This window comes from Salvelinus alpinus, chromosome 19 (genome assembly GCF_045679555.1).
Source record: "Salvelinus alpinus chromosome 19, SLU_Salpinus.1, whole genome shotgun sequence".
Taxonomy (NCBI): domain Eukaryota; kingdom Metazoa; phylum Chordata; class Actinopteri; order Salmoniformes; family Salmonidae; genus Salvelinus; species Salvelinus alpinus.
In genome coordinates, this window is record NC_092104.1 from 29473378 (window position 1) to 29602101 (window position 128724).

At 44.1% G+C, this 128724-nt stretch overlaps 3 protein-coding genes and 1 long non-coding RNA gene across 6 annotated transcripts; 1 reads left to right on the forward strand and 3 right to left on the reverse strand.

Annotated features, from left to right (window-relative positions):
* Nucleotides 1–44698: 44698 nt before the first annotated feature.
* Nucleotides 44699–72122, reverse strand: LOC139545261 (leucyl-cystinyl aminopeptidase-like). Its single transcript, XM_071352848.1, has 22 exons — nucleotides 71487–72122; nucleotides 64990–65084; nucleotides 64673–64866; nucleotides 64403–64514; nucleotides 60293–60532; nucleotides 59815–60005; nucleotides 59277–59415; nucleotides 58955–59089; nucleotides 58689–58809; nucleotides 58238–58389; nucleotides 57943–58056; nucleotides 57717–57854; nucleotides 57458–57589; nucleotides 56626–56786; nucleotides 56079–56167; nucleotides 51255–51438; nucleotides 50714–50870; nucleotides 50420–50603; nucleotides 50093–50285; nucleotides 49412–49552; nucleotides 48512–48593; nucleotides 44699–48413 (listed from the first exon to the last, which is right to left on the reverse strand). The coding sequence occupies exons 1-22, from the start codon at nucleotides 71506–71508 to the stop codon at nucleotides 48282–48284; spliced, it is 3108 nt and encodes a 1035-aa protein (XP_071208949.1). The 5' UTR covers nucleotides 71509–72122; the 3' UTR covers nucleotides 44699–48281.
* An 843-nt stretch (nucleotides 72123–72965) lies between these two features.
* On the reverse strand, nucleotides 72966–88428 carry LOC139545260 (endoplasmic reticulum aminopeptidase 2-like). Of its 2 annotated transcripts, XM_071352846.1 has the most exons (22): nucleotides 88386–88428; nucleotides 88220–88239; nucleotides 87388–87439; nucleotides 86882–87262; nucleotides 86603–86772; nucleotides 86223–86361; nucleotides 81678–81812; nucleotides 81061–81181; nucleotides 78829–78983; nucleotides 78439–78552; nucleotides 78180–78311; nucleotides 77760–77891; nucleotides 77601–77669; nucleotides 77305–77480; nucleotides 77130–77209; nucleotides 76733–76916; nucleotides 76462–76618; nucleotides 76118–76302; nucleotides 75804–75965; nucleotides 75565–75705; nucleotides 75217–75298; nucleotides 72966–75066 (listed from the first exon to the last, which is right to left on the reverse strand). In XM_071352846.1, exons 4-22 carry the CDS (start codon nucleotides 87233–87235, stop codon nucleotides 74920–74922), a joined length of 2835 nt encoding a protein of 944 aa, XP_071208947.1. In that variant the 5' UTR covers nucleotides 87236–87262; nucleotides 87388–87439; nucleotides 88220–88239; nucleotides 88386–88428; the 3' UTR covers nucleotides 72966–74919. The 2 variants fall into 2 exon arrangements, with proteins under 2 accessions (XP_071208947.1, XP_071208948.1); XM_071352847.1 differs by lacking the exon at nucleotides 88220–88239 and having other exon boundaries at nucleotides 88386–88407.
* A 6234-nt stretch (nucleotides 88429–94662) lies between these two features.
* LOC139545262 (uncharacterized) lies at nucleotides 94663–97756 on the forward strand. The gene is made up of 4 exons (XR_011669018.1): nucleotides 94663–94830; nucleotides 95104–95151; nucleotides 95265–95370; nucleotides 97305–97756. It is a non-coding gene; the product is annotated as an uncharacterized lncRNA (long non-coding RNA).
* A 61-nt stretch (nucleotides 97757–97817) lies between these two features.
* Nucleotides 97818–110132, reverse strand: LOC139545263 (repulsive guidance molecule B-like). 2 transcript variants are annotated; one of them, XM_071352849.1, is made up of 3 exons: nucleotides 109092–110132; nucleotides 104109–104626; nucleotides 97818–100811 (listed from the first exon to the last, which is right to left on the reverse strand). In XM_071352849.1, exons 1-3 carry the CDS (start codon nucleotides 109210–109212, stop codon nucleotides 100065–100067), a joined length of 1386 nt encoding a protein of 461 aa, XP_071208950.1. In that variant the 5' UTR covers nucleotides 109213–110132; the 3' UTR covers nucleotides 97818–100064. The 2 variants fall into 2 exon arrangements, with proteins under 2 accessions (XP_071208950.1, XP_071208951.1); XM_071352850.1 differs by having other exon boundaries at nucleotides 109095–110048.
* Between the last annotated feature and the right edge of the window lie 18592 nt (nucleotides 110133–128724).

Here is a 128724-nt window from a genome sequence, read left to right on the forward strand (position 1 = left end):
CTAAAACCAGTTCATCTCAATATCTAATTTCCTTCATCTGCATTGTTCTGATAAACACAGGATAGGTGTAGTATTTCATCATTCATTTCAACCAGTAGAGAATGTGAAACGCTTAATTGAAAGAAGTTCATTATCCAAGTGTTATGAATACATAATACATGCATTATAACTATAATTGTAATATATTATAAATACAAGTTCAATATGTACTTCAATGCACATCTGGTGTGCATTATAAAAACAGAGGAAGAAAGAGGAGATGGCAAGTGAGGTGTAAAAGACAAAAACAAAGCGGTAAGAGCAGAGGAGCAGGGAAGGCAGCATATAATTCATGAATCACAGTGCTACCCTAATATTCTCTCAGTTCATCATAATTACATAGTGTCTCTAGTGGTGTCTCCTAACCAGCCTTGGGCTCCCAGTCGGCCCGAAGGTTATCTTAAGAGCGGGTGAGGTGGCGATGACGGGACTGGGGGTTGGCATCCTCTCTCACATCAAAACATACCTGCAGACGAGAGACAGATGGAGAGAGAGAGAGCATGATTAAGCCTTGTTTTTTTTTTATTCTAACACCGTCAGTCATCATAATCATCAGGAGGTGAAATGCAAAACTGACCTTGAATCATTAACTCTGGGACTACTGCATCTCTATCTGTATTTTGACGTAAAGCCTCTCTTTAATAATAATTCCTGTTGACTCGACCAAGTGACCTCACACCTCTGATCATGCTGTGCCCTCTATGTAGCCAGTTCAGATGTGGGAGGGGTTCACCGACACAGCTGATATAACCTAGAGGACTTAGTGAGAAGGGGAGAGAGGGATGAAGTGAAGAAGAGACTGTTATTGAGAAAATAAGGTAGTTACAGAGACTGTTCAACAGGAATCTGTGTGTGTGGCCTCACCTGGTCTCCACACTAAGTGGCTACAGAGTACTTTATGCTGAAAAACATGCAGACACACGAGGACAAACAATATAGCGTAGTTATAGAAATAATGAAGTGTTTTACTATTCTCCATGGCTGGCCCTCTTGCCTATTCTTTGAAGGTGGAATGAGTCACAGTTCAGGCTGTTGGCCGTTCTTTTGCACCAGGGGATCAAGTTTTAGTTTTGTTGCCAATCCCTGTCTCATCTCTGTCTGCATGTTTTTCTGGACCATATCTTGTGGAAAAGAAACTCAGTGACCTCAATTATGTGATAAACACCCCAGATCGAAGGCGTTCTTCCCGTGTGTGTCATGTTAACATGCTAAAAGCATATTATGTACGTGACTCTCCAGACAGCTCCTCAAGTATGCCGGTCCAGCCCGCCGTCTCCAGTGTGGCTGCGGTGGTGCTGAAGCCTGGCTGGGACCTAGAGGAGGATAAGGAGGACGGGTTGGAGTTACGCCATACGTTACAGCAGTGTGAACGCTTATGCAATTCAGAGATGCTGAAGAAGTTACCCTCTCAAATGGAACATTTGGATAACGATCAAACTAAGGATCTTATCCTATTGATAAACAGTTTTCTCAATGTGTTTCAGGACGTTCCAAGTCGTACATCCATCTTGGAACATGACGTGGATGTGGGCAACGCTGTTCCTATACGTCAGCATCCGTACCGAGTTAATGCAAAGAAAAGGGAGGTAATGAAAAGTGAGGTAGCTTATTTATTACAGAATGACATGGCAAAACCCAGTAACAGCTCCTGGAGTTCCCCATGTATTCTTGTTCCTAAGCCTGATGGTACGTCCCACTTATGTACGGACTATCGTTGTGTAAATGCAGTTACAAAGTCTGATTGTTTTCCTCTATCTCGATTAGATGACTGCATTGATAAAATTGGCTCTGCTGCTTACGTCAGTAAGTTAGATTTGCTAAAAGGTTATTGGCAGGTGCCTCTCGAGCTTCGGACATCTCAGCTTTCGTTACGCCTGATAACTTTGTACAATACACTGTGATGCCCTTTGTGGGGGCTCGTCCGGGATTTGAACCCGGGACCTCTCAGGACCTTTGGGGAATGTAACACGGCACTCTGCAATTTACCTGCTTGCTAGTGAAAACGAGCCATAAAGGTCTCCGCCCTCACCGCGCGGTGCAACGCGTGCTAGTGAACACCGGGCATAACGCTTCAATATAGCCTAAATATGAATTATTAAACTTTTAAAATGTTTACTTTTTCTATGTGGCATAAACACAAACAGTCACAGTGTTTTAATCTGATTAGGCTACTTCAAAAGTCTCCTGTAGGCATGCGCACCTTCATCCAAAATATATTTCCAGCCTCCTTAAAATGGCTTGACATTGACCGGGTTTCCATCCAACCTTTTTATGCAGTAAAGTAGCGTACATGTTGGATAAAAAACATTTTATTTTTAGTGACAAAGCCATCAGTAGGCCTAGAATGGAAAATTTGACTGTCATGCCCTGACCATAGAGAGCCCTTAGTTCTCTATGGTGTTGTAGGTCAGGGTGTGACTAAGGGGTGTTCTAGTTGATTTATTTCTATGTTTGGGAATGAGTATGGTTCCCAATTAGAGGCAGCTGATTATCGTTGTCTCTAATTGGGGATCATACTTAAGGTGTCCCTGTTCCCACCTTTGTGGGATATTGTTTGTGTATGTGCTAGTTGCACTACGTTACTTCACGTTTCGTTGCTTGTTTATTGCTTTTGTTGAGAAGTTTCACTTTTAATAAAGATGTGGAACTCCGATCACGCTGCGCCTTGGTCCGTCCATTATAACAAGCGTGACATTGACGGAAACCCATTTAACTTGTTTTTTATTTGGTACATGGGAATTTAACCTCAAAAGTTATTTTTATGTGCACTACATATTTATGTCCAGACTTTGTCAATTTGATGAAAACACAACTCTGGGAAAATGCCCCAGAGTTTCCCTTAACCTTAGACGGTAATTGTGGCCGATGGAAAGAAATTTAAAGCCAATAAATAAAATTGTAGCAGGCCAGAAGTCCTGGAGAAGCTGTCTGTCATAGCTGACACCCCAAATTTGATCATCAGCACCATTCTCTCAGGCCTTGAATGCATGGGAGCCTGCTCCTGAGGAGAGAGAGAGAGTGAGAGAGGAGCCTTGGCCTAGGCTACTGTTGATTGGGAAGATGGGGGCCTTTTTCATTGAAGTAAAACAAAATTTGGAGGAAGTGAAAAAGTGAAAATAGTGAAAAGCCTACAAGGGGAATTTAATATAGATTTTAATATTGTAGTGGAAGATAAGAAGAAAGTTGGCATGGCCTCTGAGCAACTCCCTATTCAGGTAGGATGCAATTTTGGACTTACATTTATTTATAATAATTTGTTTTATCATTGTTATTATTGTAAGCCTATTTATGAATCAAAACCCCCAAAAATGATATGCAAAACCTGTTTTGTTTAATTCTGTTGACATTTTAATTGTCTAAATTCAATTCAATCTCTTTAATTATGTGCGCCTTATTTAGTTTAAGTAAGTAGGTCTGTTGTAAAATAAATGACATTAGCCTATTTCTTTAATTTGTTGCATATTCTAGGCACTTGCCTTTGTTGGTAATTGCTGCAATATAGCCTGTTCAGAACTGATGTGGTTTAAACCATATTTAATTCTGTTGAGCCCAGTTCCAACTGTAATACCTTGTTTTCCGCAATATAATAGCCTTCTCATATATTCCCTAAAAACAATGGCTTGACTTACTTTTGAGATTACCAAAAATAAAGTTTCTAAACTTTTGTGAAGGTTTGGTGTGGCATGGTTATTATTAGACTTTAGCTAAAGCAAGCCTATGATATGAAGGCAGTGTGCACCTGCGCTCCAACTGACTCCGACAGTTGAACTTGAGGTGAGGAAGAATGTTTCAGGCCTACCAGAGTTACTCCTATAATCTAACAATATAATGCTTATCTTTGTACAAAATATTCTGATAAAAAATGAACGACTTAACCTCCTGTAAGTCTGTATGTCTATTTGTAGCCATCTGACAAAGAAATGCATGTCTGTGTTACAGTATGCCACTGGCATATTTCTAGCTCTGTGGGGTAGGCCTAAGCTTCTCTTCCTTATAGAGGCTAAATCTTTTTAAAATGTTAATATCATACGGTGTACACCTATGCATGCAATGCCCTGATGCATTTAGTGCTCAATCTCCAACAACTGAACCATTTTTGTTTTAGGAAAGTAACCTAAAAAACAAAAGAATTGGCGATAAAGTTTTGCATACGCTACACATCAAAACACAAGGAATAGTATTTTTGTAAATTGTTATAAGCTGTTTTTAAGGACTTGTAAATGCATATGGATGTCTGGTAAATTTCTCAAATGTCAGGTAAGTGAAAATCTTCCTGGTCACATTGTCTGGCGCCAAATTTTCCTAAAGGAAACCCTGAAATGCTCATTGTTTATACTCAGATTTTTGAATATTTGCATGAAAATCTGTCACCAATTGGATGGAAACCGAGCTATAGACACCCTAGAGACTGGCAAGTGCACTGGTCCAGAGTCACTGATTATTGTAATGAAGACGCTGGGAGTCAGGAAGCAGGTGCAGTTGGTGAGTTTAATAACAGCATCAGCCAGGTGTACCAGGAACCACCGGGTGAGATCCGGTAGTCAGTGGGGAGCTGTAATCTTTATGTCACATCGTTGACCCTCCGGAGGACCTTGAACGGCCCCACAAACCTGGGGCTCAGCTCTTTGCAGAACAGGCGGAGTGGGAGGTTCCTGGTGGAGAGCCAGACACGATCACCAGGATGGAATACAGGAGCCTCACTGCGGTGGCGATCCGCCTGCTCCTTCTGCCGGCAGATGGCATGCTGGAGTCTCACGTGGGAATTGTTCCAAACTTCTTCTGCGCGCCTGAACCACTCGTCCACCGCAGGAGCTTCGGTTTGGCTCGGGGTCCACGGAGCCAGGGCCGGCTGTTAACCCAGAACACACTGGAAGAGAGTCAGCCCGGTGGAGGAGTGACGCAATGAATTCTGGTCTTACTCAGCTCAGGTAAGGAATCGGGCAGACTCCCTCTGCCGGTCCTGGCAGTGACTCCTCAGGACTCTCCCCAGCTCCTGGTTCATCCTGCTCGAGGGCGGTACCCAGAAGTGAGGCTGACTGTGACCCCCAGCATCTCCATGAAGGCTTTCCATACCCGTGATGTGAATAAGAGCCACGGTTGGAGACGATGTCCTCCGGAAGGCCATAGTGCCGGAAGACCTGCTGGTACAGTGCCTCAGCAACTGGAGAGCGGTAGGCAGACCAGAGAGAGGGATAAAAACAGCAGGATTTCGAGAATCTGTCCACTAAAACCATAATAGCGGTAAAACCTTCAGACGGAGGGAAATCCGTCACGAAATCTATGGACAGATGAGACCAAGGCCGCTGAGGCACGGGAAAGGGAAGGAGTTTCGCTGCTGGAGCGTGCCGGGGAGATTTTGTTTGGGCACATACAGAGCATGAATTGACATAGCGGGCGACGTCCTGTGCCAAGGTGGCCCACCATTACTTCACGGAGATGGATGAAATAGTGCGGGTGTACCTGGGTGTCCAGCGGCGAGGGATGTGTGTGCCCAGGTCAACAGCCATGGGGACGTAGATGCACTTAAGAAGGTAGGTAGTGTCATGGAAATATTGAATCAAATATTTCTCAGATACCGGAACTCGTAAATTCAAATAGACTTTATTACAAAAGTAACAGAAGCCGAGCAATTCCATAGAACAACAGAATTTTCTTGTTACAAACCTCAGGCTTTAAAGGTTTCCACCTTCAAATAACACACATGGTCACTCCCTCCATGATGATTAACACCCCTTGGCCTCTCACCACCATTATTGTAACGGCTGTCGTCTGTGGAAGAAGGTGAGGACCAAGGTGCAGCGTGGTAAGTGTTCATGATGTTTAATAATCATCAAAACAGAACACTGAATAACAAAATAACAAAGAAACAACCAAAAACAGTTCTGTCTGGTGCAGACACACAAAGACTGAAAATAACCACCCACAAAACCCAACAGAAAACAGGCTACCTAAATATGGTTCCCAATCAGAGACAATGACTAACACCTGCCTCTGATTGAGAACCATATCAGGCCAAACGAGAAAACCAACACAGAAACACAAAACATAGATAACCCACCCAACTCACGCCCTGACCACACTAAAACAAAGAAGATACAAAAGAACTATGGTCAGAACGTGACAATTATCTTCTAATCCCAGTTCTTGCTTGTTAACACCCACATCTGCTCAGTTTAGATTATGTCGGCGCCGTAGTGTTAATACAAAAAAAAACGCAGAGTAAAAGAAAAGCAGCCAACAAGTTCACATCATATGTGGGAACTCCCTCAAGACTGTTGGAAAAGCATTCCTCATTAAGCTGGTTGAGAGAATGCCAAGAATGTGCAAAGCTGTCATCAAGGCAAAGGGTGGCTACTTCGAAAAATCTCAAATATATTGTTTTGGTTACTACATGACTCCATATGTGTTATTTCATAGTTTTGATGTCTTCACTATTATTCTTCAATGTAGAAAATAGTAAAAATAAAGAAAAACCCTTGAATGAGTAGGTGTGTCCAAACTTTTGACTGGTACTGTATAGGTTGTTATTTTTTACTGACAAATAAAATCAATCAATCCAAACTGTGCAGCCGCAATGTGATGAATGGAAAGAAACATATGTTACAAAACACCTGTTACAAAAGTTTAATGACATTCAGGAGATTGACAAGCCAAGCCTTCAATACTGGGTAACCCTACAAGGTACGGAGGAATGACTTGTAGACTTGTTTGTCGAGATTGACATAGTCTATTTATTGTGGTGTTGAAAACGCTATCCGTGATACTGAAGTGCTCGAAGTCGGTATGCTTTGTTTATTTGTTGTGTGGTTCATTGGTACAGAAAACTGTTGGTGTTGCATATATTTTACATAATTATAAATATGGCATCAAAATGTTGAAAATCTGATTCCCCTAGCTGTTCATTGTCTGCAACCGGCTCTGATCGTGAAGTAATGAAACAGGCAGGGAGAGTGATCTCGTCTGTGGTGGTCTGCTAACTCTCAACCTTCTGTCCCGGAAGCCCTGCTGGCATAGACTGCATGCTTAAGTGGCAAATTCAATATCCACATTTATTAACATAGGGTCACTACAGTTATTTTTATTTGTGGGCTTAAACATTATTTTGAGTCAATTCTATGAGGGGGTGGGTGTTCAATTTATTTTACAGTAGAAGGGAAGCGTCATGTGAAAATATAGAGCCCCACAGTGGAGGTGTCATAATACCCATAAAACCTAGAGGTCAAACAGGGAAATGGTTCCACCGTTCGTTTTTCCCATAGGAATTTTAGAAACACTTAAAACAAGAGCTGTGTTTCGTGTAGGCTTACCGTGGCATGACGATTTGATAACCATGTAAATCTCTTTTGATCAAGGTGACTTTTGCCAATATTTTCAACTCTATTTCCTCTCAGATTCAAAAATTCTAATTAGCATCAAAGTAGACATGCAAGACTACAAATCCCTGCAAGCACCTGCACGTCATCTCTAGCTGACACCTTTGCTAACGGGTATTGTGTCAATTTAAAACTTCCACAAGACAGTTCTCAGAATTCTCAATTAATAATAATGTCTTAATTACTATATTTTTAAATATATATATTTTATATATATTTACCCCAAAAATATATGGGGGACTGGAAATGATGCAGACAATTATGTTGGTGGAAGCCACAATCTATCTGCAATATTGAAGTTAATGGCTGAACTGAAGCCTAAACATAAACACTTCCAAATTTGAGGTTTGAGAAACATGGATGAACGTCTAATCAAATGTTATTTGTCACATGCGCCGAATACAACAGGTGTAGACCTTACAGTGAAATGCTTACTTACAAGTTCTTGACCAACAATGCAGTTTTAAGAAAATACAACAAAAAAAAGTAAGAGATGAGAATAACAAATAATTAAAGAGCAGCAGTGAATAACAATAGCGGGGCTATATACAGGGGTACCGGTACAGAGTCAATGTGCGGGGGCACTGGTGTCGAGGTAATTGAGGTAATATGTACATGTAGGTAGAGTTATTAAAGTAACTATACATAGATAATAACAGAGAGTAGCAGCAGCGTAGAAGTGGGTGGGGGGGGCAATGATTAGCTGTTCAGATGCCATTTGATTAGCTGTTCCGGAGAATTATGGCTTGGGGGGTAGAAGCTGTTTAGAAGCCTCTTGGACCTAGACTTGGCGCTCTGGTACTGCTTGCCATGCGGTAGCAGAGAGAACAGTCTATGACGAGGGTGGCTGGAGTCTTTGACAATTTTAGGGCCTTCCTCTGACACCGCCTGGTATAGAGGTCCTGGATGGCAGGAAGCTTGACCCCTGCGATTTACTGGGCCGTACGCACTACCCTCTGTAGTGGCTTGCGGTCGGAGGCCGAGCAATTGCCATACCAGGGAGTGATGCAACCCGTCAGGATGCTCTCGATGGTGCAGCTGTAAAACCTTTTGAGGATCTGAGGACCCATGCCAAATCTTTTCAGTCTCCTGAGAGGGAATAGGTTTTGTCGTGCCCTCTTCACAACTGTCTTGGTGTGCTTGGACCATGTTAGTTTGATGGTGATGTGGACGCCAAGGAACTTGAAGCTCTCAACCTGCTCCACTACACCCCCGGCGATTAGTTTTTAATGTCCCGTTGGTAGGATATACGTGCTTTCAGTTCGTCCCATTTATTTTCCAGCGATTAAATGTTAGCTAGCAGGACGGAAGGCAAAAGCAGATTAGCTACTCGTCGCCTGATCCTCACAAGGCCCCCTGATCTTTTTCCGCAAAATCTCAGTTTCCTTCTCCAGCGAATGACGGGGATCTGGACCTGGTCGGGTGTCTGTAGTAGTATATCCCCCCCATCCGACTCATTGACGAAAAACTCTTTGTCTAATCTGAGGTGAGTAATCGCAGTTCTGATGTCCAGAAGCTCTTTTCAGTCATAAGAGACAGTAGCAGCAACATTATGTACAAAATAAAACGAACAAAATAGCACGGTTGGTTAAGAGCCAATAAGACAGCAGCCATCACGAAAAACCTCTGCCAAGATGGACCGCTTGTGAAGTTGTAGTTCTGACGTGAGACTGTGAGGACTGGTTGCTCACACACTGACTGCTCATTACAAGCCTTGTTAGGTGTGTGTGTGTGTGTGTGTGTGTGTGTGTGTGTGTGTGTGTGTGTGTGTGTGTGTGTGTGTGTGTGTGTGTGTGTGTGTGTGTGTGTGTGTGTGTGCGTGTGTGCGTGCGTGCGTGCGTGCGTGCGTGCGTGCGTGCGTGCGTGCGTGCGTGCGTGCGTGCGTGCGTGCGTGCGTGCGTGCGTGCGTGCGTGCGTGCGTGCGTGTGAGAAGGAGAGAGAGAAATTCAAAGAAACGATTGCATAACATTGTTTTCCATCTCTCTGTTAGAGAAGAGCAGAGTAGAAAAGAGTACTGTTCTTAACATGGCAATGTTATTGAAAAGAACCTCCAACTTTGCTCCATCTTTCATTTTTCTTTCTGCTTCACTAATGACCGTTTTTTTTTTACACTTCTCTGGAAACTGCACCTCGGTGTGTGTGTGTATGCATTTGTGGATGTGTGCGTGTGTGTGCGTGCTTGCGTGTGTCCCTCAAAGCGTAGCAGTATTATTGTAAACATATAATTTGATGGGCCAGAGAGAGAGAGAGAAAGAGAGAGAAAGAGAGGGACAGAGAAAAAGAAAGAGACGGAGAAAGAGGGAGAGAGAGAAAGAGAGAGAAAGAAAGAAAAAAAGAGAGGGACAGAAAAAAAAAGAAAGAGAGAGAGAGAGAAAGAAAGAAAGAGAGGGACAGAGAAAGAGAGAGAGAGAGGGAGTAAGAGGGAGAGAGAGGGAGAGAGAGAGCGGTTCAGGTTGCTGGCCGACTGCCCTGTCTTCATCTGGAGCAGAAGACTGCTGCCAACATCTGGACTATGTGAACGCACAGCACCAGTGTGTGTGTGTGTGTGTGTGTGTGTGTGTGTGTGTGTGTGTGTGTGTGTGTGTGTGTGTGTGTGTGTGTGTGTGTGTGTGTGTGTGTGTGTGTGTGTGTGTGTGTGTGTGTGTGTGTGTGTGTGTGTGTGTGTGTGTGTGTGTGTGTGTGTGTGTGTTTTGCACATTGGGGTCCCTGGCTCCTTAACTGTCAGCCAGTGGAGGGGGAACAAATTGTCTTAGATGAATGTAAGGTGTAGCGTTAATGATGGAACCCCTACTCTGCAATGCCCCCAGGCAGCCATTTGAAATCCTGGTGGGTGGGGCCAGGGAGCAGCTCTGCATTCCTATTGGATGACCTGCTACAGTCACTCTCTCTTTCTCTCTTTCTCGCTCTGTGTATGTGACAGAGAAAGAGAGAGAGGAAGACAGGGGTTGTGTGTGCAGAGTTAAACTATATATCAACCACAACTGACGCATGTTAAACCACAACTCCATCACTAGGAGCTTCCACACTTATTGGTAAGACTATGATTTCTTTCTCTGGCCTGTGGTGAAATAACTACAGCTAAACACACACACACACACACATCAAACGGCTAGTTCATATATCAGCAGTATGTCCAGTCTGAAACGAGGAAACCATGAAACACAGTCGTCTCTTCATGTCAGAGTTTCCATAGATCCTCATCCCTGTCCTCACCATCAACTCTCCCTACAACCACAGTATGGGCACACTGTGTGTGTATCCATGTGTCTGTTGGTAATAGTAACAGAGGTATTGTAATGCAGTGTGAACGAGAGAAAAGTTGGCCAAACCTGCCAGGGGCAGTACTGTGGTCGCATTCACTACACACACACACACACACAAACACACAACACACAACACACACATATATATATATATATATATATATATATATATATATATATATATATATATATATATATATATATATATATATATATATATATATATATATATATATATATATATATATATATGTAGGCCAACCAAGTAGTCATTTCAGTAGCAGTAGTAGTAGTGAGGGGCTTTTTTGGATTGCTGATGAGTGTTTAGACTGGCTCACGGACGGGTGCTGGAGAGCGTGTGTGTGCTAGTGCTGTCGACTCCACAGGGGTGCTTGCTAATCTGCTACAGCCTCCTAACAGCCTTAATTAGTCTTTCAGTGGCGAATCTCGTTAAGCTCATTAGCTAACGAAGAGCCATTAGAAGGTTAAACACAGGTCTGATTAACGAGTAGCTCATTCATTACTATATATATGAGAACAGGATCATAGTCTCCGCTACACATTTAATGTTATTACTGTGCTTAATAACATAATTACATTGTTGAACTCATATATTAGTGTACATAACTGCTGTGTGACTCTTAAAACTGCTCATATTACTGTACCTGATAATATGATTTAATTTAGATTTCATCATCAGAGGAGATGCTACCTGAACTTGACGTTTTCTGTTTTCCTTCTTTTTGTTGATAGTTTCCTCCAGCTAAGGACAGGTCCCAGGTATAGATACCTGACTCACAGCTGGATACATGGAGCACACTATGCTGACCCAGGGTGTTGTAAAAGGTACAGGGTGTTGTGAAGGTACAGGGTGTTGTGAAGGTACAGGGTGTTGTGAAGGTACAAAGTGTTGTGAAAGGTACAGGGTGTTGTGAAGGGTACAGTGTGTTGTGAAGGTACAAAGTGTTGTGAAAGGTACAGGGTGTTGTGAAGGTACAGAGTGTTGTGAAGGTACAGGGAGTTGTGAAAGGTACAGGGTGCTGTGAAGGGTACAGTGTGTTGTGAAGGTACAAAGTGTTGTGAAAGGTACAGGGTGTTGTGAAGGTACAGAGTGTTGTGAAGGTACAGGGTGTTGTGAAAGGTACAGGGTGTTGTGAAGGTACAGAGTGTTGTGAAGGTACAGGGTGTTGTGAAAGGTACAGAGTGTTGTGAAGGGTACAGGGTGTTGTGAAGGGTACAGGGTGTTGTGAAGGGTACAGTGTGTTGTGAAGGTACAAAGTGTTGTGAAAGGTATAGGGCTTTGTGAAGGGTACAGGGTGTTGTGAAGGTACAGGGTGTTGTGAAGGGTATAGGGCTTTGTGAAAGGTACAGGGTGTTGTGAAGGTACAGGGTTTTGTGAAAGGTACAGGGTGTTGTGAAGAGTACAGTGTGTTGTGAAGGTACAATGTGTTGTGAAGGGTACAGGGTGTTGTGAAGGTGCAGGGTGTTGTGAAGGGTAAGGGTGTTGTGAAGGGTAAGGGTGTGGTGAAGGGTAAGGGTGTTGTGAAAGATACAGGGTGTTGTGGAAGGTAAGGGTGTTGTGAAGGGTAAGGGTGTTGTGAAAGGTAGGGGTGTTGTGAAGGGTAAGGGTGTTGTGAAAGATACAGGGTGTTGTGAAGGGCAAGGGTGTTGTGCAGGGTGTTGTGAAGGTTTCAGGGTATTGTGAAGGGTAAGGGTGTTGTGCAGGGTGTTGTGAAGGGTTCAGGGTGTTGTGAAAGATACAGGGTGTTGTGAAGGGTAAGGGTGTTGTGAAAGATACAGGGTGTTGTGAAGGGTACGGGTGTTGTGAAAGATACAGGGTGTTGTGAAGGGTAAGGGTGTTGTGAAGAGTTCAGGGTGTTGTGAAGGGTAAGGGTGTTGTGCAGGGTGTTGTGAAGGGTTCAGGGTGTTGTGAAGGGTAAGGGTGTTGTGAAAGATACAGGGTGTTGTGAAGGGTAAGGGTGTTGTGAAGGGTAAGGGTGTTGTGAAGGGTAGGGTGTTGTGAAAGATACAGGGTGTTGTGAAGGGTAAGGGTGTTGTGAAGGGTAAGGGTGTTGTGAAAGATACAGGGTGTTGTGAAGGGTAAGGGTGTTGTGAAGGGTAAGGGTGTTGTGAAAGATACAGGGTGTTGTGAAGGGTAAGGGTGTTGTGAAGGGTAAGGGTGTTGTGAAAGATACAGGGTGTTGTGAAGAGTACAGGGTGTTGTGAAGAGTAAGGGTGTTGTGAAGGGTAAGGGTGTTGTGAAAGATACAGGGTGTTTTGAAGGGTAAGGGTGTTGTGAAGGGTAAGGGTGTTGTGAAAGATACAGGGTGTTGTGAAGGGTAAGGGTGTTGTGCAGGGTGTTGTGAAGGGTTCAGGGTGTTGTGAAGGGTAAGGGTGTTGTGAAAGATACAGGGTGTTGTGAAGGGTAAGGGTGTTGTGCAGGGTGTTGTTAAGGGTGTTGTGAAGGGTAAGGGTGTTGTGAAAGATACAGGGTGTTGTGAAGAGTACAGGGTGTTGTGAAGAGTAAGGGTGTTGTGAAGGGTAAGGGTGTTGTGAAGGGTAAGGGTGTTGTGAAAGATACAGGGTGTTGTGAAGAGTAAGGGTGTTGTGAAGGGTAAGGGTGTTGTGCAGGGTGTTGTGAAGGGTTCAGGGTGTTGTGAAGGGTAAGGGTGTTGTGAAGGGTAAGGGTGTTGTGAAGGGTAAGGGTGTTGTGAAAGGTAAGGGTGTTGTGAAGGGTAAGGGTGTTGTGAAAGATACAGGGTGTTGTGAAGGGTAAGGGTGTTGTGAAAGATACAGGGTGTTGTGAAGGGTAAGGGTGTTGTGAAGGTGCAGGGTGTTGTGAAGGGTAAGGGTGTTGTGAAGGGTAAGGGTGTTGTGAAAGATACAGGGTGTTGTGAAGGGTAAGGGTGTTGTGAAGAGTACAGGGTGTTGTGAAGGGTAAGGGTGTTGTGAAAGATACAGGGTGTTGTGAAGGGTAAGGGTGTTGTGAAAGATACAGGGTGTTGTGAAAGATACAGGGTGTTGTGCAGGGTGTTGTGAAGGGTAAGGGTGTTGTGAAGGGTAAGGGTGTTGTGAAGAGTACAGGGTGTTGTGAAAGATACAGGGTGTTGTGAAGGGTAAGGGTGTTGTGAAAGATACAGGGTGTTGTGAAAGGTAAGGGTGTTGTGAAGGGTAAGGGTGTTGTGAAGGGTAAGGGTGTTGTGAAAGATACAGGGTGTTGTGAAGGGTAAGGGTGTTGTGAAAGATACAGGGAAGTACTTCAGTACTTCAATGGCCTCACAATCTCTTAAGTAATACTTTCATACAACACAGAGAAACGTTGGCTTGTCTGTTAGATACACTTTCCCCAATGCTCTGGGGTTGAAGTGGGAAGGAACCAGACATCATAAGTCGTACTGTATCAGATCTACAGAATCTTCTCTTCGTTAGTGTGTCTCTGACAGCATCATTGTCCTGGTCAGGGACACATGAGTGATAGCTCTAAATCTTTTCACCACGAGCCAGAAAGGGAAAAGCACTTTGAAAGAGGAATTTAAAAATGCTATTTTGCCTGCCAATGTTTTGACGTATTAAACAAAACCTCCAGGCAACCAGGATCCTGTGTCAATGAGAGAGAGCGGGAGAGAGAGCTAGAGTGAGAGCAAGAGTGAGAGAGAAAGAGAGAAAGAGAGAGAGGGAAAGAGAGAGAGAGGGAGAGGGAGAGAGAAATAGAGGGAAAGAGAAAGAGGGAGAGAAAGGGAGGGAGAGAGAAAGAGAGAGAGAAAGAGAGAGAGAAAGAAAGAAAGAAAAAGAAAGAAAGAGCGAGCGAGCGAGAGAGAGAGACAGGGCGATATAGAGAATGTCAAATAGCAGACAGATTAGTAATGTCTTGTTTAAACCAGTCCTCAGCGACTGTTAAGCATCTTGAAATTATTATTATAATCTTTCAATTGTAGTTTTTTCTTTTCAGACTATTCCTCTAAGATTCAGCCTTTATTATTCTGTGAAGTCGGGAATAATAGTGAAACATTATATGTTAATACAATAATATTTTGATTGAAATACAGTTTCTTCCACAATAATGGAGTCAAGATAATAGTAGATAGAAGCAGATAAACAAGATAGAGGCAAATGTTTGTTCTTTGAATGAACATTTTACTGTTGTGACGTCTCTATTTGAATGCTCTCTCTCTCTCACTCTCTCACTCTCTCCCTCTCTTTTTCTCTACCCCTCTCCCACTCTCCCCTCTCTCCCTGACAGCTAACAGTTGGAGACGTGTGACGGGGCCACTGGACCATTTATGCCTGATTTATGCATGTGATTGTTGAGGAGGCTATGAAGCTTCTGTCTGTTGTTGTTAAACACACAGATTTATGTGTGTGTGTGCGTGCGTGCGTGTGTATTTGTTGACATTGTGACAAACTTTTGCTTCGCTCTGAAACGCTTGCTAATTTACTACACAGCACATCTGTCCCACTCGTGTGATCTCATGCAGAGCGGAGGTGTCAGTAAATCCATATGACAAAGTCACACTCCACACTGGCTCACTCTGAACACACAGACAGACACTGTTTCAATGATGTGTGTGTGTGTGTGTGTGTGTGTGTGTGTGTGTGTGTGTGTGTGTGTGTGTGTGTGTGTGTGTGTGTGTGTGTGTGTGTGTGTGTGTGTGTGTGTGTGTGTGTGTGTGTGTGTGTGTGTGTGTGTGTGTGTGTGTGTGTGTGTGTGTGTGTGTGTGTGTGTGTGTGTGTGACCCAGATTCCTATGGTCTATAGAGGCCTTTCCATCTTTTCACTTTTCATCATTCCCCTCTCCTATTTTTCACCCCTCCACCATCTCCTCCAATCCTCTAATGTATCTATCTCTTCCTTTCTTCCAATCATCTCCTTCCCTCTTCTTCCTTCTCTCTCTTCCTCCTCTCCTCTTATTTCCATTTCTCTTCCTCTCCTCTAAAAAGTGTATATACCTCGTAGTGCCCTCTGGTGGCTACCTGATGACCCTCTCTCTCTCTCGCTCTCTCTCTCTCTCTCTCACTCACATCAACACATCGACTCAGTGCTCTGTCAGAACCCAGGGAGAAGTTCACTTCTCACATAGTGTTTTTGTTTAACCCAGTGATGATCTGGGTCCAAAACCTGGTTTGCTTTTGTCCATTTGTCTTATTTCAGTCTTGTCCCAGTATTTCTGTTGGATCTTTATTTCAGTCTGGGGGAAAACAAACAGCCTAGTCTCTAGTTTAGTCTGTAGTAGCAGCCTAGTCTCTAGTCTAGTGTTGTCTCTAGTAGCAGCTTAGTCTCTAGTCTAGTGTTGTCTCTAGTAACAGTTTAGTCTAGTCTAGTCTCTAGTAACAACCTAGTGTCATGACATTGGCCTGACGAGGGAGGTTTATGACCCCCATAAATACCTCCCCCCCATTTCTCTCTCTCTACTCTATAGAGTTGACTCTTGAAAAGCCATTTGTTAACATAGAGATTCTGGGAACATCAAAAGGTGGGAAACGGAACCATATTTCGGTAATCCAACCAGTTGAAAATGCGTTGGTACTTAATGAATATGATGTCAGAACAGTTGGCGTCTGAGACATGATTACTGATGATAGGACGACATAAACTGTATCTTGGAAAATCTACACATTCTAGTTATCAGATTCACATGGAATTGTTGTGTAATTTAAATGTTTAAGTATGAAACTACTTGTGAAAAGATTACATGTAATTTTTTGCTTCTTAATGAGAGAACGGTTTGTCATAAGAACACCACTCTGTTCACTCAGAGGCCCAAGTGAACATCAATGGGTTGTAAACTATGAAACAAGCCCTTCTTTTCACCACTATATAAGCCCGTTTACGAAAATTCAACTTCCTGTTCCAAGAACGTGAGGACTTGCGGCCCCCACGTTAAAAGGACAAAGACCACCTACAGAACTAAGCCAACCTCAGCGTGAGCTAACGAAATTAGCATCGAATCTCAACGTGAAGGTGATGACCTACACGCAGGAAGGATGACTTTCGACCATACCAGCCAGAATATAGCATGAGCATATAGCATGGCAATTTGGTATGAACTTTGAACTCTTATTCACTAAAGAAGTGATACCCTCTCCGCCCGCTAAACGTGGGCTAGGAGAAGACGGACAGAGTATCCATTCTACCATGCTCCAGTTCAACACTAGACATTCTTCAGAGGACCAGAGATCCATGCTGGACCACCCCGCCTTCTATCTACGACCAATCAGAGTAAATATTTATTGCATTTTCCTTTTTCAAATGGTCGGTTATTTAGAATGCATAAGATACTGTATTTACGATAGCATAGCTGCCTACGGCCCGATAGAGACACAAAATCTTTTTGTTCCTCAGTCTTCCCGCACTTTCATTCAAAACCCAACCCCCTTTCTTTGTGTAACCAGCCGTCATATCTGTTCCGTCCGCTAGGGACGTTTTCCTTTATGACATAATTTGTAATCAATGTGTGATCCATTCTGTGTAGATGTAATTCTGTGTAATAAATTAGGTATTTAGTAAATAAATAATTAAACCAAATTTTGTATTGCTGATTCAACTTGTTAGCCAGGGTTCGTGAAGGTAACCAAGAATGTACAACTTTCAGATGAGACTGAATAAAGCGACGATTAAATATTGACTGCTACTGATGTAAAAGATTACTAGGTCTTTAAGAGTTTATTCGGAAGATAACAGCTCTATAAACATTAATTCGTGGTGCCCCGACTTTCTAGTTAATTACATTTACATGATTAGCTTAATCAGGTAATATTAATTACAGAGAAATTATTTTATAGAATATCATGTCATATCACTTAATCCGGCATAGCCAAAGACACGACACTAGTCTCTAGTCTAGTCTCTAGTAGCAGCCTAGTATCTAGTCTCGAGTAGCAGCCTAGTCTCCAGTCGAGTCTAGTCTCTAGTAGCAGCCTAGTATCTAGTCTCGAGTAGCAGCCTAGTCTCCAGTCGAGTCTAGTCTGTAGTAGCAGCCTAGTCTCTAGTCTAGTCTGTAGTAGCAGCTTAGTCTCTAGTCTAGTCTGTAGTAGCAGCCTAGTCTCTAGTCTAGTCTCTAGTAGCAGCTTAGTCTCTAGTCTTGTGTCTAGTGGCAGCCTACTCTCTAGTCTAGTCTCTAGTAGCAGATTAGCCTCTAGTCTTGTCTCTAGTAGCAGTCTAGTCTCTAGTCTTTAGTAGCAGCTTTTAGTATAGTCTAGTCTCTAGTAGCAGCCTACTGTCTAGTCTCTAGTAGCAGCCTACTCCCTAGTCTAGTCTCCAGTAGCAGCCTAGTCTCTAGTTTAGTCTAGTCTCCAGTAGCAGCCTAGTCTCTAGTTTTGTCTAGTTTCAAGTAGCAGCCTAGTCTCTAGTTTAGTCTAGTTTCAAGTAGAAGCCTAGTCTCTAGTCTAGTCTCTAGTAGCTGCCTAGTCTCTAGTTTAGTCTAGTCTCAAGTAGCAGCCTAGTCTCTAGTTTTGTCTAGTCTAGTCTCCAGTAGCAGCCTAGTCTCTAGTTTAGTCTAGTCTCAAGTAGAGGCCTAGTCTCTAGTTTTGTCTAGTTTCAAGTAGCAGCCTAGTCTCTATTCTAGTCTCTAGTAGCTGCCTAGTCTCTAGTTTAATCTAGTCTCAAGTAGCAGCCTAGTCTCTAGTTGTGTCTAGTCTAGTTTCAAGTAGGAGCCTAGTCTCTAGTACAGTCTCTAGTAGCAGCCTAGTCTCTAGTTTAGTCTAGTTTCAAGTAGAACCCTAGTCTCTAGTCTAGTCTCTAGTAGCAGCCTAGTCTCTAGTTTAGTCTAGTCTCAAGTAGAAGCCTAGTCTCTAGTTTTGTCTAGTCTAGTTTCAAGTAGCAGCCTAGTCTCTAGTTTAGTCTAGTCTCAAGTATCAGCTTAGTCTCTAGTCTAGTCTCTAGTAGCTGCCTAGTCTCTAGTCTAGTCTCTAGTAGCAGCCTAGTCTCTAGTTTTGTCTAGTCTAGTTTCAAGTAGCAGCCTAGTCTCTAGTTTAGTCTAGTCTCAAGTAGCAGCCCAGTCTCTAGTCTAGTCTCTAGTAGCTGCCTAGTCTCTAGACTAGTCTCTAGTAGCAGCCTAGTCTCTAGTTTTGTCTAGTCTAGTTTCAAGTAGCAGCCTAGTCTCTAGTTTAGTCTAGTCTCTAGTAGCTGTCTAGTCTTGAGCTTAGTAAAATAATACATAATAATGCAAACTGATTACCAGGTTTGATAGGTGGTTGCATGAATCATAGATCAGACTTGTCCCAAAAGTGTGGTGTCTTTATACTACAGTCTGAGAGCCAATTATTCCAATCACAAAGACTATTTGTCGTGCTGGACAGCACAGTGTGTTATTCTTACTAACGTACAGTGGGGAGAACAAGTATTTGATACACTGCCGATTTTGCAGGTTTTCCAACTTAGAAAGCATGTAGAGGTCTGTAATTTTTATCATAGGTACACTTCAACTGTGAGAGACGGAATCTAAAACAAAAATCCAGAAAATCACATTGTATGATTTTTGAGTAATTAATTTGCATTTTATTGCATGACATAAGTATTTGATACATCAGAAAAGCAGAACTTAATATTTGGTACAGAAACCTTTGTTTGCAATTACAAAGATCATACGTTTCCTGTAGTTATTGACCAGGTTTGCACACACTGCAGCAGGGATTTTGGCCCACTCCTCCATACAGACCTTCTCCAGATCCTTCAGGTTTCGGGGCTGTCGCTGGGCAATACGGACTTTCAGCTCCCTCCAAAGATTTTCTATTGGGTTCAGGTCTGGAGACTGGCTAGGCCACTCCAGGACCTTGAGATGCTTCTTACGGAGCCACTCCTTAGTTGCCCTGGCTGTGTGTTTCGGGTCGTTGTCATGCTGGAAGATCCAGCCACGACCCATCTTCAATGCTCTTACTGAGGGAAGGAGGTTTTTAGCCAAGATCTCGCGATACATGGCCCCATCCATCCTCCCCTCAATATGGTGCAGTCGTCCTGTACCCTTTGCAGAAAATCATCCCCAAAGAATGATGTTTCCACCTCCATGCTTCACGGTTGGGAGGGTGTTCTTGGGGTTGTACTCAACCTTCTTCTTCCTCCAAACACGGCGAGTGGAGTTTAGACCAAAAAGCTCTATTTTTGTCTCATCAGACCACATGACCTTCTCCCATTCCTCCTCTGGATCATCCAGATGGTCATTGGCAAACTTCAGACGGGCCTGGAAATGCGCTGGCTTGAGCAGGGGGACCTTGCATGCGCTGCAGGATTTCAATCCATGACGGTGTAGTGTGTTACTAATGGTTTTCTTTGAGACTGTGGTCCCAGCTCTCTTCAGGTCATTGACCAGGTCCTGCCGTGTAGTTATGGGCTGATCCCTCACCTTTCTCATGATCATTGATGCCCCACGAGGTGAGATCTTGCATGGAGCCCCAGACAGAGGGTGGTTGACCGTCATCTTCAACTTCTTCCATTTTCTAATAATTGCGCCAACAGTTGTTGCCTTCTCACCAAGCTGCTTGCCTATTGTCCTGTAGCCCATCCCAGCCTTGTGCAGGTCTACAATTTTATCCCTGATGTCCTTACACAGCTCTCTGGTCTTGGCCATTGTGGAGAGATTGGAGTCTGTTTGATTGAGTGTGTGTACAGGTGTCTTTTATACAGGTAACAAGTTCAAACAGGTGCAGTTAATACAGGTAATGAGTGGAGAACAGGAGGGCTTCTTAAAGAAAAACTAACAGGTCTGTGAGAGCCGGAATTCTTACTGGTTGGTAGGTGATCAAATACTTATGTCATGCAATAAAATGCAAATTAATTACTTAAAAATCATACAATGTGATTTTTTGGATTTTTGTGAGAGATTCCGTCTCTCACAGTTGAAGTGTACCTATGATAAAAATTACAGACCTCTACATGCTTTGTAAGTAGGAAAACCTTCAAAATCGGCAGTGTATCAAATACTTGTTCTCCCCACTGTATGTTAGTATTATTACTGCTATTGGTGTGTGTGTGTGTGTGTGTGTGTGTGTGTGTGTGTGTGTGTGTGTGTGTGTGTGTGTGTGTGTGTGTGTGTGTGTGTGTGTGTGTGTGTGTGTGTGTGTGTGTGTGTGTGTGTGTGTGTGTGTGTGTGTGTGTGTGTGTGTGTGTGTGTGTGTGTGTGTGTGTGTGTGTGTGTGTGTGTGTTATAGCACAAAGGGTTCTATGCCTAGGAGAGTTAGTCTGGCTGTAGTCCATGCAGCTGGAAGCCATCATAGAGCCAATTATTGTCTGTTTGTCTGTCTATGTATGTACTATGTATGTGTGTGTGTGCGTGCTTGTATGTGTGTGCGTGTGGACTGTGTGCCTGTGTGTGTATTCTGTTTTCATGTCTATGGACACATATATAACACACACACACACACACAAAGGCAAGCACACAGTTACATGTCCGTCTCCCCTCCACCCTACCCTTATTCTGCACTTCTGCCCTTTATGTCTCTCCCCATCCCATCCTCCCTGGATCCTGCCCACCTGAGTAGAAAGGAAGAGAGGAGAGGAGACTTACTCATCTCATTCTTAGCAAATAGCGACTCACCTAGACAGATTGTAAACACACGAGCACTAACACAAGCATACACACCAGGCTGGAGTTTCTGTGTGTGTGTCTGTGTGCGTGTGTGTGCGTGTGTGCGTGCGTGTGTGTGTGCGTGCATACACATTGACCAGAGGTTTACAGTGTAAACATGTGAAGGGTGTAATGATGATAAAGTGATGCTGTGAACAAGTCAGCCATTGTGTTCCTTCCTACCTGCGGTTGAACACATACATATAGTATATACACATATTCACGCTCACACATATACGCACACACACACAGATACAGACACGCACACACACACGCATACAAACACACACACACATGCAAATGAACACAAGCTACCAGGCTGGAGTGTCTGCGAAGTCTAGTTTATTAAATGAAATCTTTCGCTCCTCGCTCCTCGCTCTCAATTCAATTCAAAGGGCTTTATTGGCATGGGAAACATATGTTTACATTGCCAAAGCAAGTGAAATACATAATAAGCAAAAGTGAACAATAAAATAAAAAATGAACAGTAAACATTACACTCACAAAAGTTTCAAAGGACTAGAGACATTTCAGATGGCATATTATTGATATATACAGTGTTGTAACGATGTGCAAATAGTTCAAGTACAAAAGGGAAAATTAATAAACATAAATATGGGTTGTATTTACAATGGTGTTTGTTCTTCAGTGGTTGCCATTTTCTTGTGGCAACACATCACAAATCTTGCTGCTGTGATGGCACACTGTGGTATTTCACCTAGTAGATATGTGAGTTTATCAAAATGTAATTTGTTTTCTATATATTTGTGGGTCTGTGTAATCTGAGGGAAATATGTGTCTCTTATATGGTCATACATTTGGCAGGAGGTTAGGAAGTGAAGCTCAGTTTCCACCTCATTTTGTGGGCAGTGTGCACATAACCTGTCTTCTCTTGAGAATGAGGTCTGCCTACGGCGGCCTTTCTCAATAGCAAGGCTATATTTACTGAGTCTGTACATAGTCAAAGCTTTCCTTAGTTTTGGGTCAGTCACAGTGGTCATGTATTCTGCCACTATGTACTCTCTGTTTTAAGGGCCAAATAGCATTCCAGTTTGCGCTGTTTTTTTGTTAATTCTTTCCAATGTGTCAAGTAATAATCTTTTTGTTTTCTCATGGTTGGGTCTAATTGTGTTGCTGTCCTGGGCCTTTGTTTGTGTTTGTGAACAGAGCCCCAGGACCAGCTTGCTTAGGGGACTCTTCTATAGGTTCATCTCTCTGTAGGTAATGGCTTTGTTATGGAAGGTTTGGGAATCGCTTCTTTTTAGGTGATTGTAGAATTTAACGTCTCTTTTCCGGATTTTGATAATTAGCGGGTATCGGCCTAATATTGCTCTGCGTGTATTATTTGGTGTTTTCCGTTGTACACTGAGGATATCTTTGCAGAATTAAATTTGGTGTTCCTTCCATTTTGGGAATTCTTGGTTGTTGATGGTGTAGAAGGCCCTTCTTGCCTTGTGTCTCAGATCGTTCACAGCTTTGTGGAAGTTACCTGTAGCGCTGATGTTTAGGCCAAGGTACGTACAGTTTTTTGTGTGCTCTAGGGCAACGGTGTCTAGATGGAATTTGTATTTGTGGTCCTGGTAACTGGACCTTTTTTGGAACACCATTATTTTTACTGTCAGGGCCCAGGTCTGACAGAATCTGTGCAAAATATCTAGGTGCTGCTGTAGGCCCTCCTTGGTTGAGGACAGAAGCACCAGATCAACAGCAAACAGTGGACATTTGACTTCAGATTCTAGTAGGGTGAGGCCGGGGGCTGCAGACTGTTCTAGTGCCTTCACCAATTCATTGAAATATACAGTTGAAGTCGGAAGTTTACATACACCTTAGCCAAATACATTTAAACTCAGTTTTTCACAATTCCTGACATTTAATCCTAGTAAAAATTCCTTGTCTTAGGTTAGTTAGGATCACCACTTTATTTTAAGAATGTGAAATGTCAGAATAATAGTAGAGAGAATGATGTATTTCAGCTTGTATTTCTTTCATCACATTCCCAGTGGGTCAGAAGTTTACATACACTCAATTAGTATTTGGTAGCATTGCCTTTAAATTGTTTAACTTGGGTCAAATGTTTCGAGTAGTGTAGTATATATCGATACATATAGAGACTATTGAGCAAAAGACAGGTGTACATTAGACTACAAAAGGAGAAGGCAACTCGTGAGTGCATTTGCCATTCTGGTAAAAACAGGAAACTAAGACATAACAGACATAATGGCCAAAGCCATAAAAAGCATAAAGGCTTAGGGTAAAAAGGAAGGGGCGACACTTAAAGTACATTGTCTATTGTCTAGGACAGGAAACTAAAGCAAGGCCATGAGTGCATAGGATAGCTGGACATACCAAGGTCAGAGGGACAAACAAAAGAGGGTGCCAGCCAAATGACCAACAGATGGACTATAGGCATAATACATATTATTTTTAGGACACGAGAGGGTCCTGGCACCATTGTAATCTAATCAAGAGCGGATACAGGCGTTATTGGGCATGAACAAGCAGGAAGTCTGAAATGAAAGATAATGGTGACAGATGAGCTAAGAGAAGTAACTTAATTTACATATAGGATGGACTCATATGCTGTGTGTGTATAAAGACAGAGCCAGAGCTCTGTGAAAGTGTGTGATCCACGGACCATCCCGGCTTCTGATATTTTGTATTAAAAGCCTATATTGAATTCACAAGTTCTTGTAAGAGTGTTATATTTCTGAGACGATGATCCACGACAGTAGCCGTCCACAAGCTTCCCACAATAAGTTGGGTAATTGTTGGCCCATTCCACCTGACAGAGCTCCAGTGTAACTGAGTCAGGTTTGTAGGCCTCCTTGCTCGCAGACGCTTTTTCAGTTCTGCCCACAAATTGTCTATAGGATTGAGGTAAGGGCTTTGTGATGGCCACTCCAATACCTTGACTTTATTGTCCTTAAGCCATTTTGTCACAACTTTGGAAGTATGCTTGGGGTCCTTGTTCATTTGGAGGACCCACCTGCGACCAAGCTTTACTTCCTGATGTCTTGAGAGCTTCAATATATCCACATAATTTTCCTCCCTCAGGATGCCATCTATTTTGTGAAGTGCACCAGTCCGTCCTGCAGCGAAGCACCCCTACAACATGATGCTGCAACCCCCATGCTTCACGGTTGGGATGGTGTTCTTCAGCTTGCAATTCTCCCCCTTTTTCCTCCAAACATAACGATGTTCATTATGGCCAAACAGTTCTATTTCTGTTTCATCAGACCAGAGGACATTTCTCCAAAAAGTACGATCTTTGTCCCCATGTGCAGTTGCAAACCGTAGTCTGGCTTTTTTATGGCGGTTTTGGAGCAATGGCTTCTTCCTTGCTGAGCAGCCTTTCAGGTTATGTCGATATAGGACTCATTTTACTGTGGCTATAGATAATTTGTACCTGTTTCTTCCAGCATCTTCACAAGGTCCTTTGCTGTTGTTCTGGGATTGATTTGCACCTTTCGCACCAAAGTATGTTCATCTCTAGGAGACAGAACGCGTCTCCTTCCTGAGCGGTATGACGGCTGCGTGGTCCCATGGTGTTTATATGTGCGTACTATTGTTTGTACAGATGAACGTGGTACCTTCAGGCATTTGGAAATTGCTCCCAAGGATGAACCAGACTTGTGGAGGTCTACAATTTATTTTCTGAGGTCTTGGCTGATTTCTTTTGATTTCCCATGATGTCAAGCAAAGTGGCACTGAGTTTGAAGGTAGGCCTTGAAATACATCCACAGGTACTCCTCCAATTGACTCAAATTATGTCAATTAGCTTATCAGAAGCTTCTAAAGCCATGACGTTATTTTCTGTAATTTTCCAAGCTGTTTAAAGGCACAGTCAACTTAGTGTATGTAAACTTCTGACCCACAGGAATTGTGATACAGAGAATTATAAGTGAAATAATCTGTCTGTAAACAATTGTTGGAAAATTTGTTTCATGCAGAAAGTAGATGCCCTAACCGACTTACCAAAACTATAGTTTGTTAACAAGAAATTTGTGGAGTGGTTGAAAAACAAGTTTTAATGACTCCAACCTAAGTGTATGTAAACTTCAGACTTCAACTGTATGTTGAACAGGGTGGGGCTCAATCTGCATCCCTGTCTCACCACCACGGCCTTTCGGAAAGAAATGTGTGTTTTTCCCCCAATATTTTGCCAATGTTAGTGTACATATATTCTATAATGTTATATGTTTTTTCCCCAACTCCGCTATTCATCAATTTGTATAGCAGACCCTCTTGCCAAATTGAGTCAAAAGCTTTTTTGAAATCAATAAAGCATAAGAAGACTTTGCCTTTGTTTTGGTTTGGCTACTCGTCAATTAGGGTGAGCAGGGTGAATACATGGTCGGTCGTATGGTAATTTGGTAAAAAGCCAGTACATTGTTTTCACTGAGGAAATGTATGAGTCTGCTGCTAATGATAATACAGACGATTTTCCCATGGTTGCTGTTGACACATATCCCACGTTAGTTATTGCGGTCAAATTTGTCTCCACTTTTATGGATTGGGGTGATCAGTCCTTGGTTTTTATTTTTTGTATTTAACCTTTATTTAACTAGGCAAACCAGTTAAGAACAAATTCTTATTTACAATGATGGAAGATGCCAGAGCTGAGGATAATGTTAAAAAGTTTAAGTATAGCCAATTTGTGGTCTGTATATTTTATAATTTCATTTAGGATACCATTAACACCACAGGCCTTTTTGGGTTGGAGGGTTTGTATTTTGTCCTGTATTTCATTCAATGTAATTGGAGAATCCAGTGCGTTCTGGTACTCTTTAATAGATGATTCTAAGATTTGTATTTGATCATGTTTAATTTTTTATTCTTTGTTCTTTGTTATAGAGCCAAAAAGATTGGAGAAGTGGTTTATCCATACATCTTCATTTTGGATAGATAACTCTTCGTGTTGTTGTTTGTTTAGTGTGTTCAAATCTAACCCAGAAGTGATTAGATTCTATGGATTCTTCAATTACATTGAGCTGATTTCTGACGTGCTGTTCCTTCTTTTTCCGTAGTGTATTTCTGTATTGTTTTAGTGATTCACCATAGTGAAGGCGTAGGCTCAAGTTCTCTCACTCTCTCTCTTTGTCTGGTCATCAGTTTATATCAATGCTTTCTCTGTAGTTGTATATGTGTGTTTGTGTGCATAAATGTTTTGCCCACATGACAAAATACTACATTATCCTATGGTATAAATACTATAGTATTCACAGTACTGTTTTTGCGGAATTTACTGTAGTATTCACTGTTGTGTTTTGTAGTGTGAGGACTAATGACTGCAAAAACACTACAGTGAATACAGTAGTATTTACTGTAGTGTTGCGGACATTACTGTACTATAGTAATTACAGTTTACTATAGTGTTAATTATATTGTAAAGAAAACAGTAATTACTTCAGTGATTCTCCGGACTGTGTTACACTGTAGTATTTACTGTAGTGTTTTTGTGGACATTACTGTAGTATTTAGTATTTATGTTTTATTATCTTTGACTTAGAAGTGGGAGCTTTTTCCTTGAGGAAACCTACTAGACATATACTAAAAGAGCAGATGTCCATAACCTGTAGGTAGGACTGCGGTCTAAAGAGAGAGTTCAGAGCTTCTACTCTTTTCTATAACCTGTAGAGAACACAATATGTGGTCTATACTTGGCATGTAGGTTTCTCACTTATGAGTGGCACAAAATGGGATATGGGTGAGGGGAATGGGCAGGGTATATGCAAATTAAATAGTGCAGTATTACTATGGTAAAAAACACATTGTGTTTTTGCAGACTGTAGTGTTTCTGCAGACATGTAGTATTTACTGTAGTGTTTTTGCGGTATGTAGTATACTGTTGAATTTACCCTAGTATTCTACAGTATACTACAAAATTTGATAGTAAGTACTTCACATGATTGAGGGATACTACAGTGTGTATGTAGTATAGAATTCTACAGTATACTATTTACATAATAAGTACTGTAGTATTCTATAGTAAACTGTAGTATTTTATCAAGTGTTTCCAGTTAGAACAATTTTGACGCACACAGACACACACATTTGATTAAGTTTTATGTCACTGGACACAGACATACAGTCCGTTAGGAAGTTACAAATGGTTGATAAGAACGAGAGAATGATGAAGAGAATGATGAAGAGAACAATTAACAGAATACAACGAACATCGCATTGTTCAATATATGGGGGTTGCAGTGGGGGTTGAGATTATAATAGCCTAGACAATGTACTCACACAGTCTCACGGACACACGTGCACACGCACGCACACACACACAGGGATGTGATTGGACGTCAGGCCAGAGTCTCTCTCTAGGAGAAGGAAAGTCACATTCCTGTGATCGGAAGTCATGAAGTATCAGGTTCCATAGACTGTTGCGGAACTCCCAGATAAACACACACACACATTTTTGGGTGCTGTCTTCTGTGGTTCCCCATTGCTCTATATCTGTGTGTGTGCGTGTGCTAATCTGTGAATCTGTGAATGGGCTTTTTTTTGTTTACAGGCTGTTTCTGTGTCAATGCTTGACATAGAGAGAGAGAGATGAGTTGTGGAGGATTCTACAACAGGACAGAGAGCACAGGAGAAGACAACTGGTAGTGTTGAGTAACACGCCAGTCACCTGTCAGTACAGCAGAGGGCAGCATCACTCCTACCCAGACTACACTAGACTGGAGTGGACTCAACAGCCATGCCTCTAACACTAACCCCAAATATTCCCACTCTCACCTGTATATCTCCTCATTTGAATTCCATGCTGTCACTGTCCCTTGTCCACTAAAGCTTAACATTGTTGTCATCTATCGCCCACCAGAGTACATCAATGAGCTTGACACCTTGATAAGCTCATTTCCTGACGATGGCTCACTGCTCTTCATACTTGGCGACTTCAACCTCCAGACGTCTGCTTTGATTAATTTCTTTCCAACTCTCTCTTTCCCCTCCTTGCCTCTTTTGACCTCACCCTTTCCCAATCCCCTCCTATTCACAAGGCAGGCAATACGCTTAACCTCATCTTTACTAGAGGCTGTTCGACTCCTAATCTCACTGCAACCCCCTCCAGGTCTCTGATCACTACTTTGTTTCCTTTTCTGTCTCCATTTCCTCCAACCCTAGCCACTCAGCCCCTGCCCAGACGGTCATGCACCGTGGCAATCTTCGCTCTCTCTCTCCCACTACTCTCTTCTCTTCTATCTTATCATCTCTCCCTTCTGCTAAATCCGTCTCCTGATTCTGCCTCTTCAACCCTAGTCTCCTCCCTTTCCGCATCCTATCACTCGCACTGTCCTCTTTTCTCCCAGCCGGCTCGGCCCTCCCCTGACTCATTGCGAGCTTACAGAGCAGCGCTGCGGGTAGCTGAGCGAAAATGGAGGAAAACTAAACTTCCTGAGGACGATCATCCTTCCACTCCCTCCTCTCTACCTTCTCTTCCTCTTTATCCGCTGCTAAAGCACTCAGGTACAGTAGGTAACTCAGGTAACTAGCACTCAGGTACAGTAGGTAACTCAGGTAACTAGCACTCAGGTACAGTAGGTAACTCAGGTGTATGGTATTATACAGTATGTATATCTAACTCTCCCAAGCGAAAAACAAATAATATTTAAATAAACTTAAATCATACTTCATTAATATATTTAAGTAGGACTGTGATAAATATACTTAAGTATATTTAAAAATATCTAAATTAGATTTTTTTTTAAATACATTTAATGTCAATCACTTCGTATATTAGATAAAAAGCTAAACAAATATACTTTGAATACACCTTAAGTAAATGTTATGTACAGTACCAGTCAAAAGTTTGGACACACCTACTCATTCCAGGGTTTTTCTTACTATTTTCTACATTGCAGAATAACAGTGAAGACATCAACACTATGAAATAACACATATGGAATCTTAAACAAATCAAATATATTTAATATTTGAGATTCTTCAAAGTAGCCACCCTTTGCCTTGATGACAGCTTTGCACACTCTTGGCATTCTCTCAACCAGCTTCATAAGGTAGTCACCTGGAATGCATTTCAATTAATAATATTATGTCAAGAACAGCTCAAATAAGCAAAGTGTCTTCAAGTGCAGTCGCAAAAACCATCAAGGACTATGATGAAACTGTCTCTCATGAGGACCGCCACAGGAAAGGAAGAGTTCTCTGCTGCAGAGGATAAATTCATTAGAGTTAACTGAACCTCAGATTGCAGCCCAAATAAATGTTTCACAGAGTTCAAGTAACAGACACATCTCAACATCAACTGTTCAGAGGAGACTGCGTGAATCAGGCCTTCATGGTCAATTTTCTGCAAAGAAAGCACTACTAAAGGACACCAATAATAAGAAGAGACTTGCTTGGGCCAAGAAACATGAGCACTGGACATTAGACCGGTGGAAATCTGTCTTTTGGTCTGATGAATCCAAATTTGAGATTTGATTAACACTTTTTTGGTTACTACATGATTCCATATGTGTATTTCATAGTTTTAATGTCTTCCCTATTATTCTACAATGTAGAACCCCTGGAATGAGTAGGTGTGGGGTAAGGTTGGACACAGGGGCAGAGAAGAGACCAGATGGGATGTCAGTAACTTAATATAGAGACCAGAAGAATCAGTGGTGAAGACTAATATGGAGCTGCAGGATGGTGGCTGCTGTTACCACACCAGGGCCTTGCCTGAGAGTAGAGAGATGATGTAGGCGATTATGGCCCGATCCGTGTGGAACGAAGAGGACTGTAGTTTGAACACCAGAGACAACTGAGTGAGGAACCCCTTGCATCCTCCCAGGTGGCCGTCATACCGCTCGGGCGCTGGAATCTTGGGTTCCCGGTGCAGGTTCCCTGGAGGAACTACGGCGACGCCTGTAGCACTGGGCGATGAGACTTGGACATTGGCTCCTCCTGGGTTGAGGTTGGACTGTGGTTGGAGGGAGTCGGTAAGTGCCGGGAGGGTCTCTGATATTTGGGAGAGTTGTTCTTGCTGCTGCCCCAGGGGCCTCATTTATAAAACGGACTTACGATCAGTTTTGATCTGAAGTATGACTTACACAGAAAACCATGTATAAGTAGCTATTTATAAAACCTTACTTTGATGTGGAAATTATCTTATCTCTACGCAAAGTCTATACTTGACGTAAGTGATTTTCCTGCTGGTTATGTAGGGGTATTGCAGTTTGGGACGCATTTGCATCCAAGCCTGTGGTGAACTTTGCATTAGCTTTATGAACAATTTGTTAGGAATGATCAATTAAAAGGTGTGAGGAATTAATTGCCAGACGAGAAGGTGTTTTGAATTAAAAACAGGATGCGATGTTCTATAAATAGTGTGTAAAAATTAACCATGGCTGTTCTTGCGTTATTGGAAGGCATTGAAAACCGTGCTTTTAGAAGGGAGAGATTTTTCAGAGACAGAAATTACTTTTTTGCGCATGATGATCCATGGCTTATAAATCACTACCGTCTCTCAAGAAATGTTCTGTTAGATTTGTGCACGTATTTAGCCCCTAATCTGGAAAGGAATTAACGCTGTAATCATGCCATACCCATATCTGTCCAAGTACTGTCCACTCTGGGATTCCTCACTACTGGGACTTTCCAGAGGGAAATGAGTGACCAGTCGGGTATATCACAGCCATCATTCAGCCGCATCCTGCCACAAGTGACCGAGGTGATTCTACAGGTATTGTCCACGAGATACATTAGTTTCCCATTTACAGCCAATGAACAGGCGCGAGGCAAAGCCGAGTTTGTCCGCTCATTTAATTTCCCAGGGGTCATAGGTGCAGTTGACTGCACGCATACTGCCTTACGTGCACCGTCTGTAGATGAACATGTGTATGCTAACAGGAAGAATGTCCATTCATTGAATGTTCAGATCACCTGCACTGCCCGTATGCAACTACTCAACGTATGCTCCGAGTGGCCAGGGTCTATGCACAACTCAATCATTCTGCGCCACAGCAGAGTAGTCCTGTGTCTAGAAGCTGGTGAGAGTGGAGGTGGGTGGCTTCTCAGTGATTTTTTTCCAGTGTATAATAGCCTATTAACCTTGTAACGGTTTTACCCTTAGGTGACCGGAGCTATCCACTGAAAACGTGGCTTCTCACTCCTTTTGCCGATCCCCGAACAGCAGAGGAAATGCGCTAGAATTTGGCGCACGCGGAACAAGGTCGGTTGTGGAGCACACCATCAGACTGCTGAAGGGCAGGTGGCTTTGCCTTGATTCATCAGGTGGAAAACTCCTCTACAAGCCAGAGAAGGTAACTTCATTTAATAAAAATACAAAACTTAAATTTAGTTTTAAAATGGGTCAACTTAAAGCAACATCCAACATTTTATATTTAGCATTTTATTGAAATTGCACAGCCAAATGCTTGAAGACATGGCTAAAGGACAATCAGATTTGTGAACATGGTCCCTAGCTGTGTGTTGCCGCTTTCCATGTCTGTAACTTGTAAGGTGTGGAAACACTTTGTTGCTTTTATGAATTTTGTCTTGCTGCTTTTTGTTCTATGTTGCTCTGTCTGTATGCTACGTCTTGCTTGTCCTATGTTGCTCTGTCTGTATGCTATGTCTTGCTTGTCCTATGTTGCTATGTCTTGCTTGTTCTATGTTGCTATTGTCTATATTGTAATTGTTTTTAATAACCTGCCCAGGGACTGCGGTTGAAAATTAGCCGGCTGGCTAAAACCGGCACTTTTACTGAAACGTTGATTAATGTGCACTGTCCCTGTAAAAATAAAAATAAACTCAAACTCAAACTCAAAGGTTCTGGCCCAATAACTGAAAACTGTTTTTAATTTGGCCCTACGGTTCCTGAGATGTCCCCTTGAAGCTTAATTTTGTAGCAATGCTAGTGTAAATGAATGGAATCATAAATTTCTATCGTTTCTACTAGCATTGCAACAAAATGCAAACAGATTAACATCTCAGTAACTGTAGTGCAAGTTTGTTTGACAAGAACATTGGTGTGCAATTTCAAACCTAAATATAAAATGTTGGCATGTTTTAAGAATGAATGGTTTCCCTCCCCAATCAAAGGTGATACGCATAATACTGGCATGGTGTGCTCCACAACGTAGCCCTGAGGCATGGTATTGAAATGGATGCAGAGATTAGAATGGACCCCCAAAAGCATCCTAACCCACCACCCAATGGAGCACCTGCCCCGGCTGATGTAGTGAGGAGGAGGCGGCAGCTCATAGAGATTGGTGGTAAGGACAATATACAAAGCATCGGTTTTTTTTCATGTTGTGGAAAACATTCAACAATTGCATCATGTAAATGAATCAAAACCCTGCGTATTTTTCCGAGTTCAGTCATAATCTGCCGAACCAATGTGTTCAACTCATTCTGGGTTTGCAGGATGAGGTGGTCAACACGCGAACTGTAGACGTGGACTCAGACGTGGATGTATCCTCGACACCTGTGGCCAAACCTTCACACTCACTCCTGGCACCTGCTGGTTTGAAAGCCTCACACACTTTATCCCTGGGTGTAGGGCGCACGGGCTGCTATACAGCTTCCCTTGGTGGAGGGGGCACCCTCACCCGGCGCACGGGCTGCAACGCAGCTTCCCCCGTTTCTGTGTGAATAAAATAAATCAGTGCCTGTCTTGTATATTAAGTTACTGACAACCAAGTTTCACATTCTCTTAATTACTTACCCTGATCCAGTCATGCAGTCGTGGAGTTTTTGCGTACCGACTTTCCGATGTTCCGGCGCCGACAGAGATGGCCGCCTCGCTTAGCGTTCCTAGGAAACTAGGCAGTATTTTGTTTTTTTATGTGTTATTTCTTACATTGGTACCCCAGGTAATCTTAGGTTTCATTACACACAGTCGGGAGGAACTACTGAATATAAGAACAACGTCAACTCACCATCATTACAACCAGGAATATGACTCTCCCGAAGCGGATCCTGTGTTTTGCCTTCCACCCAGTACAATGGATCTGATCCCAGCCGGCGACCCTAAACAACGACGCCGTAAAAGGGGCAAACGAAGCGGTCTTCTGGTCAGGCTTCGGAGACGGGCACATCGCGCTCCACTCCCTAGCATACTACTCGCCAATGTCCAGTCTCTTGACAACAAGGTTGATGAAATCCGAGCAAGGGTAACATTCCAGAGAGACATCAGAGACTGTAACGTTCTTTGCTTCACGGAAACATGGCTCACTCGAGGGACGCTAACGGAGTCGGTGCAGCCAGCTGGTTTCTTCACGCATTGCGCCGACAGAAACAAACATCTTTCTGGTAAGAAGAGGGGCGGGGGTGTATGCCTTATGATTAACGAGACGTGGTGTGATCATAACAACATACAGGAACTCAAGTCATTCTGTTCACCTGATTTAGAATTCCTCACAATCAAATGTCGACCGCATTATCTACCAAGGGAATTCTCTTCGATTATAATCACAGCCGTATATATTCCCCCCCAAGCAGACACATCGACTAAAACAGCAAGCTCCCGCGCTCAGGTCTGTTCAACGCTGGTCCGACCAATCTGATTCCACGCTTCAAGACTGCCTCGATCACGTGGATTGGGATATGTTCCGCATTGCGTCCAACAACAACATTGACGAATACGCTGATTCGGTGAGCGAGTTCATTAGAAAGTGCATTGACGATGTCGTACCCACAGCAACGATTAAAACATTCCCAAACCAGAAACCGTGGATTGATGGCAGCATTCGCGTGAAACTGAAAGCGCGAACCACTGCTTTTAACCAGGGCAAGGTGACCGGAAACATGACCGAATACAAACAGTGTAGCTATTCCCTCCGCAAGGCAATCAAACAAGCTAAGTGCCAGTATAGAGACAAAGTAGAGTCGCAATTCAACAGCTCAGACACAAGATGTATGTGGCAGGGTCTACAGTCAATCACGGATTACAAAAAGAAAACCAGCCCTGTCGCGGACCAGGATGTCTTGCTCCCAGACAGACTAAATAACTTTGTTGCTCGCTTTGAGGACAATACAGTGCCACTGACACAGCCCGCTACCAAAACCTGCGGGCTCTCCCTCACTGCAGCCGAGGTGAGTAAAACATTTAAACCTGTTAACCCTCGCAAGGCTGCAGGCCCAGACGGCATTCCCAGCCGCGTCCTCAGAGCATGCGCAGACCAGCTGGCTGGTGTGTTTTAGGACATATTCAATCAATCCTTATCCCAGTCTGCTGTTCCCACATGCTTCAAGAGGGCCACCATTGTTCTTGTTCCCGAGAAAGCTAAGGTAACTGAGCTAAACGACTACCGCCCCGTAGCACTCACTTCCGTCATCATGAAGTGCTTTGAGAGACTAGTCAAGGACCATATCACCTCCACTCTACCTGACACCCTAGACCCACTCCAATTTGCTTACCGACCCAATAGGTCCACAGACGACGCAATCGCAACCACACTGCATACTGCCCTAACCCATCTGGACAAGAGGAATACCTATGTGAGAATGCTGTTCATCGACTACAGCTCAGCATTTAACACCATAGTACCCTCCAAACTCGTCATCAAGCTCGAGACCCTGGGTCTCGACCCCGCCCTGTGCAACTGGGTCCTGGACTTCCTGACGGGCTGCCCCCAGGCGGTGAGGGTAGGTAACAACATCTCCACCCCGCTGATCCTCAACACTGGGGCCCCACAAGGGTGCGTTCTGAGCCCTCTCCTGTACTCCCTGTTCACCCACGACTGCGTGGCCATGCACGCCTCCAACTCAATCATCAAGTTTGCGGACGACACTACAGTGGTAGACTTGATTACCAACAACGACGAGACGGCCTACAGGGAGGAGGTGAGGGCCCTCGGAGTGTGGTGTCAGGAAAATAACCTCACACTCAACGTCAACAAAACAAAGGAGATGATTGTGGACTTCAGGAAACAGCAGAGGGAGCACCCCCCTATCCACATCGACGGGACAGTAGTGGAGAAGGTGGAAAGTTTTAAGTTCCTCGGTGTACACATCACGGACAAACTGAATTGGTCCACCCACACAGACAGCGTTGTGAAGAAGGCGCAGCAGTGCCTCTTCAACCTCAGGAGGCTGAAGAAATTTGGCTTGTCACCAAAAGCACTCACAAACTTCTACAGATGCACAATCGAGAGCATCCTGTCGGGCTGTATCACCGCCTGGTACGGCAACTGCTCCGCCCACAACCGTAAGGCTCTCCAGAGGGTAGTGAGGTCTGCACAACGCATCACCGGGGGCAAACTACCTGCCCTCCAGGACACCTACACCATCCGATGTCACAGGAAGGCCATAAAGATCATCAAGGACAACAACCACCCGAGCCACTGCCTGTTCACCCCGCTATCATCCAGAAGGCGAGGTCAGTACAGGTGCATCAAAGCAGGGACCGAGAGACTGTAAAACAGCTTCTATCTCAAGGCCATCAGACTGTTAAACAGCCACCACTAACATTTAGTGGCCACTGCCAACATACTGACTCAACTCCAGCCACTTTAATAATGGGAATTGATGGAAATTATGTAAAAATGTATCACTAGCCACTTTAAACAATGCCACTTAATATAATGTTTACATACCCTACATTACTCATCTCATATGTATATGTATATACTGTACTCTATAACATCTACTGCATCTTGCCATCTTTATGTAATACATGTATCACTAGCCACTTTATGTTTATATACCCTACATTACTCATCTCATATGTATATACTGTACTCAATACCATCTACTGCATCTTGCCTATGCCGTTCTGTACCATCACTCATTCATATATCTTTATGTACATATTCTTTATCCCTTTACACTTGTGTGTATAAGGTAGTAGTTGTGGAATTGTTAGGTTAGATTACTTGTTGGTTATTACTGCATTGTCGGAACTAGAAGCACAAGCATTTCGCTACACTCGCATTAACATCTGCTAACCATGTGTATGTGACAAATAAAATTTGATTTCATTTATGTTACTGCTAAAGATGTAAAAGTTGGGATTAAACCATATGAAAAATAAAAAACAAAATAGAAGAAACTCACCTTTTCTTAAACATCCACTGTCGCCGTCGGAGCATGTGCCAGTGTATGCGCTTGCCCCGATGCGCTGGTCCATTTGGGAGAGCTCCGGCGTGCCAGGCCCCCCTCCTGTTGCCTTAATGCTGAGGTAATGTATGGCTATTCTTTTTTTCCCTAGCAGTTTAAGGTCAGACCATTTCTTTTTCACATCATGCACAGTTGTGTCTTGCTGCCCCGCCTCGTTCACTGCAGCGGCAACACTCCCAAGCTACCTGTTTGGCTTTATTTGTCAACCCACTGTTTAGTCCACCGAATACGTGTTGCTGGTCTTCAATCTCCTCTACCATTGCCGTGATCTCGTCTTCCAATAAGTTTGCTTTTCTCTTTTGGTCCATGGCTTTTCCATCGCTCATCCATATATTTATATGTACATATTCTTATTCATTCCTTTACACTTGTATGTAAAAGGTAGTTGTTGTGAAATTGTTAGATATTACTGCATGGTCGGAACTAGAAGCACAAGCATTTTGCTACACTCGCATTAACATCTGCTAACCATGTGTATGTGACCAATAAAATTTGATTTGTGCTAGCACTCTAGAAGGGGGAAATCTCTGATTGTAAGGCACGTTCAGGTGCCGTCAATTTGAAGTTAACTTGACATATATAGATTACAGGTGCGTAAGTTAGAAATGGGCTTTTTAGAACCTGCGTAAGGAAGGTTTTTTATGCTCTGTATCTTATGAATCAAACGTAAGCACACGTCAGAAATGATCTTACAACCAAGTTCAAGTATAAATATAAGATTTTTTTTAAATAAATGAGGCCCCCAGCAGTGCTCCTTGGTGGGTTACCACATTCTTGATCTGGGGAATCTCTGCTGGGTCCATGTTTAGGCAGAAGTTTGCTGTGACATGGTAAGGTTGGACCCAGGTGCAGAGAAGAGACCAGATGAGGAATCCATGGTTAAGGATAAACATAACTCTTCATTGAGATACGGTAGCCACAGGATCGCAGTACACTTAAAACCACAACAACAAACACTAAGTCTCGAAACCTCATTCAGGAAACAACCACACACAGTAAACAATTCAAGCTTCTGCAAAGGACAACAGAAAACACACCTCTTTTAACAGGGAAATCGTAATGAGTAAATTGGACACACCTGAGTGTCGTCAATGTCTCTCAGACAGTCTCTGGTGACAGGTGGAGCCATGACAGTGTGTCCAAACTTTTGACTGGTACTGTACATAAAATTTACTTAAGGTGTATTCAAAGTATATTTGTTTTGCTTTTTATCTAATATACTAAGAATATACTTAAGTACAAAAAAAGTGTTCCAATTTAGATGATTTAAACTGTATTTAATATACATATCAGCATGGCTACCACAGCATTCTACAGCGATATACGCCATCCCATCTGGTTTGTGCGACTATCATTTGTTTTTCAACAGGACAAAGACCCAAAACACATCTCCAGGCTGTGTAAGGGATTTTTGACCAAGGAGAGTGAGAAGCAGACAAGGGCTCAGCATATGTGGGAATCCTTCAAGACTGTTGGAAAAGTATTCCTCATGAAGCTGGTTGAGAGAATGCCAAGTGTGCAAGACAAAGGGTGGCTACTTTGAAGAATCTCAAATATAAAATATTTTTATTTATTTAACACTGCTTGATACCATATGTTTTATTTCATAGTTTTGATGTCTTCACTATTATTCTACAATGTAGAAAATAGTACAAATAAAGAAAAATGCTTCAATGAGTAGGCGTGTCCAAACTTTTGACTGGTACTGTATATTTCTCATGAGTTTGAAGTATACTGAAATGGTATTTAAATTATAATTCCTGCATTTTCTTTACAAATAAAGTGTATTTAGAATGTGTTTCAAGTATACTTTTACAGATAGACTTCTTCTCATTAACCACATTTGATATTGTAATTAGCCATGTAAAGGTTACCTTGATTGACCAAGGCATCTTCTCAGCCAATGTTAACATGCTATTTACCCAGCAGTTGTAGGGGCAATTTAAAAGTAACATTTTTGATAACTGTGCACGAGTGGCATTTCACACTTTTGTTGTTCACAATAAATACAGTGATAAATTAACATGTCAATAAAATGTGTAATGTGTAAATAAAAGCACAACATAATTCAGTTTGAATAAGCTAAATATAAGGAACAATATCATATTATAAATCAAAACTTCAGCTGCAGAAAAGGATGCATCTTCAAGCTATCAAGATGTTGGGGATCATGGATAGACAGCCATTTTCAAGTCTTGCCAAAGATATTCAAGCAGATTTAAGTCAAAACTGTAACTTGGCCACTCAGGAACATTCACTGTCTTCTTGGTAAGCAACCAGTGTAGATTTGGCCTTGTGTTGTAGGTTATTGTCCTGCTGAAAGGTAAATTCCTCTCCCAGTGTCTGGTGTAAAGCAGACTGAAGCAGGTTTTTCTCTATGATTTTGCCTGTGCTTACAGTAGCTCCATCCCATTTCTTTATACGGTTTGGCCTACAAACTATTACGACCCCTCTATGGAAAGATGAGACTCTCATGAACACGATGGTGTTCTCCGTTTTGCTCTACGACTGAAGTTGGTACAGCCGATCTGCCAACTTGTGTCTGCGCCGTTCGAACTGTTTGGGCTACATACTAATATGACGCTTACGAAACACATACATGTTTTGCTCACAGGCCTCACAAGACTTGTCTGAAGGTCCCCCGGTACCAGCTGAAAAAATGTATGGAAGTATATATGGAGACTGTTTAGTGCCAAAAATAAGGGGTTAAATACATGTTTCCTGACCTTTCTTATACACTATATATACAAAAGTATGTGAACACCCGTTCAAATTAGTGGATTCGGCTATTTCAGCTACACCTGTTGCTGACAGGTGTATAAAATTGAACACACAGCCATACAATCTCCATAGACAAACATTGGCAGTAGAAAGGCCTTACTGAAGGTGCCACCTTTCCAACAAGTCAGTTCATCAAATTTCTGCCCTGCTAGAGCTCCCCCGGTCAAGTGTAAGTGCTGTTATTATGAAGTGGAAATGTGTAGGAGCAACAACGGCTCAGCCGCAAAGTGGTAGGCCACACAAGCTCCCAGAATGGAACCACTGAGTGCTGAAGCATGTAAAAATCATCTGTTCTCGGTTGCAACAGTCACTACCGAGTTCCAAACTGCCTCTGGAAGCAACGTCAGGACAAGAACTGTTCGTCAGGAGCTTTGTGAAATGGTTTCCATGGCCAAGCAGCCTAAGATCACTACTTACAATGCCAAGCGTCGGCTGGAGTGGTGTAAAGCTTGCCACCATTGAACACTGGAGCAGAGGAAGCGCATTCTCTGGAGTGATGAATCACGCTTCACCATCTGGCAGTCCGACGGACGAATGTGGGTTTGGCGGATGCCAGGACAATGCAGTGCCAACTGTAAAGTTTGGTGGAGGAGGAATAATGGTCTGGGGCTGTTTCTCACGGTTCGGGCTAGACCCGTAGTTCCAGCGAAGAGAAATCTTAGTGCTACAGCATACAATGACATTCTAGACGAGTCTGTACTTCCAACTTTGTGGCAACAGTTTGGGGAAGGCCCTTTCCTGCACAAAGCGAGGTCCATACAGAAATAGTTTGTCGAGATCGGTGTGGAGGAATTTGACTGGCCTGCACAGAGCCCTGACCTCAACCCCATCAAACACTTTGGGATTAATTGGAACACCGACTGCAAGCTAGGCCTAATTGCCCAACATCAGTGACCGACCTCACTAATGCTCGTGGCTGAATGGAAGCAAGTACCCGCAGAAATGTTCCAACATCTAGAGGAAAGCCTTCCCTGAAGAGTGGAGGCTGTTATAGCAGCAAAGGGGGGACCAACTCCATAATTAATGCCCATGATTTTGGAATTAGATGTTTGACGAGCAGGTGTCAACATACTTTGGTCATGTAGTGTATAGTTCATATATAGGACAGACACTGCCTTTAGAATTTTGGGGTGACTATCTGTTGTTCCATGTACTGTAGTGAATCTGTTATTTGATGCGTTTGTATGGGCTAACAGCAGTAAGGCCCAAAATATATTTAAGCCCATAACCATGTGTGTGAAGTGTATACTTTTGTTTCAAAGTAGATTTGTTTAAGACTATCAAAAAACACTGTGTGACCCTGATTTAGCCCACTGCAGTAAAATGTTAATACATCATCCACAGCATAATTATTAACTTGACCATGCTTAAAGAGATATTCAAATGTATGATTTGACATTGTTACCCATCTACCAATCAATGCCCTTATGAGACTTTTGAAAGGCTCCCTGGTCTTTGAATCTGTGGTTGAAATACAATACTTGACTGAGGGACCTTACGGGTGTTGTACAGTACAGTATGTATGGAGAACAGAGGAAGGGTTAGTCATTTAAAAGTCATGCCAACCCCTATTATTTCACACAGAGTGAGCATGTAACATATGTGATTTGTTAAGACAAATTTGGAACCAAAACTCTTCCTAGAGCTGGCCACCCAGGGGAGAAGAGCCTTGGTCAGGAAGGTGAACAAGAACCTGATGGTCACTCTGACAGAGCTCCAGAGTTCCTCTGTGGAGATGGGAGAACCTTCCTGAAGGACAGCCATCTCTGCAGCACTCAAACAATCAGGCCTTTATGGTAGAGTTGCCAGACGGAAGCTACTCCTCAGTAAAAGACACATGACAGCCTGCTTTGAGTTTGCCAAAAGGCACCTAAAGGACTCAGACAATGAGAAACAAGATGCTCTGGTCTGATAAAGTACACAAAATAATATACTGCTCAAAAAAATAAAGGGAACACTTAAACAACACAATGTAACTCCAAGTCAATCACACTTCTGTGAAATCAAACTGTCCACTTAGGAAGCAACACTGATTGACAATAAATTTCACATGCTGTTGTGCAAATGGAATAGACAAAAGATGGAAATTATAGGCAATTAGCAAGACACCCCCAATAAAGGAGTGGTTCTGCAGGTGGTGACCACAGACCACTTCTCAGTTCCTATGCTTCCTGGCTGATGTTTTGGTCACTTTTGAATGCTGGCGGTGCTTTCACTCTAGTGGTAGCATGAGACGGAGTCTACAACCCACACAAGTGGCTCAGGTAGTACAGCTCATCCAGGATGGCACATCAATGTGAGCTGTGGCAAGAAGGTTTGCTGTGTCTGTCAGCGTAGTGTCCAGAGCATGGAGGCGCTACCAGGAGACAGGCCAGTACATCAGGAGACGTGGAGGAGGCCGTAGGAGGGCAACAACCCAGCAGCAGGACCGCTACCTCCGCCTTTGTGCAAGGAGGAGCACTGCCAGAGCCCTGCAAAATGACCTCCAGCAGGCCACAAATGTGCATGTGTCTGCTCAAACGGTCAGAAACAGACTCCATGAGGGTGGTATGAGGGCCCGACGCCCACAGGTCGGGGTTGTGCTTACAGCCCAACACCGTGCAGGACGTTTGGCATTTGCCAGAGAACACCAAGATTGGCAAATTCGCCACTGGCGCCCTGTGCTCTTCACAGATGAAAGCAGGTTCACACTGAGCACATGAGCACATGTGACAGACGTGACAGAGTCTGGAGACGCCGTGGAGAACGTTCTGCTGCCTGCAACATCCTCCAGCATGACCGGTTTGGTGGTGGGTCAGTCATGGTGTGGGGTGGCATTTCTTTGTGGGGCCGCACAGCCCTCCATGTGCTCGCCAGAGGTAGCCTGACTGCCATTAGGTACCGAGATGAGATCCCCAGACCCCTTGTGAGACCATATGCTGACACATGCACATTTGTGGCCTGCTGGAGGTCATTTTGCAGGGCTCTGGCAGTGCTCCTCCTTACACAAAGGCGGAGGTAGCGGTCCTGCTGCTGGGTTGTTGCCCTCCTACGGCCTCCTACGGTTGTTGCTCTTTGAAAATGCCACCATCATATCTCCACCACACTAGTCCTCATACACCATTGTCCCTGTTCCTAAGAACTCAAAGGTAACCTGCCTAAACGACATAGTCATGGTACACACAAACACCATCAACCTAGACACCCTGGACCCCAACAGATTTGCATACCGCCCCAACAGATTTGCATACCGCCCCAACAGATCCACAGATGCTGAAATCTCTATTGCACTCCATACTGCTCTCTCCCACCTGGACAAGAGGAATACCCACAGTATGTGAGAATGCTGTTCATTGACTACAGCTCAGTGTTCAACACCATAGTGCTCTCCAAGCTCATCACCAAGCTCGGGACTGAAAACCTCCCTCTGCAACTGGATCCTGGACTGTCTGACGGGCCGCCTCCAAGTTGTGAGGGTAGATAACACATCTGCCACACTGACCTTCAACACAGTGGGCCCTCAGGGTGTGTGCTTAGTCCCCTCCTATACCTGTTCACCAGCAACTGGGTGGTCACGCACGACACCAACACCATCATCAAGTTTGCTGACGACACGATGGCGATAGGCCTGCTCATTGACGACGATGAGACAGCTTACAGGGAGGTCGCCAGAGACCAGCAAAACAAAGGAGCTGATCGTGGACTACAGGAAAAGGAGGGGCAGGCACATCCCCATCCACATGGATAGGGCTGTAGTGGAGAGTCAAGAGCTTCAAGTTCCTCGTTGCCCACATCACCAAGGACTTAACATGGTCCTCTTACACTAGCACAGTTGTGAAGAAAGCGCTACAGCGCCTCTTTCCCCTCAGGAGGTTGAAAAGATATGGCATGGTAGGGGTGTGGATCAGAAAACCAGTCAGTATCTGGTGTGACCACCATTTACATAATGCAGCGCGACACATTTCCTTTGCATAGAGTTGATCAGGCCGTGCATTATCATGCTGAAACATGAGGTGATGGCGGCGGATGAATGGCACTACAATGGGCCTCAGGATCACGTCACGGTATCTCTGTGCATTCAAATTGCCATAGATAAAATACAAATTGTGTTCGTTGTCCGTAGCTTATGCCTACCCATATTATAACCCCACCGCCGCCACAGGGCACTCTGTTCACAACGTTGACATCAGCAGCCACTCGCCCACACGTGGTCTGCAGTTGTGAGATCAGTTGGACGTACTACAAAATTCTCTGGCAACAGCTCTGGTGGACATTCCTGCAGTCAGAATGCCAATTGCACGCTCCCTCAAAACTTGAGACATCTGTGGCATTGTGTTGTGTGACAAATCTGCACATTTTAGAGTGGCCTTTTATTGCCCCCCAGCACAAGGCGCACCTGTGTAATGATCATGCTTTTTAATCAGCTGTTTGATATGCCATACCCGTCAGGTGGATGGATTATCTTGGCAAAGAAATGCTCACTATAAGGGATGTAAACAAATTTGTGCACAACAGTTGAGAGAAATAAGCTTTTTGTGCATACTGATGATATCTGGGATCTTTTATTTCAGCTCATGAAACATGGGACTAACACTTTACATGTTGCGTTTATATTTTTGTTCAGTTTATTTCCGTGCGAGAGAACCTTACAGTCCCATAGCCAGTGTACGACAGGAGTTGATTGGTGCACAAACATGAAAGAAATAGTTTAAGGTTGTGTTTTCATACAATATATCTATCTATGTTGTATTAAAATGTGCCCTCATTCATAGATATATGAGGAACAAGGCTGCGGACAGCAAGGCCTCACTGGGAGAGGGAAAGAGCATCCCCTGGTGGTCTAGTTGTGCAATTAACCATACACAATCCAATTACAGAACACCAGCGCCAAAGTTTTTTTTATAACTAAGCTAGACCACAGCCTGTCATTACCAATGGGACAAATGAGTCATAGTGGGCAGAACAAGCAAGATGGTTATAGCCAAGCATGAGCTAGCGAGATCATTTTGGCGCGTTCTAGCATATACTTGCATATTTCCGTTAGGGAACGCCTACTCTGTGATGTGCGAGTGTGCAATAACTAAATTAGTATTTGCACTCCTAAACAACACATTTTTTATCAACTTTGGCAAAGGGTAAAGTCTACAAAAATGTATCCACTCTGTTCTGCACAGATTTTAGTTTTGGGAGCAGAAAACCGTATTGAGATCAAATGTTTCATTGAAGACAACATTTTCAGAATGTCGGCCAAAATCCATCTCGTTCCATCTTCTCCCACTGCCGGCCAATGGGCTTCCTCTCACTACCATATTTGGTAGTGAGTGGAAACCCCAAACGGATGCTTCAGTTATACGTCCAGTGAAATATCTGTCTCATTGTTATATCTGTGCTAGCTCTGTATATTCTACATTACCTTTATATCAATCAAATGTATTTATAAAGCCCTTCTTACATCAGCTGATGTCACAAAGTGCTGTACAGAAACCCAGCCTAAAACCCCAAACAGCAAGCAATGCAGGTGTAGAAGCACGGTGGCTAGGAAAAACTCCCTAGAAAGGCAGTACATTTGGATAAGCCTCAAGCGAACACTTTTACTGCTGAACACGGACCACGCTTAGCACACAAATACAGAACAGCCAAAGTCCAGAAAACATTTTATTCGTCTTTTTTTCATGACATGAAGAGCCTGACAATATTCAGCATCATTCAACCCCAGTGCAAAACAGTTTAAAATGATGAGCAACAATCGAGGTGGGCTTGGCATAGGAATACACTGACAATTCTGCACCCAAGATAGATTTCATAATAGACATATCATAACGGCCAATACGACCTGTCTGTTCCAATGTTTTCAACATGACATCACAACATTCAGAGTGAGAAATAAACCCTCCTTCAGATTGAGACAGTACCAAACAGGAGACATAGCTACAGACATCTGAGGCTTTAGATTAGAAGAGAAGCTACAGTAGAAGCGCAGATATTCATTTGTCATGTTGTTATGTAATAGAAGAGCTCCTTCAGGACATTCAGTGGTTGCCAACATCTAAGCCAATGCTGCTGCAGCAGAGAGGTAGTTAGCCCGCGACCAGTGGAGGCTGCTGAGGAGAGGACGGCTCAAAATAATGGTTGGTACGGAATGGCATCAAAACACATGGAAGCTGTGTTCGATACATTTGATACCATTATTCTGCTCCAGCCATTACCAGATGCCCGTCCTCCCCATTTAACTGTGCCCTAGACACTGATCCATGGTCAGTTTTACATTTGGTTAAGGTCTGAATTGTTGTGTAACTGATCCTAGATCTGTTCCTACAGGGAACTTCTACCCAGAGTCAGACGGGAGGATGATACAATCATCTTCTACCCAGAGTCAGACGGGAGGCTGATACAATCATCTTCTACCCAGAGTCAGACGGGAGGCTGATACAATCATCTTCTACCCAGAGTCAGACGGGAGGCTGATACAATCATCTTCTACCCAGAGTCAGACGGGAGGCTGATACAATCATCTTCTACCCAGAGTCAGACGGGAGGCTGATACAATCATCTTCTACCCAGAGTCAGACGGGAGGCTGATACAATCATCTTCTACCCAGAGTCAGACGGGAGGCTGATACAATCATCTTCTACCCAGAGTCAGACGGGAGTCTCATACAATCATCTTCTACCCAGAGTCAGACGGGAGGCTGATACAATCATCTTCTACCCAGAGTCAGACGGGAGGCTGATACAATCATCTTCTACCCAGAGTCAGACGGGAGGCTGATACAATCATCTTCTACCCAGAGTCAGACGGGAGGCTGATACAATCATCTTCTACCCAGAGTCAGACGGGAGGCTGATACAATCATCTTCCACACATAGACGAAAACAACAGGGCTACCATAGACAACGGAGTACCATAGAGCTCGCACATAGTGAGACAACGTAACCTAGCCCACTAAGCCAGGCTAACCAACGACAGAAGACTGTTGGACTACAGACACAGCTAAAATTGCACTACCCAGGTCTACAGACGCAACACTGTTAGGTCACTCACTAAACTCCTTAAATGGAAAAGACAGAAACAATCAGGCAACCGTGTACTTTAAAAACATACATTGGTATTTAAAGAAGTTGTTGATTTCATTATCACCACCACTTAGATTGAAAATAACCATGGTGCAGCCACCCCTAATATGGATCTACAATTACCTGTGTTTCATACAAGATCCTGAGCCCCTGAAGTGACCCCACATTCATCAGTATACTTTGTTCTTTAGTAAAAACAAAACCATTAAAAGCATTTGACCAGGACTCTTACGTCTATGAGGCATCACACTGTACACACCGTATATATAACCAAAACCAAACAGCAAAAACAAAAAGAAAAAATCTGCACGCACAGAAAACATGAGCATTAAGCAACGTAAGGATAGTAGTAGCATTTACACAATAATTACATCTTCACAAGCATTGTGAGAGAGTGAAATATTCTGTACACAGATTGCCTCGTACGCAAAGGAAAAGTGGTCTTAACTATACACCTTCAATCTGAATAAAGCTAGACAGCAGACCAGGTACATTCATGTTCATCTAACAATGGTTTCAGTATGACATTAACTGTCAAAATGTAACAATGAAAGTTACGTCAACAGAAGTGCTGGGGGGTTTAGTTCACCCAACAACGTTTACACCGGGGGTGCTCAAACTCTTGGGCTTGGTGTACCAAAATATAATCTGAGTGATGAGCTGCGGCCCAAACAAAGGAATCATTTATTTAGAAATATAAAAAGGGAAACAGCTTTTTAGGGTCTTGAAACATGAATCAAATCATAGCCGTATAACTTGACACCTAACAACACATTCTGATTGCCAATATGTTAAAGCAGATTTTCAGCAATTCAACATGACTAATTTCATGTGATTGTACACATTTTGCCACATTTAATGCTAATTCCCTGCAGTTCTACACATTTTGCTATGGCTTATGCCATGTTCCTATGATATCTGTGAGAGTGAATAACAAAATGAAATGAGGGGCACCCTGGAGCTCAGGGCCCCTGGACACGTGCCTTGGATGCCCAGTCAGTAATTCGGCCATGATTACTACAAGGTTTAGATAGCTGGCTAGACTAACTTACTTAGCAATGGATGTTAGCTGACATGGGCTAGTTGATTGACTGACATAACAAGAGGAAAACTGCTGAGGCACTACCAAATGTTGAAATGACACGTTATGTTTTCTACTATGCTGGTAGTAACAGTAAGTTGTGAACCCGACTGACTTCCTAAAAAAAGGAAGTCAGTCGTGGGCCCCCTAGTGGTCCTTGCTGGCCAAACCAAACGTTGTCCCCTGGTTTATACCAACAGACCAAAACACTTCTTGAGGTCTAACAGACGGACAGTGGTGGAAATGTGGTAGTTTAACTTTGGGAGCATCTAAACCCGGGGTCTCAAACTAATGTTGCCCTGAGGGCCGCATTCGCTCTTTAAAAACAAAGATATTTTAAAAGTGCCAAAATCTGCAAAACAAATTGTCCTCTATCCATCATTTTGAGAATTTGATGCTCCCCGACTGTCTAGTTTTCATTTCAGTTATTATTAGTGAGCTGGACAGTCAATAAACGGTATAAATATAGCGCCATTAACATTTTTACACAGTTTAAATTTGGTTTTAGTCATTTTTAGTCCCACATTTTTGGGGGGACACCACTGATCTAAACAGTAAGGTATTTTCCTTCAACATATACACATTCTGGCTGTAGCCTGCTGAGCGTGCCTACTGTACATGGTCACCTAACCCCTTTGTATTGTGTGTCCGCTCTGTAGCCTTACTCTGGCCTTCAACAGACATTCTCCCATCTCCCCATCCTCCCCCAGACAGTAGGACAGTCATTTGTGAAGCACGTTGAGTTTGAAAGAAAGACATGCTGTTGTGATGAAAGCGGTGTGAAGGTTTGGTCGACAGCATAGAGAGAGAGGAGTTAGAGTCCGATTGATACGGGGTCAGATACACAATCTCTAGAGCAACCCTGAGCTGGCTACTACAACTCATAGGAAACCCTGTTCCCTATATAGTGAACTACTCTTGATCATAGTGAAAAAAATAAAGTAGCCACTATATGGGGAATATGATGTCATTTGAGACACAAGCCCTACTATAGTGCAAACACTGCTGTTGCCATGGCAACTTGGCCCTCGGAGCAGGTTGCCGGGAGCGACAGTTGCCAAGCAGCCATGTTAGAGCCAGATTCTGAGTGTTGGGAGGTTCCTGTCCATCCAGAGCTGGTTCAGTCTGATGGTCTCTAAAGCCTCCTTGACGCTACGCATCTGAGACCCCCGCTCCTTCAGACTGGAGAAGAAACCCTGGACCTACACACACAGTTGACATGAGAGAAGACCAACACATACTAGGCATCTGATACACAGACACGATATAGAGTCGGCATGGTTCTGAGGTGTAAGCTCACCTCCTCCAGGTGTGTCTGAGTGGAGAACTGGGAGGTGGTGGACTTGATGATGCTTTGGATGGGATAGGACCCCACTGGGAACCTACACACACACAATCAAAATCAGGCAATTTTTTCACAACAGCCAATAGAAACAGGCCACTTCTCCACAAGAGCCAATCGAAACAGGCCAGGCTCCACAAGAGCCAATCAAAACAGGCTAGGCTCCACAAGAGCCAATCAAAACAGGCTAGGCTCCACAACAGCCAATCAAAACAGGCCCACTGATATCGACTGGGAAACTATTGTTTTTGGGCTCATTGTTCTGTAGGTTGATGCTGTAAGTATGTAAATGTGCACTGACTATACCAAACATTAGGAACACCGTCCTAATATTGAGTTGGACCCCCTTTTGCCCTCAGAACAGCCTCCATTCGTCAGGGCATGGACTCTACAAGGTGGCGAAAGCGTTCCACAGGGAAGCTGGCCCATGTTGACTTCAATGCTTCCCACAGTTGTGTGTACTCGGTTAGATGTCCCTTGGGTGGTGGACCATTCTTGATACACACAGGAAACTGTTGAGCGTGAAAAAGCCAGCAGCGTTGCAGTTCTTGACACAAACCGGTGCACCTGGCACCTACTACCATACCCCGTTCAAAGACACTTAAATATTTTGTCTTGCCCATTCACCCTCTTAAATGGCACACATGCACAATCCATGTCTCAATTGTCTCAAGGCTTAAAAATCCTTCTTTAACCCGTCTCCTCCCCTTCATCTACACGTATTAAAGTGGATTTAACAAGTGACATTAAAAAGGGATCATAGCTTTCACCTGGTCAGTCTGTCATGGAACGAGCAGGTGTTCTTAATGTTTTGTACACTCAGTGTATAATTGATCTAATTCATAAGGTGGCACTCACTTCTCTATGATCCTGTCCCAGTTCTCTTTGACAAAGTCCCAGACGAACAAGTGGCCAACGAAGCCATCGCTCATGGTGCTGATGACCAATGGCAGCTCCTGGGTCTGGATAATCCCTCCCTCGAGCCCCACGCTCAGAATCCTGAAGGAGGAGGTGTTTAGAGTGATGCAGAGACACACACCATAGGCTGCTACAAACATATCAGGGCACAGCTTGGGCACATTTTACATTTTAGCCATTTAGCAGACACTCTCATCCAGAGCGACATAGTTAGTCCATTCATCCTAAAATAGGTAGGTGGGACAACCACATATCTCAGTCATAGTAAGTGCACTTTTCCCCCAATAAAGTAGCTATCAGCAAAGTCAGATCTAGATCTAGTAAGGGGGCAAAAAGTGAAGTGCGAATGTTAGTTCACGAAAGCCTCGGGCATGAGGAGGGGGTGCGAGGAGGGGGTGCGAGAAGAGGGGGAGGGTATTTAAAATACTCCTTGAAGAGGTAGGGTTTCAGATGTTTTCAGGAAGATGGGAAGGGACTCTTCGGTCCTAGCTTCAGGGGGAAGATCAGCTTGAGTACAGCTGTATGTCTCTCTGCACAAACTCTGGGTAGAGGTTAGTTGGCCAGTTAATCTGTCTGTAAATTGATTAAGTACCGTGGGCCCACACTCACTCTCTCCCTTACCATACGATGCTTTGTGGGTCCTGTGTGGAGGCCAGGGCCTGCAGTATCTTGCGTTTCTCAGAGTCATACGTGGTGGAACTGTAGGCCTCCATGAGAGTATGCCATCTGAGGTCAGACTGGGCCGCTACAGAGAACACCACTCGCTGCAGATCACCTGGGATCCTGGAGGAGACAACAGAGCACCACAAGATCACTATAGAATAGATATCTAGCTTTACTACTGATGAAGACCATGGCGGTCAAAAAATCTAAAAGTATATATATTTTTTAAACCAGCAAAAGTATATATTCTTATATTTAAACTCTAAAGTCAGTTGGTGTGTGTACCTACTGTTTGGTTGGAGTTGGTCCACTGGTCGTAGAGGGCCGTGGCCTGGTCAGTACAGTTCTGCCGTCCCAGACTACAGGCCATCTCTAGCAGGGCTGACCTCAGCTCCTGTCTGGACACACTCTCCTCCTCTCCCCAGTCCTGACTGTCCATCAGCTGGCCAAAATGACCCCAAATGTACACCTTAAACACACATTACAAAGTGAAAGCAGTCAGTGTGTCCCAAATGGTGGGACTAGGCTCCAAAACAAGGTACCTGACAATCTAGTGTGTGTGTGCATGCGTGCATTTACCTTCATGCGGGCCACCAGTCTTTGCTCCTGTCTCTTGTCCAGTAGTCTGTAGACAGAGCTGAGCTGTGACAGTGCCTCTGTCAGAGGAGCAGTCTCAGTCTCATTGGTGGCATATTCCAACAGATTTAAAACATGACGGAAGGACACACGACCCAGCCTGATGAGGGGGAGAGAAAAATAGACAATAGATCTGAATGAATTCTGTCTATTTGTGTCTGTTGTCTGTGGAGCTAAAAATGCAGACATTCACACAATCGTACAAGTCCAGGCAGAGCATTAAGGCAGGCCTCCAATTATGATCTTTTTTTTTTTTAAGTGGTCATTGTTGTCATCCTACCTGGTAAAATGAGGTTAAAAATAGATGAATCTATGTATAATCTATTTATAACCTTATTTACCAGGTAGGTTGACTGAGAACATTATTTTTTACAGCATCGACCACAAAAAAAAAAAATGGAGTCTTTCTGAGAGACAGACATCCATCTCCCACCTACTATTATCATTGAGCGTACCATGCCACAGTACAAACACACACACTGACCTGGACAGGGCAAAGATGTTGTGTATGAGTGAAGCGCGGTCGTGGGGTGTGAGTATGTTGATATCAGTCTTAAGAGCATCTATGAGAGTGGCCCAGCCCTCGTCTCCATAGTGAACTATATAGAAGCCTGTGTTCATGTAGTTCAACTTCAGCCACTTCACACTGTCCGACACATTCAGAGTCGCTAATTGGAAACACATAACAATGCACTTAGACACATGGTCATGCTTTTACCTAGAACCTCAGCGCATACAACCAGCAGGCTACTATATACAGTGCCTTCGGAAAGTATTCAGACCCCTTGACTTTTTACACATTTTGTTACGTTACAGCCTTATTCTAAAATGGATTATTACATTTTTTATTAAATCCTCAGCAATCTACACACAATACCCCATAATGACAAAGCGAAAACAGGATTTCAGACATTTTAGCAAATGTATTAAAAATAAAAAACAGAAATACCTTATTTACATAAGTATTCAGACCCTTTGCTATGAGACTCGAAATTGAGCTCAGGTGCATCCTGTTTCCATTGATCATCCTTGAGATGTTTCTACAACTTGATTGGAGTCCACCTGTGGTAAATTCAATTGATTGGACATTATTTGGAAAGGCACACACCTGCCTATATAAGGTCCCACAGTAGACAGTGCATGTCAAAAACCAAGCCATGAGGTCGAAGGAATTGTCCGTAGAGCTCCGAGACAGGATTGTGTCGAGCCACAAACCTGGGGAAGGTTACCAAAAAATCTCTGCAGCATTGAAGGTTCCGAAGAACACAGTGGCCTCCATCATTCTTAAATTGAAGATGTTTGGAACCACCAAGACTCTTCCTAGAGCTGGCCATCTGGCCAAACTGAGCAATCGGGGGAGAAGGGCCTTGGTCAAGGAGGTGACCAAGAACCTGATGGTCACTCTGACAAAGCTCCAGAGTTCCTCTGTGGAGATGGGAGAACCTTCCAGAAGGACAACCATCTCTGCAGCACTCCAACAATCAGGCCTTTATGGTAGAATGGCCAGATGGAAGCCACTCCTCAGTAAAAGACACATGACAGCTGACTTGGAGTTTGCCAAAAGGCACCTAAAGACTCTCAGACAATGAGAAACAAGATTCTCTGGTCTGATGAAACCAAGATTGAACTCTTTGCCCTTGAAGCCAAGCATCATGTATGGAGGAAATCTGTCACCGTCCCTATGGTGAAACATGGTGGTGGCAGCATCATGCTGTGGGGATGTTTTTCAGTGGCAGGGACTGGCAGACTTGTCAGGATCGAGGCAAAGATGAACAGAGCAAAGTACAGAGAGATCCTTGATGAGAACCTGTTCCAGAGCTCTTAGGACCTCAGACTGGGGAGAAGGTTCACCTTCCAACAAGACAACAACCTTAAGCACACAGCCAAGACAACGCAGGAGTGGCTTCGGGACAAGTCTCTGAATGTCCTTGAGTGGGCCAGCCAGAGCCCGGACTTCAACCCGATTGAACATCTCTGGAGAGACCTGAAAATAGCTGTGCAGCGACTCTCCTCATCCAACCTGACAGAGCTTGAGAGAATATGCAGAGAAGAATGGGAGAAACTCCCCAAATACAGGTGTGCCAAGCTTGTAGCTTCATACCCAAGAAGACTCGATGCTGTGATCGCTGCCAAAGGTGCTTCAACAAAGTACTGAGTAAAGGGTCTGAATACTTATGTAAATGTGATATTTCAGGGGGGGTTTTATAAATTGGCAACAATTGTGTTTTTGCTTTGTCATTATGATGTATTGTGTTATAGATTGACGAGGGGAAATGAGGCTGTAACGTAACAAAATGTGGGAAAAGTCAAGGAATCTGAATACTTTCCGAATGCACTGTATATATCCATATTAGAGGTCGACCGATTAAATCGGAATGGCCGATTAATTAGGGCCGATTTCAAGTTTTCATAACAATCGGAAATCTGTATATATATATATATATATTTATTTTTTTACACCTTTATTTAATCTTTATTTAACTAGGCAAGTCAGTTAAGAACACATTCTTATTTTCAATGACGGCCTAGGAACAGATTTTTAACCTTGTCAGCTCGGGGGATCCAATCTTGCAACCTTCCAGTTAACTAGTCCAATGCTCTAACACCTGATTACATTGCACTCCACGAGGAGCCTGCCTGTTACGCAAATGCAGTAAGCTAAGGTAAGTTGCTAGCTAGCATTAAACTTATCTTATAAAAAACAATCAATCAATGACTGTCATTGCTCCAATGTGTACTTAACCATAAACATCAATGCCCTTTCTTAAAATCAATACACAAGTATATATTTTTAAACCTGCATATTTAGCTAAAAGAAATCCAGGTTAGCAGGCAATATTAACCAGGTGAAATGGTGTCATTTCTCTTGCGTTCATTGCATGCAGAGTCAGCGTATATGCAACAGTTTGGGCCGCCTGGCTCTTTGCGAACTAATTTGCCAGAATTTTACGTAATTATGACATAACATTGAAGGTTGTGCAATGTAACAGGAATATTTAGACTCATGGATGCCACCTGTTAGATAAAATACGGAACGGAATAAACGTTTTGTTTTCGAGGTGATAGTTTCCGGATTAGTCAAAGGTATATGGTTTAGAGAGAAATAGTCGACGCGTTATAATTCCTGTAATAACTTGCGGCTGAACTTGAAAGGGGTTCCTTCGTTATTTTACCGTTCATGTCTTCCATAGAGAATGTCTTGATCTACTTCAAATAAGGTCTGTGTTTCGCGGAGGAGCAGACTAACAGGGGACCATGCAGACGAGCTCTGCTTTCTGCACAACAACCTAAGACCCATGAAAGCTGGTGGTTCGTTTTAACATATGTTCATGTTATTTGAGACAAAATTGATTTTATTTATGTATTATATTAAGTTAAAATAAGTGTTCATTGTTCAGTCAGTATTGTTGCAATTGTCATTATTACAAAAATGTGTGTGTATGATATACAGTGGGGAGAACAAGTATTTGATACACTGCAGATTTTGCAGGTTTTCCTACTTACAAAGCATGTAGAGGTCTGTAATTCTTATCATAGGTACACTTCAACTATGAGAGACGGAATCTAAAACAAAAATCCAGAAAATCACATTGTATGATTTTTAAGTAATTAATTTGCATTTTATTGCATGACATAAGTATTTGATACATCAGAAAAGCAGTACTTAATATTTGGTACAGAAACCTTTGTTTGCAATTACAGAGATCATACGTTTCCTGTAGTTCTTGACTAGGTTTGCACACACTGCAGCAGGGATTTTGGCCCACTCCTCCCTACAGATCTTCTCCAGATCCTTCAGGTTTCGGGGCTGTCGCTGGGCAATACGGAGTTTCAGCTCCCTCCAAAGATTTTCTATTGGGTTCAGGTCTGGAGACTGGCTAGGCCACTCCAGGACCTTGAGATGCTTCTTACGGAGCCACTCCTTAGTTGCCATGGCTGTGTGCTTCGTGTCGTTGTCATGCTGGAAGACCCAGCTACGACCCATCTTCAATGCTCTTACTGAGGGAAGGAGGTTGTTGGCCAAGATCTCGCGATACATGGCCCCATCCATCCTCCCCTCAATACGGTGCAGTCGTCCTGTCCCCTTTGCAGAAAAGCATCCCCAAAGAATGATGTTTCCGCCTCCATGCTTCACGGTTGGGATGGTGTTCTTGGGGTTGTACTCATACTTCTTCTTCCTCCAAACACGGCGAGTGGAGTTAGACCAAAAAGCTCTATTTTTGTCTCATCAGACCACATGACCTTCTCCCATTCCTCCTCTGGATCATCCAGATGGTCATTGGCAAACTTCAGACGGGCCTGGACATGCACTGGCTTAAGCAGGGGGACCTTGCGTGCGCTGCAGGATTTTAATCCATGACGGCGTAGTGTGTTACTAATGGTTTTCTTTGAGACTGTGGTCCCAGCTCTCTTCAGGTCATTGACCAGGTCCTGCCGTGTAGTTCTGGGCTGATCCCTCACCTTCCTCATGATCATTGATGCCCCACGAGGTGAAATCTTGCATGGAGCCCCAGACCGAGGGTGATTGACCGTCATCTTGAACTTCTTCCATTTTCTAATAATTGCGCCAACAGTTGTTTCCTTCTCACCAAGCTGCTTGCCTATTGTCCTGTAGCCCATCCCAGCCTTGTGCAGGTCTACAATTTTATCCCTGATGTCCTTACACAGCTCTCTGGTCTTGGCCATTGTGGAGAGGTTGGAATCTGTTTGATTGAGTGTGTGGACAGGTGTCTTTCATACAGGTAACGAGTTCAAACAGGTGCAGTTAATACAGGTAATGAGTGGAGAACAGGAGGGCTTCTTAAAGAAAAACTAACAGGTCTGTGAGAGCCGGAATTCTTACTGGTTGGTAGGTGATCAAATACTTATGTCATGCAATAAAATGCAAATCAATTATTTAAAAATCCTACAATGTGATTTTCTGGATTTTTGTTTTAGATTCCGTCTCTCACAGTTGAAGTGTACCTATGATAAAAATTACAGACCTCTACATGCTTTGTAAGTAGGAAAACCTGCAAAATCGGCAGTGTATCAAATACTTGTTCTCCCCACTGTATATATATATTTATTTTTTTAAATCAGCCGATTAATCGATATCGGACTTTTTTGTCCTCCAATAATCGGTATCGGCGTTGAAAAATCATAATCGGTCGACCTCTAATCCATATGTATCACAAGCAATTAAAATCATAAAGGCTTGCTTGTCCTGAATTAGACAATTCATGAAGTTAGTCAAGCTCACTGACAACTACAGAGCTGAATGTACAGAGTTTTACCGGTCTTGTTCTTTTCCTGTCTTATTATTTACCTGTCTTATTTCTTAGCGTGAAGATCTGTCTGCAGGAAGGGGCAGAGCTACAGCTGTCATTCACATACGTCACAGGGATATGCCACAGGCTGAGGAGAACACAAAGAAAGGTTGGTGTGAATGTGTGTGTGTGAGAGAGTATGTGTGAGAGAGTGTGTGTGTGTGAGAGTGAATGTGCGTGAGAGTGCGTGTGCGTGCATGAGAGTGCGTGTGTGTGTGTGAGAGTGTGTGTGCGTGAGTGTGTGTGTGAGTGTGTGAGAGAGTGTGTGTGAGAGAGTGTGTGCGTGAGAGAGAGTGTGCGTGAGAGAGCGTGTGCGTGAGAGAGCGTGCGCGTGAGAGAGCGTGCGCGTGAGAGAGCGTGCGCGTGAGAGTGTGTGCGTGTGTGTACGCGAGAGTGTGTGTGCGTGAGAGTGTGTATGCGTGAGAGTGTGTGTATGTGAGAGTGTGTATGTGAGAGAGAGTGTGTGTGTGTGAGAATGCGTGTGCGTGAGTGTGCGAGTGCGTGTATGCGTGAGAGTGTGTGCGAGCGAGTGAGTGCATGTCTCACTTAGAGGTGTGTGTGGCATTGTCTGCGGAGAACAGGAAGTGTTCCTGTGTGAGCGTCACGTGACCACCCTTGCGGCTGACGGTGACTAATGGGAAGCCTTTTTGCAGCGTCCATGTTCTCATCATGTCTGACACACTCTCCTGCTGGGGAAGCACCTGGGCCTGGAGCATCCAGAACCAACAATCATCAATAATAAATATAAAGAATCTACTAATTTGACTATTCATCACCATGGGAGAGAGATGGAGTATCAGCATCAGTAGTACTAATACAACAGACACGACACCCCTACGTAATACAACAGACACGACACCCCCACGTAATACAACAGACACGACACCCCCACGTAATACAACAGACAAGACACCCCCACGTAATACAACAGACACGACACCCCCACGTAATACAACAGACACGACACCCCCACGTAATACAACAGACACGACACCCCCACGTAATACAACAGACACGACACCCCCACGTAATACAACAGACAAGACACCCCCACGTAATACAACAGACACGACACCCCCACGTAATACAACAGACAAGACACCCCCACGTAATACAACAGACAAGACACCCCCACGTAATACAACAGACAAGACACCCCCACGTAATACAACAGACAAGACACCCCCACGTAATACAACAGACAAGACACCCTCACTTAATATAACAGACAAGACACACCCACTTAATACACAGACAGGGTGACCGTTGTGAAAAGAGGAAGGATATGGCGCCAGATTTTACAGCCGCAAAATAAGGAACCTGTGAAAATAACTAATCAGGAAACGGAGATAGAGTGTCTCAGACAGACCACACCTACCTGGGTGAGACTGTTCCAGAGGTCTTCAGTAACAGTGTTAGATCCTCTGTAGTTATCCAGGTATTCCATGAGTCCTTTCCTGAACTGACCGTCTGGCAGAGTGGTTTTCAACATCAGCAGGAGGGAAGCACCCTAGAGACACACACGGACACAGACAGACAGACAGACACATTACTGCTGTGACTACAGCACCAATATCCTTCACTCTACTAATCAATTAACTTTTAAGCACATTTGTGAGTAAAGCTCAAGACTGTACCTTCTCATAGGTGACAGAGTCAAACATCTCAGACACCTGCTCAGGTGTGGTCACCTGGGATGACACTGACACTGGGTGGGAGGAGTTTAAAGAATCTTTGGCCATGGCCTTAAAGCGCACCCCCAGGAACACATTGCCCTGGAGACAGAGAAGACAGATCATCAATCCACGGTTATCTAAACCTACACTGACACAGCACCTGCATGTGTGACGTGGTGCTGCTTACTAGGTCCAGCTGTGGGAACTCTGTCATTAGGGACGTGTACTGCCAGTAGGTGGCGAAGCCTTCGTTCAGCCACAGGTCATTCCACCAATGCATCGTCACCAGGTTCCCAAACCACTGACACACATCACAACGGAATTAGAACAGTTTTATGACCGCTTTATAACACTATCATAATGAGCATTACAGCACTGTTATAGCAACTGCATAAAACAGCATTAAGACTGCTGAGATACACATATGTTCCATCACCTTGTGGTAGCCTACACACACACACACACACCAGACAAACACACACCTGGTGAGCGAGCTCGTGGGCTACGACGTTAGCGATGAGTTGTTTGTCGAGAGGAGAGGACTGGTTTTCCACCAGCAGGCTGGTCTCTCTAAAGGTGATCAGACCCCAGTTCTCCATCGCTCCCGCCAGAAAGTCTGGGATAGCCACCAGGTCTGGAGGAGGTGGAGAGAAGGAAGGAAGAGTAGAGAGAGAGAGGGACGGAAAGGTGGAGGGGTAAATACCAAGGCATATTTTGTGTCTCATTATCGAAAACATTACACTTTTCTCTCACACATTTTCAAATGAATCTTCTGGCCTTCATACTACAATGCATTCAGAAAGTATTCAGAACCCTTTACTTTTTCCACATTTTGTTACAGCCTTAATATAAAAATATGAAATCCCTAATCGATGAGTTTATTGTGTGAGGGCTGAGTGTCTGTGTGTTGTGTCTTTCTGTGTAACCTCTCACCTAGTTTCCTCAGAGGGTAGGCGATTTCAAAGAAGGTGTTGTAGAAGTGCAGCAGCTTGGAGGCTGTGTCCAGAGCATAGTGTGTGTGTTCCTTCTTCTCTGGCACAGAGTACACTGACACCTAGAACACACACACCATAGAAATTGAATAAATACATTAGATCCCAAAATAGGGGGATAGGCACAGAGTAGACAGTTGCATTCCAGTGTTTTGCAGGCCATAGAAATAGTGTGAATATATTGTGAGGCAGGGATTCTGTATGTACCAGTGTATTGGAAACGTTTCTAGTGATGCTGGTGAAGTTGGCTACGATGAAGGCCACCAGGTAGGTGCTCATATTAATGCCAGTCTGCTCAAACTCATCCTCCAACAGGCCGCTGGGTAATGTAGTCGTCTTAGCCTGGGGAACACAACAACAGTTATATTAACAGATTATTTAATCACTGGCATTCTTCATGTCAAGTGTCTCCAGTAATCAGTTGATATCACACATCACGTATTTGATTTTGTAATGTATTGATGCATGTTTACCACTTAAAAACACACTGGTGCAGGCAAACTCTCGAGCGCGTGCACACACACATTACCTGGGGCATGTTGGACAGAGTGATGTATCCAGGCTCCCTTGTGATCCTGACCAGGAAAGTGGCTTTAAAGGCCGGCTCGTCAAAACAGGGGAAGGCCTTCCTGGCTGCCTGGGGCTCAAACTGGGTGGCAGCTAGGACCCTGAGGAGAGGGTGGCCAGAGTCACACAAAGAGCGAGGACTAGGCTCAAACTGGGTGGCAGCTAGGACCCTGAGGAGAGGGTGGCCAGAGTCACACAGAGAGCGAGGACTAGGCTCAAACTGGGTGGCAGCTAGGACCCTGAGGAGAGGGTGGCCAGAGTCACACAGAGAGCGAGGACTAGGCTCAAACTGGGTGGCAGCTAGGACCCTGAGGAGAGGGTGGCCAGAGTCACACAGAGAGCGAGGACTAGGCTCAAACTGGAGTTGTAGTTTACTACGTCAACAAACATTGTCAAGTTTACACACTATTACAGAATGCATCTCACTGCATTCACCCTGAGTTAAGATGTTATTTTTAGAGCAAACTTTAGTACATCGTTATAAAAATAATTTTGCTTACCTCTTGGCTCCAGTCTTGTCGTTGTAGGAGCTGTTGTAGAAGCCGTCATAGGTGTGTGAGAGGTTGGCTGCATAGTCCAACGTTAACACACACACCTGGCCTATCTTCAGATCCTCTGGGAAGCTGACAGCTATCTGCTGCCATGGTTTATACTCCAACACCTTCACCTCAACACTCTTATCCTCTCCAACCTGGAAGGGTTATAGTAAAAACAGCATTTAATAAGGTAAAACATAGTCTAATAAAACATTACTGAGCAAGGGAAAACAACTATCTAGGGAAAACATCATTATCGAGGTAAAACAATTTATCTTCACAGGGGAAGCAAATCTTACTCTCTCTACACTGCTAGTCAGACAGTTACACACTGTGCATTAATATAAGAATGATTACAGTTAAAAATCGAAACCTATAAAGATGTATTTCTCTTCATATTATTTTCAAGTAAATAGCAATGGCACGGCTGATCATAGGCTACCTGGAAGGTTGCCTTGGTGATAATGAGTTCAGAGCTGTGCAGAACTATGCGCTTGGTGTCATGTAGTATTGTCATGTTGATGACAGTGCGGCCAGTGAAGGTCATGGAAGTCAGGTTAGGGGTCAAGGAGAGGTCATAGTTCACAGGCCGTACACTGGCTGGGAGTCGGAGCTCATTCCAGGGAAACAGCTCCCCATTGGTGCTGTTAGGAGTGGAGGAGTTAGCCTTACCACAGCCAGCCTGGGGAGAAAGAGGATCAACACAGTGAATACACACAGTTACTTCAGAAAGTATTCACACACCTTGATTTTGTTGTGTTACAGCCTGAATTTTAAATGGATTAAATTGAGAATGTGTGTCACTGCACTACACACAATACCCCAGAATGTCAAAGTGGAATTATGTTTTTCAACATTTTTACAAATTAATTCAAATTTAAGGCTGAAATGTTTTGAGTCAATAAGTATTCAACCTCTTCGTTATGGCAAGTCTAAATAAGTTCAGGAGTAAACGTGCTTAACAAGTCACATAATAAGATGCATGGACTCACTCTGTGTGCAATAATAGTGTTTAACATGATTTTTGAATGACTACCTCAACACTGTACCCCACACATTCAATTATCTGTAAGGTCCCTCAGTCGAACAGTGAATTTCAAAAACAGATTCAACTACAAAGACCTGGGAGGATTTCCAATGCCTCGCAAAGAAGGGCACCTTTTGGTAGATGGGTAAAATAAAAAGAAGCAGACATTGAATATTCCTTTGAGCATGGTGAATTTAATAATTACACTTTGGATAGTGTATCATTACACCCAGTCACTATACAGATACAGGTGTCATTCCTAACTCAGTTGCCAGAGAGGAAGGAAACCTCTCAGGGATTCCACCATGAGACCAATGGTGACTTTATAAACAGGTACAGTGTTTAACCTGTTGAGGACAGAGGGCGCTGTTTTCACTTTGGGGGAAAATCGTGCCCAATTTAAACGGCCTCGTACTCAATTCTTGCTCGTACAATATGCATATTATTATTACTATTGGATAGAAAACACTCTCTAGTTTCTAAAACCGTTTGAATTATATCTGTGAGTAAAACAGAACTCATTTTGCAGCAAACTTCCTGATCAGGAAGTGGAAAATCTGAAAACGATGCTCTGTTCTAGGGCCTGCCTATAAATGGGCTTGATACGTATAAGTATACATGCACATCATACACCTTCCACTAGATGTCAATAGGCAGTGAGAGAAGAAATGGAGTGTTTATCTTGGTCTGAGGTGGATTAAAAGCTCTTGGCATGACGTGTCACCCATTTCCTGTTTTCTGGAAAGCGCGAGAAGGAGCCTGGGATTGCCTTCTGGAAAGCTGTCGTTATAGACCACTAATATCTCCGGCTTTGATTTTATTTGATAAATGTGACAATATCATCGTAAAGTATGTTTTTTCAATATAGTTTTATTAGATTATTGAAATTTGTTCGGGACGTTAGGCGTGTTGCGTTGTGTGCCTTTGTTCAGGAAGGAGAGCTTCGCGCTACTTTGCTAGCTTTCTGTGCTAATTGACTGGAGAAGAGGACGTTCTAAAACCAAACAACGATTGTTCACGACAAAGGACCCCTTGTACAACATTCTGATGGAAGATCGTCAAAAGTAGGACCCATTTTATGATGCTATTTCATATATCTGTCGAACATGTGTACTATTAGGTAGCGCCCAGATTTTGGGCACGCTCTCGCTATAACATAAGCTGGATGTCGTAATGAAGTTATTTTTAGAATTCTAACACGGCGATTGCATTAAGAACTAGTGTATCTATCATTTCCTATACAACATGTATTTTTTAGTCATGTTTATGAATAGTTATTTGGTCAGAATAGGTGAGTTTTAGAAAAATATCCGCACATTCTGGGAAAAAGATGCTACGTTAGCACAATGTATAACCACTGATTTCAGCTCTAAATATGCAAATTTTCGAACAAAACATAAGTGTATGTATAACCTGATGTTATAGGACTGTCATCTGATGAAGGTTTATGAAGGTTAGTGAAAATTAATATATTTTGCTGGTTTATTCGCTATCGCTAACGTGCCTATTGCTAACGTGCCTTGATGAATGAATGCGGTAGTGTGGTAGGCTATTGTAGTAAGCTAATATAATGCTATATTGTGTTTTCGCTGTAAAACACTTTAAAAAATCGGAAATATTGGCTGGATTCACAAGATGTTTGTCTTTAATTTGCTGTACACCATCGATTTTTCAGAAATGTTTTATGACGAGTATTTAGGTATTTCACGTTGGTCTCTATAATTACTCTGGCTGCTTCGGTGCTATTTTTGACGGTATGTGATGGTAGCTGCAATGTAAAACTGATTTATACCTCAAATATGCACATTTTTCGAACAAAACATAGATTTATTGTGTAACATGTTATAGGACTGTCATCTGATGAAGTTGTTTCTTGGTTAGTTTGGTTGGATCTTGGTTAGTTATGTTGGTTTTGTGCATGCTACCTGTGCTGTGAAAAATGTCTGTCCTTTTTTGTATTTGGTGGGGGGCTAACATAAATATACGTGGTGTTTTCGCTGTAAAACATTTTAAAAATCGGACATGTTGGCTGGATTCACAAGATGTGTATCTTTCATTTGTGTATTGGACTTGTTAATGTGTGAAAGTTAAATATTTCTAAAAAATATTTTTTGAATTTTGCGCTCTGCCTTTTCAGTGGAATGTGGGAGGAGTTCCGCTAGCGGAACCCCGGAGCCAGACAGGTTAATGGCTGTGATAGGAGAAAACTTAACATTGTTAAGTCTGGTTCATCCTTGGGAGCAATTTCCAGACGCCTGAAGGTTTCACGTTCATCTGTACAAACCATAGTACGCAAGTATAAACACCATGGTACCACCAGCCATCATACTGCTCAGGAAGGGGACGTGTTCTGTCTTCTAGAGATTAACGTACTTTGGTGCGAAAAGAGCAAATCAATCCCAGAACAGCAGCAAAGGACCTTGTGAAGATGCTGGAGGAAACAAGTACAAAAGCATCTATATCCACAGTAAAACGAGTCCTATATCGACATAACCTGAAAGGCCGCTCAGCAAGGAAGAAGCCACAGCTTCAAAACCGCCATAAAAAAGCCAGACTACGGTTTGCAACTGCACATGGGGACAAAGATCGCTCTTTTTGGAGAAATGTCCTCTGGTCTGATGAAACAAAAATAGAACTGTTTGGCCATAATCGTTATGTTTGGAGGAAAAAGGGGGAGCCTTGCAAGCCGAAGAACACCATCCCAACCGTGAAGCACGGGGTGGCAGCATCATGTTGTGGGGGTGCTTTGCTGCAGGAGGGACTGGTGCACGTCACAAAATAGATGGCATCATGAGGCAGGAAAATTATGTGGATATATTGAAGCAACATCTCAAGACATCAGTCAGGAAGTTAAAGCTTGGTCGCGAATGGGTCTTCCAAATGGACATTGACCCCAAACATACTTCCAAAGTTGTGGCAAAATGGCTTAAGGACAACAAAGTCAAGGTATTGGAGTGGCCATCACAAAGCCCTGACCTCAATTCCACAGAAAATGTGTGGGCAGAACTGAAAAAGCGTGAGCGAGCAACGAGGCCTACAAACATGACTCAGTTACACCAGCTCTGTCAGGCGGAATGGGCCAAAATTCACCCAATTTATTGTGGGAAGCTTGTGGAAGGCTACCCGAAACGTTTGACCCAAGTTAAACAATTTAAAGGCAATGCTACTAAATACTAATTGAGTGTATGTAAACTTCTGACCCACTGGGAATGTGATGAAAGAAATAAAAGCTGAAATAAATCTACTATTATTCTGACATTTTACATTCTTAAAATAAAGTGATGATCCTAACTGACCCAAGACAGGGAATTTTTACTAGGATTAAATGTCAGGAATTGTGAAAACTGAGTTTAAATGTATTTGGCTAAGGTGTATGTAAACTTCCGACTTCAACTGTATACACACACACACCATCTTGCCCTTTTGGCACTGGTACCACTTCCCGTACCTGTGGAGGCCAATGCAGGAGCCACACACTTTTCACATAGACAAACCCCCGACACTCCAACACACACACACCCCTACCTTAGTGAAGGTACAGCCAGGCAGGGAGTAGAGAACCATCGCCATGGATGCGACCAGTACCAAGATGAACACGCCCACCACCAGCATACGAGCCGAGGGGCAGGAACATGACCTGACCAAAAAAACAAAAAACAGTATTTACAAATCTATAAATATAATATTTATCTTTAGTATTGTTTATGTTATTGTTTTTCATTTACTGTAAAGTGTACTGGGATGTTTAAATTCACTTTAAATAAAGTTTGATTGGATTTGAAAAGTAAAAAGGACCTGGGTGGAGTGTGTCTGTTGTAAGGGGAGGAGCTAGGATTGTGGGTGGCGCTTCTGTTAATGAAGGACATGCCCAGTAGGCAGGCTGACGACTCATAGTCCTCCTCCTCATCGTCCAGGTCGTTCTCTCCCAGACCTCGCACCAGCAGACGGGAGCTACGGGGCTCGTACACCACCTCATCTGGTTCCAACGCCTGGAGGAGGGAGGTGGAAGAGGGGGGACAATATGAAAATCTGGAAAAAGTCAAACAGTTAGAAGAGACGGGACAACTGATGGGTGGATGGGTTAATGTCAGTGCTGTATAGTATGTAATTACCGGGAAGGCTGTAGAGTCTTTAGCCAGGTCCACCACGTCAGGTTCCTCCTCAAACATACTGTTCTCTATCATGTTCCTGGGCAGGGACGCTCGCTCTGGTTACACACACAAACAAACAAAAAGGTTAATACACACACACACACACACACAGGCGTTCAATAAAATGTGTGTATGTGTGTGTGTGGCTCCATTTCTATTGATTATCCCCTGTGTCTCTACAGACAAACGCTCAACTCTCTCTAATTCAATAATAACAACAGTTGTCAAACTGTATAAAATGTCCCATTCTCTCCTGTAATAAGACCAAGTATTCTGAAGTCCCAGCGTGTGTCTGTGAATAGTGGGTGTACCGTGTAGGCTAAGTGAAGAGCTAGAACAAAGCCATCTCATACACCTAGTACGTTCGTTCCATTGTGTGTTTTCCATTGTGAGAAAGTGTGCGTGTTGGTAGGGCCTAGCTGCCTACACTAAGTTAACAAGAGAAAGCTAAATGAAGCCATCAGTTTCCCCTATCCCTTCCTGCAGCAGACATAGTCCTGATTCAGAGGTCATCTGGTCTGCAGCACTGCAGCCAGTCTTGCTCCTAATAATATGGAGCTGAATCGGGCTTATGTAAAAAATACCCAGATCAAAAGAAGAACCATAGCAACCTTAGCTTCTTCTGACTCACACCAACCCGACAGACCTAATGCCATGTTAGAACAACTAGTATTATAGTGTCAAATGAGGCTGTTCTATAAATGTGGTATTTGTTATTCAGACCAAAATGACGGCACCTCAAACTGAAACAGCAAGGGCTGTATCGGAAACTGAAACAGCAAGGGCTGTATCGGAAACTGAAACAGCAAGGGCTGTATCGGAAACTGAAACAGCAAGGGCTGTATCGGAAACTGAAACAGCAAGGGCTGTATCGGAAACTGAAACAGCAAGGGCTGTATCGGAAACTGAAACAGCAAGGGCTGTATCGGAAACTGAAACAGCAAGGGCTGTAGCGGAAACTGAAACAGCAAGGGCTGTAGCGGAAACTGAAACAGCAAGGGCTGTAGCGGAAACTGAAACAGCAAGGGCTGTAGCGGAAACTGAAACAGCAAGGGCTGTAGCGGAAACTGAAACAGCAAGGGCTGTAGCGGAAACTGAAACAGCAAGGGCTGTAGCGGAAACTGAAACAGTAAGGGCTGTATCGGAAACTGAAACAGAAAGGGCTGTAGCGGAAACTGAAACAGCAAGGGCTGTAGCGGAAGCAGCAGTGAAATGGAAAGTGTCAGCAGCAGCTCAACACACTTTTCCTGTTTTCACCAAACATACACAGAAATATATGTTTATCCTATAGCCTACACCACAGTGAAAACAACCTGTCTGTCAGCTGAACAAGGCATAACCTCTGGACATTTCAGCTCCATACATAGGCCTACTAGTGCACTCACAATTTCCAGGAAAGGATTCCCCCCATCAGTTAGGCTTTTCACAAAGGCCTTGTGCATTCTGAATTGCGGCAGGCTAGGCTAATGAAATAACATACTTGGAATATTTTTCAAATAGTCAATTAAGCTTTAATGAAAAAGCCCCCACAGAGAAAGGCAGCTGTGTCTATTGACTAGTAGTGTGTGTCTGTGTGTTCTAACTCGAAAAGACAGAAGTCCTTTATTTGCTGTAATAAAGCTGTTGAGCCATAAAGCAGACAGCAGAGCTAGAGCAGGAGAGTACAGTCAGTGCTACTGAGCCTAGAGAAAGAACCTTCTGGTCCTTATCAGGAGGTTAAGCACACACACAGACACCACAGAGATGGGATAAGAAGCCCAATCAAATGTACAGGCCTGAACAAGTAACCAGTTGAGTGAGTTAAGAGGAAAATAAAATATGATTGAGCTGTGTAGGATAAACTCAACTGTGACATAATGTAGCCTGCCTTCTCGGTTGTGTCACTTGCAGTTGCTAGTGCGTATGTTGCACAGGGCTCAACGTGTCTCCAACAGCTCGATGTGCTTTTAGAACAGATAAACAAATGCACTAAGCTAAAGCAGTCACAGACTGTAAATAAGACTACACACTGCTTGGCCTAGGCTGGCCTGAGTAACCAAAACAAGAGGAGATAGCATCTTTGAGTAGCAGAAAATTGTGGGCTACATATCCAATTCGAATTTTATCAATGATTGTTGTTATTTACAGGAGATACATGTAACATTTCCACCTGCCACTAACACCAAATGTCTATTACATTTCACAGGGATAGACATTAAGGTCTGAGAAAGGCACTTGCCCATGAGGCGAGTCAGAAGTATTTTTGGGACAAAGATGAAGATCGCTTGCCCAAAAATGCTATTTTCACCTACACACAGGAGAGGAACCAGAAAGACCAGACTACTGGAATTATTTGCATTTTGTTGTTATCAGTGAGCGATAGCAGTAGTAGCAAAGGAATAGAAATCCACAAGAGTAAAACATATTTTAGAACGCTGGTTAATACATGCACACATACAACAGCCCTCTGGTGGCGACTGGAAGAAGAAAACACATCCAGCTTGCATCACATTAGAAATAAACTAAACTCAGACAGGCTTTACCTTGGCATATAACCCAGTGGGCTAAACCAATCCGAGTTGTGTTTCCTCACTTTCCTGAGTGGTAGGGTTTAATATTTTCCTGGTATTTTACAAATGTTCTATCCATCCCGAGAATAAATCCCCTTTCACCTGGGATAAACCGGTATTTCCTGACAAAATCGTTAGTGTCATTCTAAAGCATATAAATGTCTGGATTTCATTAGAGCTTTGATCGGCATGAAAATTAAAGTCTGATGCTACCTGAGCCATTCATTAAAGACATTTTATGACCCCTACATTAAATACATTTTATGAGCCCAAGCCCAAATGATTGTGCCATTATCCAATACATCGCCTATGATATGATATATAGGCTACCACACATTACGCACAACAGAAAAACATAAAAGCCCATAGATGTAGCGATGCTCTCTTGGGTAAATAAATTAAACAGGTTCCAGGAGGCTAATCTTTTTTAGTCTGGACTGTATTACTTTACTGTATTGTATTATACAAACTGGAATTACGCACGTCGTTCAGAACATGAAGCTGGGAGAGAACATGCGATGCTGGTACAGGATATGCAGCCTACAAAGTTACCATTATAGGCTAGCGAATTTGATTAGACTTTTGAAATATAATAGGGCCTATTTAAAATTTAAAAAATTAAGCATTAGTAGGCTGACACACACTACCATTCAAAAGTTTGGGTTCACTTAGAAATGTCCCTGTTTTTGAAGAAAAGCTCATTTTCTGTCCATTAAAATAACATAAAATTGATCAGAAATACAGTGTAGACATTGTTAATGTTGTAAATGACTACTGTAGCTGGAAACAGCAGATTTTTTATGGAATATCTACATAGGCGTACAGAGGCCCATTATCAGCAACCATCACTCCTGTGTTCCAATGGCACGTTGTGTTAGCTAATCCAAGTTTATAATTTTAAAAGGCTAATTGATCATTAGAAAACCCTTTTACAATTATGTTAGCACAGCTGAAAACTGTCGTGCTGATTAAAGAAGCAATAAAACTGGTCTTCTTTAGACTAGTTGTGTATCTGGAGCATCAGCATTTGTGGGTTCGATTACAGGCTCAAAACAGCCAGAAACAAAGAGCTTTCTTCTGAAACTCGTCGGTCTATTCTTGTTCTGAGAAATGAAGGCTATTTCATGCAAGAAATTGCCAAGAAACTGAAGATCTCGTACAACACTGTGTACTACTCCCTTCACAGAACAGCGCAAACTGGCTCTAACCAGAATAGAAAGAGGAGTGGGAGGCCCCGGTGCACAACTGAGCAAGAGGACAAGTAGATTAGAGTGTCTAGTTTGAGAAACAGACGCCTCACAAGTCCTCAACTGGCAGCTTCATTAAATAGTACCCGCAAAACAGCAGTCTCAACATCAACAGTGAAGAGGCGACTCCGGAATGCTGGCCTTCTAGGCAGAGTTACAAAGAAAAAGCCATATCTCAGACTGGCCAATAAAAATAAAAGATTAAGATGGGCAAAAGAACACAAGACACTGGACAGAGGAACTCTGCCTAGAAGGCCAGCATCCCGGTATCGCCTCTTCACTGTTGACGTTGAGACGGGTACTATTTAATGCAGGACTGAATCACTTCATAGAATATATCTATTGTTCCCTGGATGGCAAATAGATGGTATTATAGCGCAGCTGTTTAACAGAAAGGCCGAAATGGACCGCAACTGCTCAGCTACAGCGACTGACACATATCAGTTTGCTACTAGCTAATTTTGCAGTCTGGTCGACATGGATTGATTGTAAAAAATAAACGTAAATCTATTGACAATAAAATGAGGGGGAAGAGCTGGAGAACAACGTGACAGCTATGAACAAACAACCACCGGAAAATCAGGAAGATGACGGCGGGGAAATGCAGCTAGCTAATGTGGCTCCGGTGGCTAAAAGAAGGATACGGTCGATTCAAGAAGAACACAGAAAGTTCCAAGAGAAATGGACAGAATTTTTTTGTACTGCATGGTGGGACTAGCTCACTTTGTCTTATTTGCCAGAAGGCAGTCAATTGTTTTAAACGAGCAAATTTAGAGCGACATTTCCAGTCACACCATGACAAAACATATCTGCCACAAAGCAACCTCAGAAACAACAAAATAGCGCTACTCAAAGGACAAAAACAAATAAACAGATCTAACACTGTTGCAGAGAAAACGACAGAGGCAACATATGAGATTGCTAGGATACTCGCAAGAAACAAGAAGGCCTTCACAGACACGGAAATGTAAAATAATGTTTTTTGGCCTCAGCCTAAATATTGTATGCTGATTTCACAAAAAAGGAAGCTATTTTAAAGCAAATTAAGGGACTGCAACTCTGCAAGAGAGAGGATATTCCCGAATATCATCGAATCATTCATCAGGAAGCACTTGTGGCTAAACTCAAAATGTGACGTACAGAATTTGATGCAGCAAGTCGTGCGCGTGGTGAACATTATTATTGCGAGGGCACTGAATCACCGGCAATTCTGCCAGTTGCTGGAGGAAACCCAGACAGAATACAGCGACATGATATTTTACAATGAGGTGATATGGCTGTCTGGTGGCAGTTTTGGAAATATTTTTCCTCAAATCCGTGAATTTGTTGCAAGCAAGGGCAGAGAGGAGCCAGAGCTGGATGATCCACAGTGGATATTAAAGCTGGCTTTTTGAACTGACTTCACCTGAACGAATAGTCCCCAACTCCAAGGGAAAGCTAAAACTCCAGGCAAAATGCTGCGTGTGGTCACAGCATTTCAAAATAAAATCACCACACGGTTCATACCTGACAAGACTATTTCTTAATTTCCCATTACTCAGAGCAGTCACCACATCCAACCCAGACATACTGCAACATTTTAGCTATGATGCATTTGTGCGTGTGTTGGAAGAGTTGGAGTTTGAGTCAAGATTCAAGGATAACGTCATTGAGAACCCCTTTCGTGTGCCTGTGTCATCTCTGGCCCCAGTCATCACAGCCCTCTGTCCTGACCGTGCTGGACTAGTGAGATTGTTGAGCTGCAGGCAAATGACACATTGCCAGGTGAACTAAGATCAGATGTTTCTGGGGCCTTGTGTCAGACTCATAGTATCCACTAATGAAGCAGTGTGTGCAAAGGGTGACAATTTTTGTCAGCACTTATTCATGTGAAGCAACATTTTCAACAATGAACATTGTGAAATAATAACAGAAAAACAGACAGGCCAATGCACACCTGGTTTGCCTCACAAGGATAGCAACAACATACTATACATTTAGAATTAATTCAGTCAAGGAGCAGAAGGGACATTTTCCCTCATCCAATTTATGGGTCTTATACATGTGATGTAGCCTATTTGGTGTATGTATGTATATATTTACATGTGCGCTATTGCTCTGAATTTGCTCTCATTTGATAATTGATAATATTGGAATTAGAAGTACAACAAATTAAATATGTGTGCAGTCCTCTGAATGATTGTCTCAACCCCAAGTAGCCCCCTTACAAAAGAAATAGTGAGTAACACTGCTTTAATGGGTTAAATATATAGACCCTCGGCTGAAAAGAGTCAAAAGTTAACCCTGACCTCAGCCCGACTGGGGAATGTGTCCCCAAGTGAATGTCACACAGAACTAAAGCTACAGATCACAGTCTACTCAGGCAAACTCTGTCAGAGATACACTGGCTATTTTAATTTAGCTGTACTCCAAGGCCAGGCGTAGTTAGCCATGTTTCTATCAGCTAACGTACCCATCATTACAAGTGTATGAAAGCTGATTAGTTCGTACCAAAACTGCCGCCTGGCTATCAAGAGCCTGACACTTGTTGACTTGGAACGTTATGTAGGTAACCGTCCGCAAGCTAAAATGCTAGTTAGCTAACTACCTAACGTTACTACAGAAATTGTGGCTGGCTGGAAAGTATGGGGAGCAGCTAGGTAGCGTCATCATTATTCCTTACCACTGTCAAATGGGTCCTCCATGACAAGATATCTGAAAGAGCCGAGCTGTCCTCACTTCACTGATAATAACAGCACGCCGCAGGAGGTCACGACAGCTAAACAAACTCCACTACCACAGACAAGCTGATGCTACTCGCCTAGTGCTGGCTGAGCTATCAGCCCCGATCAGTCCACTGTGTAGCTGCAGTCTGTGGGCTAACTTGGCTGCTAGCTACTTATCACACACTAGCTAGCTGCCACAAACACGGTTGGTGAAGTTATTAGCGTGTGCGATCAAATTAATTAAATATGATCAATCATCCAAACGATTCGCCATGCATTTAAATTACTGCTTCCTTCCTTCGTCTCCACCCGGCAATGACTGTAGGAAGAGTTGATGCAAAGAGTCAATATTTGCAGTGTTGACCCTTCTTTTTCAAGACCTCTGCAATCCGCCCTGGGATGAAATCAATTCACTTCTGGGCCACATCCTGACTGATGGCAGCCCATTCTTGCATAATCAATGCTTGGAGTTTGTCAGAATTTGTGGGTTTTTGTTTGTCCACCCGCCTCTTGAGGATTGACCACAAGTTCTCAATGGGATTAAGGTCTGGGGAGTTTCCTGGCCATGGACCCAAAATATTGATGTTTTGTTCCCCGAGCAACTTAGTTATCACTTTTGCCATATGGCAAGGTGCTCCATCATGCTGGAAAAGGCATTGTTCGTCACCAAACTGATCCTGGATTGTTGGGAGAAGTTGCTCTCAGAGGACGTGTTGGTACGATTCTTTATTCATGGCTGTGTTCTTAGGCAAAATTGTGAGTGAGCCCACTCCCTTGGCTGAGAAGCAACCCCACACATGAATGGTCTCAGGATGCTTTACTGTTGGCATGACACAGGACTGATGGTAGCGCTCACCTTGTCTTCTCCGGACAAGCTTTTTTCCGGATGCCCCAAACAATCGGAAAGGGGATTCATCAGAGAAAATGACTTTATCCCAGTCCTCAGTAGTCCAATCCCTGTACCTTTTGCAGAATATCAGTCTGTCGCTGTTTTTCCTGGAGAGAAGTGGCTTCTTTGCTGCCCTTCTTGACACCAGGCCATCCTCCAAAAGTCTTCGCCTTACTGTGCGTGCAGATGCACTGACACCTGCCTGCTGCCATTCCTGAGCAAGCTCTGTACTGGTGGTGCCCCGATCCCGCAGCTGAATCAACTTTAGGAGACGGTCCTGGCGCTTGCTGGTGTCACGTTCCTGACCTTATTTCCTTTGTTTAGTCTTTGTTTAGTTGGTCAGGACGTGAGCATGGTGGGCATTCTATGTTTTGTGTTTCTATGTTGGGTTTGTTGTTTGGCCTAATATGGTTCTCAATCAGAGGCAGGTGTTTGTCATTGTCTCTGATTGGGAACCATATTAAGGTAGCCTGTTTTCACTGTTTGTTGGTGGGTGATTCTGTAACGGCTGTCTTCGGGTGAAAGAGAGGAGGACCAAAATGCAGCGTGATGATAATCCATATTTTAATTAGGATATTTAAACGACGAACAAAAACAACAAACTGACAGAAGGAACCGAAAACGCTACAGTCCTGAACATGGGAACACAGAACAGATGAACACACGAACAGGAACAATCACCCACAAACAAACAGTGAAAACAGGCTACCTTAATATGGTTCCCAATCAGAGACAATGACAAACACCTGCCTCTGATTGAGAACCATATTAGGCCAAACAACAAACCCAACATAGAAACACAAAACATAGAATGCCCACCCAGCTCACGTCCTGACCAACTAAACAAAGACTAAACAAAGGAAATAAGGTCAGGAACGTGACAGCTGGACTTTCTTGTGCGCCCTGAAGCCTTCTTCACAACAATTGAACCGCTCTCCTTGAAGTTCTTGATGATCCGATAAATGGTTGATTTAGGTGCAATTTTACTGGCAGCAATATCCTTGCCTGTGAAGCCCTTTTTGTGCAAAGCAATGATGACACGTGTTTCCTTGCAGGTAACCATGGTTGACAGAGGAAGAACAATGATTCCAAGCACCACCCTTCTTTTGAAGCTTCCAGTCTGTTATTTGAACTCAATCAGCATGACAGAGTGATCTCCAGCCTTGTTCTCATCAACACTCACACCTGTGTTAACGAGAGATTCACTGACATGTCAGCTGGTCCTTTTGTGGCAGGGCTGAAATGCAGTGTAAATGTTTTTTGGCGATTCAGTTCATTTGCATGGCAAAGAGGGACTTTGCAATTAATTGCAATTCATCTGATCACTTTTCATAACATTCTGGAGTATATGCAAATTGCCATCATACAAACCGAGGCAGCAGGCTGTGAAAATTAATATTTGTGTCATTCTCAACTTTTGGCCACGACTGTACATATCTACCTCAATTACCTTGTACCCCTGCACATACACGCAGTACTGGTACCCCGTGTATATAGCCATGTTATCATTACTCATTGTGTATTTATTGTAACTTTTATTATTACGTGTTATTACTTTTCTAATATTTCTCTATTTTCTCTCTCTCTGTATTGTTGGGAAGGGCCCGTAAGTAAGCATTTAGTCTACACCTGTTGTTTCCAAAGCATGTGACGAATAACATTTTATTTGATATGATTCAACCAACTTGCAAACACTATAGGTGAAAGATATGTCTGTCTTTTGGAAACCAACTAAACCAACTCTCAACATAGATACAGATCTTAGTTTGACCCTGCTTCTGACAGCAGGACAATAATCATGCAGCAACAGGAAATGTAAATTAATATGTGGATTATAATTCATGTACATTTTTGTAGGGGTTGATAAATGTTTTGATAGGGGAAATCAAGTCTGACATTTTAAAGTGGAAATTGCTAACTTTAGAAGCCTTTTTAAACATTGAATACACTACAATTTGCATTTCCTGCTGCACATTAAAATGTTCTGCTGATAACAGTGATCAAATTAAGATAGCAGATCTGTATGTGTACATTGCAATATGTTTACACACATCTGTTTCACACTAAATTATCAGCAGTCTGCTCCCACTAGTGGCTGTGAGGTTGTAGTGTGTGAGGCCATGCAGAGGCCAAGCTTCATTCTGTCCTGTGATGTTTTAGCATTTTCAGACCACTCCTACATTCACAGCTAAAAAGGGTTTTCTGTTTGTATTTAATTTGCTCTTACTCTGTGTAATTCAACATGATCCTGGCCTACTTACTGCTCTTCAAATAATACTTTCACAACATTTTATTATCAAACATCTTAACCAAATTCAACAAAAACATTTCCAAATCCCTGATGTAAATTGAAAGACATGACCAAAGTATATACACTCAATTATCTCACAAATATTCATAATTACAAATCAAAGCTCTAATTAAGCTTTAAAAAACTCCAAGCTCATTTTCTATTGCTCTCTCTCTCTCCCCACCCCTCTCCCCCTCCCCCATTTCTCTCTTCAGTCTATCTGTTGGTTCAGCCAGCTCCTCAGAGTTCCCAGGTTTCTTTGCATCCAGAGGATGTTCTTCTGGATGTTGTCCATGGCAACCTGAGTGACTCTCAGCTGAGACGCCTGCTCATGAATCGACTCAAAGAATACACGCACCTAGGGTACACACACACTCTTGGTAAGCATGGCCGTGGGCTTTGGGACACACACACCCTCGCTCATACATTGCTACTGATACAATACATTTCCAGGGTCAGGGTCTAGTTGTTGAGAATGATATTGCCACTAACAGATCAATAATCTCACCTCAGTGAGTTCCTCTGTTGAGAAGAACTGGCCTGTGGTGCCGATGATGATGTTTCTAATGGAGAACGATCCCAACTGGAACCTGCAGGGTAGAAACAAGAGGTAACATCACAGGTTGGCTAAAGCACCCAGGCTATGGGACTGCTGGTCAACTAATACCTACTTTTTCACCAGTACCAGTTCATCTTTCTCCCTTTCCCTCTCTCATTCTCTACCACAGGGATAGACTCTACCTATCTCTCCTCCTGAGTGTTAGTTTCTCTCTCCCTGTGCCTGTCTCTTCCACCCCCTCTCTCCCAGCCCCCTCCCTTTCCCTCTCTCCCCACCCCCTCCATCTCTACCACCTACTTGTCCACCAGGGTGCTCCAGTATTTCTGGACGTAGCTCCAGGCCAGATGATGTCCCCTGGGGTTCCTGGCTACCATGACGATGAGGGAGTCCAGGTCCTGGGTACGGATCACCTCCCCCTTTAGACCCAGCTCCAACAACCTGGGGTACACACACACACACACACACACACACAAACGGAATGTAAGGTCTGAGACCATATTGAATTGAATTGACAGAGTATAGAAGACTATACGTACCTGTGTAGTTTGTTTGTGTCTCTGCTGCTGGCCAGGGCAGAGAGGATCTTGTGTTTGTGTGTCTCTGAGAGGGAAAGAGTGTATATGTGGAGGAGAGACGCCCAGCCACTGTCCTCCTGGGCCCCTACTGAATACACTGTCTCTGTCACATCTGCAGGCAGGCTGGTGGAGGGAGAGACACAGACAGGACATGGTTTACTTCTGCAGTCAGGAAAAGTTTGATTCGGTCAGGGATTGAACAAAGTACTGTATGTTGCTGTCCATGGGATGTAACTACTCTCTCAAATAGCTGACAGAGAGTAAGAAAGACAGACCTGAGTGTGCTGTTGGAGTCCAGCCAGTGTGTGAAGCTGCGCTGGGCCTGCTCCAGACAGGGGAGGTCTCCTAGATGGCAGGCCAGAGAGAGGAGCTCCGACCTCAGCCGCCTCTCAGACACAGAGCCCTTGTCGCTCCACGTCTGACGGTCAATCACACCACGGAAATACCACAGGATGTACGTCTGCAGAAAACACACACAGAGAATATCAGACCACACACAGAGAGGACATCAGACCACACACACAGAGAGGACATCAGACCACACACACACCCAACTCAAACTTCATGTAATTGAACCAGAATGTTTGAGATTTATTATGTGTTTCTGTATGTGCCCTACACTGAGGTTTTGTGTGACGTCAGGCATGTCCATCCTCTCCACCATCCTGTAGAAGGCTTCCAGGTAGGCCAACCCTTGGAGGAGGGGCACAGTGTGACTCTCTGATCGCAGGTAACCAATAAGGTCCAAGGCTTTATCGAGTGACAGCCGACCTGCTCTATAGAAATATTATAGAGAGATGTCAGAAACAAGAGTGTTTGTGTTGTCTATTCACATAATCGCATGGACACACACACACACACACACACACACACACACACAGGTCTCTTACGTGGTGAGTTGGAAGGCGTTGTGTATGAGGTGTGTTCTGTCCATGAAGCTGAGAGCTGTGTGGTTGTCCTTCAGTAGTTGTATCAAGTCATCCCAGCCTGAACCATCGTAGTGGACCAGGTAATAACCAGCCATGTCCACATTCACCTTCACCCAGCCCACCTCCTCCCCCACCTCCACACTGTCTGAGGAGAGGAGAGACACAGCGATCAATCATTTAGTGAAACAACCAGTCAATCAACTCCACAGCAAGCTCCACACTGAGGAGAGAAAGCAATTATCTTCCCTGTGAGTGTGGTCAGTAGGTGTCCTACCTGTGAGTGTGGTCAGTAGGTGTCCTACCTGTGAGTGTGGTCAGTAGGTGTCCTACCTGTGAGTGTGGTCATGAGGCGTCTTACCTGTGAGTGTGGTCATGAGGTGTCTGTGAATGCTAGTTGAGGTGTCAGTCCTGTATGTCAGAGGGATGTGCCACAGGTACCTAACACACAGAGATCAGAGAGGGGAGGGATGAGGTGCAGGAATATGACCTCACAACACCTGACCATCAGAGTGAGTGTGTGTGTGTATGTTTACCCCTGCTGCAGGCTGGGCCATGCTGGATCAGACGGATGTGTGGTCCTCAGGAACCTCTCCTGTTTCAGCACCAGACGAGACCCCTGTCTAGCAACCGTTACCAAGGGCACACCTGTCTGCAGCGTCCAGGTGTTCATCATGGTCGTCAGGTCCAGGTGCTCCCTGGCGTACAGGTACTGACACACACACATCAAAACCACACCCACAGGTAAACATCACACAGTTCAATCAGAGTACCTGTTTGTAATGGTCAGACTGTTGGTCTTGTACTGTTATGTAAAGAGAGGTGTGTTTACTGCGTTCTTAGCTGCCTGGCTGTTGCTGTAGCAGTGTCCTCCAGAGGTGAACTCCGCTTCTGAACATGTCTGAGAACAACAACACAGCAGTTCACATTTACACACTAAAGCAACCTGCAGGGATCAAAAAATGATGTATCATTTGATCGATCTACGAACGTTGGCCAAGCTGTCCCACAGGTCCTGGTTGCGAGCGTTGCTGTAGCTGTACCTGCGAAGGTAACGCATGATTCCAATCTGGAACACTTGGTCAGTCAGGTAGTGTCTTAGCATGTGCAGGACACATGCCCCCTGGTGGAACAAACAACAAAGTACATCAACATTTAACATTTACATTTAAGTCATTTAGCAGACGCTCTTATCCAGAGCGACTTACAAATTGGTGCATTCACCTTATGACATCCAGTGGAACAGCCACTTTACAATAGTGCATCTAAATCTTTTAAGGGGGGGGGGGGGTGAGAAGGATTACTTTATCCTATCCTAGGTATTCCTTAAAGAGGGGTCCTGATCCAATACTTTAGACATGAAAGCTATGAAATAGAAAACGTGTGCTTGTGTGTATGCGTGTTTTTCTACCTTATTGTAGGATACTGTGTCGAACATCTCTTTAATCTGTGTAGGGCTTTCAGCTACACTGGAGATGGGGCGGGAGGAGTTTAGAGAGTCTCGACCAATCGCAACGAAGCAGGTGTCCAGAAGATAGTCCTCCTAAGAGATTAAAAAAGGCACAGTTTCAACAAGAATTTCCCTCAGGGACATGTCGAGATCATTTGAAACATTCATATTGTGAACTCAGGCTAAGGATGTGTACAACAAGTGAGTAACAGGATCCTACCACTCTGAGTTTGGGGTATGTGTTGTCCACTGAGATGTACTCCATGTACGTGGCGAAGCCCTCGTTCAGCCAGATGTCATTCCACCACTCCATGGTCACCAGGTTCCCAAACCACTGACAGACAGACAGACAGACAGACAGACAGACACAGGCAGGCAGGCAGGCAGGCAGACAGGCAGGCAGGAGAGGACAGACAATGAGAGATGTCAAGAGAAGATAGGAGTTCCATTTGTCTTCCAGTGCAGATAAACTTCCTGAAGAATCCAGAGGTTCATGGCATCACTGTTAATCCCTCTTCATGTCATTGTAGTCATATCATATAAAATCTAAATCATTGCCATGACTGGCTACTTCCTGTTCTACACTGTGAACTTAACCTGTCTGACTTACCTGGTGGGCGAGCTCATGGGCGATCACCTTGGTAACCCAGAGCCTATCAGAGGCTGAGGAGGTGGTGGGGTCGTAGAGCAGGCTCGTCTCTCTGAAGGTGATCAGACCCCAGTTCTCCATTGCTCCGGACTGAAAGTCTGGGATAGCCACCAGGTCTGGAGGGGGAGGCAGGCAGTAACTTTAGAATGATTGTCTTGTTTAAGCAACTGGGTTGTTCTTGAATTACGGTGGCCTTTGGGCAAGGCATTTTGGAAAAATGTTACTTCATTTTTCTAGATTTGTATTTAAATGTATTTGGGTACATCTTCCCATTCTAAAATAACCAATATGGTAGCTTAATGGCTTTAAATAATGTGTACCATTTTGATAACATTGTGACACCAATAGGAGTTGTAAGATCAATGATGGTAACACCAATGAGACATTTTAGATAAATTTGGATTTTCTGAAATGCAGGCCTTAAATGCTCAAATCTAAGGTCATCAAACCTTTAAAAGACATTTACTAAAGTGATGTGATTAATCATTTTGCTCACAATGTTATTTCCACTTCATTTCAATTGACTAACACCAAGTGACACTTCAGATTTACACACAGCAACTTATCAGAGGGATGGAAGCCTCAAATTGATGACATACTAAAAGGGTGTGATTAGCTAATACATTTTTTAAATATCCCTCCCACAATAACAGTTTGCCACTGGAGAGAATGCTCAAAGCCCTTGTATATTTCCACTCATCCACACACACACTCATGATACACATCACAAATGCTACCATACTCTTATTAGATTGCTAAATACTGCATTCCTGTATTATAGTGATGCTGAAATATGTATTATATTCTACTGAGCCAATTACTTTATGTTCATATTCTTATATTTTATTATTTCTTATTGTTGTTGCATTGTAGACAAGGAACCTGCAAGTAAGCATGTTGTTGGACGGTGTATACCATGTGTTCGCCTTACATACGATTAATACAACTTGAATTGTGGAACTTGATATTTTTGTAAGCAGTTACACCAATGACATAAAACTGAGAAACACACATTATACTAGTAAAAATAATAGCTTTCTTTGTTTTTATTGATCTATATAATACATTAAATAATGTTATTCACTGTCTAGCATTCAAAATAATAGATAGATGTAGGATCTTAATTTGATCACCATGTTGCAGGAGAACTTGTAGTATTTGCGGTTTAAAAAGGCTTCTGAAGTTTGTAATTTCCACTTAAAACTTCTGACTTGATTTTCCCTTACGAAAAATGTATCAACCCCTACCAAATTGTACATTAATTATAATCCACATAATAATTCCCATTTCCTGTTGCTGTACAATTATTTTCCTGCTGCAGCAAACTGGTTCAAATGAACATACTTGCCATGAAAAAATGTTGTGCTTATGGAACATTTCTAGGATCTTTTATTTCAGCTCATAAAACGAGGGACCAAAACTTTACATTTTGCATTCATATTTTTGTTACGTATAGTTGCCTTGTTTAGGCAGTGGGTAGTTGATATATTTAGTTACCTTGTTTAGGTAGTGGGTAGTTGGGTAGTTGATATTTATATATTTAGTTACCTTGTTTAGATACTGGGTAGTTGATATTGATATATTTAGTTACCTTGTTTAGGCAGTGGGTAGTTGATATTGAAGTATTTAGTTACCTTGTTTAGGCAGTGGGTAGTTGATATTGAAGTATTTAGTTACCTTGTTTAGGCAGTGGGTAGTTGATATTGAAGTATTTAGTTACCTTGTTTAGGCAGTGGGTAGTTGATATTGAAGTATTTAGTTACCTTGTTTAGGCAGTGGGTAGTTGATATTGAAGTATTTAGTTACCTTGTTTAGGCAGTGGGTAGTTGATATTGAAGTATTTAGTTACCTTGTTTAGGCAGTGGGTAGTTGATATTGAAGTATTTAGTTACCTTGTTTAGGCAGTGGGTAGTTGATATTGAAGTATTTAGTTACCTTGTTTAGGCAGTGGGTAGTTGATATTGAAGTATTTAGTTACCTTGTTTAGGCAGTGGGTAGTTGATATTGATTTGTTTAGTTACGTTGTTTAGGCAGTGGGTAGTTGATGTTGAAGTATTTAGTTACCTTGTTTAGGCAGTGGGTAGTTGATATTGATATGTTTAGTTACGTTGTTTAGGCAGTGGGTAGTTGATATTGAAGTATTTAGTTACCTTGTTTAGGTAGTGGGTAGATGATATTGATATATTTCAGTACCTTGTTTAGGTAGTGGGTAGCTGATGTTGAAGTATTTCTCGTAGAACTCCAGTAGTTTGACTGCAGCCTTCAGAGCGTAATGGGTCTGCTGCCATTTCTCAGGAGCAGCATAGACAGAAACCTGAAACATTATTAAAGTCATGTTCTGAAATCTCACACATACACACACTGCACGTACATACATGTACACACACCCACATACACACTCCTGCCCCAGTCATACCTACCTTGACCCCTGCCCCTAGTCATACCTACCTTGACCCCTGCCCCCAGTCATGCCTACCTTGACCCCTGCCCCCAGTCATACCTACCTTGACCCCTGCCCCCAGTCATACCTACCTTGACCCCTGCCCCTAGTCATACCTACCTTGACCCCTGCCCCCAGTCATACATACCTTGACCCCTGCCCCCAGTCATACCTACCTTGACCCCTGCCTCGTCATACCTACCTTGACCCCTGCCCCCAGTCATACCTACCTTGACCCCTGCCCGCAGTCATACCTACCTTGACCCCTGCCCCCAGTCATACCTACCTTGACCCCTGCCCCCAGTCATACCTACCTTGACCCCTGCCCCCAGTCATACCTACCTTGACCCCTGCCCCCAGTCATACCTACCTTGACCCCTGAAGCAGTTGTTGCGCTGACAGATCTGAAGTCACACACGATGAAGGCCACCAGATAGGAGCTCATCCTCACACTCACAGCAAAACGATCCTCCATTAGTCCATCATCCAGGACCACTGTCTGCTCCTAGAGGGAAAACACACACACATGCAGACACACACATTGTAATGTTCAGTTCCTTCAGAAAGTATTCATACCCCTTAACTTATTCCACATTTTGTTGTGATACAGCCTGAATTCAAAATTGATTAATAAAATAAAAAAATCACCCGTCTACACACAATACCCCATAAAGTGTATTAACATTTTAGAAATGTTTGCTAATTTATTTCAAATGAAATACAGAAATATCTAATTTACATAAGTATTCACACCGCTGACTCAATACATGTTAGAATCACCTTTGGTAGTGATTACAGCTGGTGAGTCTTTCTGGGTAGGTCTCTAAGACCTTTGCTCACCTGGATTGTACAATATTTGCCCATTATTCTTTAAAAAATTCTTCAAGCTCTGTCAAATTGGTTGTTGATCATTGATAGACAACCATTTTCAAGTCTTGCCATTGATTTTCAAGCTGATTTATGTCAAAACTGTAACCCGGCCTCCTAGCAACATTATCTGTCTTCTTGTAAGCAACTCCAGTGTAGATCTGGCCTTGTGTTTTGGTGGAAAGCAGACAGAACCAGGTTTTCCTCTAGGATTTTGCCTGTGCTTAGCTCCATGCTGTTTATTTTTTATCCTGAAAAACTCTGCAGTCCTTAAAACTTCTCTGGGATATGTGGGACGCCAACAGCCAGTGAAATTGCAGGGCGCCAAATTCAAAACAACAGAAATCTCATAATTAAAATTCCTCAAACATACAAGTATTATACACCATTTTAAAGTAAACTTCTCGTTAATCCAGCCACAGTGTCTGATTTCAAAAAGGCTTTACGGCGAAAGCACACCTTGCAATTATGTTAGGTTAGCACCTAGCCACAGAAAAACATACAGCCATTTTCCAAAGAAGGAGAGGTGTCACAAAAGTCAGAAATAGCGTTAGAAATATTAACTTACCTTTGATGATCTTCATCGGAATGCACTCCCAGGAATCTCAGTTCCACAATAAATGTTTGTTTTGTTCGATAAAGTCCATAATTTATGTCCAAGTACCTCCTTTTTGTTCGTGCGTTTAGCCCAGTAATCCAAATGCTCAATGCGCGATCACGTAGTTCAGAGGAAAAGTTAAAAAAGTTATATTAAAGTTCGTAGAAACATGTCAAACGATGAAAATAATCAATCTTTAGGATGTTTTTAGCATAAATCTTCAATAATGTTTCAACCGGACAATTCCTTCAATTAGAATTGAAAAGGAACGCAGCTAACTCTCACGGCCGCGCGCCTGACTAAGCTCATGGCATTCTGCCAGACCCCTGATTGAAACAGCTCTTATTCGATCCCCCTTCACAGTAGAAGCCTGAAACAAGGTTCTAAAGACTGTTGACATCTAGTAGAAGCCTTATGAAGTGCAATATGACCCCATAGACACTGTATATTGGATAGGCAATGACTTGAAAAACTACAAACCTCAGATTTCCCACTTCCTGGTTGGATTTCTTTCTCAGGTTTTTGCGTGCCATATGAGTTCTGTTATACTCACAGACATCATTCAAACAGTTTTAGAAACTTCAGAGTGTTTTCTATCCAAATCTATCAATTATATGCATATTCTAGCTTCTGGGCCTGAGTAGCAGGCAGTTTACTCTGGTCACCTTATTCATCCAAGCTACTCAATACTGCCCCCCAATCCCAAAAAAGTTAATGATTACAAGCATACTCATAACATGATGCAGCCACCATTATGCTTGAAAATATGAAGAGTGGTACTCAGTAATGTGTAGTATTGGATTTGCCCCAAACATAACACTTGGAATTCAGGATAAAAAGTTAATTGCTTTGTGCCACATTTTTTGCAGTATTACTTTAGTGCCTTGTTGCAAACAGGATGCATGTTTTGGAATACATTTATTTTGTACATACTTCCTTCTTTTCACTCTGTCAATTAGGTTAGTATTGTGGATTAACTACAATGTTGTTGATCCATCCTCAGTGTTTCTTCTATCACAGCCATTAAACTCTGTAACTGTTTTAAAGTCACCAATAGCCTCATGGTGAAATCCCTGAGCAGTTTCCTTCCTCTCCAGCAACTCAGTTAGGAAGAACACCTGTATCTGTGTAGTGACTGGGTGCATTGATACACCATCCAAAGTGTAATGAATAACTTCACCATGATCAAAGGGATATTCAATGTCTGCTTTTTTTTACCCATATATCAATAGGTGCCCTTCTTCGTGAGGCATTGGAAAACCTTCTTGGTCTTTGTGGTTTAATCTATGTTTGATATACACTGCTCGACTGAGGGACCTTACAGATAATTATAGATTAGATAGTCATTAAAAAATCCTATTAAACAGTATTATTGAACACAGAGTCCATGTAAATTATTATGTGACTTGTTAAGCACATTTTTACACCTGAACTTATTTAGGCTTGCCATAAAAAAAGGATTGAATACCTATTGACTCAAACATTTCAGCTTTTCATTTGTAGTACATTGTAAAAATGTCGAAATACATAATTCCACTTTGACATTTTGGGGTATTGTATGTAGGCCAATGAAAGAAAATCTCATTTTAATCTATTTTAAATCCAGGCTGTAACACAAAATGTGGCTAAAGTCAAGTGGTGTGAATATTTTCTGAAGGCACTGTACACTAACACACTATGATCTGCCTGCCACCATGTTGTCTACCATGTTTCAAGAACAGCTTTTTCCATCTACGTAACATTGCAAAAATCAGAAACTTTCTGTCCAAAAACGATGCAGAAAAATTAATCCATGCTTTTGTTACTTCTAGGTTAGACTACTGCAATGCTCTACTTTCCGGCTACCCGGATAAAGCACTAAATAAACTTCAGTTAGTGCTAAATACGGCTGCTAGAATCCTGACTAGAACCAAAAGATTTGATCATATTACTCCAGTGCTAGCCTCCCTACACTGGCTTCCTGTTAAGGCAAGGGCTGATTTCAAGGTTTTACTGCTAACCTACAAAGAATTACATGGGCTTGCCCCTACCTATCTTTCCGATTTGGTCCTGCCGTACATACCTACACGTACGCTACGGTCACAAGACGCAGGCCTCCTAATTGTCCCTAGAATTTCTAAGCAAAAAGCTGGAGGCAGGGCTTTCTCCTATAGAGCTCAATTTTTATGGAATGGTCTGCCTACCCATGTGAGAGACGCAGACTCGGTCCCAACTTTTAAGTCTTTACTGAAGACTCATCTCTTCAGTGGGTCATATGATTGAGTGTAGTCTGGCCCAGGAGTGTGAAGGTGAACGGAAAGGCTCTGGAGCAACGAACCCCCTTGCTGTCTCTGCCTAGCCGGTTCCCCTCTCTCCACTGGGATTCTCTGCCTCTAACCCTATTACAGGGGCTGAGTCACTGGCTTACTGGTGCTCTTTCATGCCGTCCCTAGGAAGGGTGCGTCACTTGAGTGGGTTGAGTCACTGACGTGATCTTCCTGTCTGGGTTGGCGCCCCCCCTTGGGTTGTGCCGTGGCGGAGATCTTTGTGGGCTATACTCGGCCTTGTCTCAGGATGGTAAGTTGGTGGTTGAAGATATCCCTCTAGTGGTGTGGGGGCTGTGCTTTGGCAAAGTGGGTGGGGTTATATCCTTCCTGTTTGGCCCTGTCCTGGGGTATCATCGGATGGGGCCAGAGTGTCTCCTGACCCCTCCTGTCTCAGCCTCCAGTATTTATGCTGCAGTAGTTTATGTGTCGGGGGGCTAGGGTCAGTTTGTTATATCTGGAGTACTTCTCCTGTCTTATCCGGTGTCCTGTGTGAATTTAAGTATGCTCTCTCTAATTCTCTCTTTCTTTCTCTCTCTCGGAGGACCTGAGCCCTAGGACCATGCCTCAGGACTACCTGGCATGATGACTCCTTGCTGTCCCCAGTCCACATGGCCGTGCTGCTGCTCCAGTTTCAACTGTTCTGCCTGCGGCTATGGAACCCTGACCTGTTCACCGGACGTGCTACCTGTCCCAGACCTGCTGTTTTCAACTCTCTAGAGACAGCAGGAGCGGTAGAGATACTCTTAATGATCGGCTATGAAAAGCCAACTGATATTTACTCCTGAGGTGCTGACTTGCTGCACCCTCGACAACTACTGTGATTATTATTATTTGACCATGCTGGTCATTTATGAACATTTGAACATCTTGGCCATGTTCTGTTACGATCTCCACCCGACACAGCCAGAAGAGGACTGGCCACCCCTCATAGCCTGGTTCCTCTCTAGGTTTCTTCCTAGGTTTTGGCCTTTCTAGGGAGTTTTTCCTAGCCACCGTGCTTCTACACCTGCATTGCTTGCTGTTTGGGGTTTTAGGCTGGGTTTCTGTACAGCACTTTGAGATATCAGCTGATGTAAGAAGGGTTATATAAATAAATGTGATTTGATTTACATCTCCACCATGGTGTGTGTGTGTGTTTACTCACTACAGGCATGTTGGACAGGGCGGTGTTTGCTGGGCTCCTCCTGATACTGATAGAGTAGTTAGCCTTGAAGCTAGGCTCATCAAAACAGGGAAACGCCATCCGAGCACTGGTGGGCTCAAAATGAGTGGAGGCCAGGGTCCTGGAGAGATAGAGGTAGGGGGAGATAGGAGGGATGGTGGAATGGCGGGAGAGAAAGAGAAAATACAAGGAGTTTCATGTGATGTCTCTCCTCATACCAGTAGTTTCTGTGTTTATATGAGGAGTGTCAGCCTTTCTCCCCCACATGGAGATGGAGAGTGAGGTAGCCTACACAGAGCCCGTGTACATTTAGTATACCTCACACACACATATATACACACACAAGTACACACATTCCGTACCGTGTCTCTCCGGTGCTGGTTCTGTAGGTGCTCCTGTAGAAGCCATAGAAGCCCTCTCCTAGCTCTGCCCCAAACTCCAGAAACAGGAAGTACTTCTGCCCACCAGTGAGCACTCTGGGAGAGAATATGGCAACCTGCTCATGGGTAGGGTTGTAGAGAACAGGGAGAACCTGAGGACACACACGAACACACACACGGTAGTCATTAGACAGGGTTGTCAGAAGTGGGAACATTGTTAGAAACTGGGCATGATAGTTTAGTGCTGAGTGAGTAGTTTACCTGGTCTGACAGGTGAGCCAGGTTCTGGTCCAGCACAGTTGCCGTAGTGATACGAAGCCCCTTGCTGTGCAGCACCACCCAGTTGGTATTGTTCTGAACCTGGAGCTCTATCCTGACGGTACCGATGTAGCTGAGTATGGTGAGGTTAGGGTGGAGCAGGAGGTGGTAGTGGAGCGGAACAATGTACTCCGGAAGACGGAGGTGGCTCCAAGGGAATGAGAGGCTTCCCGTATTCAAGGGAGGCTGCTCCTCAGTGGGGTTAGGGGGCTCAGAGGTCTGGGTTGGGCTAGAGGAGGTCTGGGTCACACCAGCCAGAGACAGGAGGGCCAGAACCAAGAACCTGACCCAGAACATTATGGTGGAAAAGTTGTTGGCTGACTACTGTAAAGATAAGGATATTAAAGATCACCCGAATGCAGCAAATGGTGTACTGGCATTCCGTTTGTTTTCAGAATGTAGATATCTGTCAATCATTAGACTTCAGGAGGAGTGTAGTCTAAGCTTACAGCAACAGGCCAGTAGAATTGACTTGAAATGTTCAGCAGCTCTTTCTTGAACCTGAAGACAAAAGAAGAAGCTATGTTATTGTTATTTAAAAACAGCAACAGTGAATCTCATCTAGGATCTCACAGTGAGGTGTTAATATGTTGTAAAATTACAAAATACAATTACAAAATTAAAGCACAAAATACCATAAAGATGAATGTATCAAAATAAACTACAAAATAAAAGTAGTTTTTATGTATTTTATTCAAATACATTTGCAAGTAGCCGGCCCAAACAGCAACAACATTCTCAGTAAAGTTTACAGAAACGTTTTCTTGCTATGACTGTGATATGTTGTTGTTAATCTACCTTAGTTAAATACACTGACTGTAAATAGTAAGTCACTCTGTATAAGAGTGTCTGCTAAACGGCCAAAATGTAAATGTATATGTGAAAATGAACATACCAAAATGAACTGCAAAATACACTAGGTATTAATTATTGGCTTTGTTCGGGGGCAGAGCTCAGTAGAATAATACTCAGCATGCTTTGCAATTGTTCATTTTTAAATATATGTACATTTATAGTTAGTTCATTTAGCGGACGCTCTCATCACACCATAGTGCCATCAGACTTCTGATACCAATGTAGGGTGAAAGGGGGCCACCAAATGGTGAACAAAAATTGCATTTTGAAAATACAAAATACAGCTCCCGAAAGTATCTTGTAACAAAATACATTGGAGTGTAGTTCAGCTCAGTGTAATACAAATGACAACATTCTTAAAAGTAATTTAAATACATATTTCAAATACATGTGACAGAAATACTGCCCATCTCTGCGCACACTCACCCCACACACAGAATCATGCCCTGCAAAACAAGTTTGTTTTAACATTAGTAAGTTCAGCACTAACACGATAGAGCAGTAATCATGTTGCCCTAGCACCCCAGCTAGCTGTTTCCTGAGTTGGGGGAGGTCTAGAATGGAGGTTAATTCCATGTTTGTATTCGTTTACCTCATGTAGCTTCATCATCCTTCCCTTGCTCTTTGTCTCTGCTTTCATTTTCTCTTTCATGCTCCCGCCCCCATATTCTATCGCGAGTACAGAAGCTGTGTGTGTGTGTGAGTGTGGTTTTACTATCCTTGTGGGGACCAGAAGTCCTCACAAGGATAGTAAAACAAGGAACATTTGGACAAGTGGGGACATTTTGCCGGTCCCCACAAAGAAAAAGGCTATTTTAGGTTTAGGGTTACAATTAGGGTTAGGGATTATGTTTATGAGTTAGGTTTAGGTTGGGGAAATATGATTTTGAATGGGAATCAATTGTTTGATCCCAGCAAGGATAGTAAAACAAACTTGTGTGTGTATTTCTCCTTATTTTCCAGGCTGATGTTAGGACTGTATATATACACACAATACCGTTCAAAAGTTTGGGGTCATTTAGAAATGTCCTTGATAGAAGAGCAAATTTTTTCCATTAAAATAACATCAAATTGATCAGAAATACAGTGTAGACATTGTTAATGTTGTAAATGACTATTGTAGCTGGAAACGGCAGATTTTTTATGGAATATCTACATAGGCGTACAGAGGCCCATTATCAGCAACCATCACTCCTGTGTTGCAATGGCACGTTGTGAAGATGTGCGCTGAGAGTCGGGAAGCAAGTTCAGGGAGTGAATGTTTTAATAAATAAACAACATAAAACAAGAAACACAAACAATGCACAGACTTACTGGAACAGAAACAATAACGCCTGGGGAAGGAACCAAAGGGAGTGACATATATAGGGAAGGTAATTCGGGAGGTGATGGAATCTGATGGTCTGACGACGCGCAGGTGAACGTAACGATGGTGACAGGTGTGCGCCATAACAAGTAGCCTGATGACCTAGAGGCCAGAGAGGGAGCACACGTGACACACGCTGTGTTAGCTAATCCAAGTTTATAATTTTAAAATTATAAACTTGGATTAGCTAACACAGCGTGCCATTGGAACACAGTAGTGATGTTTGCTGATAATGGGCCTCTGTACGGCTACTGTATGTAGATATTCCATAAAAAATCTGTCGTTTCCAGCAACAATAGTCATTTACAACATTAACAATGTCTACACTGTATTTCTGATCAATTTGATGTTATTTGATGTCCCCGTGCCTTTACATGAAGACCAAACAAACACGTATACAACAGACAGGGTTGAATCCCAAACAAAAGAGCGAGGAGTACCTCGAATAAATAACACTAGCGCACAATGATTATCACACGGGACGAAACCCGTAATCATCTGCGCACTCCACAATGGCACGAAAGCCAAAACAACAAGGCACAGGTACTCACACGACCAACGGACATTGTAACAATAATCGACAGCCCAATCAAAGGGCACATATATACAATTACTAATCAATGGGAATAGGGGCCAGGTGTGCGTAATGAAAGTTCTGGAAGGATCCGTGACAATGCTGGTTAAGTGTGCCTTGAATTCTAAATAAATCACTGATAGTGTCACCACCAAAGCGCCCCCACACCACACCTCCTCCTCCATACCTACTCTGCATCTCACAAAGACACAGCGGTTGGAACCAAAAATCTCAAATTTGGACTCATCAGACCAAAGGACAGATTTCCACTGGTCTAATGTCCATTGCTCATGTTTCTTGGCCCAAGCAAGTCTCTTCTTTTTATTTGTGTCCTTAAGTAGTGGTTTCTTTACAGCAATTCGACCATGAAGGCCTGATTCACGCAGTCTCCTCTGAACAGTTGATGTTGAGATGTGTTTGTGTCACGATCGTCTTCGGGAGAAAGAGAGGAGGACCAAGGCGCAGCGTGATACGAATACATTCTTCTATTTATTTAACACGAAACGAAGAACAATTAAACAAACTAATCGAAAGTGAAGCTATATATATAAAGTGCAGACACAAGCAACCAATACATAGACAATAACCCACGAAATACCCAACGGAATATGGCTGCCTAAATATGGTTCCCAATCAGAGACAACGATAAACAGCTGCCTCTAATTGAGAACCAATCTAGGCAGCCATAGACATACAAACACCTAGACTAGTAAACACCCCATAAACATACAAAACCCCTAGACAAGACAAAACACATACATCCCCCATGTCACACCCTGACCTAACCAAAATAATAAAGAAAACAAAGATAACTAAGGTCAGGGCGTGACAGTTTGTTACTTGAACTCTGTGAAACATTTATTTGGGTTGCAATCTGAGGGGCAGTTAACTCTAATGAACTTATCCTCTACAGCAGAGGTAACTCTGGGTCTTCCTTTCCTGTAGCGGTCCTCATGAGAGCCAGTTTCATCATAGAGTTTGATGGTTTTTGCGACTGCACTTGAAGAAACTTTCAAAGTTTTTGACATTTTCCGGAATGACTGACCTTCATGTCTTAAAGTAATGATGGACTGTCGTTTCTCTTTGCTTATTCGAGCTGTTCTTGCAATAATATGGACTTGGTCTTTTACCAAATAGGGCTATCTTCTGTATACCATCCCTACTTTGTCACAACACAACTGATTGGCAAAAAACACATTAAGAAGGAAAGAAATTCTACAAATTAAAACAAATGCATTCCAGGTGACTACCTCATGAAGCTGGTTGAGAGAATGCCAAGAGTGTGCAAAGTTGTCATCAAGGCAAAGGGTGGCTACTTTGAAGAATCTCAAATATAAAATATAATTTGATTTGTTTAGCACTTTTTTGGTTACTACATGATTCCATATGTGTTATTTCACAGTTTTGATGTCTTCACTATTATTCTACAATGTAGACAATAGTAAAAAATAAAGAAAAAACCCTTGAATGAGTAGGTGTGTCCAAACTTTTGACTGGTACTGTGTGTGTATATATACAGTGGGGAGAACAAGTATTTGATACACTGCCGATTTTGCAGGTTTTCCTACTTACAAAGCATGTAGAGGTCTGTAATTTTTATCACAGGTACACTTCAACTGTGAGAGACGGAATCTAAAACAAAAATCCAGAAAATCACATTGTATGATTTTTAAGTAATTCATTTGCATTTTATTGCATGACATAAGTATTTGATACATCAGAAAAGCAGAACTTAATATTTGGTACAGAAACCTTTGTTTGCAATTACAGAGATCATACGTTTCCTGTAGTTCTTGACCAGGTTTGCACACACTGCAGCAGGGATTTTGGCCCACTCCTCCATACAGACCTTCTCCAGATCCTTCAGGTTTCGGGGCTGTCGCTGGGCAATACGGACTTTCAGCTCCCTCCAAAGATTTTCTATTGGGTTCAGGTCTGGAGACTGGCTAGGCCACTCCAGGACCTTGAGATGCTTCTTACGGAGCCACTCCTTAGTTGCCCTGGCTGTGTGTTTCGGGTCGTTGTCATGCTGGAAGACCCAGCCACGACCTATCTTCAATGCTCTTACTGAGGGAAGGAGGTTGTTGGCCAAGATCTCGCGATGCATGGCCCCATCCATCCTCCTCTCAATACGGTGCAGTCGTCCTGTCCCCTTTGCAGAAAAGCATCCCCAAAGAATGATGTTTCCACCTCCAAGCTTCACGGTTAGGATGGTGTTCTTGGGGTTGTACTAATCCTTCTTCTTCCTCCAAACACGGCGAGTGGAGTTTAGACCAAAAAGCTCTATTTTTGTCTCATCAGACCACATGACCTTCTCCAATTCCTCCTCTGGATCATCCAGATGGTCATTGGCAAACTTCAGACGGGCCTGGACATGCGCTGGCTTGAGCAGGGGGACCTTGCGTGCGCTGCAGGATTTTAATCCATGACGGCGTAGTGTGTTACTAATGGTTTTCTTTGAGACTGTGGTCCCAGCTCTCTTCAGGTCATTAACCAGGTCCTGCCGTGTAGTTCTGGGCTGATCCCTCACCTTCCTCATGATCATTGATGCCCCACGAGGTGAGATCTTGCATGGAGCCCCAGACCGAGGGTGATTGACCGTCATCTTGAACTTCTTCCATTTTCTAATAATTGCGCCAACAGTTGTTGCCTTCTCACCAAGCTGCTTACCTATTGTCCTGTAGCCCATCCCAGCCTTGTGCAGGTCTACAATTTTATCCCTGATGTCCTTACACAGCTCTCTGGTCTTGGCCATTGTGGAGAGGTTGGAGTCTGTTTGATTGAGTGGGTGGACAGGTGTCTTTTATACAGGTAACGAGTTCAAACAGGTGCAGTTAATACAGGTAATGAGTGGAGAACAGGAGGGCTTCTTAAAGAAAAACTAACAGGTCTGTGAGAGCCGGAATTCTTACTGGTTGGTAGGTGATCAAATACTTATGTCATGCAATAAAATGCGAATTAATTACTTAAAAATCATACAATGTGATTTTCTGGATTTTTGTTTTAAATTCCGTCTCTCACAGTTGAAGTGTACCTATGATAAAAATTACAGACCTCTACATGCTTTGTAAGTAGGAAAACCTGCAAAATCGGCAGTGTATCAAATACTTGTTCTCCCCACTGTATATACTGTACCTGTGCCCGCATTTAGCCTGTCAGCAGGGGAAACCAGGTGGTTAATCCACATGACCTCCACAAGAACACACTACATACTGGAGACTAACATACTATATTCAACACCACCATCTCTCCTGCATACACACGCTGCAAGAAAACATACGTTCCATGTATCTCATCCACAGTGCTAAACTAGCCTCCTGACAATACCATGGGGTTCATGAAGTGATGCTCTTTTGTTCCAGAACGCCAGGCTTCTGTAGAGCATGAGATGTGTGTTTGTGTGTGTGTGTGTGCAGGTGTACTCTGGGGATGATTGATATGATCAGCCTCTTACCTCAGATCTAACAGCCCAGAGCTCCAGGTGTCCTCTGTGGTTACCTGTTTACTACTGCTCTACTACTGGTAGACTACTGGCCTACTCACACAGTTGAAGACACAACCAGCGAACTCCCTGTTGTACACTACATTAAGATCCTATGGACCTCTGAACTATAGACACTTTATCAAGACACACTACTTGATACAGTTAAAACGACACTGTGAAAGAGCAGAGGTGAAAATGGTCTCTCTCGCTCTCCTTCTCTCGTTGTCTTTCTCTCAATCTCCCTCTCAATCTGTGGGGAGATTCCGTGGCGGGTGAGATCACATGACTATGGGCTGATAATCCCCCTCATGCACTGCTGTGAAATGTCTCCACCCTGTAGAACGCTACTGACAAACAAAAGAACACACACTCACTCACTCAAACACTCTACCAACTCATGCACTCTCTCACACACGTTCACACACATGCATAACGGCTCCATAGAGGAGGATGCTCATCAGTAACATAGACATACCACAGACATGAAAGAACGACATAGGATTCTCCTCTGCCTCACTATTCTCTACCTTTGGATTGGTGAGTAAATACTGACTAACTAAAAAACTGCCTGACTACCTAACTAACTAATAGTCTTTAACCTTTTACTGCAGTGGGCTAAATTGGGGTCACACAGAGTGATTCTTGGTAGTCTTGAACGAATCTACTTTGAAACAAACGTATACACCTCACACACATGGTTATGGGCTTTAAAAAAGAAGACACCTGTACCATGTCAGATATAATGTATTACATTTTGAGATTGCATCCCAATTTTACACTTTATATACATCACAGAAGACTGAAATATATCGAAACTGTTTGACATAGAAACACTGGATTTTCGGCATTTAAAGAGAATTATGAAATTATGAAAAATATGAATAATATTCCATCCATGAGGCCACTAGGTCATTTGCCAGCACACCTTTTGCTGCTCTCAAGAGTGATCTTTAGTATCCTCATGCATAATCAACTACTGTTTTTTGTTCTCAATACCTTAAATTATGTATATATATTGAGTAGCAAAGTAAAGGAATGACTGGTAGAGCCTGAGACCATTAGAGACTGTTTTACAGCTCACTCTCACCCTCTTCATCCTTCTCTTTTTATCATGCCCATACCCACGGTGACTTACAGTAGTTTTGTCCTCTCCTTCTCCCCCTCCACCCTACCACAGTCCTAGTACATGGTGATGTGTTGGCCTCCCTGGCCCCACCAGTGCACCTGGCAGGTGAGAGGGTGGGCTGGACGCTGCTGGTGTGTGTCATCACTGACCTGGGGAGGGGTCACTTGGAAGTCAGTTGGAGGTCACCTGGAGATGGTAGGCACATCAGCACACACACTAGACTAGATGTTACATTTTAGAAATTCTTGCTGTTTTTGCCCTTTCCAGTATGACAGTCTAGTGAATTGACACCTCTGTTCTCTCTGACATAATAATCTAGTGAGTCCTGCCAGTGCTCCCTACAGTGTGGCCGGGGAGGAACAGGACAGTGGCCGCAGCGCCGTGGCCATAGTAACCGTGGCGACCAGCGAATGGGCATCATACAGCTGCTTTGTCAGTCACCGCCGCCACGCCAGAGTCATTAGGACACACCATGCCACCTTCACAGGTAAGGCTTGGGGGTGTGTGTCTGTGTGTGTGTCTGTGTGTGTGTGTGTGTGTGTCTGTGTGTGTGTGTGTGTGTGTGTGTGTGTGTGTGTGTGTGTGTGTGTGTGTGTGTGTGTGTGTGTGTGTGTGTGTGTGTGTGTGTGTGTGTGTGTGTGTGTGTGTGTGTGTGTGTGTGTGTGTGTGTGTGTGTGTGTGTGTTTTCTTTCAAATAACCTGGTATACAATACTCTAGTTCTGTTGAAAGAGTGCGATGGTGAACAACTTTCTTCTACAGATGAAGACGAAGAGAGTTGCTATGAACATCACAACAGTGTGTTTCAAGGTAAGTGTAAGCATTGTCAAGAACTAAACTGCCATTGAGGTAGTGGGTTTAGTTAGAACATTCATTTGAAACAAACAAACATTTATTACAGCTGTGTTCCTCTCTCTCTGCAGCCAATGGCTTATGGACTGATCATGTGACTCTACAGGCCTTGAGGCTTCTCCTCCTAAAGACCACCATCTTTAATGCTCTGATCACAGCATGTGCTGTTAGAAAGTGGTGAGACCGTAACCCTGACCTCCAACCCTGACCTCTAACCCCTGACCTCCAACCCTTACCTCTAACCCCTGATCCCAAATGACCAGAGATTTTAGTTCTGGGTTAACCAGGATTTACTTTTTTTTATTTAAACCTCTTTAACCCCTTGGGAGCAAAGTGTGTCCACCATGACTCAACCGAGATTACTTGACCTTTAAATCTGCTCTTGACTCCTAACTCTAACCCCTGACTATTTATTTTCAGACATCACTGATTTCCAGTTGAAGTCCGAAGATTACATACACTTAGTTCAGAGTCATTAAAACTAGTTTTTCAACCACTCCACAAATTTCTTGTTAACAAACTATAGTTTTGGCCAGTCGATTAGGACATCTACTTTGTGCATGACAAAAGTAATTTTTCCAACAATTGTTTACAGACAGATTATTTCACTTATAATTCACTGTATCACAATTCCAGTGGGTCAGAAGTTTACATACACTAAGTTGACTGTGCCTTTAAACATCTTGGAAAATTCCAGAAAATAATGTCATGGCTTTAGAAGCTTCTGATAGGCTAATTGACATAATTTGAGTCAATGGTGTACCTGTGGATGTATTTCAAGGCCTACCTTCAAAGTCAGTGCCTCTTTGCTTGACATCATGGGAAAATCAAAAGAAATCAGCCAAGACCTCAGAAAAAAAATTGTAGACCTCCACAAGTCTGGTTCATCCTTGGGAGCAATTTCCAAATGCCTGAAGGTACCACGTTCATCTGTACAAACAATAGTACACAAGTATAAACACCATGGGACCACGCAGCCGTCATACCGCTCAGGAAGGAGATGCGTTCTGTCTCCTAGAGATGAACGTACTTTTGTTTGAAAAGTGCAAATCAATCCCAGAAGAACAGCAAGGGACCTTGTGAAGATGCTGGAGGAAAAAGGTAAAACGAGTCCGATATCGACATAACCTGAAAGGCCGCTCAGCAAGGAAGAAGCCACTGCTCCAAAATCGCCATAAAAAAGCCAGACTACGGTTTGCAGCTGCACATGGGGACAAAGATGGTACTTTTTGGAGAAATGTCCTCTGGTCTGATGAAACAAAAATAGAACTGTGTGGCCATAATGACCATTGTTATGTTTGGAGGAAAAAGGGTGAGGCTTGCAAGCTGAAGAACACCATCCCAACCGCGAAGCACGGGAGTGGCAGCATCATGTTGTGGGGGTGCTTTGCTGCAGGAGAGACTGGTGCACTTCACAAAATAGATGGCATCATGAGGCAGGAAAATGATGTGGATATATTGAAGCAACATCTCAAGACATCAGTCAGGAAGTTAAAGCTTGATTGCAAATGGGTCTTCCAAATGGGCAATGACCCAAAGCATACTTCCAAAGTTGTGGCAAAATGGCTTAAGGACAGCAAAGTCAAGGTATTGGAGTGGACATCACAAAGCTCTGACCTCAATCCCATAGAAAATGTGTGGGCAGAACTGAAAAAGCGTGAGCGAGCAAGGAGGCCTACAAACCTGACTCGGTTACACCAGCTCTGTCAGGAGGAATGGGACAAAATTCACCCAACTTATTGTGGGAAGCTTGTGGAAGGCTATGCAAAACGTTTAACCCAAGTTAAACAATTTAAAGGCAATGCTACCAAATACTAATTGAGTGTATGTAAACTTCTGACCCACTGGGAATGTGATGAAAGAAATAAAAGCTGAAAGAAATCACTCTCTACTATTATTCTGACATTTCACATTCTTAAAAAGAAAGTGGTGATCCTAACTGACCTAAGACAGGGAATATTTACTCAGATTAAATGTCAGGAATTAATGTCAGGAATTGTGAAAAAACGGAGTTTAAATATATTTGGCTAAGGTGTATGTAAACTTCCGACTTCAACTGTATAACATTAACTTTTGGCTGTAATAGTAACGTTAATATTTCCCTTTTTCAGATGGCCAGGAGTAGATGAAAAGAGGATTACTTCTATATGGTCTTTATAGAGAAGAGAGAGACCATGGTCCACAGAAAGGATGACTTCTCACCTCTACAATGATGACCACCACAGAGGACATTGTCCAGTAATGGCTAGGGTCTGCAGAGGGCGTCTCCTGGAGTAGCTGTGCATGTGTGTGTTCATGAGTTTGGGCGTGCTTCTCAGAAACCTGGAGGTTGCAGGTGTCCCTGTGAATGTTAGGGTGACAGTTACTGTAGCTGTTTGTGTGTGTGAACAAACCTGTAGTATCTGATCACCTCAGACAGATGTACACATACAGAGACAATTGGCTTCCACTCTGACCTAATTCTCTGTCAGTTAGAAACACTAAGACCAGATACAATGTGAAATAACATAAGATATGTAAATAAAATGTAAATAAGTTTGAGAATAAAATTATTTGGTCTGTAGATTGATTTCCCTTTTGTCATTGTTTACAACAACAACAAATAATCTGAAAAAGAAACAATGGGTCTCTTTTTCATTTATTGTTTTTTAAATAAAACACTTGCACACATTTAATTTTTTCCCCAAAGTTTTCTTTAGTGCATCCATTAAGAGTAAAACACTGACATAGCAACGGAGCGCCACTAGGTGGCAGTACAATCCCATCTGAAACAGCCAGAATATGAAGCGTACCTTCCTCTAACAGACACTATGTTTATAAATAAGTTACATATTTCAACATTGAGCAGTCACTCTTCACCACACGGACACTCAAACACAACTTAATAATTCACAATGCCAGAGGCAGACTGAGCATTAATTTACCATCAGATACTGCTTTGTAATTGTATATGAGCGCAATAGGCATGTACAGTATATCCCATCAGACACTGCATTGTAGATTTATCTGTAAGTGTGTGATGTCGTCTCAGCCTGTGGGAGTCCCAGTGCTCCATCTACAGCCTGTAGGCAACACTATTACTGTAGGGAATTGTGTGCAGACTTCTGTTCCAGCGCAGCTATAACTTACCTGGTTTAACTAATCAACCAATCATCAATATCTTGGGTAGCTGAATCAGGTGTGTTAGTGCTGGGCTGGAACTAAAGTGTGCAACCCTGGTCTACAGTTTACTACAGTCTAGCCATGTGTCCAGTTGGGGAGCATCCCAAAATAGAGTCGATCTACAGTAGCAAGTTTACTAAGAGGTACAGATGTGTAGGAAGGGTTCAGGGCAGGGTTACGGTTTGGGTTTGGAGGGGATGTGTGATCACCATGTTCCAATATATGAAAACTGGCGAACTTGTATGGTGAATCACTGTATGTGTTTGTCTTTGAAAGCAAACTGAACACTCATAGAAAGAGAAAACCACAACGTAGAAAAGCTGAGAGTCAAAGCTGTTTGGTAAATGGATTGTTACCACCAGCTGAAATTTGTGGAAGTAAAAATAAACGTAGTCAGAGCATGTTATAGTCATTACACCAGTGTGAACAAACAGGGAATATGTTCATAAAAAGAGTTGCTGAGGTTGACTGACTGTTCAGTCCTCAGACGACAAGTCAGGTAAAACACACGCAAACTTGCGCACAAGCACATACACACACACACACTGTATTTGCAGACATACTGTAAAATGTAAATGATAACCAAACATTAAACGGTAATGGTGTGTGAAACTGTTCTTAACAGCTACTATGGTACCATACAGAATACATTCAACAGAAAAATGTATTTACTATAGGACAGAGGCTAAATCAACTCAACTGCCTTTGGAATGTCGGCTTTAAAACAGAGGTTCCATCTCACTGTGTTAGTGAGCTGGTTAATTGTCTCAAATGGCTCCCTATTCCCTATATAATGCACTACATTTGACCATGCCCTATGTTTCCCTATGTCCCTCTGGTGGAAAGTGCATGTTGAGGAAATCAGGTGTCATTTGAGATTTGCACTGTGAGTGAAGAAAATGGCAGATGAAATCCACAGCTTGGGCTGCTGGTGGTGGTGGTGGGGGGGCAGTGGGGAGAAATATGTCATGTAGGGGGAAAGGTTGAGGGGGTGGGGTAGAGAGGGGAGAGGGGGAACACTGGTGTGGATTTAGCAACAAAAAATAAATAAAGTGCTTCTGTTAAATCAACTTCCTCTGTCTAAGGTATAAAAAAACAATCACAACAAAATCAAGCCAAAATAACAACCAAAACTCAACGCCATTCAGCGTTCCTGGATACGGTACTCACACACACTATTTACAGTCTGGAGTGTGTTTCTACAATATACACACAAGTTGGGAGTGTTTATTTTGGTCTTCCTTTATATGTGTTATCCTCACATATAGATTGGTCATAATCTCCACAAGGCCTGCTAGATCCCACATAGCAGAGTTGGTAAAAGTACAAGAGTGTCATGGAATCTGTTCAGAATCCACCCGTGGGCTTGGACCTGTGGACTTGGACCTGTGGGCTTGGACCTGGGGGCTTGGACCTGGGGGCTTGCAGCTCCTTTGTGGCAGTAATATGCCCCGGGTGTTCAGTCAAGAAGAAGAAAAGGGTAAATCTCCAGAGGGGCTCTGGTTAGAAGTTTCTCCTAGACACAGATCTAGGATCAGCTTAGGTTACCCTCCCCAATCATAACCATTAGGGCGAAAACTCAAAACTGAACTTAGATCTGCATCAAGAGGGAACTTTATCCTACAGCTCAGCTAGGAGCTCTATACCAACACACACATACACAAACACACACACACAGACATACACAAACACACACGCTATACCAGTGCCTATCCGAGCACACAGAGCGTGAGCAGTAGGAGCCATGTGATAGGCTGAGAGGTGTGGGCTGAGCTGGGTGGGTAGATCGTCCAGCGCTCGCGTTGGGGGTGGAGACTCTCCATGTCCTTCAGGGCGCTGAACGCCGCTGCCGTGAAGTTAGCGTCCCCGGTGGTCAGGAGGTCAAACACACATGAGTGGAAATAAATATCCTGCACCTCAAGCTGCTCCCTGCAGCGTGCCCGCGCACCCTCCATACTGAACCCCTGGGGGGCGCTGTAGGGAGCCGTGTGAGAGTGTGTGTGTGAGGACTGGCCCTGGCCATGTGGCTGTTGGAGCTGTAAGCCCAGGGCTGGAGGTGGTAGAGGGAGAGGCAGGGACAGGTGACCCCCCCGGTCGATGCGTTCCGAGGTGGGACATCCGTTCAGGCAGAGCTGCAGGTCCTGCGTAGCGTCGTAGGCATGGGCCATCTCCTCCGGGATGCGCACCGCCAGGGTCAGGTAGCGCCCCAGCTGCCGTACGATAACCGTCACGCCGATGTAGCTGGCGTGCAGCTCCACGTGGTGACCGGGGCTATGCTCCGAGATCCACAGCGCTTGTACCTTCCCGGTAGAGTCACCATTATTTCCGTTAAGGTTATGGTCAGGGGCCCCGCTGCTCACGGTACCGTCTACGAAGGCAGCGGGAAGGTCATCTGTTACTGCCTGGTACACACGCTGGTCTGTACACTCCTCAAATGGCTTGAATATGACGGTGATCTATGGACACACAAACATCATAAAGTGACCAGGCACACAATAACTTTGATCTTTGTATGAAACAGGTTAAAACAGGTTTGCCAGACACTTTATAATATCTTATAAAGTTTATCTTGCAATCCAATCACAGCAAGGATACTGGCCTCCCAACTTGTTTGATTTGTATTATTTGTATTGTATTATTTGTTCTGTCTTTTCAGGTGGATTAAACTGAAATTGCAACCAACTTTCTAAACTTGTTTAAAAAATAACAATATTCTGGAGATTATTTCCTTTTCAAACAACCGAAAGTGTGCAGGTGTAATCTGAATAAAGGGAAAAAGGCCCTTCTTGAACATAGGATGAGACCTTCTTACAAATTTACTAGACAACCAGTTTGGATTTAAGTGGTATGGTGTTAGCCCTAGCCAGGTCCTTCTATCTACAAGGCTGTGGCCATAGCCACACAGTCATAGGGTTAGCATTAGCATGAATGACTGCTTTGTCCATTTGTCAGAGATGAGGTCTGGGCAGCCATTAGGCCTGTTGCAGGCACAGTCACACATCAATGGGTGTGTGTGTCTGTGTGCTAATAATTCTGACTAATAGCGAGCCCTGACACAGGGTCAGAGCAGCAGCAGTATAACTATCACCTGGATGGGCGGGGGGGACTGCATGGCCACCACAGAGATGCCTTTGTGAGGCACAAACCGGATTGAATGACGTCTAAAAACACTCTCAGCCTGTGTGTGTGTGTGTGTGTGTGTGTGTGTGTGTGTGTGTGTGTGTGTGTGTTTTGTCATTTATGGTATGGTGCCCTTCACTCTCGACAGTAACCTGCTTCAGGCCATATGTGTGTGAAAGTTCTTGGGCCCACTGCTGACACACACACACACACACACACACACACACACACACACACACACACACACACACACACACACACACACACACACACACACACACACACACACACACACACACACACACACACACACACACACACACACACATACACACACAGTGGTTTCTTTCACGCGCCGCTCATTCCAGGGTATTAGGGGTCATGCTATAAGTAGCTATTAGTTAAGTTAGGATTCCAACATCACGTTAGTCACAAGTGTTGGTCACAAGACTCAACTGTTTGCTCTGCTCTCCTCGCACCTGTGAGTGAGACTGTGTGTGTGTGTGTGTGTGTGTGTGTGTGTGTGTGTGTGTGTGTGTGTGTGTGTGTGTGTGTGTGTGTGTGTGTGTGTGTGTGTGTGTGTGTGTGTGTGTGTGTTTTCTGCCTCAATGAGAACAGCTCTGGCATCAGCTGCACAGCTCTTCATACCAAACAGCTTGTTTATTCTGTACGCCAAACTCAACCTCTTTTCTTCCGTCCCAGGCTTCACTGTATACTACATCCTCACAACACCGCTGCTTCAGTGGAGAGCTGGGTCAGAACATCCATCTATCAGACGTCTTACAGAGGGAGTACCTCAGGGCTCTATAGTAGGGTCTCTCTGTGTGTTTCATACCTTTACTCTACTACAAGATGGAACATGCTCCAAATAATACTTTTAGTACATTTATTTTTGTTTTATATTGAAACAAAACAATCTTCCTGTATCTATAAGTGTATTGCTTTCTACTTTGTGGACTAGCACCCTTCCTGAAGTATGTAGGAAGGAGTTTTTTAAATATACAGTGGGGAGAACAAGTATTTGATACACTGCCGATTTTGCAGGTTTTCCTACTTACAAAGCATGTAGAGGTCTGTCATTTTTATCATAGGTACACTTCAACTGTGAGAGACGGAATCTAAAACAAAAATCCAGAAAATCACATTGTATGATTTTTAAGTAATTAATTTGCATTTTATTGCATGACATAAGTATTTGATCACCTACCAACCAGTAAGAATTCCGGCTCTCACAGACCTGTTAGTTTTTCTTTAAGAAGCCCTCCTGTTCTCCACTCATTACCTGTATTAACTGCACCTGTTTGAACTCGTTACCTGTATAAAAGACACCTGTCCACACACTCAATCAAACAGACTCCAACCTCTCCACAATGGCCAAGACCAGAGAGCTGTGTAAGGACATCAGGGATAAATTGTAGACCTGTACAAGGCTGGGATGGGCTACAGGACAATAGCCAAGCAGCTTGGTGAGAAGGCAACAACTGTTGGCACAATTATTAGAAAATGGAAGAAGTTCAAGATGACGGTCAATCACCCTCGGTCTGGGGCTCCATGCAAGATCTCACCTCGTGGGGCATCAATGATCATGAGGAATGTGAGGCATCAGCCCAGAACTACACGGCAGGACCTGGTCAATGACCTGAAGAGAGCTGGGACCACAGTCTCAAAGAAAACCATTAGTAACACACTACGCCGTCATGGATTAAAATCCTGCAGCGCACGCAAGGTCCCCCTGCTCAAGCCAGCGCATGTCCAGGCCCGTCTGAAGTTTGCCAATGACCATCTGGATGATCCAGAGGAGGAATGGGAGAAGGTCATGTGGTCTGATGAGACAAAAATAGAGCTTTTTGCTCTAAACTCCACTCGCCGTGTTTGGAGGAATAGAAGGATGAGTACAACCCCAAGAACACCATCCCAACCGTGAAGCATGGAGGTGGAAACATCATTCTTTGGGGATGCTTTTCTGCAAAGGGGACAGGACGACTGCACCGTATTGAGGGGAGGATGGATGGGGCCATGTATCGCGAGATCTTGACCAACAACCTCCTTCCCTCAGTAAGAGCATTGAAGATGGGTCGTGGCTGGGTCTTCCAGCATGACAACGACCCGAAACACACAGCCAGGGCAACTAAGGAGTGGCTCCGTAAGAAGCATCTCAAGGTCCTGGAGTGGCCTAGCCAGTCTCCAGACCTGAACCCAATAGAAAATCTTTGGAGGGAGCCGAAAGTCCGTATTGCCCAGCGACAGCCCCGAAACCTGAAGGATCTGGAGAAGGTCTGTATGGAGGAGTGGGCCAAAATCCCTGCTGCAGTGTGTGCAAACCTGGTCAAGAACTACAGGAAACGTATGATCTCTGTAATTGCAAACTAAGGTTTCTGTACCAAATATTCAGTTCTGCTTTTCTGATGTATTAAATACTTATGTCATGCAATAAAATGCAAATTAATTACTTAAAAATCATACAATGTGATTTTCTGGATTTTTGTTTTAGATTCCTTCTCTCACAGTTGAAGTGTACCTATGATAAAAATTACAGACCTCTACATGCTTTGTAAGTAGGAAAACCTGCAAAATCGTCAGTGTATCAAATACTTGTTCTCCCCACTGTATATACAGTAATGATCTCCCCTCACCTTATTGGTCGCCGTGGCGCTGGATCCCGTCACCACTGGAACGTTGGTCACCTGCACGGACAAGTAGTCGTTGTCAATAAGTGGCCACGCCCCCTCCACCTTGCAGGTCTGGAAGCTGTCCTTAAACGTCCGCAGGTGGGGGTCCCCGAACAGCCCGCAGAACAGGTACACTGGCGGCGTGTGAGTGTGTGTGTGAGGGTGTGTGTGAGCGTGCTGGGTGCGGCTGTGGTAGTTGCAGGGCTCTGATTGCATCTCGGGGTGTGTGGAGGAGGTGGGCCCGTCACGGGAGCAGTTTCTCTGGGTCATGAGGTCTGAGATGCCCAGGACAGCAGAGTGGAAGACCAGGTTGCCCCTGCAGGACTTGGCTGTCCTGTGGGTGCAGGCGCTGTAGGACCTCAGAGCCTTACAGAATTCTACGTCAAAGCCATCCAGCGCTGGGGTCAGGTGAGACGTCAGGGACACGAAGTCTGTGGTGCACTTCTGGATACGACACTGAGGGGTGGCCACCTGGCAATGACCTGGAGAAACACACACATACTAACTGTCAGTACTATTGTACAACTACAAGAGTATTACAGTTCTATTATGACAGCACTAATACAGTACCAGTGCCCTGGCAGGGTAGCAATACCATATCTATTGACAGACTATTAATGTCATATAGAATATCCATGTTCATTCGTGGTACCAAAGACAGACAGAGAACATGTGGTACAGATGATGTGTGGCTATAATAGAAAGTCATAGTCATTGGTATGACATACATTAAATCTTCACGGAAGCTCTCGTTTTCATACACACACAGACAAACACACAAACACACGCAGAGTCAGGTTGGTTAGGGGTGCGAAGGAGGCTTTGATCTCTATGGCACAAGTAAACACACACAACACTACTGGCCTGTTCAGATTAGACCAATAAAGCAGAGAAAGAACAGGCTACAGTGTGTGTGTGTGTGTGTGTGTGTGTGTGTGTGTGTGTGTGTGTGTGTGTGTGTGTGTGTGTGTGTGTGTGTGTGTGTGTGTGTGTGTGTGTGTGTGTGTGTGTGTGTGTGTGTGTGTGTGTACAGTAACACCACTTTATGACTTTTATAAACCAGAACAAAGAGCAGCGCTGAGAGACTGACACAGAGACTTGCAGACCTTCCCACAGAGCCAGAGATAAGACTGAGCTAAAGTGAAAGAATAACAGATCACACACATCCACATCTGAAAACTGTTACATAATATTCTATGCTGCCTGATGAAGCTTGTCATTCTCCAGACTGCCATGTTTATGATATTGCCTCAAAATAATACCCTCACATGGGAAAGAAAACTCCAGAGTGCATCTTTAAGAGCTCAGAGACACCATCATGAAGAAGTGCTAAAAGCTGCGGGTGGCCGCAGACCGCAGTGTGTTTGCCAACTCTATGATCTAGAAGTTCTTCAGAGCTCTCAGTGTCAGGCTGGAGTCTGCAGTGACCTCTGCCCCCGGCCTCTAGCCAATGGAGGAAAAGAAAACACTTTGGAATGATTCACTGATTACATCTATACAGCAGTAAAGGCCTTCTAGAGATGGTTCAGCCAGCGATAATGTTCTCCTACATAGTGCAGCATTTTGGTCAATGTACTGCAGCAGTAGTTCATATAGGCTTGGAAAAGAGAGGCCTGTTAAGGCTTAGAGAAGAGGGAGAGAGAGAAAAAGAACAGATAAAAGGAGAAGATGCCAGGCCTAATGCATCAGCCACAGTGAGCTCCTATTAGATTAGACCAGAGGCTCTCTAATGCGTACACACACACACACTTACTTATAACTATCTCTGAGAGAATACTGGCTCTGCTTCCGCTGCCAACAACACACACTGGCCGAGCTCACCTGATTATGGCATGATTTACTAACAGACACCAGTACACCAGGGGTTGGAATCATTCCGTTCTGAGTAGAACCCCTATTTATTTTGTACCGTTCCAGTGTTCCAACCAGCATTACAAAGTTCTGAACCGTTTCCAACCAAACAAAAGTAACTGTTCATTGTTCCCCGGGAAATCAACATAGTTTCTACATTTAGCTCATTCATTTACCACCCACCAATTAGCATGGATAGAGCATCTTGCTATGGAACGGGTAAGCTAGTTGTTTACATGTATGATGGACAGATAAGTGCAGGCACGAGATGTGATTGAAATTCCACGGGTGGGGAGAGAGCAGGAGAAAGCAGTGGACATGGAGGGGGTTTGTCTTGAAGCACTGAGCATGATGATGGGTTGGAATGTGTTTAGGCTATTACTATCATCATAACTCATACCATAACATACCAAACACCAGGAATATTTTTTGGAACAAAAAATACGATTATTTACCGTTTCTCAAGATTTGAACAGTTCTGTTCTGAACCACTAGAGATCACTTTCAATGTTCTGTTCTGGTTCAAACCCCTGCAGCAAACACACACACACACAACATAGGCCTATTCACACACACGTCATACAGAACTTATGCTAACACTAGGCCTAGTTCCCATGGTGCATACAGAGGTAAAGCAAACACATCCATGGTTATCCTGGTATGAATGCCCTGAACCATAAGATGAAGGGATAACAGAAAGAAGAAGAATGTTTAAAACCAATGCTCTCACTCTCAGGGCTGTGTGGTGAGAGGGTTGTGTGTGTGTGTGTGTGTCAGTACCCGGGCCAACCAGGTGGTGGCAGCAGTGTGCTGAGTATTAGAGGGGGGTACACAACATAACACGTCCAACTCACATTCCAGATCAGAATCTCCCTTCATTGTGTTATACTAACACTAGTCCTCAACAAACACACACACACACACACACACACACACACACACACACACACACACACACGCACGCACACAAGCACACACACACACGAGAGTTACTCACAGATACAGTGAACAACTAAACAGTTTCATTCTCAGGCTGAATCTTGAGATTAAACCTCTATGCCAAACACATGTACTGTACGTCTCCAGTGCTTTCCGATCACACAGGTCTTTCTGATCACACAGGTCTTTCTGATCACACAGGAATTTGTGCAGTGAGTCTAGTCTGAACATACTGATAACTATGACTGACTGTGACACAATACACAGCTGCTCTGGCCTCCGCTTCAGAGACACTCACTTCCGTTTCAGTCCCCTCTCTCTCTCTCTCACACACACACACAGGGCTGAATAACGGTAAATAGTGTGGACGGCTGGCGGTAATGACGCTGCAATATAATATCAGGATCAGAAGTGATAGCTCCCTGGCTGGTCTGGTGCATCCGGTGGTGATGAGCACCATGAGACAGCTGTGGAGCCTTGTTACCAGTAAGCAAGACACACACCACACTATCAACACAATAACACACAGACCAGCTAGCTACACACACCATCAACACACAGACCAGCTAGCTACACACACCATCAACACACAGTCACAGAACACACACCATCAGCCGAATAACCCACAGACCAAGTTTTGTTACAAGCTAGCTACACACACCAACAACACTATAAAACACACCAAGTCACTGTTTCTTCTCAATAATTGTTGTTTTGTTTTTGTATATATCTCCTCGTTGCAACATCTGACATCCCCAATGAGACAGGACATGCTGATCAATTAAACTGTCAATGGTGTTTTATGGTGTCATGAACAAACTTACAAAAGTGAAATAGAACCTTCTAAATAGATTAGATGATTTAAAATTGTAATTCTTATTGGCAGGGAGCATCAGAGTGCTTTTCATGCTCCTCAACCAGTCCTCATCCTCCTACTGCAGAGAACTGTACACAGACAGTGTCATGTCCAGCTGTCTGGCACCGTGTTAAACTAATTACCTGCTGCACGCACTCACACCACACACACAGTCATTGAGCACGAGTTACACAGCAGGTCTGGGGGACATCCAGAGAGGTGGTGGGCTGTCTCAGTGCCAGCCCAGAACGTGGCTCTCTGTATGGGCACAACTGCCAGCTAGCACCGGGTTACTGAGGCCAACCCAGACTCTATATGATGACTTCAAGTAGCCTACTAGCACCCAAAATGCTTTCCTCTGGTATTTAAGTCTATTCTACTTTATTACATCATTTTGATTATATTATATTTCTCTATATCCTAGAGTTTCTGTATGATTGTATTCTGTTATATTCTATTCTAGATGATATAGTTATATTTATTTCTATTTGACCTTTATTGATATAAGTAATTAAATTAACAACAAATGATTATTTGCACTGTCACAATATGGTTCTGTTCTGTTCTATTCTATTCCATTCTAGAGTCTCCATGTGGTCCTATTATATTCTACTATTTCCTTTGTGTATTAAAAGTAAAAGTGAAGCGTATCATTTTCTAACATAACTGTACACATTTACAATTTTCATTTCAGTTATTATTATTATAAACCTCTATTATTTTAAAAATGTGTCAACAATAATCTGTTAGCCTGGCTGCTGAGGACCTGCCACCGAGATGTCTGCATAGCCACCCTTCCCTTTCTCTATCAGCCATTAGCGCCCCACGGCAGAGACACCGCGGGAGAAACTCTGGAGAAACACGGGAGAGACCTTTTAACTGCTGCGTTACTGCGGTCCGCAGGAGAGAGAAAGAGAGCCACTATCAAACAATAACACGAAGAGGACAGGAGGTCCAAATCCAATACAGTCCCATAGGCTACAACACGCACAGGCCTATAGGATATACACACTATTAGACTCCCCTTAAACCACATGGAAGACTCATTCCAATCCCACCCCACTAGGCACACACTGGTTGAATCAACGTGGTTTGAACCAACGTGGAATAGACGATGAATTGACGTCTGTGCCCAGTGGAACATTTTTAGTTGTGTCATTATTAACTGGTTATTAATTATTCATTCGCCTATAACTGTTATGGCACATTCGCAGCGCTCGAGCTGAAGTGAACGGCGTACAGGGTACTAGGTCCCGATTTAGGCTACCGAGAATGAACAACATCCGAAGTTATATAGTTACCACCTCTGTGAGCCCCGTAGCAGAGAGCAAGGAGCAGCACCAGCAACCGCCGCAAGCGGGGCACCCTCGGTGGGGATGCGAGGCGCTCAGCCCCGCGGTAACAACATCCGGCTCTCCCCATCCCCGTCCATACAGGGCCAGGAGGGAAGAGGGGACAGACAGCCACGGGGGAGAGGCGTGAGGGGCAGCGGAGCGATTTCCGAGAAGTCAGGCCTCTGCTCTCCTTCTCCCTCCCTCTGTACTCCTTCTTCCTCGCTCTTCTCTCCTTCTCCTCCTAGAATGCGCAGGGGCATTAAAGCGCAGCTGCTCCGCGGAATGCGATCCGTTAGGGCGGTGGAAGGGAAAGGAGAGGAAAAGGGAAAACTAAGTTGCGATATTAAAATACAAGTCCATCCAGCAACTGAAACACTTTCACTCCTTTTTCGTCCCCTGCGACAGATTTCCTTCCCAGACCCCGCAGTGTGTCTCTAGCAGCTTATTCCGTCCTGACTGAGTTGAGTCTTGTTGTAGCGATCAACCTCGGCTCCCCTCTCTCTGTCTCTCTCTACCTCACCTCAGAATCCTGCCCCTCTCCTCTCTGTTCCTCAGATCTATGGGAGAGACCTAAGGACACTGCTGACCTGCAAACGACTAACTAAAATCTAAAACTGACCCTTACTTTAACCAAACCCTTAACCCTTACCGTAACCTAATTTTAACCGATTCTGAAATTAAATATCAATTTGCAGGTCAGGAGTGTCCATACAGCCTTTTCCCAGATGGATACCACAGATGATCCATCGTTGACCAGATACTCAAGTGGCCACTCTAACAATGAAAAGAAACGTATTTAAAATAGAAGGCAGTCGGGATTAGGCAAGATCAGTTGGAACCATTCTAGCCAATGGGAGGACAGATGCGCGTGTGAAAACGGGCACGATTCCGATATAAAGTGTTTTTTTTTTATCAAAGTTGCCGGGATGTCACGTGTTCTACTTATATCAGTAAACTCGTAATAAGCTAAGTATTACGACATTTCTATTATTTTAAATAAGCCTCACGTATCAAATAAGCCATTCAAATTTTGTTAACCAAATTCGACACTCTCATGACCTCCCATACACAAACTCTTCGCTTGGTGAGCGAAAAAAATAAATTAAAATCGCCACCTGCTGGAGAAACAGACTTTGGGCACACTTATCACTCTCGCATTGCTTCTTCCTCTGTTTGCTTAGCGAATGAACAATACCATTGGCGCAAAACCTGCCTCTGACAGACCAGGCCCCGCCCCATGGCTTTCCTGGAGAAAGAGAAAGAGGGAGGGAATGAGAGCGGGAGAAAGAGAGCGAGGAATAGTGCATGTTATTTTAAAAACATCATGTATTGATGCAATACATTTCCAGAAGTAAGACAAAGACCTACAGACAAAGTTAAGTTTTACAAGACCTACAGACAAAGTTAAGTTTTACAAGACCTACAGACAAAGTTAAGTTTTACAAGACCTACAGACAAAGTTAAGTTTAACAAGCCCTAATGGTAATGATTATGATGACACTATTAAACATGCTCAAACCGATTTATGCCACACACAGGTGTACTATGTCTTTCATCTCCTGACAGGTGAGACAGAGGCATCGTGGGTGTTGGAGTCCCACTGAGACCCAAACAGATTTGTTATGGAGACTAGCACAGAGGAGAATATTACACCCCAACCCTTATTTTTACACACCTTCACAGCATCTCATTTCCATTGTTGATGTCTGGAATGCTGAGCCTGCATATGAAACATCTTTTGAAAAAAATCTAATTCCCTCCAACTGTTTTTTTCTCTCTCTCTCTCTCTCTCTCTCTCTCTCTCTCTCTCTCTCTCTCTCTCTCTCTCTCTCTCTCTCTCTCTCTCTCTCTCTCTCTCTCTCTCTCTCTCTCTCTCTCTCTTCTAGGGTGTGTGTGTGTGTTTGCATGTGTGTGTGTGGCTGTTAATCCTCTCCCGTAGTCCAGCCAGAATGTGTCAGGTGTTAGGAACAGTTAGACACCAGTGGGAATCTCTGTTCACGTTAACATCACTGCTGCTCAGTGTGGTCACGATGTGTGTGTGTGTGTGTGTGTGTGTGTGTGTGTGTGTGTGTGTGTGTGTGTGTGTGTGTGTGTGTGTGTGTGTGTGTGTGTGTGTGTGTGTGTGTGTGTGTGTGTGTGTGTGTGTGTGTGTGTGTGTGTGTGTGTGTGTGTGTGTGTGTGTGTGTGTGTGTATATGCATGAGTATGGGTGTGAGTGTGTGCCTGTGCTTGCCAGAGTATGGAAAAGAGATGCTCAGTGGTTGATGTGCTTTAAGTTTGTGTGTGTTTTAAGTTTGTGTGTGTTTTAAGTTGGCGAGTGTTATAGGTTGGCGAGTGTTATAGGTTGGCGAGTGTTATAGGTTGGTGAGTGTTATAGGTTGGTGTGTGTTTTAGGTTGGTGTGCTTTAGGTTGGTGTGTGTTTTAGGTTGGTGTGCTTTAGGTTGGTGTGTGTTTTAGGTTGGTGTGTGTTTTAGGTTGGTGTGCTTTAGGTTGGTGTGTGCTATAGGTTGGTGTGCTTTAGGTTGGTGTGTGCTTTAGGTGTGTGTGCTTTAGGTTGGTGTGTGTTATAGGTTGGTGTGTGTTATAGGTTGGTGTGTGTTATAGGTTGGTGTGTGTTATAGGTTGGTGTGTGTTATAGGTTGGTGTGTGTTATAGGTTGGTGTTCTTTAGGTTGGTGTGTGTTATAGGTTGGTGTGTGTTATAGGTTGGTGTTCTTTAGGTTGGTGTGTGTTATAGGTTGGTGTGTGTTATAGGTTGGTGTGTGCTATAGGTTGGTGAGCTTTATGTTGGTGTGTGTTATAGGTTGGTGTGTTATAGGTTGGTGTGTGTTATAGGTTGGTGTGTGCTATAGGTTGGTGTGTGCTATAGGTTGGTGTGCTTTAGGTTGGTGTGTGTGTTATAGGTTGGTGTGCTTTAGGTTGGTGTGTTATAGGTTGGTGTGATTTAGGTTGGTGTGCTTTAGGTTGGTGTGCTATGTTTGGTGTGTATTATAGGTTGGTGTGTATTATAGGTTGGTGTGTGTTATGTTTGATGTGTGTTACAGGTTTGTGTGTGGTATGTTTGGTGTGTGTTACAGGTTTGTGTGTGGTATGTTTGGTGTGTGTTATAGGTTGGTGTGTGTTATTTTTGGTGTGTGTTATAGGTTGGTGTGTGTTATGTTTGGTGTGTGGTATTGTTTGGTATGTTATAGGTTGGTGTGTTATAGGTTCGTGTGTGTTATAGGTTGGTGTTTGTTGTGTGTATCAATACAGGACTAACATTGAATCTTACTACACCACTGATGCACTGGTCAAGGATTTCAAAGGGAAACCCATCTGACACGAGCCAACCAGATGAGCTAATTGCCTTCAATGCTCGCTCGATGCAAGCAACACTGAACCATGCATGAGAGCACCAGCTGTTCCGGACGACTGTGTGATCTCGCTTTCCTTTGCCAATGTGAGTAAAACTTTGAAACAGGTTAAAACTTCTTTGGGATAGGGGGCAGTATTTTGACGTCCGGATGAAAAGCGTGCCCAAAGTAAACTGCCTGCTACTCAGCCCCAGAAGCTAGGATAGGCATATAATTGGTAGATTTGGATAGAAAACACTCTAAAGGTTCTAAAACTGTTAAAATAATGTCTGTGAGTATAACAGAACATAAATGGCAGGCGAGACCCCGAGGACAAACCATCCCCCAAAAATGTTTTTCATCCTATCACTGATTTAAATGGCTGGCACTTTTATAATAGGGCGAAATCGTGCCCGATTGCAGTTTCTCGGGCTTCCACTAGATGTCAACAGTCTTTAGAAAGAGTTTCAGGCTGGTTTTTGGAAAAATGAGGGAGAAGAAGTAGTTTTTCTAAGGGCTCCCATTTTGGCTGTAGTGTTTCCATGCGCATGGCCGAGAGAGCGCGTTCTTTTTGATTATCTCCGGTAAAGACAATAACGAATCTCCGTCTTAAATTTTATTGTTTATTTGCGTTTTAGGGTACCTAAGGATTGATTATAAACGTTGATTGACTTGTTTGAATAAGTTCATTGGTAACGTTTGGTATTCATTTTTTATGCATTTTGACCGATGGAAACCTAGTTGATTATTGACTGAAGCGCGCCAGCTAAACTGAGTTTTTATGGATATAAAGAAGAAATTTATCGAACAAAAGGACCATTTGTAATGTAACTGAGACCTTTTGGAGTGCCAACAGAAGAAGATCTTCAAAGGTAAGGCATATATTATATCGCTATTTCTGACTTTCGTGTCGCAACTCCCTGGTTGAAAATGATTTGTTATGCATTTGTGTGCTGGACGCTGTCCTCAGATAATCGCATGTCTTGCTTTCGCTGTAAAACCTTTTTGAAACCTGACACCTTGGATGGATTAACAACAAGTTAAGCTTTATTTTGATGTATTGCACTTGTGATTTCATGAAAGTTTAATATTTATAGTAATTTAATTTGAATTTGGCGCTCTGCCATTTCACCGGATGTTGGCCAGGTGGGACGCTACCGTCCCACCTATCCCAAAGAAGTTTTAACATTCACAAGGCTGCAGACGGATTACCAGGACGCGTACTCAGAGCATGTGCTGACCAGTTGGCAAGTGTCTTCACTGACATTTTCAACCACTCCCTGACTCAGTCTGTAATACCTACATGTTTCAAGGAGACCAGCATAGTCCCTGTGCCCAAGAATGCCAATATAACCTGTTTAAATGACTATCGCCCTGTAGCACTCACATCTCTAATTGACATACAGCCCCAAAAGATTTACAGATGCAATCTCTATTGCAATCCATACAGCCCTTTCCCACCAGGACAAAAGGAACACATATGTGAGAATGCTGTTCATTGACTACAGCTCAGCGTTCAATACCATAGTGGCCTTCAAGCTCATCACTAAACTAAGGACCCTGGGACTGGATCTGCAAGGACCTATCATGATTGAAACACACGAAAACAGTAGTGAAGAGGGCACAACAACACCTCATCCCCCTCAGGAGGCTGAAAAGATTTTTCATGGGCCCTCAGATCCTCAAAAAGTTATACTGCTGCACCACTGCGAGCATCTTGACTGGCTGCATCACTGCTTGGTATGGCAACTGCTTGGCGTTACAGGTGTCAAAGACTCCAGCCACCCCAGTCATAGACTCTTCTTTCTGCTACCATACAGCAAGCGGTACCGGAGTGCCAAGTCTGGAACCAAAAGGCTTCTGAGCAGCTTCTACCCCCAAGCCATAAGACTATTGAACAGTTAATCACATTTTTTGCACTGACTCTCTTATACTGGTTCTGTCCACACTCACACACATTCACACTTTTCACATACAGTGGGGCAAAAAAGTATTTAGTCAGCCACCAATTGTTTAAGTTCTCCCACTTAAAAAGATGAGAGAGGCCTGTAATTTTCATCATAGGTACACTTCAACTATGACAGACAAAATGAGAAAACAAAATCCAGAAAATCACATTGTAAGATTTTTAATGAATTTATTTGCAAATGATGGTGGAAAATAAGTATTTGGTCAATAACAAATGTTTCTCAATACTTTGCTACATACCCATTGTTGGCAATGACAGAGGTCAAACATTTTCTGTAAGTCTTCACAAGGTTTTCACACACTGTTGCTGGTATTTTGGCCCATTCCTCCATGAAGATCTCCTCTAGAGCAGTGATGTTTTGGGGCTGTTGCTGGGCAACACGGACTTTCAACTCCCTCCAAAGATTTTCTGTGGGGTTGAGATCTGGAGACTGGCTAGGCCACTCCAGGACCTTGAAATGCTTCTTACGAAGCCACTCCTTCGTTGCCCGGGCGGTGTGTTTGGGATCATTGTCATGCTGAAAGACCCAGCCACGTTTCATCTTCAATGCCCTTGCTGATGGAAGGAGGTTTTCACTCAAAATTTCACGATACATGGCCCCATTCATTCTTTCCTTTACACGGATCAGTCGTCCTGGTCCCTTTGCAGAAAAACAGCCCCAAAGCATGATGTTTCCACCCCCATGCTTCACAGTAGGTATGGTGTTCTTTGGATGCAACTCAGCATTCTTTGTCCTCCAAACACGACGAGTTGAGTTTGTACTAAAAAGTTATATTTTGGTTTCATCTGACCATATGACATTCTCCCAATCTTCTTCTGGATCATCCAAATGCTCTCTAGCAAACTTCAGACGGGCCTGGACATGTACTGGCATGTACACGTCTGGCACTGCAGGATTTGAGTCCCTGGCGGCGTAGTGTGTTACTGATGGTAGGCTTTGTTACTTTGGTCCCAGCTCTCTGCAGGTCATTCACTAGGTCCCCCCGTGTGGTTCTGGGATTTTTGCTCACTGTTCTTGTGATCATTTTGACCCCACGGGGTGAGATCTTGCGTGGAGCCCCAGATCGAGGGAGATTATCAGTGGTCTTGTATGTCTTCCATTTCCTAATAATTGCTCCCACAGTTGATTTCTTCAAACCAAGCTGCTTACCTATTGCAGATTCAGTCTTCCCAGCCTGGTGCAGGTCTACAATTTTGTTTCTGGTGTCCTTTGACAGCTCTTTGGTCTTGGCCATAGTGGAGTTTGGAGTGTGACTGTTTGAGGTTGTGGACAGGTGTCTTTTATACTGATAACAAGTTCAAACAGGTGCCATTAATACAGGTAACGAGTGGAGGACAGAGGAGCCTCTTAAAGAAGAAGTTACAGGTCTGTGAGAGCCAGAAATCTTGCTTGTTTGTAGGTGACCAAATACTTATTTTCCACCATAATTTGCGAATAAATTCATTAAAAATCCTACAATGTGATTTTCTGGAATTTTTTTTCTCATTTTGTCTGTCATAGTTGAAGTGTACCTATGATGAAAATTACAGGCCTCTCTCATCTTTTTAAGTGGGAAAACTTGCACAATTGGTGGCTGACTAAATACTTTTTTCCCCCACTGTACGCTGCTGCTACTCTGTTTATTATCTATCCTGATTACCTAGTCACTTTAACCCTTACCTACATATTACCTCAATTACCTCAACTACCTCATACCCCCAGGACATTGACTCAGTATCGGTACTTCTTGTATATAGCCTCGTTATTGTTATTTTATTGCGTTACTATTTCCTTTTGCAAATGTTTCTTACTTTTTAACTCTGCATTGTTGGGAAAAGGCTTGTTCGTTAGCACGTCACGGTAAAGCTTACACCTATTGTATTCAGCGCATGTGACCAATAAAATTTTATTTGATTATTTGATACACACACTCCTTCCAATACCATACACACAATCATATACACACACTCCTTACAATACCAGGCAGAGCTGTGCTGTCGTTATGAGCAGTAAAAAAGTTTTCCTCACAGTCTGTCAGCACACACACACACACACACACACACACACACACACACACACACACACACACACACACACACACACACACACACACACACACACACACACACACACACACACACACACACACACACACACACACGTAACAGTCTTGCTTCTGTCCCTAAACTTGCCTTAATCTGGCTGGAACCAGGGACCATCTGAACACATCAACAACTGCCTCCCATGAAGCATTGTTACCTATTGCTCCACAAGCAAGGAAAACAACTACTTCAAGGCCTCAGAGCGAGTGACGTCACCGATTGAAACGCTACTAGCGCGCTAGCCATTTCACATCAGTTACACACGCACACACACACACACACACACGACACACAGACACACACACTGACTACTAAACTCCTCATCAGACGTAGCCAGAACAAATTATCCTCGTTAACCAAACACTGATATTAGATTCAGTGGAGGCTGCTGAGGGGAGGACTGCTCATAATAATGGCTGGAACGAAGCAAATAGATGATACCATTCCACTGATTCTGCTCTAGCCATTACCATGAGCCTGTCCTCCCCAATTAAGGTGCCACCAACCTCCTGTGATTAGATTATATCTGCAGTTTCCTGTTAACTCTGCTCTGCTGCTCTGATGACTATCTCTTCACTTCTTCTGGGAATGAGGCACATAACTGGATCTACGCAACATGACGGGATGGGGATAATCATCTTGACATTTGTCTATTTCTGAGGTGTAAAAAGAGAACTGTAATTTGGGAGTAAGCAGGGAAAGAGTCTTGAGCTCTGGGGCTTGACTGTCATGGCAGAAACAGATACAAATGTTACTTGATTCAATTACAGCTCTCATGTGCTAACATATGGTGCTATTCATCAATACTAATTTAATATCTTGTACTTAATGCGCAAGTATGCACACACACACACACATACACATTACCTTATTCATCATGCTAATTTCATACTAATTAATTTAATCAATTACATTCACAGCTGAGACTGGGGAGGCTGAAACTGACACAAACATACACATACAGTGTGATCAGAACGCACTGGAGACGTACAGTTGAAATCGGAAGTACTTTCATTTATTTTTTTATTTTTAATTTAACCTTTATTTAACCAGGTAGGCTAGTTGAGAACAAGTTCTCATTTACAACTGCGACCTGGCCAAGATAAAGCAAAGCAGTTCGACACATACAACAACACAGAGTTACATATGTAATAAACAAACATACAGTCAATAATACAGTAGAAAAACTCTATATACAGTGTGTGCAAATGAGGTAGGATAAGGGAGGTAAGGCAATAAATAGGCCATGGTGGCGAAGTAATTAGAATATAGCAATTTAACACTGGAATGGCAGATGTGCAGAAGATGAATGTGCAAGTAGAAATACTGGGGTGCAAAGGAGCAAGATAAATAAATAAATACAGTATGGGGATGAGGTAGTTGGATGGGCTATTTACAGATGGGCTATGTACAGGCACACCTTAGCCAAATATATTTAAACTCAGTTTTTCACAATTCCTGACATTTAATCAGAGTAAAAATTCCCTGTTTTAGGTCAGTTAGGATCACCACTTTATTTTAAGAATGTGAAATGTCAGAATAATAGTAGAGATTTATTTCAGCTTTTATTTCTTTCATCACATTCCCAGTGGGTCAGAAGTTTACATATACTCAATTAGTATTTGGTAGCATTGCCTTTAAATTGTTTAACTTGGGTCAAACGTTTCGGGTAGCCTTCCACAAGCTTCCCACAATAAGTTGGGTGAATTTTGGCCCATTCCTCCTGACAGAGCTGGTTTAACTGAGTCAGGTTTGTAGGCCTCCTTGCTCACACACGCTTTTTCAGTTCTGCCCAAAAAAATTCTATAGGATTGAGGTCAGGGCTTTGTGATGGCCACTCCAATACCTTGACTTTGTTGTCCTTAAGCCATTTTGCCACAACATTGGAAGTATGCTTGGGGTCATTGTCCATTTGGAAGACCCACTTGCGACCAAGCTTTAACTTCCTGACTGATGTCTTGAGATATTGCTTGAATATATCCACATACTTTTCTTTCCTCATGACGCCATCTATTTTGTGAAGTGCACCAGTCCCTCCTGCAGCAAAGCACCCCCACAACATGATGCTGCCACCCAGTGCTTCACGGTTGGGATGGTGTTCTTCGGCTTGTAAGCCTCCCCCTTTTTCCTCATTATGGCCAAACAGTTCTACTTTTGTTTCATCAGACCAGAGGACATTTCTCCAAAAAGTATGATCTTTGTCCCGATGTGCAGTTGCAAACCGTAGTCTGGCTTTTTTATGGCGGTTCTGGAGCAGTGGCTTCTTCCTTGCTGAGCGGACTTTCAGGTTATGTCGATATAGGGACTCGTTTCACTGTGGATATAGATACTTTTGTACCTGTTTCCTCCAGCATCTTCACAAGGTCCTTTGCTGTTGTTCTGATATTGATTTGCACTTTTCGCACCAAAGTACGTTCATCTCTAGGAGACAGGCGTCTAGGCATCTCCTTCCTGAGCGGTATGACGGCTGCGTGGTCCCATGGTGTTTATACTTGCGTACTATTGTTTGTACAAATGAACGTGGTACCTTCAGGCGTTTGGAAATTGCTCCCAAGGATGAACCAGACTTGTGGAGGTCCACCATTTTTCTTCAGAGGTCTTGGCTGATTTCTTTTGATTTTCCCATGATGTCAAGCAAAGAGGCACTGTGTTTGAAGGTAGGCCTTGAAATACATCCACAGGTACACCTCCAATTGACTCACGTGATGTCATTTAGCCTATCAGAAGCTTCTAAAGCCATGACATAATTTTCTGTAATTTTCCAAGCTGTTTAAAAGGCACAGTCAACTTAGTGTATGTAAACTTCTGAGCCACTGTAATTGTGATACAGTGAATTATAAGTGAAATAATCTGTCTGTAAACAATCGTGGAAAAATTACTTGTGTCATGCACAAAGTAGATGTCCTAACCGACTTGCTAAAATTATAGTTTGTCAACAAGAAATGTGTGGAGTGGTTGAAAAACGAGTTTTAATGACTCCAACCTAAGTGTATGTAAACTTCTGACTTCAACTGTACACACACACAACCTGTTTTCAAATGTCCACCCTTTCTTCACCTTCTCACCTCTCGTTTCCACTTCTTTCCACACCTCCGTCCCTCTTTCCCTCCCTCTTTTCCTCCCCTTCTCTATTCCCTCAAACAATCTGTCACTACATGGCTCACACCTCTCTCTGTGTCTGTCTATCTGTGTCTGTGTCTGTTTTTAAAAGCAGGCCAGGGGAACACCTGTTTATGTAGCTAGTGTTTCTCCAGTATGACCGAGAATTTTCCAGAGCAGGGGTCACAGAGACACAGTGAGTCAGCCATTAGTCAGGCCCTTCCTGGGTAAACACAGCCTCACGGACAGCTTCCTTTGTCTACTGGTGCATGGACGATAAGATATACAAACAGTTTGAACTTCATTTCATTCACCTGGCTTAGTGGGATTTCGACAGAATTAGACCACAGTCTCAGTAGTCCTAACCCTGATAGCAGCTATTATTGTGGTAACCAGCAAAGAACCCCACACAAGGCACACACACACACGTGTGCATGAAACATACAGTAAATATAATATTCCTTAAGAGAGAGAGGAAGAGAGCGGAAGAGAGAGGGAGAGGGGGAGAGAGAGACTTGACTTTTTGTCTTTCTTTAATGAAACATTCTCATTTCATTAAAAACTCACCAACCCCCCCCCCCCCCCCCTTAAAAATAAAACACCAAAATATATCCTGTACTTCATACATGTACCATACTCACCTTTCCATGTACCACACGATACAAAATAACACCACACATCACAATAACCAAAAAACCTCACCACTTCTACAACCGTATATCCAAAACACCTTCCCCAGCTGTACAGACAGCCCCCCCCCAACACACCATATCTCCTGAAACATCTCCACACTTTTTATCATTTTATAGAACTCAAATTCAACCCTAAGGTGCGCAGAGATCATCCCATTAAATAATAGTAAAGGGTCTGTTAACACCTTTGACCCTGTTCCTCCTTGTTAGCCAAATAGCCAACTTTGCCTGAGCAAACAGAAAATTCAACAAAACACATTTGGCCTTCTCCTTATTCGAATACCTGTACCCCATTATAAACATCACAACAGTAAAAACCACCCCCAACCTCTCACACAGACATTCCAACAGAGACGTTAATGGCATTAACCTGGCGCACACAGAAAACACATGCATCACAGTTTCTTTCATAACACAGAAAGGACACCCCTGCTCGATTCCCGGTTCAACCCGTACCAACCAGCTGTTAGTGGCCAGGCCTCCATGAAGAACCCTCCACTGTAGGTCCCCTGACCTCTTTGGTACTGGGGGTTTGTAAAGCCCCCTCCATCTAAATACTCTCCGCCCCACATGCCCCTGCCACTGATGTGCCTTCACTCCTGTTAGGCTTCTAATGTTCCTTACCTTGGCGCAGAGGTTGTAGAGGGCTTTACCTCCCACCCCTTCAAACTCCCCCAGGCTCGGAGTGTTAAAATCTAACAAGTCCTCCAGACCCTCTTGCCAGTCTCTGCCGTCACCTGCATTGGCGAAAACATTGGTGGCCCCTCCCCCTTTGGCCGCTCAAACACCCCCCTTACCAGCTCAGACATTGCCTCCTGGACCTCCTCCAGGAATCTCTCCAGCAGCCTAAGAGACGTTATTCCTGTTTGTTGTGCCAGGCCTTCCGGAGTTTTCCACCCTTCCTCTCCCAGCAGTCGCAGGTCACCCAGCCTTTGTAAACCCGCTGCCATCAGTCGCCTCTGCAGGGTGGCCGACTGAACCGATCTCAAAGAGATTGCTGGGTTGTGGAAAATAGGCTCCTCCCACACCCACAGCTCAGGCTCCCCACCCCCTTCTTGTGTGGGCCTTAGCAGCTGCCAGGCCCTCAGCACCACGGAGTAAAAGTCTGAGAGACCTGCTGTACTCATCCTCTCCAGCTTCATGAGGAACAGCTGCCAGTCCAACCCTAATCCGCCAGTTCTCCTCAGCAGTGCGCATGCTGGTTCCCTCCAGCCAACACCAGTATGGTACAGCAGTCTCTGCGCCGCCTTTAGTCGGAAAGCAGCCACCCTGCTCTCCAGTTCCACAAGGTCCTCCTTCGTGAACGGTCATGTACAACACTGCCACCCTCAGCTAGTGGTGGCCCGACCAGAAAAAGTCAGTGCAGACTGGGGGGGGGGGGGGGGGGGGTTGAGGACAGCCAGTTTATGCCACAGGTGCCACCAGGTTGTTGATTATCAGCACCCTCCCTCTGTATGACAGTTGGGACAGGAGCCACCTCTACCTGGCCAGTCTTGACACCACTGCCTGTGACAGCCCCTCCCAGTTCTTCCTGACCCACCTCTCCGAGCCCAGTTACACCCCAACACGTTAAGCCCTTCAAAACCCCACTGCAAACCCCCTGGAAGCAGAGGAGGGGGCCTATCCCCCCCATGCCCCACATAGAGCTTTGCTCTTGCCCCAGTTTATCTTAGCTGACGAAGCTCCCTCGTACACCTTCAGACTGGTCTCTAGTGCCTGCATATCCTGACCATCCCGGACCATCACAGAAACATCATCTGCTATGCCTGTCACCACACCCATGCCTATCCAGCACACTCCCTGCAGTCTCCGACGTAGCAGGCCCAAAAAAGGCTCAATGGCTAGAGTATATAACTGCCCCGATAGAGGGCATCCTTGTCTAATGCCCCATCTCACCCAGACTGGCCTACTGAGACCCCCTCCCACCTTGACCATACACGACGCCCCAGCATACAACAGCTTCACACAAGTAAAAGAACTCTTCCCAAACCCAAACACAGACATCACATTAAACATATACTCATGGTCCACTCTATCAAAAGCCTTCTCTTGATCTAAAGAGACCAGTTCAAAGTTCACATTAGAACCTCTTAACAAGTCCAACATGTCCCTGATTAAGAACAAGTTGTCCGTGATTGAGCGTCCCGGTACACAATATGTTTGGTCCTTATGTACTATTGAGTCCAGATGGGACTTCAGTCTGTTAGAGAGGACCTTGGCAAATATCTTGTAGTCCGCACAGAGTAATGCCACAGGCCTCCAGTTCTTAAGTTCACACAAGTCCCCTTTTTGGGCAGGAGAGTCAGAGCCGCCCGACGGCAGCTCATCGGCAACTCTCCTACCCCGACGCATTCACGCAACACGCAAAATAAGTCCTGTCCAATTATTGTCCAACCCGCTGCAGTTTGGTCGAATCACTACTCCTCCTCTTCGTATGAAGAGGAGGAGGAAGCCCGTTACAGAATCACCCACCAAACCCAGATCAAGCAGCGGGTTAACGGACAGCGCACGAAGCAGGATTTATGGTCTTGGGAGGAAATCATGGAAGGAAAAGGACCATGGGCTAAAGTTGAAGTGAATCGCCGCCCATGGGAACAGCTGGAGGCAGCTCGGAGAGCGGAGGAAACCGGAGAGAGGAACCGGCATTACGAGGGGACGCGTCTAGCACGGAAGCCCGAAAAGCCCGCAAGTACAACCCAAAAATTTCTTGGGGGGCGGCTAAGAGGTAGTGGGTCTAGGGCAGGTAGGAGACCTGCGCCCACTTCCCAGGCTAACCGTGGAGAGCGGGAGTACGGGCAGACACCGTGTTACGCAGTAGAGCGCACGGTGTCTCCTGTACGTGTGCATAGCCCGGTGCGGGTTATTCCACCTCCCCGCACTGGTAGGGCTAGATTGAGCATTGAGCCAAGTGCCATGAAGCCGGCTCTACATATCTGGCCACCAGTACGTCTCCTTGGGCCGGCTTACATGGTACCAGCCTTACGCATGGTGTCCCCGGTTCGCCTACATAGCCCGGTGCGGGTTATTCCACCTCCCCGCACTGGTCAGGCGACGGGGAGCATACAACCAGGTAAGGTTGGGCAGGTTCAGTGCTCAAGGGAGCCAGTACGCCTACACGGTCCGGTATTTCCGGCGCTACCTCCCCGCCCCAGCCCAGTACCACCAGTGCCTACACCACGCACCAGGTTTCCGGTGCGTTTCCAGAGCCCTGTTCCTCCTTCACGCACTCTCCCTATGGTGCGTGTCTCCAGCCCAGTGCCTCCAGTTCCGGCACCACGCACTAAGCCACCTGTGCGTCTCCAGAGCCCTGTACGCACTGTTCCTTCTCCCCGCACTCGCCCTGAGGTGCGTGCCCTCAGCCCGGTACCTCCAGTTCCGGTACCACGCACCAGGCCTATAGTGCGCTTCGAGAGGTCAGTGTGCCCTGTCCCTGCTCCCCGCACTAGCCTTGAAGTGCGTGCCGTCATCCCGGTACCTCCAGTTCCGGCACCACGCACCAGGCCTACTGTGCGCCTCAGCAGGGCAGAGTCGGCCGTCTGCCCAACGCCTTCTGCACTGCCTGTCTGCCCAGCTCCGTCTGAGCCATCTGTCTGCCCAGCGCCGTCTGAGCCATCTGTCTGCCCAGCGCCGTCTGAGCCATCTGTCTGCCCAGCGCCGTCTGAGCCATCTGTCTGCCCAGCGCCGGCTGAGCCATCTGTCTGCCCAGCGCCGTCTGAGCCATCTGTCTGCCCAGCGCCGTCTGAGCCATCTGTCTGCCCAGCGCCGTCTGAGCCATCTGTCTGCCCAGCGCCGTCTGAGCCATCTGTCTGCCCAGCGCCTTCTGAGCCATCCGTCTGCCCAGCGCCTTCTGAGCCATCCGTCTGCCCAGCGCCTTCTGAGCCATCCGTCTGCCACGAGCCATTAGAGCCGCCCGTCTGTCCCGAGCCATTAGAGCCGTCCGTCAGTCAGGAGCCGCTAGAGCCGCCAGCCAGTCAGGAGCCGCCAGAGCCGCCAGCCAGTCAGGAGCTGCCAGGGCCGCCAGCCAGTCAGGAGCTGCCAGAGCCGCCAGCCAGTCAGGAGCTGCATGAGCTGCCTTACAGTCATGAGCTGCCCTACGGTCATGAGCTGCCCTACAGTCATGAGCTGCCCTACAGTCATGAGCTGCCCTACAGTCATGAGCTGCCCTACAGCCATGAGCTGCCCTACAGTCATGAGCTGCCCTACAGTCATGAGCTGCCCTCCAGTCATGAGCTGCCCTCCAGTCATGAGCTGCCCTCCAGTCATGAGCTGCCCTCCAGTCCGGAGCTGCCACCCAGTCCGGAGCTGCCACCCAGTCCGGAGCTGCCAGTAGGACAGAGTTGTCCCTCTGTCCGGAGCTACCTCTCTGTCCGGAGCTACCTCTCTGTCCGGAGCTACCTCTCTGTCCTGAGCTACCTCTCTGTCCTGAGCTACCTCTATGTCCTGAGCTACCTCTCTGTCCTGAGCTACCTCTCTGTCCTGAGCTGTCTCCTCTATGTAGGGGGGGCCTTAGTGAAGGTTCCTGGACCATGGTCGGGGGCGAGGGTCGCCACTCAAAGGACGCTAAGGAGGGGGACAAAGACAGTGGTGGAGTGGTGTCCTCGTCCACCGCCGGAGCCGCCACCGCGGACAGATGCCCACCCAGACCCTCCCCTTGAGTTTTAGGGGTGCGCCCGGAGTTCGCACCTTGAGGGGGGGGGTTCTGTCACGTTCCTGACCTGTTTTCTGTTGTTTTGTATGTGTTTGATGGTCAGGGCGTGAGTTTTGGGTGGGCAGTCTATGTTTTCTGTTTCTATGTTGGTTTTGGGTTGCCTGGTATGGCTCTCAATTAGAGGCAGGTGTTTGACGTTTCCTCTGATTGAGAGTCATATTAAGGTAGGTTGTTCTCACTGTTTGTTTGTGGGTGATTGTCTCCTGTGTCAGTGTCTGTATGTTACGCCACACGGGACTGTTCCGGTTTTTGTTTGTTTGTTCGTTTTATGTAGTCTGTTTCCTGGTTCATGCGTTCTTCACGTTGTATGTAAGTTCGGGTCCAGGTCTGTCTACATTCGTTTATTTGTTTTGTAATTATTCAAGTGTTCGTCGTGTTCTTCAGTTTTGTTTATTAAATCATTATGTATTCACAACCCGCTGCAGTTTGGTCGAATCACTACTCCTCCTCTTCGTATGAAGAGGAGGAGGAAGCCCGTTACACCTAGCCTCTGAGGATGAGAGAGCTGTATACTGTTGACAGAAAAGCCAAAAAAAATGTCATCCTACCATTGACTCAGAGACTCATACTCCTTTCTTCGCTGCCTCCACCTTTCCCAAATGGTCTGGAAACCTGAGCAAAAAGTGGCATCTTGTAAGAGCTTTACATTAAACTTCCAAGAGGATGCCTGCCGGGGCCCTGGTGAAATAGACAGCCGGGCCATGGTTATGTGGTGATCCAAAAACCCCACCAGAGAATGGTAGCGCCCAGCAGCCTATTGCTCCGATTCCTAGACATGTAAAACCCCACCGGGAGAATGGTAGCGCCCAGCAGCCTATTGCTCCGATTCCTAGACATGTAAAACCCCACCGGGAGAATGGTAGCGCCCAGCAGCCTATTGCTCCGATTCCTGGACATGTAAAAACCCACCGGGAGAATGGTAGCGCCCAACAGCCTATTGCTCCGATTCCTAGACATGTAAAACCCCACCGGGAGAATGGTAGCGCCCAGCAGCCTATTGCTCCGATTCCTGGACATGTAAAAACCCACCGGGAGAATGGTAGCGCCCAACAGCCTATTGCTCCGATTCCTAGACATGTAAAAACCCACCGGGAGAATGGTAGCGCCCAACAGCCTATTGCTCCGATTCCTAGACATGTAAAACCCCACCGGGAGAATGGTAGCGCCCAGCAGCCTATTGCTCCGATTCCTAGACATGTAAAACCCCACCGGGAGAATGGTAGCGCCCAACAGCCTATTGCTCCGATTCCTGGACATGTAAAACCCCACCGGGAGAATGGTAGCGCCCAGCAGCCTATTGCTCCGATTCCTGGACATGTAAAAACGGTCAAGTCGGGCTGCACTCACCCTAGCCCCAAAAACCTTCACCCATGTATACTGTCTTGTGTTGGCATCTCTGGCACCATTTATATCGAGTGAGCCTACCCGAATAGTCTCCATAAGAAGAAAGAGACCAATAGTAAAGCTCAAAAAGCCCCAGTGCCAGAAAGAAACTATTCATCTAAACGGTGTCTGAAGGTAGACCCTTACACACTGTTGTGACCCACTTCCTCAACCTAAACCATTTCCTTTGTGACAGGTCACCATGCCCCTCATTTTTCATAGCATGTTGTACTAATCTTACAAACTTTCTCGGATCAGAAAAAAAGCCTAAAGATGAACTTTTTCCGGACCCATTGAAGAGGAGTCTGAAAAAAATAACTCCTCATCGTCCTCTTCCTCAGACTCCCTTTCCTCCTTATCTCCATCTCCCATCCTGACCACCTGCCCTTCCTCTCTGGTCTGAGCCTCCCCCCAGCACCAGGTAAAGGTTCCATGGTGCCTTTGACCACACCCTTTATCCTTTTCCGCTTGACACTCTCCTCCTTCCCCCTAGTCTCTTACACTTCCCCACTATACTCTCCTCATCCACTAGCTTAACCTGACTAGACCCAGCCTCATCTACATCACCCTCCATAGCATGACTAGGCCCAGCCTCAGCTACACCACCATCCATAACCTGACTAGACCCAGCCTCAGCTACACCACCATCCATAGCATGACTAGGCCCAGCCTCAGCTACACCACCATCCACAGCATGACTAGGCCCAGCCTCAGCTACCCCACCATCCATAGCATGACTAGACTCAGCCTCATCTACACCACCATCCATAGCATGACTAGGCCCAGCTTCAGCTACACCACCATCCATAGCATGACTAGGCCTAGCCTCAGCTACCCCACCATCCAAAGCATGACTAGACCCAGCCTCATCTACACCACCATCCATAGCATGACTAGGCCCAGCCTCTGCTACACCACCATCCATAGCATGACTAGGCCCAGCCTCATCTACACCACCATCCATAGCATGACTAGGCCCAGCCTCAGCTACCCCACCATCCATAGCATGACTAGGCCCAGCCTCTGCTACACCACCATCCATAGCATGACTAGACCCAGCCTCATCTACACCACCATCCATAGCATGACTAGGCCCAGCCTCAGCTACCCCACCATCCATAGCATGACTAGACCCAGCCTCATCTACACCACCATCCATAGCATGACTAGGCCCAGCCTCTGCTACACCACCATCCATAGCATGACTAGGCCCAGCCTCATCTACACCACCTTCCATAGCATGACTAGGCCCAGCCTCATCTACACCACCATCTCTTGCATGACTAGGCCCAGCCTCATCTACACCACCATCCTTGGCATGACTAGACCCAGCCTCAGCTACCTCACCATCTCTACCCTGACTAGACCCAGCCTTATCTACACCACCATCCATAGCATGACTAGACCCAGCCTCAGCTACACCACCATCCATAACCTGACTAGACCCAGCCTCATCTACACTACCATCCAAAGCATGACTAGACCCAGCCTCAGCTACCCCACCATCCATAGCCTGACTAGACTCAGCCTCATCTACACCACCATCCATAGCATGACTAGGCCCAGCTTCAGCTACACCACCATCCATAGCATGACTAGGCCTAGCCTCAGCTACCCCACCATCCAAAGCATGACTAGACCCAGCCTCATCTACACCACCATCCATAGCATGACTAGGCCCAGCCTCTGCTACACCACCATCCATAGCATGACTAGGCCCAGCCTCATCTACACCACCATCCATAGCATGACTAGGCCCAGCCTCAGCTACCCCACCATCCATAGCATGACTAGGCCCAGCCTCTGCTACACCACCATCCATAGCATGACTAGACCCAGCCTCATCTACACCACCATCCATAGCATGACTAGGCCCAGCCTCAGCTACCCCACCATCCATAGCATGACTAGACCCAGCCTCATCTACACCACCATCCATAGCATGACTAGGCCCAGCCTCTGCTACACCACCATCCATAGCATGACTAGGCCCAGCCTCATCTACACCACCTTCCATAGCATGACTAGGCCCAGCCTCATCTACACCACCATCTCTTGCATGACTAGGCCCAGCCTCATCTACACCACCATCCTTGGCATGACTAGACCCAGCCTCAGCTACCTCACCATCTCTACCCTGACTAGACCCAGCCTTATCTACACCACCATCCATAGCATGACTAGACCCAGCCTCCGCTACACCACCATCCATAACCTGACTAGACCCAGCCTCATCTACACTACCATCCAAAGCATGACTAGACCCAGCCTCAGCTACACCACCATCCATAGCATGACTAGACCCAGCTTCATCTACACCACCATCCATAGCATGA

Bases quoted from the DNA above. Each gene is read 5' to 3' on its own strand.
- LOC139545263 (XM_071352849.1), bottom strand. From the start codon at position 109,212: ATGGGGAGAGCCGGATGTTGTTACCGCGGGGCTGAGCGCCTCGCATCC. The intron at 104,627-109,091 runs GTAACTATATAA...GTGTTTCTCCAG, and splicing joins CTACGGGGCTCACAGAGGTG to GTCATTGCCAGGTGGCCACC. The intron at 100,812-104,108 runs GTGAGGGGAGAT...GTGTGTCCATAG, and splicing joins GCGCCACGGCGACCAATAAG to ATCACCGTCATATTCAAGCC.
- LOC139545260 (XM_071352846.1), bottom strand. From the start codon at position 87,235: ATGTTCTGGGTCAGGTTCTTGGTTCTGGCCCTCCTGTCTCTGGCTGGT. The intron at 86,773-86,881 runs GTAAACTACTCA...GTGTGTCCTCAG, and splicing joins TGGCTCACCTGTCAGACCAG to GTTCTCCCTGTTCTCTACAA. The intron at 75,966-76,117 runs GTCTGTCTTTCT...TCCCTCCACCAG, and splicing joins GACTCCAACAGCACACTCAG to CCTGCCTGCAGATGTGACAG.
- LOC139545261 (XM_071352848.1), bottom strand. From the start codon at position 71,508: ATGGAGGACCCATTTGACAGTG. The intron at 65,085-71,486 runs GTAAGGAATAAT...GTGTGTAACCAG, and splicing joins GGAGGACCCATTTGACAGTG to AGCGAGCGTCCCTGCCCAGG. The intron at 48,594-49,411 runs GTGAGTGCCACC...GTGTGTGTGTAG, and splicing joins TGGGACAGGATCATAGAGAA to GTTCCCAGTGGGGTCCTATC.